Source organism: Cibotium barometz, chromosome 18 (genome assembly GCF_041138505.1).
Source record: "Cibotium barometz isolate CiBa-2024 chromosome 18, ASM4113850v1, whole genome shotgun sequence".
In the NCBI taxonomy this organism is placed as follows: Eukaryota; Viridiplantae; Streptophyta; class Polypodiopsida; order Cyatheales; family Cibotiaceae; genus Cibotium; species Cibotium barometz.
The window spans coordinates 13313895-13458073 of NC_141063.1; the positions used below are offsets into that span (position 1 = coordinate 13313895).

A 144179-nucleotide genomic window follows, 5' to 3' on the forward strand; every position below is an offset into this window, starting at 1 on the left:
CTTGAGTGTGTGTGTTCACTCTATAAGAGTGATGTAATTTCTTATGTGTCACATCAATTAAATCAAGCTATCTTGGTTTACATGTAAGTACTTGTTCATTGCTTTCATTTCCATTTCATTTATATTTGCCATCTTTCCTTTCTGCACCTAGAGTTAGCTTGCTCTCATGTTCCAACATGGTATCAGAGCCATGCTTCTCCATGGGCAACCCTTGGGGGTGAAGGCCGACCCACAACTGGAAGTTGGTCTTCCTCCTTTGGTTTTCCATCTCCAAGCTAACTCTTTTTTACAAGTTGCCCACTGCCCACAACCACCATCTCAACCACCAGCCTCTTCTTTGGCTCCACATCCATTGCTTCATCTAGGAGGCTTTGAAGCTTGCGGCCGCATGAGCATCATTGCTATTTCTCAGCTTCACCTACACTAGACAGCCCCTTGAGCTGGCATGTTGGCACAGCAAGCTCTGGCAACAATAAAGGCTGGGCCTCGTTCCCCATTGGCCACGCTCTACGCTAGACAGCCCCTTAAGCTAGTGTTGGGGCAGGTAGGCTCTAGTAACAGTAATGGCTGGGCCTCGTCCCCCACTGGCCACGCTCCGGTTGCATGAAGTCCTTAGCTACTGACGACAATCCCCTCACCCACCACAGCCCCGTCCATCATCTCCAAGGCTTCTGTTGAACGCAAACACAACCTGCATCTCCTCAGCAAAGTGGACTTTGCTGACTGCTGCTGGGCCATTTGGTGGATCTGATTGTCGGGAGTGATGAGGCGTAGCTCAGCCATTTGTTTGGGATAAGTTTCACAACCTTTATTTTTTGGCTTCACACTTCACCATAGATAGGGGTGCTTTCACATGAAGCTAAAAATTTCCTAGCTATCTACTACACCACCAAGTCTTTTGAGCTAAATTCCATTGCAAAAACAGTAAGTTTTCAGTTCACCTTTGAATCATGACTTCGCTATCTTCTAGTACATTGTTCATGGATAAGTTCAAGGGGGAAGGCTTTCCCACATGGAAAACCAAGATGCAAGTGCTACTTATGCGTGAAGGAGTCTGGGAAGTTGTTGAGAACAACACAATTGATGCACTTGATCAGCCACAAAGAAAAATTTGGAAGCAGCAAAATGCAAAAGCCATTGCGCTCATTGGTCTCTGCTTTTTGGCGGACTCTCTCATTCATCACGTCGACTTTACATCCACGGCTAAGGAGATCTGACATCGATTGGAGAGCATCTTTGGTAACAAGGTCACTAATTCCAAAGTTTTTCTGAAATTGAAGTTTTATGAGCTGAAAATGCAAGACAATGAAGAGCTAAGTGATCATCTCTCCAAATTTAATTCTCTTGTTCAACAATTATCAAGTTTGAAGTGTTCTCCAAATGAGGACAAGATGGCAGTACTAATTAAAAAAAATGCAAGGCATTTCTCGCTTTGAGCAAACCATTGAAGTATTACACCTGGCCGCTACTACATATGATGACTTGGTTGCTCTTCTCATTGAGAAAGATCGCCGAAACAAGGAAACCACTTCTACATCCTTGACCTCAAGCACTGAAGAGGTGCTTATCTCCGCCAGTATATGGAAAGCCAACAAGAACATCATATGTAGATACTGTAAGCGGAAAGGTCATATTGAAGCCAATTGCTTCAAGAAGAAGGAGAAAGAACAAGAACAACACCATGCTAATCTTGTTGCTGATGAACCACCAGACGAGCTTCCCGAAGATCATGCACTTTCTACCCATGTCACCCTCGATGAGGATGATAAAGATTATTGTTTCTGATTTCTTCTATGTGTGTATGGGTACTCTGCCCTTGCATTATGCATAAAATGGATGAAATAAACAATGTGATGTGTGATGGTCAATAAGGGTTCTCTGCCTGCCATGGGTTGTCCCCCAAAAACGTGTATTGTTTTTACTTTGATATGAAGTATTGACACCCAGTTCAGAGGGGGGGTGACGAGTGATGGTTCTCACTGCCGGTTTCGCAAGCTTAATGAGTAGTCAGGAACACAAGAGAGGTGTTGGTGTCCTCTAGGCTCTCCAACCTTCCTACACTTAGTGTGTGAACAAGCTCTAATGTTTGAGCTATTTTTGTAAAAGTGAAAATAGCAAGGCCAATTTTGTATGCACAACTATTGTTAGCTCCTTGGGGCTATTTATTGAATACAATTCTCAAAATACTCATGTCGTGGAAGTGTAGCTACACAAATGAGGGGGGAGATTGCAGCCAATCTTGTCTTGATAGTGATGTTGTTCTATCTCTCTTGTTTATGCTATGTTATGCTCTTTCATATCAATTTGATGCAGGTCTATGTTTTAATCTTGATGTATTTTCAATATTGTCGATTTATGGAATATTTAAATCTCCATGTACCAAAGGTCCTATAAACAATGATGTTAGAAAAATAAAGAATTTGATTTTTTACCAAAGGTTATTGGCTTGGAGCAAATTTTTGAAGGCTTTTCTTTCTATTGTTAAATTTTTGCATGAGAAAAAGAAGCCTGCAGCACAAGGAGTACATGTACTTGAGGGATCTAATACCCTGTGGTTTGAGAAGGCAAAATGGAGAAGACATTTGGCCAAAGAAGAGAAGCTTTATGTGAATTTTTAGAGCCCTTGGATGTGATTGAAGATCAAGGGCAAGGAAAGAAGGTGGAAAACCAATCTGCATAAGACCAAAACCACCCTTCTTCTCCCAAAATCACTTTCCTCAATTCTAATCCTCTCCATATTCCATCCGTATTTATGGATGAAATCAGCTCATTAAGATGATCTTTGGTCTAATTTCAGAATTTCTAAACCTACACTCAACACAATTTACATAATGGAGGGCTCTCAAATTTTCTTATTCCCTTCTCCAACAATTTGTGCTAGGTTGGTGGTTTCCTCCCTTTAAAGAGCAAATAATTATATATATATATATATATATATATATTCCAATTAAAATTTCCCTTTCCCACCACAATTCAACGATGGTGGATTGCTATTTTTCTTCCTTCACGTCAAATCGCGCTACACGCTGTTGTGAGGTTCTCCCTTATGTACCGTTTACAGGTCATGGGGGCGATGAAGCTTTTTACAAAGCTAGGTAGCTTTAGTTCAAAGCTTAGTAAAGCTCTTACTTAAAAGCTTTAATCTTTATAAAAGCTTAATAATAATAAAAGGGGGGGCTGGATATATTGTGCTTGGTTCATAGTTGTGGAGAAGGTTATTTTTAGTATTAAAAAAGAGATTAGCTTTTGTAAGCCTTATAAGCTCAATATTACCCCCCCAAAAAAAAAGAAAAAGAAAAAAGAGAGCGAGCAAAGCTTTATACCATAAGTTTATAAAAGCTTACCTTCAAAAAATTTTGAGGATTTCAAAGAAGAAAAGGGGCATAACTCAAAGAGGAAAATTCAAAATTTTCAGGATTGTAGAAAATAATACAAAGTTCTTCATATTCTTTTGGAAACTTCTTGCAATTATTTCTTGGCAAACTTTCTGAAGATTTTCTTTCCGAAGCGCTTTTGAACGGGCATCTTTCCGAATTAACTCCAAGGCATTATTGGATCATTATTCTTATTGTTCCATTGGATGCCATCAACTTCGAGCGCTTCAACAAGTCTTCCTTCGAATTACACGGGAGTTAGATAAGATTCTTATTTTTCTATTTTATGTTTGCACTCCTATATTTCTTTGCTTGCTTCTTCTACAATGGCAACCTGTCCTCTACCACCAACTATCCAAGATCAATTAAATGCCCTTCAAGCTTAACTCGTCAATGAGCGTAAACAAAGAGAAGAACTTGAGATAAGAATTTCTCGCAAAAGAAAAGAAGAAGGTTGTCTTCTCGATCCAATTCTTTAGATTCTGAGGGGGATCACATACGCAACACAATACAGGCCACTCTTCAAGCACATGAAACAAAGAAGGGAAGTAAGATTAGCAGAAAGGCTTTTACTTTCAAGGATTATGATGGCAAAAAGAATGCTCTCACCAAACTTGCTTGGCTAGTTTTCAGGGGAGAAATTCTCCTAGAAGGACAAAATAAAATGTGCTACAAATCACTCGGTGGATAATGCAGCATTATGATGGAATGTTATTAGAACCAACAAGCGCAAACCAAAATCTTGGAAGAGATTTCAAAAACTCATCAAAAAAGATTTCCTATGTTCACAATACAAAGCTAAGGCTCGTTAATGATGGTCTAGATTCAGACAGCTTGACAAGGATAATATATCAGCTTAGGCGGACAAGTTCTAGAAAACCTTGTTATACAACTAATCAAGAAGGTTCGCACCAAGAATCAAAGAAGAAAGTTGATAGCAGGTCTAAAATCTACAATTTGATCAGAGGTGAATATGTTTCGACCAAATTCCCTTAGCTCGACTATTTCTTTAGCCTTGAATTGTGAAAAGAAAAATGGTTTCCCTAAGAAACCCTTAACCTCGGCATCAACATTTTTGAAGCCTAAAACCTCTCCAAAATCATTTGATACATCTCTTAATGACCACAACACAGGTATTGGCACCAAGATAGATGTTTCACAAAAAGCTAATAAACATGATTCAAAGAAGTGTTGCAGGTGTAATGAGATTGGACATATCGCATCAGATTGTCCACGGTGTTACATAATGTCCACCCTTTGGTTGTGCGGCGAAGCCCAAACGCTAGTGTGCCATCCTAGTGAATTGGTATTGTGGGTGGTCCCACATTAATTACTGGTTACCTAGTGTTATTGGCATAGCTTGAGACCATGCTTGATGGGTGTAAGTTGTTAAGGTGTAACAAGTAGTGCCATGCTTGACAACTGTATTGTGGTCGAGTGAAACAAGTGGACTATGCTAGACAACTACACACGGTTGAAGCGTAACAAGTGGTTTATGCAATTGAAATGCCATGTTAATTATAAGTGTGACAAGTGGTAATACACACCATTCTAGATGATGTGTATAATGATACTCTCATCGTAGTGAAACAAGTGGCAAGTGTATGTTGTGTTTGTACCTATCAACGTTTCATATCAGGATTAATTATAGAGAAAGGCAATTACTTGAAACAACTAATGTATGTACATTTGTGAGATAGTGCTGAGCAGTGTGCGTGTTGCACATGGAAGATTTTGCTTATATCATGACAGAATATTATTATTTCGTATTATTTTGTACACGTGCCAAAAGTTTGTACATATTATTTATGCACGCTTGTGCATGACGTTGCTATATTCTTAGCACATATTTTAGAAGAGTTTTGATTATTTACACTTAGGGTGTGAACAAGCTGTAGTGTTTGAGCTATTTTTGTAAAAGTGGAAAAGGCAAGCCCGATTTTGTATGCACAGGGCTGTTTATTGAATACAATTCTCAAAATACTCATGTTGTGGAAGTTGAGCTACACACATGAGGGGGAAGATTGCACCCAATCTTATCTTGATAATGATGTTGTTCTATCTCTCTTGTTTATGCTATGTTATGCTCTTTCATATCAATTTGATGCAAGTCTATGCTTTAACCTTGATGTATTTTCATTATTGTAAGTTTATGGAATATTTAAATCTTCATGTACCAAAAGTCTTGGAACATTCTCTCACTACACATTTATGTGTAAATCAACATAACCCTACCTAGAATTTAATCTTGAGGATTTGTAAACTATAGTTACTTAATTTATTACTGGAAGATAAAACTCGAAAGCAATAGAAAACAAGAAAAAAAGGTATGAATTGTATAAAATTATGATAATTTGAAAGCATAACCCAAATCTTACTTTTGTAGGAGGCTTTAAATATAACTATCGGGGAGTGGGGCAATGGTGATGTAGGCTATTCTCCTTCTCTTTCCAAATCCATGAGTTTTTCTTATTGGAAACATGGCCTTGGGAATAGCTAAATAGAATGTAGATTAGCAATTATACACTTAGAGCTTGTACTTGTACTATGTAGGTACTTGATTGTGATAAGGACTAGGCAAAATAGCATAATAAAAGCATCCTTAACTCGCTTCTAGAAAGATTTGAAGTGAGGAGGGCCCTATTTATACAAATTTAATTTTTAACTAACTCTTACATGTATGCAAAAGCATGGCTTTAGTTGAATATGATTATTCCTTTAGTTATCTAGCACAATCTTAGCTCATGCAAGTAAGATTGAGCTACTTTAAGTTTTTTACATTTTCTCTCCATGTATTATTTTAATATTTGACTAAATTGATCTTTAGATTCTTTTTAACCATTCCTAACACATCTTTTAATCATTCACTAGTACTTGACCCATGCGCTACTACTTGCGCACTACCCTCTTGGTATTACACTGTTGACATGTGGCACATGGCTCTAAAGAGGAGCTCTTAGACCTGCAACCTAGTAGATATGGGATCAGTTTTTGGCATTGTTGCTCAAGTGGTTGTGCTACCTTCAAAAGAGAGAGCATGCAAGTCATAGACCCATGCATAGAAACAAAACTCAGCAATCACCTTGAAATAATATTTCCATTACTGCCCTATGTACCAACTTGTGAGCTTATTTTCAAATATGAATGTCTATATGTGTGAATACACTCATAGTGTGAGATGTGCATATGTTTTGTTGGGATAAACACTACTATAAATATATATGTATACATGTGTGTGGGTTCACACATCTCTCTCTCTCTCTCTCTCTCTCTCTCTCTCTCTCTCTCTCTCTTCATGTGTGTAGGTTCACACACACACGCACACACTATGCACCTGCATGTGCGTAGATTCACACACACACGCACACACTATGCACCTGCATGTGCGCCCTCACACACACTCTCTCGCGCTTAGACATTATACATGTGTGTGTGTATGTGTGTGTGTGAGGGCGCACCTGCACATGTGCGCCCTCACACACACTCTCTCGCGCTCAGACATTATACATGTATGTGTGTGTGTGTGTGTGTGTGTGTGTGTGTACACCCATGTGTGTATACGTGTGTGTGTGTGTGTGTCAATTGTGTGCACGCTAACTTTGTGAGTATACGTGTGTATGTGTGTGTCAACTGTGTGCATGCTAACTTTGTAAGTGTGCACGTACATGCGAGTGTGTGTCTTTATGTGTCTATAGTGTTTGTGCACATGTCTATGTGAGTGTACCATCAAGTAGGTGGCTCATGCTACCCTCACGCTCAGATTGTGTGCATGAAGACTATGTGTGTCAACTTTAATGTCACCTTGTGTGTGTGTGTATGTTTGTGTTTGCATGTGTTGATGTGTATGCATGTGTATATCTTTGTGTATGTGTGCACAAGAGAGTGTGGGTGTGCATCTATGTGCTTTTGTGTGGATGTACGTGTGTATGTATACGTATGTGTGTATATATGTGTATGTGTGTGTACATGCACAAACACTCGTGTGTATGTGTGCATACATACATGCACACGTGTGTGTGTGTTTACATGCTTATATATATGTGTGTGTTATGCATGTGTGTGTGTGCAAGTGTGCAAGTGTGTGTGTATATATGTGTATGCACATAAATGCATATGTGTGAGTGTGTGTGCATGCATATGCATGTATATGTCGATTCTATGTGCACATGTAAGTATATGTGATTGTGTCGATTCTGTATGTTTATATGTATACACACATGTGGAAGTGTATGTGTATATGTGTGCATGTGTCGAGTGTGTACTTGCCAACTCTTTGTGTACGCACATGTGTGTGTGACTATCTTTTCCTTTATGTGTCGATAGTGTGTACGTACACATGTATGTATGAGTGCACCATATGTATCAAAGCCTTAATGAAGGCAACTCTCATGTTACCCTCATGCACACGTCCATGTATGTGCATGTGTATGTATGTGTGTGTTCTACATGTGTGTGCATACAAGCATGCAAGGGTATGTGTGTATAATAAAGCTTGTCTTTCACTATTTAACTCTCCCTTCTTACACATGGTAAAATGAGATAGCCACAAAGTATGACACACAGGTGAATCTTGTGGGTAGCAAGGGCAAAATAGTGAGAGTAATAGTGCACCTTTATGTACTAGAGCCCTAATGAAGGCAGCTCTCACATTACCCTCACGTTGAGACTGTGTATATCAACTCTGTGTGTGCACACGTACAATTGTGTGTGTCGATAAAATCGTATGTGACTATGTTTGTGCGTGTATGTGCATGCACTTATGTATGTGTCTCTATGTGTGGTATGCAAGAGAGTATATATGTGCATATGTGTGCCTTTGTGTGTGGATACACACGTGTATATGTGTGTACATGCATGTGCACTTGTGTGTGCATACATATGTGCACATGTATGTGTGTGTGTGTGCATGCACGGGTATTTGCATGTGTATGCCTGTGTGTGTGTTGTGCATATGTGTGCAAGTGTATGTGTGTCAACATGCAAGTGTGTGTGTATATGCGTCATGTGCAGTTGTGTGTGTGCACACACATATGTGGGTGTGTGTACGTACATGTGCATGTGTGTACGTACATGTGCATGTGTGTTGATTTTGTGTACACGCATGAGAGTGTGTATGCACCTGTATGTATGCACGTGTATGTCTGTGTTGTGCACATGCGGAAGAGTGTGGGTGTGTATCTATGTGCCTGAATGTATGGATACACATGTGTATATATGTGCATGTGCATGTACGTGTGCATGCGCAAGAGTGTGGGTGTGTATCTATGTGCGTGAATGTATGGATACACATGTGTATATATGTGCATGTGCATGTTGTGCACATGCGCAAGAGTGTGGGTGTGTATCTATGTGCCTGAATGTATGGATACACATGTGTATATATGTGCATGTGCATGTACGTGTGTATATTTGGGCGTATACACGTGCACTTATGTGTGTATGTGTGTGCATTCATACATGCATGTACGTGTATGCATGTACACTCAAGTGTGGATGCACATCCATGTGCATGTGTATGTACATGAACACGTTCGAGTATGCATGCACGTGTATGTGCATGTGTATGTATATGTCTGTTGTACATGTGTGCAATTATGTGTGTGTGTGTGTGCAAGTATGCAAGAGTGTGTAAAATAAAGCTTGTCTTTGACTCTTTAACTCTCCTTTCTTACACATGGTAAAATGAGATTGACACGTGGGTGAATCCTATGGTAAGGGCAAAATAGTGAGAGTAATAGTGCACCTTTATGTATTCAAGCCTTAATGAAGGTGGCTCTCACGTTACCCTCACGTTGAGATTGTGTGTATCACATTACCCTCACACTGGGATTGTGTGTATCAACTTTGTGAGTGCACTTGCTAGTGTATGTGTGCAAGCAGGCAAGAGTGTGTGTGTACATGTGTATATCTTTATATGTATGTGCATCATGTGCATGTGTGTGTGCACATGTGTGTGTGTGTGTATGTGCATACACATACATGTATGTGATTATGTGTTTGCACATGAGTGGAAGTGTACCTGTGTATATGCACGCATGTGTGTGTCCAGTGTCTGCATGCCAACTATGTGTGTGCCAACAATCACATGTGCCTGTGCATTGTGTATGTGTGGTGTGCCTATGCACCGTGTGTGTGCTTATATGTGCGTGTGCCTATGTATATGCATGTGTATGTGTCTCTGTGTGCACGTATGCAAGAGAGTGTGTAGTGCCTGTGTGTGGATGCATGCATGTATGTGTACGCGTGCACATGCACTTGTGTGTGTATGCATACGTGCATGTGTATATGTGTGTGTACACTCGAGTGTGCGCACACACATGTATTTGTGTTGTGCGTGTGTATGCAAGTATGTGCAAGCTAGCGAGTGTGTGTGTATGTGTGTTATATGCATGTGTGTGGGTGTGTGTGGGTGTGTGTGTGTACGTACATGCATGTGGATGATTAGGTGTATGTTGATTCTGTATGCATGCATGTGAGTGTGTGTAACTATGTACATGTGTAGTCATGTGTATGTGCATGTGCATATACAAGTGTACGACTTTGTGTGCATGCGTAGTCATGTGTATGTGCATATGTATATATAAGTGAACGACTATGTGTGTATGTGCTTGCGTGTGTCTGTATGTTTGTGTGTGAGTGTGCATGAGTGCGTGCAAGTGTGTGTATACGTGCCTGAGAGTATGTGTGCATGTGTGTGGGTACCCACACACACACACTCTCGCATGTGTACCCACACCTAAGAGTATGTGTGTGCATGTATGTAGAATTTTTATTAAGAAAAAATATATATTTTAAATAGAAATGGTTATTGCTTTTACTTTCTTTTTCATTGGTGGAGATGTGTGGTTACTTATCCTCAAATAGATGCACACCTCACATATAATGATGGGGTGTTCTATTTTTAAACAATGATGATAAAGAGAAAGAGATACGTTTTCACCACATAAATGACTTCCCTATTGAAGTCTGCTCTTTTTACACTAAAATTTGAATTTGAAATGGGAATAAAGCTTGTCTTTCACTCTTTAACTCTCCCTTCTTACACATGGTAAAATGAGATAGCCACAGAGTGACACATGGGTGAATCCTATGACAAGGGCAAAATAGTGAGAATAATAGTGCATGACGTTTCTAGGCTTCAACCTTAACAATTCTTCACCAAGTTTACACATTAATTATTTTCTATTTGGTCATGTCCATTTTGATTTATTTTCTAGGCTCTAATTAATTTTAGATGATGTTTGAATGCATTACACACACACACACACACACACACATGCACATGCACATGTATGGTAAAATCTATAAGGGTTAATTTCTTAGAAAAATCCAATGTACACATTCTACAGCTTAATTTTACCTTTTATTATTTTATTTTTTATCAAATTTTATGTGCTTATAGGATCACATAATTTACATATACATTTAACTTAGTCACATGTCCACATTTTGCACATTTAGAGATTCTCTTACTCTTAAATTATTTTCTTCTAAGGTCATAAACTAATTTATTTACCTTACTAGTTTAAAATTTTCAACTCAAGTTGGAGGATTTTTTTTTGGGAACATTATTATAATTATAAGTTGAGCACTGCCATAATAATTCCTTTTTTTGGAACATAATAATTATATTTATAAGTTAAGCAGCACTGCCATATACAAAGGTCCTCTTTTTAAACTGTCACTCCCATTCCAATCACTATCCCACATCTCCTCCTCCCAAGCAAAATATGAATGTTCCCAAGAGATATGATATCCAAGCTGCATGTATGCCACAAGCAAGGACTCAATAGTACATCCTTTGGGAGTCTGTTCCTCCATATAGTCTTCCTCCTCCCAAATCCTATCAAGTTGGAGCATTCTAGATATATTTTGAATACTCTCTCACTAAAATATTTCTAGAACTGGAATTTATTTACAAATACAAGAAATAAGGAGGGACCTTATAATACACACACATACACACACATAATATGTGTGTGTGTGTGTGTGTTAATCTTTGCAAGAACAATCTTTTTCCAATTAATCAACAAGGGACCTTACACTATATTGCTTTATTTCTTTTTTCAATTAATCAATAAAGGGACCTTAAACTATATTGCTTTATTTCTTTTTCTAATTAAAGGTTGAAGATGTTTTTACTCGAGCTCGCGGTTGCTAGGACACCCATGCGTATGTCGAGGAAGACATGGATGAACTGGAAAGGAATTATTTTTGTGAACTAGATTTTGATATTGGATCTCGTTGCTTGACCAGCTGGTCCTCAACGTAGAGTCCGAATGATAATTTTTGTAAATTAATGGACTGGATATTTTGAAAAATTATGATCAGTAATATTATGGTTTCATTGAAAGATTGTTTTAAAGACAACATACATATATATATATATATATAAAATGTACATATACACATTTACAGACATTGAGAAGTTCTAAAATACGTGGCTTTTCGAAGAAGCTTTGATTGTGTAGAGATGTCTGTGTATGCTGCATACAAGTCTCTGATGATGTCTGGTTCTCCTTCGAAGGAGGACCTGATCCTACAGGGCATGTGCAAGGAGTGGATATGGGAGTATGTTCTGAAGCACTGCTCCAACAGTGGCCTCATCCGAGCCCTCGCGGAAGCCTACCCTGTCCCCGACAGCAGCCTGCACTTGAAGAGAATGCTTCTCCTCAAGTCCTTGTCTTTCAACCTTTCGGAAGACCAATTCTCAGACAGAACCCTGGAAACCATCTCTGTTCTTTTGCTCCTCTACCACTCCGAAGGCCGCCCTGATCGATTCCACGTGCCTGCCATCACCAGCGATGGTTACAAAACTAGGGTTCCTCTCACCCTGCAGGATCTTCACCTCGCTGTTAGGGTCGAGTGTGCCGCCCAGCACCTGCGCAGTGAGACCGACAATTGGCCTAAATTCTATGAAGCTTTGGAGAAGCACTGGGGGGAGTATGCAGAGGATACACAGGAGCCGGAACATGATGCAGAATTTGGGAAGAGGTTTTTGGAGTTGAAGGAGGAGTTGTGGGCTGTGCAGAAGCAGCCTGAGCTCCGCCATGACCTGCTTAAGAGACACAAGATGGGGTTTGTGAAGAGGATGATGCAGAACTTCCTTTCTGATGCATGGGAGGACGTTGGATCGGGTTTTTTGGAGGGTGTGGCAGAGAATTTGAAGAAGGGGCTGTATGTGCCTGATGGGTTTTCACCAATTGATGCCCCCAGCTCAAAAAAGGGGCTGTATGTGGCTGATGGGTCATCGCCAGGAAAACCCATACATGCATTCATTGCAAAGGATTTGAATAAAGAGCTCCCTGAGTCATCACCTGAAAGAACCTTTGATGCATCCACGGCAAAGAATCTGACTAAGGGCCAATACGTGCCTCGTGTATCATCATCAGAAAGATCCATTGATGCAATTATGGCAAAAGATTTTACTAAGGGGCATGGGTCATCATCAGAAAGACCCATTGACGCATCCATGCCAAAGAATTTGACAAAGGGGTGCTCTGTGCCTCATGGGTCATTACCTCAAAGACCCATTGGTGCATCTATCATAAAGGATTTGAGTAAGAGGCCATCACCAGAAAGACTCATTGATGCATCCTTCACAAAGGACCTCTATCTGCCTCATGGACGATCAGTAGAAAGATCCATTGATGCATCCATGGAACCAAGAACCTCTTTGGATCCTCAGTTGCTGAGTAAGAGGAAAATACCAGCAACTCTTCAGGAGAACATCTTGATGACAAATACATCATCCCCCTTGCGCCAGAAGCTCATACACAGTATACATGAAAGGAAGAGTTCAAAGGGTGCGTGTTTAGCCAATCCTGAAGAAGAGTCGGTAGCGCACCAAAATATGCATGCAAAAGTATTTCCGGCCATGTCAACTGAGCAGAGAGATGAGTGTGTAGCTACCCTTATGAAATCACCGGCCTGTCTGAGTCCACCCCCATGGGCAGGTGAGGTTAAGCTAGATGGTTCCTTTTCTCTTCCTGTAGATTATGTGCTGTTTATGCTGCTGGACTGTAAAGATCTCTTTGAAATGGGGGGTTTAATGTCCCTTGTTGAGTGATGTCTGTAGTACAAGTACATATGTCTGTGTGTGCATCCCCCCCATCTCCCACACATGCATACACAAAGAGAGAACAATTTAGATTGCCTGATTTATGATAATTAAAGGTCTCATGTGTCAATTTCAGGGTCGCCAGGTCTAAATGGCACCATTACTTTACGAAGCAAGAGGCGAAAACTTGTTCCTTTCTATCCTGATGAAAGTGATGCTATCAAAACGGTTGCTGCTGTTGGTGGAAATGCTGTTTTGGGCACCCCCGAGATACTAAAAGCTCAATCAGAGCTTAAGGAAGGTCAAGCAAGTCTAAACGCAGTGGTAAAAGATCCTCTTCCAGAGGCCATGAAGATAGCTGAGGAAGCTGCAAAAGCCAGCGAATTTGTGAGAAAAGTTCCAGAGAAGACATTGCCTGGGGTTCCATCTTCTCACTTGGAAGGGGCTGCACGAGTACATCAAGAGAAACCAAGTAAAAGGAGTATCATGGATCGGAACCCCACTGCGCAGACCATGGAGGTGATTTTCCAGCTCTTGTACTTGATTGACCTTGTTCTATTCAGTAGAATTATGCTTGCATTGTGTGGGGATTGGTATGTCAATTTTGAAAGTTGCCACTAGACAAGTGCATGCTGGGCATACTCTTAGGATTATACAGCATGAGAAAGGCTTCATCTCTTCAAGTCCATTGAAAATTTTATGAATTATGAGGAGCAGGATCTCAGCAGGATATACACATATTCATACCTCTTTCTGCAATCCTTTGTAGCCTGTTAGAAAGAGGTAAGTAGGGTATTTGGTTCCTCATTAGATTGTCCCTATGTTTCCTCGTCTTCACAAGCCTGGCCATGCTTATCATTGGTGGCCGGCCAAACTCTCATAAATCAGGCACTCTTTTAAATAAAAGAGCGTGGATTGCTTATTGGGCACCCTCTCCACTTATGGGGGAGATGTGGCTCCTGCTGAGGTGGCCCAATGGCCACCCATTATCCTTATGGAAAGGCTTATCCTCTCCCTTCCTTTAAGGGAAATAGGCGCCTACTTCATCACGGGGAAAAGGAAGGCAATTTTCAGCATAACCAGTTCACTTACTTACTTTTTGGCATGGTTTTTTGCTTCTCCATCGCTTGGATCAACCTGCAAATGAGAGCTACACTGCTGTCCAGCCCTTGGGGGTCCTCTTCACCTATTATCTCATGGATATGTACTTGCTGAAAGAGCTTTGGAGCATTTCTATCGCTGACAATTTGAGCAAAAGCTGATTTCTTCTCTCAAAATCAGAAAATTCAGTAAGAGCTTCTACAAATTCTCTTCACCTACTCTACATTTGCGTGCTTGACCATTAAGGTCTTCTATGACTCGGCCTGGCGCACACATGCTTATGTATAGATGCCAGTGGAGCATAGTTGCTTGTGGCAAGGCGCTGGGGTTGGGAAATGTGGCAAGGCGCTGGGGTTGGGAAGTGGGGTTCAAAAGTCAACCTCTACTTCGACAAAACATGTTTGCAAAATGTTCTCATTGCATGGATGTCATTGGAAATTTGGCATGTGATGTCCATGAAGCTTGTATCTTGAGAAATCCTTGATAATGCAATCATATAACAAGGGGGGTCGGCCCTTCCGGCCCTATTGTAGTGTCATTTAAATTTCAGCATTGCTATCTCATTTGGTTTCGTGCCATTTCTGTCAGAATGCAGCGGAAATGATAACCAAATCTGAGACCACAAGAGCAAGTAGAGTGTAGAAAATAGACAGCACAAGAGAAGGAGAGAGATAGGCGTATAACTCTTCTCTATACACAAGATCCCGAGGAAAAACTGAATGAGTACAATGTGGGGCAATGGGGCCTATTTATATGGCCCCATCATGCAGTCGGCCAGCACTAGTGGCCCTCACGACTGGGCACATCCAGTCGGCCAGCAGAGAAAATACCACGACCCCTCCTAATGAAGTCGGCCAGCTCCTGGTACACATGAGTGCAGTCGGCTAGCATCAGAGGCTCTTGCTAGCCTGTGGCAGCCACCCACATCATGGAAAAAATGGGAAAAAATAGGGAAAAAAACGGGGAGTGAGGAAAAATGATAAAACACCTATACAGGGCGGGCACACCCACAACAGAGGCCCTGGTGTCTGATAAAGACAGGAGATGACTTCTAACACCCCCTCTTAGCTGTTGGTTGTGAAACCAACCACAGGGAGCTGGGGTGCCGCTTGAGCAAATCGTGAGATAGCGACTTCCTAAAGAGGTCCACCATACTGTCCTCCGTCGAACAGAACTCTAGCAAGATGTCATCAGCAACAACGATCTGTTCACAAACAAAGTGCCTCTGGATGACCATGGGTTCCTCCAGTGGAAGCCCAATCCTGCAATGTAACCTCACCACCTCACAAGCAACTCTGCCTCTGTCGTCGACAAGGCAAAAGATGACCGTCTCTTACTGCTCCATAAAACTGCTCCTGGGCCTGAAATAGATCTCCTCGTGTTCGGATCTCCTCCCCAAACTGAGTCACTTCCACCGTGGAGTCAGACTCCATCAATCAATCCCTCTCCTGTGTACAAGAGTCCATGATCCTTCGCATGCCGTAGAAACCATAGGATACGCAATCCTGCCTCCAAAGAGTCATCTGCAACCATGAGCTCAACAACCTCATCAGGAAGCTCACGTCCAATCTGGTGTCTATCAACAAGATCAATGAACCATTCTGCTTCTGAGTCAAAGAAGCATCACACTGCTCACAAGGATCAACACCTGTTACGGTGAAAAACCAAGTCCTGGAAACCTGGTGAAGACCATGCAAGGCTTTCAGAAACCTGTCAACCACCCCCTCTGAATCCGGAAGCACAAAGCGTGGGGTATGCACCTCCTTCTGCAAGTAATCAACTGCTACCTGCCTGGCTTTCCGAAAGGTCCCCGTGGAAAGAACATCCTCATCTACAGGAGGTTCTTTGTCCTGAATACTACGAGACATCAGAGCATAAGTGACGTGTTTAGTTTCCTCTGACTGACGAACACAAGAACTACCAACATCAGTATTGGAGAGTTCTTGCCAACTGCGGCCATCTATTGGCAAGCTATCCACCATTTAGTCTCGGAAAGCGTGTACCTGCAGCGTATCCACACTTAAGTGGCCATTACCAGAATGCCACTCATCATAAACCTGAGGACCTGGGAGAGAGAGTAAGCTTGTAAATTCCATTCTCCACTCCGCCTTCCCAAACCACCTGGCTTGTTGCTTTGTCCCGGAGAGCAACAAAATGCTCATCAAACTCCACCCGTACGCCAGTCTTGCAAACCTGATGCATTGACAACAGATGAAACCCAAGTGACGGAACATACAACACCTGGGAGGAATGCTTCCCCCCTCTGCCATCGGGAACTATCTCCAACCTGCCCTCACTGTGAACTGGAATAGTGGATGTATCCCCAGTAAGAATGTGACCAGAATACATGCAGAGATCTTGTAAATCTGAACGGGAAGGAGTCATGTGCCTGGAAGCACCACTGTCTAGAATCCACTCCCGAGTATCCGTTGCGGAGAATCCTCCCATCTCCTCCCTGCATGAAGAAAATGAAACATCGGTGTCCATCACCTCCAGGTGCACAAAAGCCGGAGTTTTCATGATTGCTGCCGAGGAATCTTCACCCTTCTCGGTCTTCCGCTTGGGACACTGCCTCCAATAGTTGTGAGGATTATGTTGTTAATCCCTCATATTGTATACTGATTACTACTTAAGTACTTAGCTTAGAGAATAAGAGAATTCAGGAGAACACTTGAGAGAAGATTGAATTGAATTGATTAAACTGAGTACAATAGGTCTCTTATATAGGAGATGAAGAGACACATTTAAAGAGGCATGTCCTTTGATGAAAGGACATGACCATAGACGAAAGGATACAACTTTAGGCTAAGGGATGTGTCTATTCGATGTAGAGGCACAACCATTCATCAAGGGATACAACCATTCGTCGAAGGGATGTGGCTATTTGATGAAGAGGTACATTCTTTGGCGAAGAGTCGCAACCGGTCGAGGGTAGGGGTTCCCTTGGTTGGTTACTCTTTGCATTTGCAACAGGAATCAGCAATGAAGAGAGAATGTGATACATACATACGTCACAATCGTGACATTCCCTCCCATTTAAAATAAAACCCCCGTGTCAAATGATAGACATCCGTTTGTCAAAGAACTCCTGAAGAAGATTAGGGTACTGTTGCATGTCTTCATCTGTTTGCCAAGTGGAATCAGACTCATCCAAATCCATCCACTTCACAAGAAATTCTGTAGTCAACTTTCTTCTTGTTTCCTTCTGTCACACATCAAGAATTACTTCTGGAACAAGGATAATATGGTCATCTTCAATTTTTGGTACATATGAAGATAAGTCTAGAACAGGCGAATCTCCTTGAACATAATGTTTGAGCCAAGAAATGTGAAAAGTCGGATGAACCTTCCCCCATGAAGGTGGAAGTTCTTGTAATTGACAACTGAATTTTTCTTAAGAATCTTGAAAGGCCCATAGAAGCGAGGTCGCAACTTTGGAAAAACTGACTTCACTGTTTTGTAGCGGTGAGGTGCCACATACAACAAGACCAAATCTCCTTCTTGAAAATATGCATGTCGACGATGCTTGTTGGCCTGTTTTTGATATTTTTGTTGCACATGGACCAATTTATCTCGAACTTGCACAAGCACACTTGCATCTCTTGAACCAACTGATCTGCCAACGCCACTTTGTGTTGTAAAACAAAGTTTGTAGGCACAAGAGGAGTATGCCCATATGCTGCTTGAAATGGAGTTAATCCAATTGCTGAATGATGGGAATTATTATAAGCAAATTCCACGAGTGGCAAATAAACTTCCCATGATGCCAAACGGGATTGAATGTAATGTCGAATCATTTCTTCCAAAATCTGATTGACTCTTTCAGTCTGTCCATCTGTTTGAGGATGAAAGGCTGAACTGAACAACAAAGTCGTGCCAAGAGATTTGAACAAAGACGTCCAAAAATGTCCAGTGAACTTTGGATCTTTGTCAGAGATGATGGTCTTCGGCAAACCATGCAATTTGAAGACATGTTGTACGAACAATGATGCCACATCTGGGGCTGAAGTAGCTTTCTTGCAAGGAATGAAATGCGCCATTTTGGAAAATCGATCAACCACCACAAGAATCTGAGCATTGCCTTTGGATGAACGAGGCAAAGTGGTAATAAAATCCATACTGATACTTTCCCATCTCTCATTGGGAATTGGCGCAACGGTTGAAGTAACCCTTGAGGAAGTTGTCGAGAGGCTTTCATTATCTGACACGAATGACAAGCTTTGACAAATTTGATAACATCTTGTTGCATCTGAGGTCAGAAGCTTGCTCTATGGGAAAGAATCAACGGCTCTGTCTCACTTCAGGGGAAAAAAGCGATGATCTCTATGAACCAAGTGCAAGTCCCTCCTTGATTCGGCCATGTGACTCGCGGGTTCAGTCGGAATAAAAAAGGATAGTTAAGGCTCTTGGCCCCGTTAGATAAATTTTCATTAGAAGATTTTTCTAGAGGAATCGCCCTTGTTTTCTGGGCGAGGAAAGTTTTTCTGGTCTCAGTTTTGGAAGAACTACCGGACTAGTCCCTTGGACGGACATTCGTGGGCAAGGTTGTCAAATCCCCACGGATCTCCTCGTGATCGTTCCTGGTACGAGATTGAACAAACAACAAGGGGGTGCAGGCCTGACTCACCTCCCAACCATGACAGCCGTGGGCAAGCCCACAGACTTGGCTGTCCCCACCGAGCCACGAGCTGAGCTAACTAGGTTGACGTACCGACCAATCTCCTCCTCGCGACGTCCCATACCGCCACGAAGCTGCTCTCGCGGGCCTCGAGATTGCTGCCGGCCTGCGTAAAGCAGGTGCACGTCCGCACTAGATACAGGCTCCAAGACCATAGAGCTCTCACAAACTCGCGAGACTCTCTATATCCCAATAACTAACCTTGGCCACCCTTTTATAGGCTCTTGGCCGGTCATCGGGCGTCCACACTTGGGCGCCCGCCCTTAATGGGAGAGAGAATTAGGGTTAGAGTTATTCATGTGGGAGACATACACAGAGAAGCAAGGGAGAGAGAGAGAGAGAGTTGTGGGGATGAGTGTGTGACTCCCCTATCACACATGTATATTGCACTAGTACACATAGTGCACTTAGTATATTAAAAGTACTAAGTGTACTATGTACTATAACTTATGGGCTTGTACACACTATAAGGGTGGGCATAATGCCTCTACCCCAATAACCTCCCACTTAAAGGCAAAGTGCCCTTAAATGAAGGAAAAGAAAAATCAGCATGTATATGTTAATATACAAGGCCATATCAAGGCTGAAACTGGCCTCATCCAATGCCCATCAAGTGTCTGCAATGAGCAAACTGCTCCGGAGGCAAACTCTTTGTCAACAGATCAGCCGGGTTGTCATCCGTATGAATCTTAACAAGCTGAATTTGCTTGTTCTCTATCACCTCTATGATGAAGTGATACTTCACATCCACATGCTTCGTCTTTGCATGAAAGACAGGGTTCTTTGCCAACTGGAAGGCACTCTGACTATCCCAATGCAACAATGGAATATCCCCTGTATAGCCCAAATTAACCACTAACCGAGATAGCCATAGTGCCTCCTTGCAAGCCTCTGTGGCTGCAATATACTCGGCCTCTGTAGTAGATAAGGCAGTGCACTTCTGCATCCTGGATATCCATGACACAGCACCTCCTGTGAATGTAAACACATAACCGGTAGTAGACTTTCGGTTATCTGGATGACCGGCATAATCCGAATCCGTGTAACCATGCACTAATGCATCCTGTTTGCCAAAACAAATGCACATATCCTGTGTGCCCTTCAGGTATCTCATGACACCTTTCACTGCTTCCCAATGCTTCTTGCCAGGGTTGGCCATGTATCTAGAAACCACTCCCACTGCAAATGCAATGTCCGGCCTAGTAGCAACCATGGCATACATGAGACTGCCACAAGCTGAAGCATACGGAATCTTGGCCATATCAGCCCTGCCACTATCTGACTGTGGGCTGTCCATAGCACTGAGTTTCACATATGGAGGCAAAGGAGTACTAGTCTTCTTCCCCCCGTCCATATTGAACCTCTGCAAAACTTTGCCAATGTATTCCTTCTGAGACAAATATAACACATGCTGATTTCTGTCCCGAAGTATCCGCATACCCAAAATGTGATTTGCATCACCTAAATCCTTCATATCAAAGGTTTGATGCAGCCTCTGCTTTAAGGCATCCATCTCCTTACGAGATTTCCCGGCAATCAACATATCATCAACATACAAGATGAGGATCAATAGACTGCCATCCAAAGCTTTCTTGGTGTATAAGCAGTGATCTATGTCACTTCTCCTGAATTTCTGGGATTTCATGAATGTATCAAATTTATGATACCATTCCCTTGGTGCCTGTTTGAGCCCATAAAGACTCTTTTTCAGCTTGCATACAAGCTTCTCCTTTCCACTCACTGCATAACCCTCTGGCTGTTACATATATATCTCCTCATGGAGATCACCGTGAAGAAAAGCAGTCTTCACATCCATCTGAATCAAGTCCAGATCATCATGCGCAACCAAAGCTAACACAGTTCTAAGTGTGGTCATTTTGACCACTGGAGAGAAGATCTCATCAAAGTCCACACCATATTCCTGCTTGAAGCCCTTAGCCACTAACCTGGCTTTGTATCTTGGCTTTGCATCTGGTGCAACTTTGAGCCTGTAAACCCATTTGCATGGCAAAACCTTCTTGCCTGCAGGCAAATGCACCAACTTCCATGTTCCATTTTTGTGCAGAGAATCCATCTCTGACTTCATGGCACGCTCCTAAAGAGCCTTGTCTGCCCTCTGTAAAGCCTCCTTATAACATGAGGGCTCCCCACAGTCAGTGAGCATCAAGTAGTCAACCCCTGGAACAAACCTGTCAGGGGCTCTGGAGGGTCTTGTGGACCTCCGTACCCAATGACCATCATTTGCAGGTTGCTGTCCAGCCTGCATATCACCTATTGGTGGCTCCTGTTCCATGCCATAAGGCTGAAATATCATGCCCGGTATTTCCTCTAACTGTGGGATATCCATAGGGATATCTTCTGCCATCTCTGGCTGTCCATTTGGACCATTTTCAGCACAATTTAAGGGCTGGTTTTGCTGCTGTAATGGCTGATTTACAGCCCTTGGTTGTTGTCCATGATGTCCATCATCATCAAAGATGACTCTGCCAGGCTCCTGTTGCCTTGCAGGCTCCTTATACATGCATGTTTCATCAAAAATGACATCATTGCTGCGTATAATCTTTCTATTCACGGGATCCCAAAGTCTATACCCCATTTCACCTTTGTCACCATATCCTAGGAATATGCATTTGTGAGACTTAGGATCAAGTTTGGTGCGCATTTCCCTGCGTATGTGCACGTACGCAACGCAACCAAACACTCTCAAGTGCTTGTATGACGGAGGCTTCCCTGTCCATACATCCTTTGGCACTTTCCCACCAAGCCTCGTGTTAGGTGACCTGTTTATAAGATGAACGGCTGTCATAACAGCTTCAGCCCAAAAACCATGAGGTAACGCAGCATGTGACAACATAGAACGGACCTTCTCTTGAATGGTCCTGTTCATCCTCTCTGCTGTCCCGTTTTGTGGAGGATCATAAGGAGTAGAGAGCTCCCTCTTGATGCCTTTAGCATCACAAAAGTCCTGAAACTGTTTGGACATATACTCTCCACCATTGTCAGAACGCAAAGCCTTCAGTGTTTTGCCAGTTTGATTCTCAACAAGAGCGACAAACTTCTGAAACACTGAGAATGTATCACTCTTCAAACGAAGAGGATAAACCCACACCTTGCGTGTGGCATCATCAATAAAAGACACAAAATATTTTGCTCCTCCCAAAGAAAGCTGAGGCATCTCACATACATCTGTATTCACAAGCTCTAACTGAGCATCTTTCTGTCCAAGAGCTTTCTTGTGGGGGCACTGGAGTTGCCTGCCATGTATACAATGCTCACAAAACTGAAAACTTGAAAACTTTAGAGAAGGCAAGTAACCCAAACGAGACAATTGCTCCATTCCTTTGACACTCATGTGTCCCAACCGGCTATGCCACATAGAGATTTCCGGCAGCTCGGCTGCATTTACATTAGCATGGTGAGAAACACCTGCATGCATGAAGTAAAGAGTGTCCACCTTAGAGCCTCTGGCAACAACCAGTGAGCCCTTACTAATCTTCCACTTTCCACGACCAAATGTGGTAACATAATTAGCATCATCAAGCTGTCCAGTAGAAAGCAGATTCTTCTTGATCTCAGGCACATGCCTGACATCATGGAGCATAAGCTGTGAGCCATCTGAAAACACAAGCCTCACATCACCTCTGCCAAGAATCTTGCATGCATGGTTATCACCCAAATAAACCACTCCTTCATTGCCAGCAGTATACCTGACAAACAAGTCTCTGCAACCTGTGACATGAAAGGAGGCACCTGAATCAATGATCCATGAGTGCATACCATGACCACCTGTAAGAAGTGAATGGGCATCAAGTGAAGACGTGAATAGGACCTCATCCTCACTGTCACCTGCATATGACACATTGATTTCTTCAATCTTGACTCCACTTTTGCCCTTTGGCTTTACATCTTTGGCTTCATCTTTGTCTTTGTCTTTGCCTTTTCCCTTTTCTTTTTGATCATTTTTCCATTTGTAGCATTGCTTTTTGATGTGTCCCTTCTTGCCACAATAATGGCATTCCAAATCCTTTTTGGAGCGAGACTTGCTCCTTCCCTGTTCTTGGCTTTTACCCCTTTGTTGGGATCTCCCACGTGCATTCATTGCATTGGACTTTCCAACAGAGTTGTTTTTCCTGTTCATCTTTTCTTGAAGAAGAGCACCCTCAACATCTGCATATGACAGCATAGCATTCGACTTGCTAGTGGCTGTCCTGAATGTGTCCCAACTCTCTGGCAAAGTGCATAAGAGAAAAGTGGCTTTGAACTCATCGTCCATTGCCAACTTTTGATTTATAACTTGGCTGACAATACCATTAAACTCATTTAGATGGGCTGTCATAGACGCCCCTTCCTTCATCTGAAGACCTATGAGTTTCTTCAACCAATACACTTTGCTTGAGGCACTTTGCTGGGCATACAAGTCCTGCAATCTCTGCCACATTCCCCAAGCTGTTTTCTCTTCACGAATGCTGAAAAGTAAAGAGTCTGACACAGATAACATGATAGTAGATCTTGCCAGCTCATCCATATCTTCCCACTCTTCAGCAGTAAGAGAAGCGGGCTTTACACCCCTTTCTTTGATAGGCTTGTGCTGCTTCTTTTGGAGCAACACATTATAGCACTGGGTTTGCCAAATATCATAGTTATGTGAGCCTTCAAGCTTCTTGATGTGAAGCAATGAAGAGCTCTGACCTGTGGTTGCCATAGCAATATGCAACCTGTCAATGCCTGACTCCCTGCAAAATGTGCAAACACTGCACCAAAAGCACACAAAGTGCTCACAGTTATTCTCCCAAGCTTTATCTCCCACTGCGGAAGCAAAAATGCAACTTTTCTCCCATTGTATGTGATGAAATCACCAAAATCTGGTTGCTGCAGATTTAGGACAGCACCTTAAATGTGCTCTGTTACCCTTCCAAAGTACTTTACAACAGTACCAAGTGCTCACCAATGATGTACCAAACCTGTACCGGCAAGTACAGCAGCTGAAATTGAACCTTTTCCTCACTCAAATCAGTGTACAGCCATGCCAAAACTTGCACAAAGCTGTGCCAAATCTGTACCAGCAGGTACAGTAGCAATAAATGCTCTCCTGGCTGTCCAAATGAGTGAAAATCAGACTTTTACAGTCCCGAACACTGCATACAACAGTCCCGAACAGAAATTGGGCAAAAGCCCCTTGACTGCAAGCTGATTTCTGAGGATTCAAGGCATAAAAGTCTTGCCTGTTGCTTTGCCAAGCTTAACAAGCATAAAATCTTGAAAAGCCCCTTGATTTAAGATCAATTTCTGATCATACATGGTACATTAACGCACATGAAGGCATCCAGAGTCTTCGCGATGCTTCCCCCTGGCCACATATACATCCAATACATGAAAGCCCCTTGATTTACAGGCACATTGAGTGCTTGTCAGGCATCAACACATTGCCCAAAGCATCAAATGCGATTGCCTGCATGCAAATCAATTCAATCGACACAAAAGCCCCTTGATTTGCACTGCAATTTGCTGCAATTTTGCCCGAATGTGCGATTTCTCACATCATACAGCATGTATGAGTGCTTAATTGCACAATTACATCAAAAGCCCCAAATTTTGACATCCAATTTCCTGCAAATTGATCCTGATTGTGACCAATGTCACCCAATTTTGCCAATTTTGCTCAAAATTGAGCAATTTGGCACCTGTACCTGCTCAATTGATGATTGTACCTGCTCAATTGCAAATTGGACATGCAAATTCCAAAAAATACCTCAGGTAATTTGTGATTTTCTACAATTTGCAGGCTGAATGTATGATGTTGATGCTGTTGCAGAAAAGGGGGCGTGGATTTTTGCTGTAGCTGTTCTGGTGAAGGATTCCTCAGGCGATTTCTGATTGCAGGAAGGAAGGGGGGTCGTGATGATGGTGCTGCTGTAGCTGTAGATGTATGGATGGCTAGGCTGCGTAGCTTTCCTCAGCAGGCAACGTGTGGGTTGCGTAGCTCTCCTCAGTAGGCAGCGTGTGGGCTGCGTAGCTCTCCTCGTGGGCAACAACAGGGACACGTAAGCGTTGTTACGCTTTGGAGAAGGTGACGAGGAGCGAAGCGAAATTGCCCACACGCGATGAGGTCCGCCCCCCAGCCTGTCCGCCCAACGCGAGCGCACGAGTCGCCGCTAAAATCCTGCCCGACTCCTCCAGCTACGCTCGAAAGGCTCCACGCTCGCCTGCCTCCCCTTCGCACTACGGGTATGGACGTGTGCTGCCCAACGCTGACACCCCTGCGCTACACGTTGACTCTTCGCCTTCTTCTCCACCTGCGCCTGGGAGATCTGAGGGCAGCTATGGTACCCGCACTGGTACCTCTGGCTCGGGCTATGGGACCACTTCTACAACTTGTTCCGGCTATGGCACAGCTGCTGCTGTCCCTGGCTTATCCTATGGCAGCACTAGTGCTAGTGCGTCAAGCTACAGTACCCCCTAATCTCCCCAAAACCCTTGCCACAACCGGCACGGTACCAACCTATGGCAGTACCCAATCAGCACCCAGCTATGGAAGTACTACAAGCTCTGATACCAGTTGAATGGGAGAGAGAATTAGGGTTAGAGTTATTCATGTGGGAGACATACACAGAGAAGCAAGGGAGAGAGAGAGAGAGTTGTGGGGATAAGTCAACTCATCAAGATGAGTGTGTGACTCCCCTATCACACATGTATATTGCACTAGTACACATAGTGCACTTAGTACATTAAAAGTACTAAGTGTACTATGTACTATAACTTATGGGCTTGTACACACTATAAGGGTGGGCATAATGCCTTTACCCCAACACGCCCGTCCATACTTGGGTGCCTGCCCATTAGTCTATCCCTAACTCAGCTCGTCAATCAGCCTGCCTAGCTCCAAGCTTCCCCAAGCCTCGAAACTAGTCTTGCGTGCGTGTAGCACACGGTAGATACACACTGTGCACATGACATACTCCCCTTCCTCTAAGATCTCACTCCCGAGCTCACTAAAAAGCCAGGGTAATCTCTCTGAAGAGTAGTCAATGTCTCCCATGTAGCCTCCTCCTCAACACGATCCTTCCACTTGATCTTGTACTCCGTGATAAGCGTATTACGCAATCTACGTTCACGAAATCCAAAAATCTTTTCAGGTTCGTACATAACAAATGTCATGTCCTCGACATCTATAATTTCTTGAGGAGTAACTAACTGATCTGTTCCACATAGTACTTCCTTAAGTCTACTGACATGAAATACATGATGAACTTTCACATGTGAAGGCAAATCCAATTCATATGCAACTGAACCAATCCGTCGTGTAATACGAAATGGTCCATAGTATCTAGGGGATAATTTCGGAGATCAACCTGTCCGTAAAGTCTCGGAATCTTTCGGAACTCGCAAATACACCATCGTTCCTTCAGAGAACTCTCTGGGTGAACGATGTCTATTAGAATAAAATCTGTCTCGGTCTTGAGCACTTCTAATAGATTCCTTCGCAACTTGTAACATTTCCTGCAGATCTTGCAAAAAATTACGTGCTGCATGATGCTGAAGTCCTGAGAATCCTACTGTAACAGGTGATCTAGGTTGAAAACCATACATAAGCATGAAAGGACTAAACCCTGTACTCGTATGCTTAGTACTGTTATATGCAAATTCTAACATAGGAAGATAATCCTCCCATGAACTCTGTCTTTTGGATACATATGCTCGAAGCATATCCTCCAAAATCTGATTCACTCTTTCGGTCTGGCCATCAGATTGAGGATGATCAGAGGAACTCAAATTCAAAGTTGTTTCCAACTTCTCAAAAACAAGTTTCCAAAAATCACTTGTAAACTTAGAGTCCCTATCACTGACTATGTCCTGCGGTAACCCGTACAGTCTAAACAATTGCTCGATAAACTGCTGAGCTAATTACGTAGCTGTAATAGTCTTCCGGGTTGGTAAAAATCTAGCCATTTTTGTCAAGCGATCTACCACAACCCAAATAGAATCGTGGCCTTGATGTGTTCTTGGCAATCCGGTAATAAAATCCATGGAAATACTTTCCCATTTATTACTTGGGATTTGCTAAGGATGCAACAACCCAGCCTGTGTAAAGCGTTTAGCTTTATTTGCCTGACAAATTTGACACTTGAGAACATAATCTTCTACATACCCTTTCATCTTTGGCCAATGAAAAGTGTGTTTCACTAACAATAGTGTCCTGTGTACCCCAGGGTGTCCAGCAGAAGGAGCGTCGTGACACTCCTTAAGAATCTTGGACCTAATGTCCGGGATCTGTGGTACACAAATTTTGTCATTACGGAATAGTAAACCATTCCGAATCATCCACTGGCCTCATGCAGCCTGAATGGTAGACTGCTCAGTCATCGAGTCTTGGTCAATCAATGAGCTCCCGTTGTGGATCTTCTACCAAAATGGACCAAAATAACTATCAGTCCTGCAAAGCCCTCTCAATGACTGAAATAAGTCGGTAGAAATCTCGGTGAACGACAAAGTATTCACCTCTCTAATGCGACTAAGCGCATCTGCAATACTATTCATGGATCCTTTCCGATAACGGATCTCAAAATCAAAATCTTGCATTAACTCTGCCCAACGAGCTTTCCTTCCTCTCAAATCATCCGCATCACACACATACTTGATTTACTGATGATCAGTCAATACCACAAACTTGGAGCCATATAAATAATGTCTACAAACCTTGAGAGCATGAATCATAGCATAAAGCTCCTTCTCAAGGGTTGGCTCAAAAGCAACCGGTCTACCATCTTGAAATAGAGCATCCCTGATAGCATAGTCACTGGCATCAGTTTCAAGAACATAAGGCTAACTAGGATCAGGCAATGCTAAGATAGGTGCTTCCTTGACTTTATCTTTTAAAAATCTGAAGGCCATATCCAAATCGTTATTCCAAGTGATAGGTTGATTTGACTTACGTCCACGACCTTTCAATAAGTCGGTCATCGGTAGTGTGAGCTGAGAGTACTCCCGTACAGATTTCCGAAGAAAAACAACACAACCGAGAAAAGAACGAAGTTGTTTCACTGTTCGCGGTATAGGCCAGTCCAGAACCTTCTGAACTCGGTCATAGTCAATGCTCAATCCATCTCGAGTGATCTTGTGTCCCAAGTAAATGATGTTGGTCATAAAGAACTCACAGTTACTTAACTTAGCATATAGTCGATTCTGTCTTAAAATAGATAAGACAGTCGTGAGGTGTCTGACATGATCCTCAACAGTATGACTATATCAAAATATCATCTAGGAACACCACCACAAATTTCCCAAATGTTTACGAAAAAGATCGTTCATCATTTGCTGGAAAGTGGTTGGAGCATTGGTTAACCCAAAAGTTAATACGAGAAACTCGTAATGGCCATACCTAGTCCGAAAGGCGGTTCTTTCGACATGCCTTTCATGAATACGTATCTGGTGGTAGCCAGTAAGTAAATCTATCTTCGTGAAATATTTCGCTCCTGCTAACCGGTCAATCAGGTCATCTGATCTAGGGAGAGGATAACGGTTCTTAATGATCAGCTTGTTCAATCTCTTGTAATCTATACACATTCTCTAGGTATTATCCTTCTTTCTTCTAAGCAACACAGGTGCACCCCAAGGTGATTTACTTGGACGGATTTGGCCCATCCTTAAGTACTCTTCAAGTTGTTTAGCCAACTCATCTTCCTCGGCTTGGCTCATCCTGTAAGGTGGAATACTGACAGGATGAGCACCAGGGATCAAGTCAATACGATGATCAACTGTCCGTTCAGGTGGTAAACGCGATGGCAGTTCCTGAGGAAATACGTTTTGGAACGAATCAAGTATTTTCTGTAATTCTTTGCTTTCAAACACACTTAATTCATTGACATTCATGAAAGGTATGAGAAATGAAGAAAGTGGAATCAATACACAATGGAAAGCGGTATACAAAGAAGAATCCATTATATTTCCAAAATCAATTGTATTTACAAGAGGTTTCTGAGAGGGATGAATACAATCACCTAAAATACTATAATGGGTGTCCTTATGCTAAAAAGAAAAAATATGACTAGACCAATCTATTTGGACTTGAAGAGTCTTAAACCACTCAATCCCTAATAACATGTCTACATTTTCTAGGTGCATAACATAGCATTCCAGAGTATCTTTGTAGTCCTGAATCTGGATTGGAAGCATCTCCATCTTTCGATCCCATACTTGCCTTCCAGGCGTACCTCATAGGTATGATCGCTGGGTGTCGTATCAAGACTCAATTTCTGCACAAGTTTGTAGTTAACAAAGTTGTGTGAGCTACCAGGGTCTAGAAGAATGTGAATCTTATGGCCATTCACTTCTCCATAAACGCAGAGAGGATCATGCAAGCCAAAGACTTTAGAGTTGAACAGACAATCAGAACAAGTACTAGGGCGAGAAAGTACAGTAATTGACGTACCTGTCAAAGACAACTGATTAGCTGCCTTTGGCTTGGGTCTTGCGTTGGTCTTTGCACCCTTTTGCTTTGGGCACTTGTTACGCATGTGTCCTTTTTCTTCGCAGATAAAACAACGGCCTTCCTTCTTGAGCTTTAAAGCCCTAAGGAGTCGTTTCTTCTTCGCTGGTGTCGAACTTGAATTCTTCGAAGGTTGGTCCGAAGACTTTCCTTTAGTCGTGTTAGCCATAGGTACAGAGAACTTTCTGATACCACTGTCAAATCCCCACGGATCTCCTCGTGGTCGTTTCTGGTACGAGACTCGAATCTTGCAAACAAACAAACAAATAACAAGGGGGTGCAGGCCTGACTCACCTCCCAACCATGACAGCCGTGGGCAAGCCCACAGACTTGGCTGTCCCCACCGAGCCACGAGCTGAGCTAACTAGGCTGACGTACCGACCAATCTCGTCCTTGGGATGTCCCATACCGCCACGAAGTTGCCCTCGCGGGCCTCGAGATTGTTGCCGGCCTCGGCTGCGTAAAGCAGGTGCACGTCTGCACTAGATCCAGGCTCGCTCTCACAAACTCGTGAGACTCTCTATATCCCAATAACTAACCTTGGCCACCCTTTTATAGGCTCTTGGCCGGTCATCGGGCATCCACACTTGGGCGCCCACCCGTCCATACTTGGGTGCCCGTCCGTTAGTCTATCCCTAACTCAGCTTGTCAATCAGCCTTCCTAGCTCCAAGCTTCCCCAAGCCTCGAAACTAGTCTTGCGTGCGTGTAGCACATGGTAGATACACACTGTGCACATGACAAAGGCCCCAAGTGTGAAGCTCTTTCCTGTGTGCAAGAGATTGCTACTGCCGTTACTAGCATCCCAGAGTTCGATGCGCAGAGAGGGCAGGGGTCTCACAGCTGGTATCAGAGCTTTGTTGAAAGCTTAAGAATGAAAAACGAATTTTGACAGGAATTTATAATTTAATCTTAGAAAGGTGCATTCATATGTTGTGTTTTCATTTAGATTAAGCTTCATTATTAAAGACTTATTGTAAGATTCCTCCCCAACCTCTCAAGATGTCTAGTATCTTCCCCTGTAATCAAATCCCTCTTCAAAAATATAAAAGATCTTGTTTCTATTCAACCCATCGGCCTTGTCGAGAGTTCATAACAGGCTGAGTGAAAATGTACGTTAGAGATTGATGATCTGTACGTACAACTGAATCTGCTCCAAGAAGATAATGTCTCCAAGTTTGATAAGTATGCGCGATTGCCAAAAACTCCTTATCATACACAGGATACTTGCTTTGAAGGGTTGAAAACTTCCTGCTATCAAAAGCAATGACACGATCATTCTGCATCAAAACTCCACTAGAAGAACGACTTGAGGCATCTGTCATTACATCAAAGGGCTGGGTGGGATCTGCAATGGCCAAGATCGGGGTTGTCGTCAAGGCATGCTTGAGATCATTGAAGGATTGCTTAGCTTCAAAAGACCACTGAAGTTTGTCCAGCTTTGTCAATTCTGTCAAAGGGGCAGCAATCTCTAAAAACCTATGCACCTTGTTGTGATAAAAGTTAGCAAGTCCCAAGAAAGATCGAACATTTGAAATGGTGAGAGGCAAAGGCCAATCCACAATCGCCTGAATCTTCTTAGGATCTACTGCAATCCCATCAGCAGAAATGTGACCAAGATATTCCACATGGTTCTTGAAATATTCGCTCTTCTTCTTGTTGATGTACAGCACATTGGTGCGTAGTACTTCAAAGACAATCTGTAAATGCTCTTTGTGATCGACCATAGATCGGCTAAAAACCAGAATATCATGGAGATAAACGACCACAAACTTGTCCAAGTACGGCCCAAAAATTTCATTCATCAGGGTCATGAAAGTGGCCGGGGCATTGGTTAACCCAAAAGGTATGACCAAGAACTCATAATGGCCATATTTTGTCCGAAAGGCTGTCTTGTATTCATCACCATTACGGATACGAATTTGATGATAGCCGGACTTCAAATCAATCTTGGAAAACACCTTTGCACTAAGCAGCTGGTCGAACATCTCATCGATGCGAGGCAAAGGAAATTTGTTCTTGATTGTCAGCTTGTTGAGAGCACGGTAATCAATGCAAAGTCGCATTGATCCATCCTTCTTTTTGACAAGCAAAACTGGGGCTCCGAAGGGACTTTTGCTGGGGAGGATGTGACCTTTGTCCAGCAACTTTTGTAATTGCCTTTGTATCTCCTGAGATTTAGAGTAAGAAACACGGTATGGAGCTCGGGTTGGAGGAGGTTGACTTGGGATAAGATCAATCGGGTGATCCACAGGACGAGGAGGAGGCAATGTCGTCGGAAGATCATTCGGAAACAGATCTTTAAAAGGCCTGAAGAAGGATTGCTCCAAGTAAGTAGTTGTTGATGACGAGGCTTGAGATTGCTCACTAGTTTCTGCTTCAATTAACATGACCAAGGATGTTGTACAGTCACGTTTGCGGACGAGGCGTTTGATGCAGGGCTGAAACAACAGTGATGGGTTTGGCACTGAAAAGGCCACGAAGTTCCAGCTCTCGACCATCATGGTATAACTGGATTGAATGAGAACGAAAGCTGATCACTGGATCATATCGATACAGCCAATATTGTCCCAGTATCATGTCATAATGTGACAAAGGCATCACTGAAAAATTAAGGTGATCTTGGTAATCTTGAATCTGGAACTGAAGCTGTTGCACCTTTTTGTTACAATTAAGGAAGGAACCATCAGCAAGCTCTACTTGAAAAGCATCCACAAAATGCCAGGTCTGTAGGCGAAGCTTGTGAACCAAAGAAGTGTCCACAAAATTAGTGGAACAGCCACTGTCCACCACCAGCACATTGATGGGATGGTCGCCAATGAAACCCAGAAGACTAAGGACCTGCTTGGAAAGATTCACCGGAACAGGGTTGGTACTTTGGCCATTAAGCATCAGGGTACTGACAACTTCAGAAACGCGAACAGAGCAAGCTATTTGTTTGTTTTTGTCTTTCACAGGAGGCGGGTCATGATCAGCATGGTGGCAACTGTCCACCTGAGAATTGCGCCGAGTGTTGGAGGGTTTAGGGCGCTGAGGACATTCATACCACCGGTGATCGCCAAAACAAATTGTACAGAGGCCCGGACGACTAGGTTGGGATGAAGTGGCAGTCAATGAAGAGGTTTGCTATCCTGAAGAGGTTTCTTGCTTGAAGTTGCGCCGATCATTGCTACGACGGTCCTGTCGGGACCGATCTCGGTTTCTGCTACCAGAGGATTCGGTCTGAGAGGATCTTGCGTTTGACGTGGGAGCTTGCCCGAAGAAGCGCGACCAGAAGGACTGCTGTCCAGAATATGGTCGCGTTGTCTAGGATTGGCTAGTCCCATTGGGTCGATTCCACTGGTAAGAACGGGCGCCGGAGGAATAGTTCTTGGGAGAACGCTTGTAATCACTAATGCGCTTGACATACGAGATTGCTTCATCCAGGGTGGTAGGATTTGTTAGAAGTCATCTCCTGTCTAGTTTTATACACCAGGGCCTTTGTTGTGGGCGTGCCCGCCCTTATGAGGTGTTTTCCCATTTTTCCCCACTCTCCGCATTTTTCCCCTATTTTTTCCCATTTTTTCTGAGGCTTGGGAGGGCTGCCAGATGATGCCGGGAGCACCCCAGTGCTGGCTGACTGGGTCTTGATCAGTCGTGGGCTTCAGGGCTGCTGGCCGATTGCCTTTTACCAGTCGTGGGCATCAGATAGCTGGCCGACTGCATTTATGCAGTCGTGGACCTCTTTCTTCAGTCGTGGACACTTTTAGTGCTCGCTGACTGCCCTTCCAGGGAGGTATATATAGGTCCTCAGCCCCCATGCCTTATTTGTATCAGTTCTCGGGATCTTCTTGTGTATATAGAGCAGAGTTACACGCCTACATCTCTCTCTCTCTCTCTTGTGCTGTTTTTCTGCCTGCGTTTTTGCTCTTGTGTTCCCAGATTTAGTCATCATCTCCGCTGCATATTCTGACATGGTATCAGAGCCCTAGGCTCTAGATAGGTCTTGGGATTTGTGTGAGCAAGAGGGGGGTTGTTTTGTGGCTGATTGGTGGACTGTTTTGGACTGTTCGGGAAGAGGAGAAGCAAGAGGAAGGCGGGCTGATTTGCTGGACAGCCACTTGCAGGTATCAGTTCTTCTTTGTTCCCACCTACCCACCCTTTTCAGAGTACATCCCCGCGATGGCAGATCTGTTAGAGATGGCCGAGAGACGTGAAGATCCCGACACTCCCCACGTTTCCGGTGGACCGTCAGTTGGACGGGAGCAACTACGGCATATGGAAGGTGATGATGGAATCCGTTCTGGAGTCTTACGACCTCGCCGATTTCGTCGTTGTTGGTGTTCCACGGCCGGAAGTAGAGGAAGGGGAGTTACCGTCGATCTGGAAGGACCGGGAGGCTCAGACACAGATGTGGGATCGTGTCAACGCCAGGGTCCGTTCGTTTATTTTCCTCAACTGCACACCACAGGTAATCAATCATGTAAATCACATGACGCTGGCGAGAGGTATATGGCAGCAGTTGGCCTCACTTTACAACAGGGTATCGCCCATGAAGAGGATTTCCTTGGAAGTACAGATGCGGGTTATGAGCCCTGCAAAGTCGTCGACGATGCGGGAGCATATTAACAAGCTGCAGGCTCTTCAGCAGGAAGTTCTCCAGGCTGGGAAGGAGATATCGTCAGAGGACATGGCCATAACGTTGCTGTCACATTTGCCCTCTTCGTACTTCTACTCGTCGTTGATTACCAGTGGCAGGCTCAGCACCATCACATGGGAGGAGCTTGTGCCCATGGTCTTGGATCAGGAGGAACGATTCACGAACCCTCCTCAGGGTGGAGGTTCGGAGGCCTTTACTGGCCAACGGTCGAAAGGCCGTAACACGGGCAAGGGGAAGGCTTCGTCGGAGAAGTCTTCTGAGAAGATGTCCGTTACTGACCGCGAGAAACTGAAGGCAGAGAGGACCTGTAATGATTGTGGCGAGAAAGGCCACTAGTGGAGGCAGTGTCCCAAGCGGAAGACCAAGAAGGGTGAAGACTCCTCAGCAATCATGAAGACTCCGGCTTTTGTGCACCTGGAGGTGATGGACACCGATGCTTCACTTTCTTCAGGCAGGGAGGAGATTGGAGGACTCTCCGCAACGGATACTCGGGAGTGGATTCTCGATAGTGGTGCTTCCAGGCACATGACTCCTTCCCGTTCCGGTTTACAAGATCTCTGCAGGCTTTCTGGTCATATTCTTACTGGGGATACGTCCACTATCCCAGTTCACAGTGAGGGCAGGATGGAGATAGTTCCCGATTGGCAGAGGGGGGAAGCATTCCTCCCAGGTGTTGTATGTTCCGGCACTTGGTTTTCATCTGTTGTCAGTGCATCAGGTTTGCAAGACTGGCGTACGGGTGGAGTTTGATGAGCATTTTGTTGCTCTCCGGGACAAAGCAACAGGCCAAGTGGTTTGGGAAGGTGGAGTGGAGAATGGAGTCTACAGGCTTTCAGCACTCTCTCTCCCAGGTCCTCAGGATTGTGATGAGTGGCAGTCTGGTAATGGCTACTCAAGTGTGGATACGCTGCAGGAGCGGGCTTTCCGAGACTTGGTGGTGGATAGCTTGCCTGTAGATGGCAGTAGTTGCCAGGAACTTTCCAGTACTGATGTTGGTAGTTCTTGTGTTCGTCAGTCAGAGGAAGCTGAACAGGTCACGTATGCTCTGATGTCTCGTCGTGTTCGGGACATAGAACTTCCAGTAGTTGAGGATGTTCTTTCCACGGGGACCTTTCGGAAAGCCAGACAGGTGGCAGGTGCTTACTTGCAGAAGGAGGTGGTTTCTCCAGGCTTTGTGGTTCCGGATTCAGAGGGGGTGGTTGACAGGTTTCAGAAGGCCTTGCGTCGTCTTCAGAAGGTTTCCAGGACTTGCTTGTGCACCGTAACAGGTGTTGATCCTTGTGAGCAGTGTGATGTCTCTGTGACTCAGAAGCTGTATGGTTCATTGATCTGGTTGATGGACACCAGATTGGACGGGAGCTTCCTGATGAGGCAGTTGAGCTCATGGTTGCAGATGTCTCTTTGGGAGGCAGGATTGCGTTTCCTGTGGTTTCTGCGGCATGCGAAGGATCATGGACTCTTGTACACAGGAGGGGGATTGTTGGATGGAGTCCGACTCCACGGTTGGAGTGACTCGGTTTGGGGAGGAGATCCGGACACGAGGAGATCTACTTATGCCCCAGGAGCAGTTTTACGGAGCAGGAGGAGGTTACATTGCAGGTTTGGGCTTCCACTGGAGGAACCCATGGTCATCCCGAGGCACTTTGTTCGTGAACAGATCGTTGCTGATGACATCTTGCTGGAGTTCTGTTCGACGGAGGACAGTACGGTGGACCTCTTCACAAAGTCGCTCTCTCAGGACTTGCTTAGGCGGCACCCCAGCTCCCAGTGGTTGGTTACACAGCTAGGAGCTGAGAGGGGGTGTTAGAAGTCATCTCCTGTCTAGTTTTATACACGAGGGCCTTTGTTGTGGGTGTGCCCGCCCTTATGAGGTGTTTTCCCATTTTTCCCCACTCTCCGCATTTTTTCCCTATTTTTTCCCATTTTTTCTGAGGCTTGGGAGGGCTGCCAGATGATGCCGGGAGCACCTAAGTGCTGGCCGATTGGGTCTTGATCAGTCGTGGGCTTCAGGGCTGCTGGCCGACTGCCTTTTACCAGTCGTGGGCATCAGATAGCTGGCCGAGTGCATTTATGCAGTCGTGGACCTCTTTCTTCAGTCGTGGACACTTTTAGTGCTGGCCGACTGCCCTTCCAGGGAGGTATATATAGGTCCTCAGCCCCCATGCCTTATTTGTATCAGTTCTCGGGATCTTCTTGTGTATATAGAGCAGAGTTACACGCCTACATCTCTCTCTCTCTCTTGTGCTGTTTTTCTGCCTGCGTTTTTGCTCTCGTGTTCCCAGATTTAGTCATCATCTCCGCTGCATATTCTGACAGGATTGTACTTATGGACTTCGTCTTGGATCGTGGGTTCAAGCCCGTCAATGAAGCTGTGAAGCTGGTCAGAGGGGCTGAGTGTGTCTATCTCGAGAGCCAGTTTTTGAAACTCTGAGATGTACGCGGCCACAGAGCCAGTTTGACTCAGGCGGCGGAGGGAAGACCTGGCATGAAAGTTTGCATTTGCAGGCTCAAAAGCCTTGCGAAGAGCACACAGGAATTGATGGGGAGAAACAGTTAGGGTTAGAGTTCATTCATGGGAGACATACACAGAGAAGCAAGGGAGAGAGAGAGAGAGAGTTGTGGGGATAAGTCAACTCACCATGTGAGAGTGTGTGACTCCCCTATCACACATGTATATTGCACTAGTACACATAGTGCACTTAGCACATTAAAAGTACTAAGTGTACTATGTACTATAACTTATGGGCTTGTACACACTATAAGGGTGGGCATAGTGCCTTTACCCCAACAACCTCCCACTTAAAGGCAAAGTGCCCTTAAATGAAGGAAAAGAAAAAATCAGCATGTACATGATAATATACAAGGCCATATCAAGGCTGAAAATGGCCTCATCCAATGCCCATCAAGTGTCTGCAATGAGCAAACCGCTCCGGAGGCAAACTATTTGTCAACAGATCAGCCGGGTTGTCATCCGTGTGAATCTTAACAAGCTGAATTTGCTTGTTCTCTATCACCTCTCTGATGAAGTGATACTTCACATCCACATGCTTCGTCTTTGCATGAAAGACAGGGTTCTTTGCCAACTGGATGGCACTCTGACTGTCACAATGCAACAATGGAATATCCCCTGTATAGCCCAAATCAACCACTAACCGAGATAGCCATAATGCCTCCTTGCAAGCCTCTGTGGCTGCAATATACTCGGCCTCTGTAGTAGATAAGGCTGTGCACTTTTGCATCCTGGATATCCATGACACAGCACCTCCTGTGAATGTAAACACATAACCGGTAGTAGACTTCCGGTTATCTGGATGACCGGCATAATCCGAATCCGTGTAACCATGCACTAATGCATCCTGTTTGCCAAAGCAAATGCACATATCCTGTGTGCCCTTCAGGTATCTCATGACACCTTTCACTGCTTCCCAATGCTTCTTGCCAGGGTTGGCCATGTATCTAGAGACCACTCCCACTGCAAATGCAATGTCCGGCCTAGTAGCAACCATGGCATACATGAGACGGCCACAAGCTGAAGCATACGGAATCTTGGCCATATCAGCCCTGTCTCTATCTGACTGTGGGCTGTCCATAGCACTGAGTTTCACATATGGAGGCAAAGGAGTACTAGTCTTCTTCCCCCCATCCATATTGAACCTCTGCAAGACTTTGCCAATGTATTCCTTCTGAGACAAATACAACACATGCTGATTTCTGTCCCGAAGTATCCGCATACCCAAAATGTGATTTGTATCACCCAAATCCTTCATATCAAAGGTTTCATGTAGCCTCTTCTTCAAAGCATCCATCTGTTTACGAGATTTCCCGGCAATCAACATATCATCAACATACAAAATGAGAATCAATAGACTGCCATCCAAAGCTTTCTTGGTGTACAAGCAGTGATCTATGTCACTTCTCCTGAATTTCTGAGATTTCATGAATGTATCAAATTTATGATACCATTCTCTTGGTGCCTGTTTGAGCCCATAAAGACTCTTTTTTAGCTTGCATACAAGCTTCTCCTTTCCACTCACTGCATAACCCTCTGGCTGCTGCATATATATCTCCTCATGGAGATCACCGTGAAGAAAAGCAGTCTTCACATCCATCTGAAGCAAGTCCAGATCATCATGTGCAACCAAAGCTAACACAGCTCTAAGTGTGGTCATTTTGACCACTGGAGAGAAGATCTCATCAAAGTCCACACCATATTCCTGCTTGAAGCCCTTAGCCACTAACCTGGCTTTGTATCTTGGCTTTGCATCTGATGCAACTTTGAGCCTGTATACCCACTTGCATGGAAAAACCTTCTTGCCTGCAGGCAAATGCACCAACTTCCATGTTCCATTTTTATGCAGAGAATCCATCTCTGACTTCATGGCACGCTCCCAAAGAGCCTTGTCTGCCCTTTGCAAAGCCTCTTTATAACATGAGGGCTCCCCACAGTCAGTGAGCATCAAGTAGTCGACCTCTGGAACAAACCTGTCAGGGGCTCTGGAGGGTCTTGTGGACCTCCGTACCCAATGACCATCATTTGCAGGTTGCTGTCCAGCCTGCATATCACCTATTGGTGGCTCCTGTTCCATGCCATAAGGCTGAAATATCATGCCCGGTATCTCCTCTAACTAAGGTATATCCATAGGGATATCTTCTGCCATATCTGGCTGTCCATTTGGACCATTTTCAGCACCATTTAAGGGCTGGTTTTCCTGTTGTAATGGCTGATTTACAGCCCTTTGTTGTTGTCCATGATGTCCATCATCATCAAAGATGACTCTGCCAGGCTCCTGTTGCCTTGCAGGCTCCTTATACATGCATGTTTCATCAAAAATGACATCATTGCTGCGTATGATCTTTCTATTCATGGGATCCCAAAGTCTATACCCCATTTCACCTCTGTCACCATATCCTAGGAATATGCATTTGTGAGACTTAGGATCAAGTTTGGTGCGCATTTCCCTGCGTATGTGCACGTACGCAACGCAACCAAACACTCTCAAGTGCTTGTATGACGGAGGCTTCCCAGTCCATACCTCTTCTGGCACTTTCCCACCAAGCCTCGTGTTAGGTGACCTGTTTATAAGGTGAACGGCTGTCATAACAGCTTCAGCCCAAAAACCATGAGGTAATGCAGCATGTGACAACATAGAACGGACCTTCTCCGGTATGGTCCTGTTCATCCTCTCTGCTGTCCCGTTTTGTGGAGGATCATAAGGAGTAGAGAGCTCCCTTTTGATGCCTTTAGCATCACAAAAGTCCTGAAACTGTTTGGACATGTACTCTCCACCATTGTCGGAAAGCAAAGCCTTCAGTGTTTTGCCAGTTTGATTCTCAACAAGAGCAACAAACTTCTGAAACACTGAGAATGTATCACTCTTCAAACGAAGAGGATAAACCCACACCTTGCGTGTGGCATCATCTATAAAAGACACAAAGTATTTTGCCCCTCCCAAAGAAAGCTGAGGCATCTCACATACATCTGTATGCACAAGCTCTAACTGAGCATCTTTCTGTCCAAGAGCTTTCTTGTGGGGGCACTGTAGTTGCCTACCATATATACAATGCTCACAAAACTGAAAACTTGAAAACTTTAGAGAAGGCAAGTAACCCAAACGAGACAATTGCTCCATTCCTTTGACACTCATGTGTCCCAACCGGCTATGCCACATAGAGATTTCCGGCAGCTCGGTTGCATTTACATTAGCATGGTGACAAACACCTGCATGCATAAAGTAAAGAGTGTCCACCTTAGAGCCTCTGGCAACAACCAGTGAGCCCTTACTAATTTTCCACTTTCCACTACCAAATGTGGTAACATAATCAGCATCATCAAGCTGTCCAGTAGAAAGCAAATTCTTCTTGATCTCAGGCACATGCCTGACATCATGGAGCATAAACTGTGAGCCATCTGAAAATACAAGCCTCACATCACCTCTGCCAAGAATCTTGCATGCATGGTTATCACCCAAATAAACCACTCCTTCATTGCCAGCAGTATACCTGACAAACAAGTCTCTGCAACCTGTGACATGAAAGGAGGCACCTGAATCAATGATCCATGAGTGCATACCATGACCACCTGTAAGAAGTGAATGGGCATCAAGTGAAGACGTAAAGAGGACCTCATCCTCACTGCCACCTGCATGTGACACATTGATTTCTTCAATCTTGACTCCACCTTTGCCCTTTGGCTTTACATCTTTGGCTTCATCTTTCTCTTTGTCTTTGCCTTTTCCCTTTTCCTTTTGATCATTTTTCCATTTGTAGCATTGCTTTTTAATGTGTCCCTTTTTGCCACAATAATGGCATTCCAAATCCTTTTTGGAGCGAGACTTGCTCCTTCCCCTTTCTTGGCTTTTTCCCCTTTGCTGGGATCTCCCACGTGCATTCATTGCATTGGACTTTCCAACAGAGTTGTTTTTCCTGTTCATCTCTTCTTGAAGAAGAGCACCCTCAACATCTGCATATGACAGCATAGCATGCGAATTGCTAGTGGCTGTCCTGAATGTGTCCCAACTCTCTGGCAAAGTGCATAACAAAAAAGTGGCTTTGAACTCATCGTCCATTGCCAACTTTTGATTAATGACCTGGCTGACAATACCATTAAACTCATTTAGATAGGCTGTCATAGACGCCCCTTCCTTCATCTGAAGACCTATGAGTTTCTTCAACCAATACACTTTGCTTGAGGCACTTTGTTGGGCATACAAGTCTTGCAATCTCTGCCACATTCCCCAAGCTGTCTTCTCTTCACGAATGCTGAAAAGTAATGAGTCTGACACAGACAACATGATAGTAGATCTTGCCAGCTCATCCATATCTTCCCACTCTTCAGCAGTAAGAGAAGCGGGCATTACACCCCTTTCTTTGATAGGCTTGTGCTGCTTTTTCTGGAGCAACACATTGTAGCACTGGGTTTGCCAAATATCATAATTATGCGAGCCTTCAAGCTTCTTGATGTGAAGCAATGAAGAGCTCTCACCTGTGGTTGCCATAGCAATATGCAACCTGTAAATGCCTGACTCCCTGCAAAAATGTGCAAACACTGCACCCAAGATGTGCAAACACTGCACCCAAAAGCACACAAAGTGCTCACAGTTTTTCTCCCAAGCTTTATCTCCCACTGCGGAAGCAAGAATGCAACTTTTCTCCCACTTTATGTGATGAAAACACCAAAATCTGGTTGCTGCAGATTTTGGACAGCACCTTAAATGTGCTCTTTTGCCCTTCCAAAGTACTGTATAGCAGTACCAAGTGCTCACCAATGATGTACCAAACCTGTACCGGCAAGTACAGCAGCTGAAATTGAACCTTTTCCTCACTCAAATCAGTGTACAGCCATGCCAAAAGCTGCACAAAGCTGTGCCAAATCTGTACCAGCAGGTACAACAGCAATAAATGCTCTCCTGGCTATCCAAATGAGTGAAAATCAGACTTTTACAGTCCTGTACACTGCATACAACAGTCCCGAACAGAAATTGGGCAAAAGCCCCTTGACTGCAAGCTGATTTTTGAGGATTCAAGGCATAAATGTCTTGCCTGCTGCTTTGCCAAGCTCAACAAGCATACAAACTTGAAAAGCCCCTTGATTTGAGATCAATTTCTGATCATACATGGTACATTGACGCACATGAAGGCATCGAGAGTGTTCACGATGCTTCCCCCTGGCCACATATACATCAAATACATGAAAGCCCCTTGATTTACAGGCACATTGAGTGCTTGTAAGGCATCAACACATTATCCACAGCATCAAACGCGATTGCCTGCATGCAAATCAGCCAAATCGGCACAAAAGCCCCTTGATTTGCACTGCAATTTGCTGCAATTTTGCCCAAATGTGCGATTTTTCACATCATACAGCATGTATGAGTGCTTAATTGCACAATTACATCAAAAGCCCCAAATTTCGACATCCAATGTCCTGCAAATTGATCCTGATTTGACCAATTTCCTGCAAATTGATCCTGATTGTGACCAATGTCACCCAATTTTGCCAATTTTGCTCAAAAATTGAGCAATTGGGCACCTGTACCTGCTCAATTGTTGATTGTACTTGCTCAATTGCAAATCCCAAAAAAAATTGAGGAAAATACCTTGTAATTTTCTTATTTTTTCTCTGATTTGCAGGCGGGTTTTTGTTGTTGCAGGAAAAGAGGGGTTGATGCTTATGCAGTTGCTGCTGCAATTGTGATGTTGATTGCATGTGCTCTGATTCTGTTGCTGCTGCAAAAGGGTGAGCTTCTTGAGGCAGCTTCACAATACGGCGCTCTCCACTGCTCTTTTGCCCACCTCTCGACCAGTTGAATGCGATAGTTGAAATCGCCTTCGCCTAGCGCCAGTTCGTCTAGGTGGCCAGCTTTTTTTTGTACGCCTCACCACGCCTCACCGCTACTTGCTTGCAGTCGACGGCTCGGGTGGCGCACCAGGAAGGGGGCGAACCTTCAACAAAAGCCCCTTGACGCACTCTTCACAGCCACGCGTCAGTGCTTGCAGCCTTACACTTTTTCGCTCCGTCGGATCCAGCGCTCATACGCAGCCGAATCGCCTAGCTGCCGCCGACTCACTTGTTGACGTCGCCTTGCCTCTATTCGGCTGTTGTATTACGCCTTTGCTCACGCCAGCGCCAGTGATTACGATTAGCGACCTTGATGCAAGCTGCTGTTGACTGCGCTTCGCTCGCGTGTGCCTGCTTCGCTTAGTAGCGTTTGAACGCTTTATGTGGCCAGGCACCTTGCTGCAAGCCTACGTGAGTTGCAGACAGTTGTGTGGGAGAGAGAAGAGCTACGCTTTCTGGTGATGGGTTGGCCCCCAATTGCTTGTCCAGCACAGGAATAGAGAGGCAGTTTGGCAGGACTCAGGAGCTTACCTCTTAGCTCTGATACCAGTTGATGGGGAGAAACAATTAGGGTTAGAGTTCATTCATGGGAGACATACACAGAGAAGCAAGGGAGAGAGAGAGAGAGAGTTGTGGGGATAAGTCAACTCACCATGTGAGAGTGTGTGACTCCCCTATCACACATGTATATTGCACTAGTACACATAGTGCACTTAGCACATTAAAAGTACTAAGTGTACTATGTACTATAACTTATGGGCTTGTACACACTATAAGGGTGGGCATAGTGCCTTTACCCCAACAGGAATTTATCCCACGTCGGAGTAGACTTCCCATCTGAAATCCTGCGTTGCCACCGAAGGAAGGCGGTATCTTTCAAGAAGGTACTGGCCAATGCCACCTTTTTATTCTCGGGCAAATCGGTATTTGAGAAATAAACCTCCATCTTGTAGAGCCAGTGATCGATTAACCGCTTATCGCGGCGGCCATTGTAGGGCTCAGGTAACTTGATATCCATCTTTCTTGTCTGTGCTGTGGTCATTAATTTATACAAAAGTTTGAGTTCAACATTGTCTACCTTGGCGGTCGGATCGAGAGGAGTTGAGGGATCGTCTTGCTGGCCCACCGAGGATGATGATGATGTTGGAGAGAACGCGATCGACGTGCTCGCTATGACTTCCTGGATCCCTCGCGCTGGTGTTGGTGCCATTGTTGCATGTCTTCCATTTGTGATCGCATTGATGCCATACCGTCGAAAAGGGCCCTTTGCAAGTCCTCCATCTGTTGTTAAAGAGTGGTCATCTGCAAGGCCTCCATCTGAGGATCGGCGGGTGGCACGTTGTCGTGCGAAGTCGACATCCGGAGAACTCAGAGAGAGTACTGAGGTGAAGCAGGAAAGGTCCACCCGGGATGTAGGATGGAAGGAACAGCTGCTGGAGAGGCAGTAACGGGATTCTCGTACTCGAAGTCGGGGTCCTCCACTTCCTCGGGATCGTCTTCGGAGGTTACTTCGTATGCTTCCACTTCCTCGTTTGGTTCTGCCAAAGGGCTGGGCACGGAGATAATGGAATATAATCGGGGACGAAGATCTCACAGTAGGATGTCACAGGAGGGCGCGTGGAGGAGATATTGCGGAGGCCATCTACACTGCGCTCTGGAAGAAAGTGTGCCAACTGAGGGTACCGTGACAGGAAGTACTCGAAATGACCAAGGTGCAGTGGCTCGCAGGTGAGGAAAATAGTCTAGATCGCGCAAGTGTCGGGTTCGGTTACATGCGGGCTGCTGACATGTATGTGGTACACCTGTGAGGCCGGGGCTACTGGGATAAGAGAGTCCGGGAGACGTGGAATCCACCCAGCATCGGCAGTAAGTGGCACCGGTTTCGGAGTGGGGGCACGACGAGGGTTGTGTTCGGGAAGGAGAGCCTCGGGGATCTCGTTGATGTGACTTAGGTAGGGGATGTGCATGTAGGGCTCCTCCGGAAAATTGTCCATGAAGTATGCACGTGGATGGCAAGAGCGCACACACAGTGTGACGTGGGCAGAGCCGGGAGAGAGGATGAAGGCGAAAGTGCAGTCGGCGGCATCCTGACAGCCGGGGGGGGGGGGGGGGGGTTAAGCGTCGAATCGCCAACGAAAGAGGGGGGGGGAGGGGGGCGCTTCACACTCGCACACACTCTTTTTTTTTTTTTTTGATTAGAGGCTCAAATGCCACGTAGCGTGTCCATTTTTTTTATTAGAGGCCCAAATGCCACGTAGCGTGCCTTTTTTTTTTGGTTATGGCCTAAGGGTGACGGTCGCCTGGAATCGTCACGTACCCGACCAGAAGAGGGGGTGCGCCTCTTCGAAAAGGTGCCGCCAGCTGCATCTTCACAATGCGAAGAGGGGGGCGGTCGATACTCAGCAGGCGAGGGGGGCTCAGGGCCGGCAGCTGCATGAAGCGTGGAGGGGGCTCATGGCCTGCAGCGAACGACTACCACCACCGGCAGCAGGGAGGGGGTAATCTAGGTATGCAGAAAGGGTTCCCTCTCTGAGACACACAAGGTGCGTGTGTGTGGGTGTGGATTTTTTTATTTTTTATTTTTTATTTTTTTTACATCACCATGGGCAAAGCTTTACGCCAAGTCCACCATCGCTCTGCTGCTTCCATACAACACTGAGAAGAGGGGTGGAAGAGACTGAGAAGAGGGGTGGAAGAGGGAGTGCCACGGAGAGGGTGAGGGCTTCACAACCCAGGGGTAGGAAAGGTTTTAGCGCTGATACCACTGTGAGGATTATGTTGTGAATCCCTCATATTGTATACTAATTACTCTTAAGTACTTAACTTAGAGAACAAGAGAATTCAGGAGAACACTTGAGAGAACATTGAATTGAATTGATTAAACTGAGTACAATAGGTCTCTTATATAGGAGATGAAGAGACACATTTAAAAAGGCATGTCCTTTGACGAAAGGACATAACCATAGACGAAAGGATACAACTTTAGGCTAAGGGATGTGTCTATTCGATGTAGAGGCACAACCATTCATCAAGGGATACAACCATTCGTCGAAGGGATGTGGCTATTCGATGAAGAGGTACATCCTTTGGCGAAGAGTCGCAACCAGTCGAGGGTAGGGGTTCCCTTGGTTGCTTACTCTTTGCATCTGCAAGAATCAGCAATGAAGAGAGGATCTGATACATACATACGTCGCGATCGTGACAATAGTGGTCTTTCTCGCCACAATCATTACAGGTCTTCTCTGCCTTTAGTTTCTCGCGGTCAGCGTCGGACTTCTTCTCAGAAGTCTTCTCTGAGGAAGCCTTCCCTTTGCCCGTGTTACGGCCTTTCGACCGTTGGCCAGTTAAGGCCTCCGAACTTCCACCTTGAGGAGGGTTCGTGAATCGTTCCTCCTGGTCCAAGACCATGGGCACAAGCTCCTCCCACGTGATGGTGCTGAGCCTGCCACTGGCAATCAAAGACGAGTAGAATGCTGAGTACTGAGAGGGCAAGTGCGACAGCAACTTATGGCCATGTCCTCTGACGATATCTCTTCTAGCCTGAAGAACTTCTTGCGGAAGAGCCCGTAGCTTGTTAATATGCTCCCGCATCGTCAACGACTTTGCAGAGCTCATAATCTGCATCTGTACTTCCAAGGAAATCCTCTTCATGGGTGATACCCTGTTGTAAAGAGAGGCCAAATGCTGCCATATACCTCTGGCCAGCGTCATATGCTTTACATGATTGATTACCTGCGGTGTGCAGTTGAGAAAGATAAACGAACGGACCCTGGCGTTGACACGATCCCACATCTGTGTCTGAGCCTCCCGGTCCTTTCGGATCGACGGTAACTCCCCTTCCTCTACTTCCGGCCGTGAAATATAGATCTGGGCCTAAACCTAGCCCATCGGATCCTCCCAAGACAGAGGACAAGCCTAACAAGAAAAAGCGCTGTAACTATTGTAGGAAAACAGGGCACACCATAGAGGAATGCAGGAAGCGTATCGAGAGTGAAAAAAAGAAGCTGGTAGCTTCTTCCACAGGTGCAGATCAGGCCAATTTGGCTACACATGTATCTGGCAATGCATTTCAGGGGGGGATTTTACTTGCCCACATGCAGTTGGTGATGCCTCATGGTCACTTATGCTTGTTGACCCTTATGCTTGTCTATGCTAGACGCTTTGGAGATGCCTTCTATGCTGTTTTCCCTTGCAATGGGATAGTTTCTATAGTGTTGACATTGTCGCTTTCTCACATGTGATGTTTACTGGGAGTGCCTTCTACACACTTGGCCAGTGTTGGCTTGCTCTCATGGTTTTGGCATGTCACATGTATACTATTCATTGTGGGATTATGCATCTTTACACTTGCCATACATGCCACTGATCATGGCATCGCTGAGAGTTCACCCATCCTCTCATAGCATTGGTTGATACCCACCTCGAGCCCCCACTTTTTCTCCCCATTTTCAGCTTTTCCCATTGCTGAATTTTTACTTTTATCAGCCCTACCATTACTGATTTTTCCTCATTGGATCCTCCATTGATGAGTTTCACTCTTGCAGCTTACATTGCATGTCTCACAGGCATGACTTCTGGATCCTGTTGCCTTTACACATGTGTATATCTGCTACCTCTTCTTATGCTTATCAGTGGTGCAGTTTACAGAGCATTGATGGGATTACATGTAGTTCAGCTTGGCATTTGGATGCTTGCCTTTAGGGGGGTATTATGCGATGCCTCTTGATTTGATGCAGTTGATGTCCACATGATCTTTGCCATGCATTTCAGGTGATGCGTTTATGTACTAGTGGGCGCTCTAGCATTAGCACTATGACATTGGGGCTTCTCTGTTTCCCCATCATATAGTGCTTGCTTTTCCCATTGGCACTGCAGTTCATCTTTGCTGTCGTGATCTCTCTTGATCACTCTTACTGTGGAGCATAGTGCAGGGCAGCATTCACAGCTTTATCACCTTGCTTCCAGTTCACACCGTTCACTTGAGGGGGGTTTGTTGGTCATGTCCACTCCCGGCTAGTTTAGGTGTGAACACAGCTTACTCAGGGGCATTTTTTCCTTGTGATTGGACATAGGTTTTTTCCCGTGTGAACACACTTATGTGTGTTGGGCGCTTTGCCCTAGGCTACTATATGTACTCACTTGTACTTTCATTTCATTATTAATGTGTACATCTTTTCCAGCACTCTCACGTTTCTCTGTGCTTGAGGTTGTGTGTGTGTGTGTGTGCAGGCTAGCTGCCCTCCTACCCAACAGGGGATGCCTTGCATTGCATGTTGCCTATCCTAGTGGAGTGCCCTTGTCTGTTGACGAATTTACGGTAAAAGGGTACCTTTTTTTGGTGACCAAGTTATAAACTTTTGTGTTCACATTCATTTACATGAAGGTGGACATTATTAATAATGTCGGGCATCACATGTGTTATGGGCATTTTATTTAGCATTGAGGGCCCGTGTAAATGAAAGAAATGAAGGGGAAAGTTGCCAGCCCGCCTCCACTAAAAAGGAAACCTACCGTTTATGTGGGCTTTCCAATAATGATTGTCGAGGTGCTTTGGTTGGTACGGTACTTTCCAGGTGATGGCTGAGCGATAATCTTCCTTTGAAGACCTGCTGTACGACAGGTTCCAGGCGTTGTACCCGTTGTACAGCTCTCATCCACTGAAGCACCTGCTGCACCATTATCTACCTGTTGTCTTGCCCTTTCCTGGCTGCTGTACCAGTGTGTACCAGCCGTACGATTTTGTACCTGCTGCACCATTCTCTACCTGTTGTATGGCCCTTTCCTGGTTGCTGTACCATTCTGTATGATTTTGTACTTGTACCATTTTGTACTTGCTGCACGGCTGACTCCAGCTGTGGTACTTGTACCATTTTGTACCTGCTTTATGACTGGTTCCAGGCGTTGTACCTACTGTACAACTCTCATCCACTGAAGCACCTGTTGCACAACTGATCCCAGGCGTCATATTTGCTGTATGGCTTGTACCTGTCAAGAGCTCATGAAGCATTGGTGCAGATTCTGAGGATCTGGGGACTTGTTGCTGAAAAGAAAGACAGAGGGAAAAAGCTTATGGTTGGTTCTATTACAAGAAGAGACACTGGGATGTGGTCCTTGGAGTTCCTCTGTGGTGTGACATGTTGCTGATTTTTCTTTTCCCTTTTGTCATGGACTTGGGAGAAGATTTACTTCTCTTCCCTAACTGATGGTTTGGGAATGGGAAAACTTGTCTTCATGCATGCATTGGAAATCTGGTGCAAAGCACCCTCATACTTATACTGAAGAAATACTCATTGGAATGAAATTTTTTTCTAAAGGGGGAGGGGAGCGGGTTTATATAGGTGTGGAGAGGGGGTGCGTGTGCACAGAGGGAGTGCCAGCAGGCGAGGCAAGTGCGTCCGGGTGGGGGCATCTGGGCTAGTTGCATGGGCGGTGGGTGTGTCAGAGGGAGAGCACTACCTGTCTAGGAGGGGCCTGGAAGGGGTGTATGTAGGGGGGGAGAGGTGGGAGCAGTCCGTTCCGACCCCAGTGATGTGTTGAGAGAGCTTAGCTTTTCTTCAGTGTGATTTTCTCATTTAGTTGCAAGTGTATTCAAACTAGGATCGGTACTACGTGGGTGCCGGAGCTGTTATAGTGGTATTAGAGCCTAAGACATCCTCCATCCCTCTTCTACAACTTGTAACATGAAGTGGAAGTTATGATATACTATGTAATCGATATTAATTAATTCAACTTTAATAATCTCTTATCTTTGATTAATTGGAGATACTTTATTCGGTCGACCCGACTAAACTAATTAGAAATAGATGGTTCATAATAGAGCCCAAGATAGAAGAGAAATACCAACAGGAGATCAAGAATCAAGAAGACTTTTTATCTCCAACAAATTGAGGAATTGAAGGAGGAGCTCCTTCAAAAAGAGAGTTTAATTGAGGAGTTACAGGGGAATCAAGAAAAGGTTTGTTTGGTCACAAGATTTCATGATAGGTTGGGAGATTGGGCCAGGCAAGAAGGGCTTAATCCAAGAGAGGTGGCCATTGCTTTCTTGCTAGAAGAGGCTTACCAGTTATCTTGGAATTCCTCAGGGGTATTCATTGAAGAACCTAAGGACAAACATGACTCACTTATTAAGTTTCAGGCCCTCGCAAACTACCAGGTACACACTTCACAACCAAGGATATGCTTTACTGATGTGATCAGTAAGTCCGTCCTATATGTGACTTGAGCCAGCTCTTTCTCCGCAGTGTGTGATAGTTGTCTAACTAGGAGCTAAGTGGTATATAGTCACTACTTATGGCTGGATAGCCTTCATTTGAGGATTCTAGTGTGACTAGATCTGGGCTCATCTTTTTAGATGAGAACAACCTTGCCTTCTCGCAAGGAGTCTTCATGATGTTAGAAGTCATCTCTTGTCTAGATTTATACACCAGGGCCTTTGTTGTGGGTGTGCCCGCCCTTATCAGGTGTTTTATCATTTTTCCTCACTCCCCGTATTTTTCCCCTATTTTTTCCCATTTTTCTGTGGCATGGAAGGCAGTCTAGTAGTGGCAGGAGGACCCTGAGCCTGGCCGACTGCATCTGTGACATGGCCGACTGCAGTGCATGAGTCGTGGGACTCTACTGGTGCTGGCCGACCCATTCTGATGCTGGCCGACTGTGATTATCCAATCGTGGAGGTTCCTGTGTCCAGTCGGCTGCCCTATAGTTAGCAGGCCGACTGCTGATGTGGGGGCATATATATAGGCCCCCAGCCCCATACCACTATTTGTATCATATTCGGGATCTTCTTGTGTATATCAGAGCAGAGTTACACGCCTACATCTCTCTCTCTCTTGTGCTGTTTTTCTGCCTGCGTTTTTTGCTCTCATGTTCGCAGATCTGGTCATCATCTCCGCTGCGTATTCTGACATGGTATCAGAGCCTAGGCTCTAGATAGGTCTTGGGATTTGTGTGAGCAAGAGGGGGACTGTTTTGTGGCTGATTGGTGGACTGTTTTGGACCGTTCGGGAAGAGGAGAAGCAAGAGGAAGGCGGGCTGATTTGCTGGACAGCCACTTGCAGGTTTTAGTTCTTCTTTGTTCCCACCCACCCACCCCTTTCAGAGTACATCCCCGCTATGGCAGATCTGTTTGAGATGGCCGAGAGACATGTGAAGATTCCGACACTCCCCACGTTCCCGGTAGACCGTCAGTTGGACGGGAGCAACTACGGCATATGGAAGGTGATGATGGAATCCGTTCTGGAGTCCTACGATCTCGCCGATTTCGTCGTTGTTGGTGTTCCACGGCCGGAAGTAGAGGAAGGGGAGTTACCGTCAACCCGAAAGGACCGGGAGGCCCAGACACAGATGTGGGATCGTGTCAACGCCAGGGTCCGTTCGTTTATTTTCTTCAACTGCACACCACAGGTAATCAATCATGTAAAGCATATGACGCTGGCCAGAGGTATATGGCAGCATTTGGCCTCACTTTACAACAGGGTATCGCCCATGAAGAGGATTTCCTTGGAAGTACAGATGCGGGCTATGAGCCTTGCAAAGTCGTCGACGATGCGGGTGCATGTTAACAAGCTGCAGGCTCTTCAGCAGGAAGTTCTTCAGGCTGGGAAGGAGATATCGTCAGAGGACATGGCCATAACGTTGCTGTCACACTTGCCCTCTTCGTACTCAGCATTTTACTCGTCGTTGATTACCAGTGGTAGGCTCAGCACCATCACGTGGGAGGAGCTTGTGCCCATGGTCCTGGACCAGGAGGAACGATTCACGAACCCTCCTTAGGGTGGAGGTTCGGAGGCCTTTACTGGCCAACGGTCGAAAGGTCGTAACTTGGACAAAGGGAAGGCTTCATCGGAGAAGTCTTCTGAGAAGAAGTCTGACGCTGACCGTGAGAAACTGAAGGCAGAGAGGACCTGTAATGATTGTGGCGAGAAAGGCCACTATTGGAGGCAGTGTCCCAAGCGGAAGACCAAGACAGGTGAAGACTCCTCAGCAGCAATCATGAAGACTCCGGCTTTTGTGCACCTGGAGGTGATGGACACCGATGCTTCATTTTTTTCAGGCAGGGAGGAGATTGGAGGACTCTCCGCAACGGATACTCGGGAGTGGATTCTCGATAGTGGTGCTTCCATGCACATGACTCCTTCCCGTTCTGGTTTACAGGATCTCTGCAGGCTTTTTGGTCATATTCTTACTGGGAATACGTCCACTATCCCAGTTCACAGTGAGGGCAGGATGGAGATAGTTCCCGATGGCAGAGGGGGGAAGCATTCCTCCCAGGTGTTGTATGTTCCGGCGCTTGGTTTTCATCTGTTGTCAGTGCATCAGGTTTGCAAGACTGGCGTACGGGTGGAGTTTGATGAGCATTTTGTTGCTCTCCGGGACAAAGCAACAGGCCAAGTGGTTTGGGAAGGTGGAGTGGAGAATGGAGTTTACAGGCTTTCAGCACTCTCTCTCCCAGGTCCTCAGGTTTGTGATGAGTGGCAGTCTGGTAATGGCCACTTAAGTGTGGATACGCTGCAGGTGCAGGCTTTCCAAGACCAGGTGGTGGATAGCTTGCCAGTAGATGGCAGCAGTTGGCAGGAACTCTCCAGTACTGATGTTGGTAGTTCTTGTGTTCGTCAGTCAGAGGAAACTAAACAGGTCACTTATGCTCTGATGTCTCGTAGTATTCGGGACAAAGAACCTCTTGTAGATGAGGATGTTCTTTCCACGGGGACCTTTCAGAAAGCCAGGCAGGTGACAGGTGCTTACTTGCAGAAGGAGGTGGTTTCTCCAGGCTTTGTGGTTCCGGATTCAGAGTTGGTGGTTGACAGGTTTCATCAGGTTTCCAGGACTTGTTTGTGCACCGTAACAGGTGCTGATCCTTGTGAGCAGTGTGATGTCTCTGTGACTCAGAAGCTGTATGGTTCATTGATCTGGTTGATGGACACCAGATTGGACGGGAGCTTCCTGATGAGGCGGTTGAGCTCATGGTTGCAGATGTCTCTTTGGGAGGGAGGATTGCGTTTCCTGTGGTTTCTGCGGCATGCGAAGGATCAGGGACTCTTGTACACAGGAGGGGGATTGTTGGATGGAGTCCGACTCCACGGTTGGAGTGACTTGGTTTGGGGAGGAGATCCGGACATGAGGGGATCTACTTCAGGCCCAGGAGCAGTTATACGAAGCAGTTGGAGACAGTCATCTTTTGCCTTGTCGAGAACAGAGGCAGAGTACCGGGCTGTTTGTGATGCTATTTGTGAGGTGGTGAGGATGCAGAGGTTGCATAGCAGGTTTGGGCTTCCACTGGAGGAACCCATGGTCATCCAGAGGCACTTTGTTCGTGAACAGATCGTTGCTGATGACATCTTGCTAGAGTTCTGTTCGACGGAGGACAGTATGGTGGACCTCTTCACGAAGTCGCTCTCTGAGGATTTGCTCAGGTGGCACCCCAGCTCCCAGTGGTTGGTTTCACAGCCAAGAGAGCTGAGAGGGGGTGTTAGAAGTCATCTCCTGTCTAGATTTATACACCAGGGCCTTTGTTGTGGGTGTGCCCGCCCTTATCAGGTGTTTTATCATTTTTCCTCACTCCCCGTATTTTTCCCCTATTTTTTTCCATTTTTCTGTGGCATGGGAGGCAGTCTAGTAGTGGCAGGAGGACCCTGAGCCTGGCCGACTGCATCTGTGACATGGCCGATTGCAGTGCATGAGTCGTGGGACTCTACTGGTGCTGGCCGACCCATTCTGATGCTGGCCGACTGTGATTATCCAGTCGTGGAGGTTCCTGTGTCCAGTCGGCTGCCCTACAACAGGCCGACTGCTGATGTGGGGGCATATATATAGGCCCCCAGTCCCATACCACTATTTGTATCATATTCGGGGTCTTCTTGTGTATATCAGAGTAGAGTTACACGCCTACATCTCTCTCTCTCTCTCTCGTGCTGTTTTTCTGCCTGCGTTTTTTGCTCGTGTTCCGAGATCTGGTCATCATCTCCGCTGCGTAGCTAGAGAATGACATGTTTTCATGTCCTGTCTACAGGGATGTGCAAAGGGATTGGCAGTGTTGGGGATGCCTGGCATTGCATGTTGCCTATCCTAGTGGAGTGCCCTTGTAGCTTTTGTGTTCACATTCATTTAAATGAAGGTGGACATTATTAATAATGTTGGGCATCACATGTGTCATGGGAGTTTTATTTAGCATTAAGGGCTCGTGTAAATGAAAGAAGTGAAGGGGAAAGTTGCCAGCCGCCTCCACTAAAAAGGAGACCTACCGTTTATGTGGGCTTTCCAATAATGATCCTCTTGAACCCATTAAAGCAAGTCGAGGTGCTCCCTATTCGGGCATGATCAAACTGAAATCTGGTGCAAAGCACCCTCATACTTGTACTAAAGAAATTCTCCTTGGAATGATGTTTTTTTCCACACGCGCGTACGGGGGAGGGGGGCGTTCCGGCCCCAATGATGTGTTGAGAGAGCTTAGCTTTTATTCAGTGTGATTTTCTTATTCAGTTGTAAGTGTATTCAAACTACTTCTTGGGTGCTTTAGTCCCCTAATCTCAGGGCTCCCCAACCTTGACCAGATTAGGTCCTAATCACGAGGATTAGTGTTAGGTACATAACATACTTCCCCTCCTCCTCTCTAGGAAACAAAATCTAGGAATCTCCTCTCTAAACTAGCAACTGTCTCCCAAGTCGAGTCCTCCACCGCCCTTTCTTCAACTTACCCGACAAAAAAATCCATCACAATACTTTCCCACTTCCCAAAAGGGATCTGTAGAGGATGTAACAACCCTCCAGCTATTAGACGCTCTGCCTTATTTACCTGGAATTGATGACACTTCACCACATAGTCCTAGACTTCTGCCTTCATTTAAGCCAATAAAACATCCGTTTTTACTAAATCATAAGTCTGATGTACCCTTGGATGACTTGCTATAGGAGAGTCATGACATTTGTAAAGAATCTTTCTCCTGATCTCAGCACAATCCGGTACACAGACTCTTATCATCTCGGAACAATAATCCGTTCCGGATCAAGTACTGACTACCAACCACCCTAATGGATGGTATGACCCCAGAGTGCTCATCTAAAACTGCAAAGCTCCTTGCCTGAACATGCTACCAATACTGACTAAAATGCCCATTTGCCTACATAGCCCTCTCAAGGAATCATACAAGTTAGCATGAATCTCAGTGAAACTCAAAAGATTCACCTCTCCAATCCGACTCAAAGCATCTGCAACCCGGGTCAAACTACCCTTCCTATACCGAATCTCCATATCAGAGTCCTGCATAAGCTCTACCCACCGTGCCTTCCTCCCTCTCAACTTAGGTCTATCACAAATGTACTTGATTGATTTCATGGTCAGACAAGACTAAATAATGTCTCCAAATTTTCGATGTGTGTATCACCACATACGACTCTTTTTCTTGAGTATGCCACTTGACTTGTCTATCATCAAGCGTCTTGCTTTCAAAAGTCATAGGTCACCCCCCCTAGAATAAGGCAGCTCCAATCACATAATCATTGGCATCAGTCTCAACCACAAAATGGTTGCCTAGGATTTGGTTCGTAAAAGGAATAGTCAGATTCGAATAATCGATTACTTCACTGACTTTTTTAGTAGAAAGATAGAGAATCCCAAGAATGCTCAAAGTTGCCTCTCTGTTCGAGGAACTAGCCAATCCAACACCTACTGGATCCGCTCAAGATCAATGCTCATAAGATCCCAAGAAATCCGATAACCTATGTGAGCTTCTTACAGAAAAACTCGCACTTAGAAAAAGCAGGGTTAGGGGAGCCCTGGGATTAAAAGGAAGTAGGTTGATACAGGCAGTTAAGGCTCATGGTTAATAATACCAAGTATACTAGCTATTTATGACCAGACAGTTATTTATAGCAACAGTAGCCACTATATAAGTGAGACTTGGGTTATTATTATTTAGAGAGAGAGTTATTCACTCTATGGTCTGTGATGGACCAGGATTAACATTGGGAACATGATAGGATTTGACGGATCATGGGCGGACATGCGGAAGGCCTCAACAGGCAGGTGTTGGTGGTATACTACAGCATGAGTGTTTTATCATCAGTTCATATCTTGGGACAACAGCCCACTCATTGCTACAACACATCTGCGTTTTTCTTCTACAGTTCTCCTTGGGACAGCAGCCCTCTCCGCTCACCATCTCACATCATTGGGACGGAAGCCCTCTCTGCTTATCTTCATCGACACTACTCGGGATGACAGCCCTCTCTGCTCCTCTCCACCACTCAGGTATTGTAGCACCCTTGTCACCGCAGCTTGCACCACTTGAGTCTTGCACCACTCGGGATTCTTTTGCCCTCACATTGTCATGTGCACAGTGTGTATCTACCGTGTGCTACACGCACACAAGGCTAGCTTCGAGGTTGGGGAAGCTTGGAGCTAGGCAGGCTGATTGGCGAGCTGAGTTAGGGATAGACTAACGGGCGGGCACCCAAGTATGGACGGGCGGGCGCCCAAGTGTGGACGCTTGATGACCTGCCAAGAGCCTATAAAAGGGTGGCCAAGGTTAGTGATTAGTCATATAGAGTCTCGTGTGTCTTTGTGAGAGTTCTATGGTCAGGAGCCTGGATCTAGTGCAGACGTGCCATAGTCACAGGGGACGGAGGGGACGGCAGCTTGGAACGTCGGGACGGCGATTTGGGACGGACCAGGGACGGGGACGGACGGACGTCCCCCACGGCACGTTTCTCACAGGGGACGGCGACGGGGACGGCGCAGGGACGGGGACGCCGGTCGGGGACGGTAGAGAGCCGTTGCTCGCCGTTTGTTGCCGTTGCGCCTGCCGTTTTTTGGCCGTTGCGCTTCCCGTTTCTAGCCGTTTATGGCTGTTGGCTCTCTGAGGCTTGGCCCTCTCTCTCTCTCTTGCCCTTGAGGCTTTCCTCTCTCTCTCTCTCTCTTGCCTATCTATATAAGAACAAGCCTCTACAAGGCTACAAGCACACACAAGTTCACAACTCTCAAGGCTCAAGCTTCTTCTCTCTTCCACCTTCCACCTTCCAAGTTCCAAGCCTCGCCGCCCTACTATCTAGATTCTAGAATCTAGACTCTCTCTCTCTCTCTCTCTCTCTCTCTCTCTCTCACCTCTCCCTCAAGCCTCTTGAGTCTTGAGTCTTGACTCTTCCAACTTCCAAGCCTCTAGGCTCTCTCTCTCTCTCTCTCTCTCTCTCTCTCATTCCTCAAGCCTCAAGAGTCAAGCCATCTTCAACCATGGCATCCTCCTCTCTTTCATGGTATCATCGCTCCCGGTTTAGCGATTCCTTGTGTTGCCCCAAATTCAGCCCTATTTACAGTCCCTTCACCTCTGCGTTTTTCTCAGATTTGCAGTCCTCTGGTTGTTGCTTTTTCTGGATAGCTTCTGCTGGTTGTTCTCCTTCAGTTTGGCTTCATCGCTTGCAGCCAAAAGGTAACTTTTTCATCAGCGTTTCACTTCTACTTGGAGTTTGGATCTAGGCGGCCTGTTTTTTCAGGACAACAGCCCCTCTTTGGCTGCGTTTTCCTCTCCGGTGGACATTCGCTTGTGCAGAGGGGGATTGTGGTGGTTCGGGCTTTGGTGGCACCCTTGGTAACTGTGGAGGACACTTCTTCTTCTGAGATTGTGTGTTTTTTCTTGAGGAGAGCCCAAGCTACTGTCCTTGCTGATGCCTTTCCTCTTGCACCCTCTTACAACATATTCCTAGGCCCTATGTGGCTACCTTTTCTCTCTCTATCAAATCTACATTTTTTGCTTCCCTTTTATGGTGGCCTCTAAGGTTGGAGGTACAGTCAACAGAAGCTTCTGCATTTTTTTGCTGCAAGAGGATTTTTGGGTGCTGTCCAACCTCTTAGGGCTGTGTTTTGGTGGGAGGAAGGGACCTACATCAACGTTTTCTGATTTGGACAGTTTTTTAAATGAGGTTTGGTCCTATTGGTTGGATCAATGATGATAGCTTCAGATTTGTCTCCTGTACCACTTTCTTGTTATTTCCTAGATGAGGCAGACAAGTTGGATGGTGGTAACTTTTAGTCATGGAAGTTACAGGCTACTTCTATTTTTAGGGAGTATGATTTGATGGAGTTTCTCTCGTACAAAAATCGGTGCTTGCCGGACCTTGCCTCTGCGGAGGATGTGTTGGTGGAGGAAGATTGACAGACATATCTATGCCTTTCTCCTCCTGAATTGTCAGGATTCGGTTATTCGACACTTCATCTATGCTCCTGATGATGCTTCTACTTTCTATGTGTGGCAGTTGCTTTGTGACCTGTATGGTGATGCCAGTGATCGGCAAATGGTTTCTACTTCTGGGTGTTATGTAGCCAGTGATCTTGTGGATACTTCTTTTGGAGATGTTCCTGCAGCGAAGGATAGTGGGCTAGTTTCGCTCACTGCATCTGAAGAGTTTGTTTCTCCTGTTGCCTTGCCTTCAGTTTCTGTGCATACTTCTCCTTGCCAGGATGATATCTCTGGTAATGTTTTTGAGGAAGATAGTGGGCTATCTTTGCTCACAGCTTCTGAGGGGGATTTGTCTCTTATTGCTTCGCCTCCAACTCTTTCTTTGTCAACCAGTGACCAGGATGTGTTGCTAGTCCCTTTACCTTCTATAGAGGAGTATGCTTGTACGCTGTGTGATGCTATTGAGGAGGCTACTACTACTTCAGTTACCACTACTGTGAATGTTCCTATTTCCCTTACTGTGTATGATTCTGGATTGTGGTCAGGTGTGTCCATGACGGTACCTGGGGGGGGGGCAGTGGTACTTCCAGGGATTGAAGGATTGGGATTTGGATTTGGTTGGGCTTGTGGAGTCCCGACATCAGTTTTCTAAATCCTAATTTACATAAACCCTAATTCTATCAAAAACCCTAATTTTGGGGTAACCATAGTACATCTATAGACCTCTTCTTTGGGTATCTTTTGCACCCAAAAGTCCCAATCGGAATACTTGTTGAAAACCCTAATTTACAGAAACCCTAATTTCAGCCGGGAGTGGAAATGGACCCTTGAAAGTGTAGACATCAACCATACGATGGTTGTACTCAAAGGCAAGAAGCGGAATTGCGGTAAGAGCTCATTTAAGCTCTCTTTCACTTACTCAAGATCCGAATACTAGTCATTATGGTCCTTTGTCTCGGTCTTTGGCACACACAATGTTTGTGTATGGATGCCAATGGAGCATAGTTGCATTTGATTAGCAATGAGGGGTCGAGGAGTGAGACTGAGAAATCAAATGGAAGCTATGGAAGCAATCAACCGCATCAACAACCATGTTTGCAATGGTGTTTTCATTTACATGAATGCCTATGGACAGTTTGGCATGTGAATGCCCATGAAGCTTGTAACAGGAACCTTGATAATACAATCTATTACAAGGGGGGTCGGCCCTTTCCGACCCTAGTACAGTGTGCAAGTGATTTCAATTATCAGCTTTGTTAAGCTTCATTTTGTGGTGCCATTTTCAACTTGTTTAATTGTGTTTGCTTCAGTGTAAGGCAAGATTCTGCTTAACCCCGAACGGGGGAGTCTTAGCATCCACAGGGAAGGTCCCATTTGAGATTATATATGGCAAAGTGGTTCTACCTCCCATCCTTCGCACTAAGGATGAGATCTTTGCTGCTGATGAGTATGTAAGAGATCTTGATGTAGCCTTCGCACAAGTATGGACAGCCATTGCTAGGTCTCAAGATAAGCATAAAAAGGTTGTTGACAAACATAGAAGGCAATTGGACATCAAAGAGGGAGATTGGGTATTGCTGAAATTTGAGAAAGCAAGACTTTGCAAGAGGCCAGGTAAAGAGGGAGCATATCCAGAGCTCTCTGCTAGGGTATTATGGTCCTTTCAAAGTAATCATGCAGATCAATGAAGTTGCCTTTAGGTTGGCATTACCTAATCATTGGAAGATTCACAATGTTTTTCATGTGAGTTTGTTGCGGAAGTATGTGGAGCGAGAACCGCAAGAGCTTGTCATGGAATAGCTGCTAGAAGTTGATGAACTAGAAGAAATACTTTAACCAGAACAGATAGTCTTTCACAAGGAGGGAAAGCTGGCTACAAGCAAACTTTCCAAGCAATACCTTGTTAAGTTTAAAAACTATCGATGCAAAGTGGGTTGACGAGGGCTTCTTTACTGACTATCCACAGCTTCTGCAGGCGTACCTCCATGCTTTTCAATTGAGGACAATTGTTTAGAAGCCCGCGAGATGTCATCATTTGGCCATTTATATGGTTTTTCCCAGTTTCTGATGCCCAAATGTGGCTAGTTTCTCGTGCCCAAATGTGGATAGCAAGTTGGAAAGGTACGGTAAGATATGCATTCAGGTACGGGTTGAGATTTTGAGGTACGTTAAATACGTAAGGTCCGTAAAAACATAAAAAATATACTATATAGTGAACATATATATACATTAAAAATATACTATATAGTGTACATATATATACAGAAAAATGAATGAAAAAACAATTCATTTCGGAACATTCAACAACAACACAATTACCAAAATGAGAGCTCCATCTGTCAACATGTTTCCTTCACTATCATACTCTCAGCTTTGGCTCGCAATGGCGGTGACCGTAGCGGCTGGCACCGCATCATCATTCTCTCTCGCTGCAATGTCTGTATTAATGAGAGGAATGGCTATGTTCACACTTTGCATAAATCAGCTAAAATCGGCGACGACGGCCAGCCTAGGGTTTTTTTTTGGCCCAAAATGTTTTTAAAAACTGCCACTTACTTGTCAATGAGGTGATAGCTCAAGTGGTGAAGGTGTTTGCCTTGGACCAAGAGATCTTGGGTTCAAAATCCCCTTGGTGCTTTCTCGACAGCATCGCCTATGGGTGGATAAATAAGCGGCTACAGATGGTGAAAAATTGGTAGTTACAGGAGGATTTTGGGGACCCTGTCATGTACGGATCCGTACAGTACGGTACAATACCGTACTGTACACTAAAATGTACCTTATAATAAAGTACGTACGTATGTACGGATGCAACCTTATAATAAAGTACGTACGTACGTACGGATGCAACCTTGGTGGGCAGGTGTGGATCCGAGTGTTTTGGGTCCTAGTTTTGCGCTTTCTGATGTGCCACAGATTCGTGCCTGGAAATGCTAGTGATGTACATCGGAGATTTGTCCATAAATCAAGTGCACATGCACACATGTTCGCATGCTTGACATTGTTTTCGTGTGTTTGCCTTGCTTGCTATGAATGTCTAGTTCACGAGCCTAGGATGCCTGCCCGTGAACCGTGCAAGTGCCTTGTATTCTGATGTGTTTTGTGGCCTATGATTAGGTGGTAAGTATGCCCGAAACCTTTGTTTATTTCATTAAAATCTCTTTGTAGTGAGTGTTATAACCTTGGCAGGTTCACATTGGGAGTAAGTGAGTGGGCATTTAATTAAATGTTCTTGGGGCCCAACCCGGTGGGCACCCCTTTGGGCACTCACACCACCAAGGCTTGTGGAGAGGGCCTTTCACCTATACATGGACCATCCACGTGTTGGTGGGTTGGTGGAAATTCAACGAACGCATGCTCATTGGAGGGATTCATGAATGGTTCTTTGAAGGGAGGAGGTGATGGAAAGAAACAGCATCGTTTTCTTTTCGCTTGGCTGCCGACTTTATATAGACAGGTTGCCTTCATTCCAGGTTGCTAGCTGGCTGATTTCCTTTGCTACAGGTTGCTGCTGGCTGCCAACTCTCCATACTCAGGCTGCTGGCTGCCGACTCTACATACACTTGTGCTGCTGGCTGCTGACTCTCCATACTTAGGTTGTTGCTGGCTGCCGACTCTCCACACACAGGTTGCTGCTGGTTGCCGGCTCTCGATGCACACAGGTTGACTTCCACACATGCTGCTGGTCACGTGCTGCAGGTTGGCTCTTTTTCAGGTGCTGGTGGTTGCTCCTCTACAGGCTGTCGCTTTTGCTACAGGCAACCAAGCTGCTTGCTATGCTACAGTTTGGACAACATTGACATCTTTCAACGGATTGTCTCCTGGTGCATTTATGGAAAATCTGGCTTAAAAGCCCGTGGAATATTGTACCAATAAAATACTCCAATAATATACTTGGTATTGATTGAGGGGGGGAGGGGGGGGACCTGGGATTCCAGCCCCAGTGTGGTGTTATAGAGCATCTTTCTATTTTCAGTTTCGTCTATTGTATTGAGCTGTCGTAAGGACCTTATGTGTTTAAGTGTTGCTAAATCATGATATGGTGCTCAATACGAGCTTACACATTGAGGGGTGTGTTACAGCTTCAAAATCATGGGCAGAGGTTCATTAGTGCCGGTTGTGTGCATAGTTTTATTTACTGGGAAGGTTTTATCTTATGGTGAAGTCTGAATGCGAAGAGTTGTCTTAAAATAGTTTGTCTAACTTTGCAGTGGGAAACAAGTGATGACATAGATAACAGTTCAGAGGACAAATCGCCATCTTGTTCAAGACATATACACCTTCCAAGGCTTCGGACAAGACAGAGCTTCACTCAGCCAGGTGGCATATTCACCCGCAATCAGCCACGGAGGAGGAAGTTCAGGAGATGGACTCAAGAAGAGGAGAATATTCTTAGAAAAGAAGTGCAAAGGTAAAACCTCTGTTTATCGTATCTATGTTTGCAGAAAAAGTATGAGATGCATTACTCTGAAGCACAGCAAACAAACTCTGCTCTTCTTTTCATTTGTGGTGTTGGCCGCCTCCCACTCTTTGGCATACTGTCTGAGGCCTTGGGTGGTGGGCAGATAATTAGAAAGGAGATTTCTATTAAGTATGAAAAAATTTTACAAATGGAGATTTCACACCAAAAAAGGTGGAGATCTCAACCAATCAGGAGCCCTGTGCTGCCAATAGGGTCCCAAATGAGAGGACGTGAAAAAGATACCAATGTCCCACTCTCTCATAAACTGGCTGCGCTTCCTCTCCGCAGCCCTCGAAGATCCATGGATTCTGGCCCAGGTAGCCATGATGGTGTGAATAATATCACTCCAAATCCTGCAAAGACATTGAGAAACAAGAACGGGAGTACCCTCAATGGCCTCGGTGCCTCTAGCCTTCCAGATATTCCAGGCTGAGATGTAGCAATAATCTAACCTCTGTGTCAGAGGGACAAAGTGTGAAAGTGGCAAATCCTGAAGACAACACTGCTGAGCAACTCCTTGCCTAACCATAATGGCCAAGCTCCTGTTAGTCCCCTCGAATCTCAGCTGAGGCCCAGACTGTGTCAACCGAATGATAGAACCAAAAGAAATGATAGCATCCCTCTTAATCCTACCAAAGAGGTGTGCAATCCCCGACCAAACCCTCTGTGGTTCCTTGCATTCCCATAAACAATGGTAAACTGACTCCGAAGCTCCTGCACATCTAGGGCATGCTGGGCAAGCACCAGTAACTGACCTCCACTGATTGGTGGCCAGACCACCATGAAGAGAAACCCAGATAAAGGAGGAAATCTGTGGCTTCCTATAAGAATGCCAATATCTCCGCCAAAAAATCCTCTGAATGTCAGTCGAAATGCCATAAGATTCCCAATGGGGTCTAAGAGTAGGGACACTCTGAATGTGTCCCAAGATAAGATGTATGGCATTCCGCACCGTATAACTAAAAAAAGGCATGCTTTTCAAGGGGTTACAAGCATCCTTCCACACCCACTCACCAGGGTTCCAATGCAAATGTCTGATAGGGCAACCACCATACAACCAAAGGCTAACACTCTCTGTGATCATCCCTAGGGGGGGGGGTGCGGGTGTCAACAAAGACGTGCTTCCCTAACCTGCCAACAACTCTGACTGGACGAATCTGGGGGTCCTCAATAAGGTCCTGCACGTCACATCTCTCCAACTGCCATCCATCCTATACAGAAAAAAAGACCGGTACATCATCCTCCCTAGGACCCATAACCTGAAGAGGAGCACCTGTCCAAGAAAAAACCCCGAACCAAGAATGATGACGGTCTTCCAAGAAAGATCCAGTAATCCAGTGGTTGGGAATGGCTGCATCAATCTGTGCAATCCTCCGACTAGAGCCTCTCAAATGTTGCGTGAGATCCAATCTCTGTACCTCGGTGAGGCTCTGAAACCTCTTCCAAGCCAACACTGTAGGGCAAAGGGTCTCCCAGCCAGCCCAAAGAATATGCATAGCTGTCCCAAGAGGCCTACCATGCACATCTAAGATCAAGTCATTCCACAGAATGGGCTGCCGGTTAACTCCCTCCGCTGAACACGGGGGATGTGTACCAAAAAACTCCTCAGGCAGTCCCAGGCCCATAGGAGGCACCTAACCAGTGGGGATGAAGGGGAGCGGTGAACTGCATCCGAAAAAATAAAGCGTGAGCTGAGAGTCCAGTCACCTCCGCGAACAGGGACACACTTCGTGATCTACTGCATGAGAAAGTCCTTCCACGGCTTAGTGCCGCCTGGAAGAAAGTCCCTAACAACCAGCTTACATAGCAAAGCCTTACATTGCACCTCAGGGTCAATGATATTCAATCCCCCTTCTTGCTTAGGCCTGATAATGGTTTCCCAAGCAACTCTAGCCTTGGTGTGTGCATTTCCATCAAGCCCTGACCAAAGAAAGTTCCGAATAAGGCGACGAAGCTGGCCAATGCAGCCCTTATGAAAAATCCAGCACAAAGCGATAAACCAAGTCGTGGCTAGCAAAACTTGGTTAACCACCAAAGCTCTAGAGGCCAAGTCGAGTTTCCTCCTACTCCAGTGATGAAGTTTGCTTTTAATGCTTAAGAGCACTGGAGCAAACTGTTGTGCAGGGGAGATGTCAACGCCCACATGACAACCAAGGTATCTGGCAGAGCATCCTCTCTCAATCCAAGTAAAACCAACATCTGTACCCCAATCTGCAAGAGGAGAATCACTGATCCAAAAAACAACTGACTTATGCCATCTTCTCAAACTCTTTTCATTTACCAGGTTCCCTACGTTCCATATTTGAGTTTGTGTAATTCTACCCCCAAAAAAATCAAAAGCAGGTTTTACTGCTCGTCAATTACTTGATGTTGTACATGTCAACTCATGTTTCCAAAAACCTAAGATATGCAGTAAAATCTGATTCAATGTTCCTTTTTCATAAAAACCAACAGAAAGATGCATTCAAATACCAGGGCAAGCATAATTAACAAAAAACAAACTAACCTCTAATAGCTTTGGCTCGCTGCCTGCATGCAAATAATGCCCGACCCGTTCCTTCTCGCGTTTCAAACACTCCTCTGCCTGTAGGCAATAATGATGGTGAATTGATAAAGACGTGAACTTAGTATGCATGATTAGCCAACTCTGTTCTGAAAAATAAAGACCTTAAGCATGTAATCTGGGCATGAATCTTCTTCAATCCAAGAAGCAGCCTTTCATGAATAGTATGCAGCAGTATCTTGCAGCATGGACTAGACTTCGCCCACTCGACAGCTTCCCAGAAAGAAAAGATGTTATCACATCATCATTTTGAGCAATGAGGCCCAATGTTTTATTGTTTTGAAGTGGCTCAGCCTCCTGCTCGATCTGTGGTTCTAGTTCTAGTTCTGGTTTGGCTTCTGGCTCTAGCTTTGGCTCTGGTTTTGGTTCCAGCTATGGCACGTGAATATTAGGTAATGACACCTTCTCGAAAATACCTGTTTCTGTGATCACGTCTCCTGAGAACTCGTCTCTTTTCGTTGGGTCAACGCTCTCTACTTCACAACCCTAGGTGATTCCTCCTTGGCCTTTGTTGATGCTGCCATGAACTGTGTCCATGTTTTCTTGAGTTGTGCTCATCTTTGCTCATACAGAAGCTGGCCTCGACGCGCCTCTTCCTGAAGCTTTACTTGATGTGCTTCTTTCTCGCGTTGCCGATGGTCCTCTTCTATGAGGTGTTGCCTAAACTCGGCGATGATTTGTTCGTATTGGGCTTGGCGTTCTTGTTCCCTTTTGTATTGTTCTTCATCTTCCGTCTCCAACGACTCTGCATAGTCTCATACTCATGCCGTAACTCTTCGTTGGATAAAGTCTTGAGAAAGTCATCATCCATTGCTTCTGAACTCATGATATTGTTTTGCTGTTTTTTATCAGCCCAAAAACCCTAACCCTAGAGTTCTATATGCTTTCTAAACTCCCTAGGATCATGCTAGGCTGAAATTTATACTTTCTAGTACTATACTATGCTAAAGATGAGCAAAAGCTGATGCAAAAACGCGGATTTAACGCAAAAATGCAAACCCTAATTCAGCATGCACAAAACGGGCTATCCTAGGATGACCTAAGCTCTGATACCAATGTAACATGCATTGCGGAAGTGTGTTCATGATTAATGCTAATCCTATGTTTAACAAAGATAGAGAAGAGAAGGAGAGATAGACCTAATCTATTTTATATTGCCAAAACATGCTATATATACAATGATCTTGTTGATTCACAGCTTCATGATGCATACCAAAGATCCTTGTAGCCCTCTACTTGCAATTGGACGAGAGAAGCTCTTGTTGATCCACCACTGTGTCCTTGCTGCCTTGCAGACTTTGAAAAATGGATCCTCTTGATCTTTGAATGATGATTATAATGAATGCCTAATGATCCTATTTACAAGAAGAAGGTATGAATTCGTAATCAAGTTGGTTTTACCTATTTTTCTCACAAAACGTTGTCCAAAAAGTCATATTTTGTGTCCTAACTATGCCCAAAAGGTGTCCCAACCATTGGGCTATGTCTTGGGCACTTCCAAGAGCCTGTGGGGCTGCTAAATCTGCTCTAAATCTGGCCCTAAATCTGCCCATATATTTGCTAATGAGAATATACATGTCTATGAGCATGGGGATTAACGGATGCACATGACCAAGCCCCTATCCCTTATGCCCCGCTCGCCTCAGCTCCCCGGGAGGCCCTGGCAGTCCCCTGGCGCTCACCTGCAGTCCGACGGACACTGAGCACCAACCTTGCTCGAGCACCGCAGAGGAGACTTACCATGCCGATTCGGGCTTCACGGATATCCTCTATCCGCAGTCGGCTGAGTCGTCTCGACACTCGACAGTGCTCGGAGGCTTTTGATTACTCCTTCACATGGCTTTTTGGAGCAGAGGGCCCCCATGAGCCAGCACCCATCAGAGTTCATGTAGTGATACCTCCGGCCCGCGGGGAGGAGGCACTTGATTCAGCAGTGGCCTTCTCATTCCCTCTCTGTAGCCCTCGCGACCGGGAGTGGACTCTGGATCTCGCTCTTAGCACTTTGAAGACTCAGGCAGTTGAGTTTTCTCACCATGTGAGCGATCTGGAGGTGACAGATGTGATAGGCCGACTATGGGAGTTGGCTCATTTTTTCTTTGATCCCGGGAGTGTGGATGCCTCAGGGATTCGACATTTGGTCGTTCGCATAGTGGCAGACTTAGCACACGACCCTGGATATGTATGCATTCACGAGGTTGCTCTGTCTGAGCGGGAGGCAGTTGCCATGGGACACAGCCACTGGCGCCTGATCCGAGATTCTTGCAGCACACCGGGTGGGCAGATTCGTAGCCGCTCGGATGGGGACTACTCTCCATCCAAGCCGCTTGCGAAGGCCCGCCGTACGGCTGAGACAGCATCCACCTCAGCAGGTCATCCATGAGGATCATCTCATGGAATGTACAGGGCCTTGGCGGCGCACATTATATACGTTATCGTGGTTGTTTGAGGCAGGAGCTTCATAGATGCCTGGTTGGGGGCAGTATTGATATTTTGATGATGCAGGAGCACCATTTGGGTGAGAGCAGGATCCGGAGATACGGTTCGGTGATGCATGGTAGATGGGACACCTTTTGGTCTGCAGGGTTTGGCCCCTTGGGTGGGGAGGGAGGAGTATGTATGGTCATTGCGGATGTATGGCGGCAGGCCATTGTGGATCGCGGGATCATTGTGCCTGGTAGAGCACAGTATGTCATTCTGAGGACGCATGATGAGCTATTTGGCGTGCTCAATGTCTATGCGCCCAACCATGCTAGTGCCAGAGCAGAGTTCTGGACCCAGGTTACGGATGCATTGCCAAAGGCCGCACATTGGTGTGTCGGGGGAGACTTCAACATGCTTGACGACCCGGCCAATAGGGTGGGAGGCAGTCATGTTACAGTGCACGGCACGGAGCCTGCAGCTTGGGAGCGATTTTGCATGACACTGAGGATCACTGATGCATGGCAGCATGAGGCCTTCTCCCGCTCTCAGGACAGTCTTAGTTTCTCTCGGTCGGATCGCCGGCAGGGAGGGACCAATCTATCACGGATTGATCGCTTCTATGTGGGCGACAGGTTAGGGGAGCGAGGGTGCTCCGTTGGCATTCTCGTTGGCACCTCTTTTTCAGACCATGCGCGAGTTATTTTGACACTTGAGGAGAGGACACAGGAGACCAGCTTGCAGTTGAGGATCCCAGAGAGGGTACTTACAGATCCTAGTCTCGCTGAGGACATTGAGAGGATATGGCATGATAGTCAGAGCTCTGACCAAGATGCAGCAGGCCTGTGTGCCCAGGGACTCATCGAGCTCAGCTCTTTTTTGCACGCTGCAGCCTTGACACGGCTGGGAGAGACTCGCGAGCGGGAGCATCGTTTGAGACGTAGCCTTGCTTCGCTTCAGCGCCTTCAGGAGCAGCAGCCTACATGTGAGTGGGTGGCGTCCCAGCTGAGCCAGGCACGCCAGGAGGTTAGAGAGGCAGAGGAGCAAAGACATGAGTTTTACTATCGTCGCCAGGCCTCTCAGTGGACGTAGCTTGGTGATAGAGTGACTGGGGAGTTTTTTGAGATTACTGGACCCCGCCATGCTCGAGCAGGAGTCCGCCAGCTTGGGAGGCCAGACGGATCGGTAGCCACTGAGCCCGGGGAGATCAGAGCCATTGCCACTGAGTTCTATAGAGACCTGCTTTCAGCGGAGCGAGCCAACTGAGGCTCGGGATGCTTGCAGACAGACTGTGTGGGCCCATGTGCAGAGGAGGGTCACAGATCGTATGCGTACAGTTCTGGGTGAGCCTCTTTCAGAGGTTGAGCTTGCTGAGGCCTTGAGGGCCCTTCCGCGCCATAGTTGCCTTGGGGAGGACGGATTGACGCCTGCCTTGGCCCTTTTTTATGCGCTATTGGGACCTTTTGGGGCCAGGCCTCCGCAGGGACTTTCAGTATGTTTTGGACACTGGGGTGATGCCACAAAGCTTTTCAGAGGGCTTGATCTTTCTTATCCCCAAGGGGGAGGGAGTATCAGATGATATTCGGCATTGGAGACCTATTACGATCCTCAATACTGTCTACAAGGTCTTAGCAAAGACTTGAGTTTGAGGATCCAGCCCTTTCTGGGGGAGTTGATTAACATTTTCACCTTCTGGGAGGCGACGGCCTGAGCTAGATTTCTCGGTGAGGACTTGGTCGTGATGCTTCTCGATTTTGAGAAGGCATACGATAGAGTCGATTGGGGTTTCTTAGAGGGCACTATGCTTCGCCTAGGCTTTGAGCCAGTTTGGATTCGAGGGGTGAAGGCTCTATATTCCACAGCTCGTAGCCAGGTGCTGATTGCAGGAGGACGGGGGCAGAGTTGTCCTCTTGCCCCGTTTCTTTTTCTCTTCTTTGCTGAGGCTATGAGCATGTATTTGACGGCAGAGGAGGTTGGTTTGAGAGGACTCCAGCTCCCAGTCCGGGGGGAGGACCTGCTCGATGCTGAGTTTGCTGATGACACGGGTTTATTTTTGCATGGCCAGGAGGCCAATCTTCAGCGGGTAGAGTAGTCGCTCCAGGTTTTTAGTGCAGCTTCGGGAGCATTGATCAATTGGCGCAAGACAGTGGCCTTTTGGATCAGTAGCGCTCCCACTCCGGCATGGAGCCCAGACCCGGGTTTTAGATGGATTCCTCCTGGCACAGCAGTGCGGTATTTGGGATGCCAGATTGGCCTAGATTTGTCACCTGAGCAGCAGATTGCCTTGCTTCTTCTGAGCATTCGGAAGAAGCTTTTGTATTGGAGTACAGCTCGGCTATCCTTGGCTGGGAGGGTGGTGGTGGCAAATCAGGTGCTTTTAGCGACCATGTGATACATCACGTCTTGCTGGATCTTCTCGAGCTCTTGCATAAGCCAGGTACAGAGGTTGATCAGGAACTTTCTTTGGTCTGGGCGGGATGGTCAGCCAGCCCGGGCTAAGGTTGCTTGGGCAGTTATTACACTTCCGTTGGCCCAGGGAGGCTTGGGCATTATAGATCCAATTGATCAGAGTAGAGCCCCATTGGGGAAGCTTATTGCTCGGGGGCTGCTTCCAGGCGCTGAGCCTTGGAAAGAGCTTCTTTTTCAACGGCTGCAGGCTCGGGCTCCCCCAGCAGGGGGCACTTGGGCACCAGAGATACCATGGATCTTCATAGAGATGAGGAGGACAAGCCTCAGTAGAGGATGGGAGGACAGATTTGCCTTGAGCATCCTGAGAGCTTGGGAGTTGTTGAGACCGGGACTCTCTCAGAGACCTCCTCCTTGTGATGAGGAGCGGGCCAGACAGCCGCTCATCTGGAGCCCAGCGGTTCACACAGAGCAGGGTCATATGCTGGGTTCTCGGCCTCGTCTAGCCTGGGGACCATTGGCGGCAGGCCCAGCACGTAGTTTTGGAGACTGGCAGGCCTTGTGCAGTCTCCCAGAGGAGATCCAGGTGGAGAGGCTGAGTCACTTCAGAGGGGGGCTGATTATGAGGGATGACATTCAGGAGGCACTCACAGAGGAGTGGTTCACGCCTCTTGAGCCAGTGGCCCCACGGTGGATGGGAGCCTTTACACAGTTGGAGATCCTGATTGCTATCAGAGCTTGCACTGAGGATGGCAGATGCCTCTACTATGAGATCCAGGATGAGGGCAGACTTCAGAGAGTGGAGGTGGAGTCGCCTTTGGTTGCAGAGTGCATCTTTCAGAGGATACGGGTAGTGGCCGCCGCTTCTCGGAAGTGGCATATTGACCCAGACCCTGCAGATTTGGACTCTAATTGGCGCATATGGGCATATGCAGTGCGCCCCTTGGCCCGGCTCTAGTGGGACCCTGGCGAGTACAAGTGGCATGATCCTTATGCATCCCTTGAGGCCACAGAGATCACCTTTTTCCAGTATACTGTTCGGTTGGGGCGACATATTTTGACGGCGAGGAGGATGGTCTCTCCAGCTGCATCGGGGCACTGGCGGCTACAGGGATTCACAGGAGTTCCTGGAGGATTTTTGGACCAGGCTCTGGGCTAGTCGACAGGCACGCAGGCTCTCGACTTTCCAGTAGTGGCTGGTCGCCCACCACAGGGGCTCTGCAGTTGGCACCTGGCTTGTCTACAACGGTCTTCCGACGGCCTGCGTCCGATGCGGCCACCTTATGGAGACACAGAGACATTGCCTATGGGACTACCCTCAGGCGCAGCAGATGTGGCTGCGGATGCTGCGCATTCTGGCCCCCCTCTCTCCAGAGGGTATGTATACGTGGGGTGCCGCTGCTTGGTCGACTTCGTCAGGGCCTGCTATGGGCTATAGACGGAGCAGGACAGCCAGGCCATCAGATTCATTAGGGGCCAGCCTCGCCTTGTTCCTTCACCGGATTTCTCATCCGCCAACTGGACACAGGAGAGGGACGATGGGAGCTCCTCAGCAGCCTCACCATCTGGTTCACCTGGAGGGCCCGGTGTTTCAGGGCCTTTGAGGGGAGACTGGAGCCACCAGTAGAGACTGTTCGGGGGATTTGGCAAGAGTTGATCCACACCCTGCGAGGACAGTATGACCGCATCCGGGGCGACTCGGATGAGGCGATCTTGCGGCGGTAGGCCTTTCACACCACTTGGCGCAGCGGCCCCTTCTATAACCTACACGCGGGGTCCCCCCGCTGGCACTACAGGCCACCTGTTTGGCTTTTCCCCCCTCCTATTGTATGATATAGCCCCTCAGTTCTTTGCACTGATACTTGTACTTTTCAGCACCTGGGGAGAGTCTCCCAGGCTGCCTTGCTTGGCTCTCTGCTCTGTTTTCTTATGAGCAGGAGAGGATCTTTTTGTAGCCCTACGGGCGTTTTTATATAACTAATGAAAGGATCTTTTCTCGAAAAAAAAAAGATTCATACATGCCACATGGTCAAAAAGATTCATGGCCCAGGGTCCAGGCTCCATAAATCACTCATTGGATCTACCACTAGCAGCGTGACTCTCATCACTACTAGGAGAAGGCTCCTCACTAGATTCAAAATGAAAATCCCAATCTGAGATGAGATTGCCATCATCATCATACTCGGGGCTCTGAACATCTACATCCTCAAGGGCTTCATCTTGACAAGGTGGTGCGTCCTCATCCGCAACATAAGTAGAAGAGCCAGCCTCCCATAAAGTCGTCTACAAGAAGAAACAGGCAGCTAGCCATGCAGCTCCATATCTTTACATCTTGAAAGGGTTGTTTAGTATTTCCAAGCCACATTCTTTTTGTTGCATGCACGAAGGCCTTGTTGTATTGATCCACAGCCCCCTAAGCCTGATTAAAAACAAGATGCTAAATAAACACGATTAAGATAGAAGAGAGAGATTGGTGTTAGGGTTTTTCTTTGTATCATATGGTACAAAAAAGGTTGCTTAATAAATGTACATGGTCCGGGGCTGACCTCTGGCCTCTACAACTGAATGATGTATGATCAATGAATGAACTGTTGGGAATGACTTGACTTGTGAAAGTGATGCCTTTTGCTTATATATGGGTGGAAGAGACCGGTCGGCCAGCTATAGAAGCTGTCGGCCAGCAGTGGACTTGAAAGAAAGGGATTAAATCCCATTTAATGTTGTAAATGCTGCCATGTCATGTGTCGCCTGTTGCCTTGGAGCCCTGCTGCCAGCAACCAACTTGTGTCTTGATGGCCTTCAATGCCCTTCCGTGCTGTCAATGTTGATGGTGATGCTATTGGTGATGATGATATTGATGCTAATGCTGTTGATGATGTTGAGATTTATGATGATGATACTTTTTTCCTACATGCTGTCTAATTGATGGATTAATCAGGGATTAGGCTATGATTAGCCATGGCACGGGCATGCACGTGACATCCCCTGCTGTTAAAATTGATGGCAGGGTGGACACTCTATCATCCTTCGTCCGTGGACCACTGACCTTAAACTTCTACTTCTGACTTTGACACTGACTTTGATATTTTTGTCTGAGCACCTTCCACTTCTGATCTCCACTTCCAAGTCTTGGTGAAGACCTAAGCATCTGGTCCATTGCTGTCCCCATGCCTGCTTTTCCCTTACCCTTAACACAGCGCTGCCGGAACTGATCATGCCTGTTGCCAGGCCTTTGGAACTGATCTGAGAGCTTAATGATATACTGGTTATGTGTACATACTCTCAGGGAATGCTTCCTCTAGCTTCGTCTGTTGCATACCACTCCATCTGCTACCCTACTGCATTCTTTTGTTGGATTTGTGCACCTTCCTTGGGACTATGCTTAGTGGGCTGAATGCTCTATACCAATGTTGCATGCGCAGAAGCCTTGCTGTGCTGATCCATAGCCCGAAGCCTGATTAAGAACAAGATGTTGATTTAAACATGATTAAGACAGAGGAGAGAAGAAGAGTGGGATTGGTGTCATGGTTTTTCTTTGTATTATATGGTACAAAAAGGTTGCTTAATCAATGTACATTGTTAGGCCCTTGGTGAGGCCCGGAGGGGTTGATCTGTAGCCTCTACATATGCTTAACTGATGACTGAATGATGTATGATCAATGAATGAACTGCTGGGAATTACGTGACTTCTGAAAATGATGCCTTTTGCTTATACATGGGTGGAAGATGCTGGCCGGCCAGCTACAGAAGCTGTCGGCCAGCAATGGCTGCCCCCTGCCCCCTGCTGCCAGCCGACCGTGTCTTGATTGCTGCCAACAGGTCTTCAATGCCCTTCCATGCTGTCAATGCTGATGGTGATGCTGTTGGTCATGATGATGTTGATGCTAATGCTGCTGACGATGCTGAGGTTAATGATGATGATACTAATGGAAGGAAACACACAGAATACCTGAGAATGTGGTGATCAGCAGCACGCTCTCATTGGACTGGTCTTGAATCACATTTGTTTTGAGTCAATCTTTTATCTGAGCTGAGACCTTTGGTGAACTCACATGGGAGTTTCTTGACCATGATGAGACCTTCCGTGGTCTACTGGTCCCATGTTGGGCTTCTTTAAGAAGGGGAATCGGGATCTCAGCCAGTGTAAGTCAACTTTGTGACAATGGAAGGGGAGTATGAGGACCAAGATGTCCAGTTTGCTACGGATTTTGAGGGCGATACTGTGATGGGTTGGTCCACTCTCTCACTTTGTACACCTTGATTCGTCTCATACCCTTGCGAATGTTATCTACTTGTTTTTTCTGGTAGATCCTTATGGTCTTTGAGTGTTGTTGGGGCTCTGCCTTCCTGCAGGCATGGTGTCTGTTTTGCTCTTAGGCCAGTACAAAACATTTATGCTCTTTCTTAATGTGTATATTTGAATTTAGAATGTAGTAACTAAATGATTTAATGTCATTTGATGGTGCTCAGGTATGGTAAAGGGCAATGGAAGCACATTCTTCAGAAGCACAGAGAAGTCTTTGAAAACCGCACTGAGGTGAGAAAACACATGGTGAACTGAGAGCCAGCATGACCTAAAATATCGCTCATACCTAGTACAAAAAGTGTGTGAACATATCATAAGGATAGGTTTACGGTTTTCTCTTGGTTAAGTGGGCAATGATTTTGTGTTTAGGGATTAAAATGCTGTTTTTGTAGGTTGATCTCAAGGACAAGTGGAGGAACATAGAGAGACGTGAGGGCATCTTATGAGGAGGAATGGGTTTTGTTTCCTTCATCCACAGCACGTGGAGAGAGAGCTTTGTTCTTCAAGATGCCTAAGTGGTTTCAACTCTCTACCCTATGCCAGTCCTATGGTGAGAGGACATAAACACAGGCATGCGTGCTACCCCTGTTTCCCCCAAAATAAGGACTTGCTGATTCCTTTGTGCAACTTTACATGTATCTAGATGCATCTATGTATGACCTTTGTGAAAGACCATGTTTACAAGTTGGTATTTGGTGAATTATTATGAATTCTTCATGTGCAATAGTAGATAGTTTAGATATTCTAGTATGACAAAAAATCAATATTTGCCTCTGATCCAATCAATCAAAACTTTTTTTTTTCTTGTTATTTGTGATTCTTATGTTGAACCCTCGCCCTGGCACACATCTTCCCCTTTGGAGAAGGGAATGTATCCTCATTGGTCGATGCTGTTGGACCGTGAGGACAGTGGATGATCAGAGAAGATACAAGCCAGAGATAAATACAAGATTCAGCTTTGCTGGCTAATTTAATGTTATGTCCACTTTGGTAAAAACTTAGTCAACACAGTTAATGCTGGATAATGTGCTAGGTGTGCACAAACTTCACATTAAAAACACTTCTGAAAATACGGATGCGTGAGTGTGCGAAGGGTATTTTCCTAGATTAAGCTTTAAGGTAATCTCATGTACTTGTGTACAGTTTCTATCACATCCACAAAATTTCAAACATCCGTCACATAAAATGAGATGAAAGACTTAAAGTTAACATGACATTTCAGTTCTTGGATGTTCTTCTTCTAGCTTGAGTGCCAAAATCGGAATGACTAATTGTAAAATACTTCATTAATTAATGGTGAATCATAAGATAATTTCTAATGATCAAATAAATTTTAATAGAATTGTGATAATTTCTAATGATCAAATAAATTTTAAAAGAATTGTGAATGCTCAAATGTTTGATTAAAAAACAAATGCAAGTTATCTATGATTCAGGAAAACATTTATTGTGAATATACATACCTAGCTCCGTGGCTGCTGCTTGTTTTAGCATTAGAGTAAACCATCATCATCCACCGAGAAACAACACTTGCACCTTCTCTTTACAAAGAACAAGGATGATTACGTTAGTGGAGACTATGATTAGATTTGACTTAATTTGAAGTTTTCTCAAGATCATACCTACACAATTGATTTTGTTTTGTACATCATGTGAAGTTTTCTCAATGTCAAACCAATAGATATTTAATATTGTTTTGTGCATGATGTCAAGTTGTTTTAAGGTCACATCTATAGACATTTGATATTGTTTTGCAAATGATTTACAATTTTTACAAGATCATAGTGCAAACATTCTGTTAAGTTGAGAGCATATCTTGGCCTTGTCGAAGAATATGTCGTTGGGCCTTGCTCTAGGGCCGTAATTATAACTTCTCTATGTGGATGCGTCAGCTCGTCCATTGCGTCCTCACTTTGTTGTTACACCGGAATACTCCTTGCCGTCGATGGGGTGAAGGAAGAGCTCTCTTTGCCTAAATGGAGTAACTAGAGATGGTCCTTTGTGATGGTTCTCTCTCACAAAATGCGAGGAAAGAAGAAGAAGCTAATGCAAGCAGAAAACTTACAAACAATCCTATCTATCTAGCGAGCATCCATGAAGCATGCAAGATTCAGTAACATACACACAAGCAAGAATAGAGAAGAGAAGAGACCATATTACAAGGGAATGATTGTGTATTGCTTATTGTAAAAAATGACTTATATACAAGTGATTAGTTTTCACGTTACGTCAGCAAAATTTGAAAATGGTCTAGTCTCTATTAAATGAAGTCTTTAGAACTTCTCTTTTGACATTAAATACAAGGTAAGGTTGCTTTATATGTTCCAGCACCGTCTTTCAAAAGATAAGTGCCTATTTGGGTAGGTAAGATGGAAAAGCGCCTTATGGTAGATCGGTCGGATGAAACCAGGTTAACCTACGGAATAGTTAATATACCCTCCTTCCTAATGCTGACCACGTCCTCGCATCACTCGTCGGTGTAGAGTTGTTGCAAGGATGGAAAGGTTTGGGGATTGGGCTTCTTTGTGTGGCAAATACAACGGCCAAGGTGAGGTTGTGTTCGTTTTAAGTTGAAGCAAAGGTTGCATGTATTGAGGCTCTTTGGAGGTACCTATAAGGTAGAGGGCTCTCAAGGCGATGGGTCGTACCATGGGCTTGCGCTTGTCATGGTCCCCTATCCAAAGATGTACCTAGAGGGCTGTTGTTAACGAGATTAGTTTGCAGGTGCACGTGTGTGTGTGTCGTGAGATGCGAGATGTGAAAAAATTGTGATTCTTGTATTAATGGTATGTGCAAGTGACGTGCATGGGCAATGGAAGAAGGTGTGTTCTATGAGGAGTGAACCAAATAGAGCAAAAGGAAATCCAATGTCAAACAGAAGATCTATTAGAGCATTAATTGATTCACCCTAGTACCTCACCTTATGGTGCCCCAGTCCTCTTAGTCAAAAAGAAACATATGGAATGTGAATTGATTATAGGGCTCTTAACAAAATCATAGTCAAGAATAAGTATCCTATTCCTCATGTAGATGACCTGATAGACAAATTGAGAGGAGCAAAAGTATTTAGTAAGATTAACCTTAAGTCAGTATATTGTCAGGTAAGGATGTGTGAGGAAGATGCATGTAAAACTGCTTTAAGAATGCAGTCAGGTCATTATGAGTTTTTAGTGATGCCCTTTGGTCTTGCTAATGCTCCGGCCACATTTAATCGTATGATAAATCACATCTTTCTTAAATATCAAAACTTTGTGGTAGTGTTCTTTGACGATATTCTTATGTTCAGTGATGGTAGTGTTCTTTGACGATATTATTGTGTTCAGTGATGGTATTATTGAACATAAGAGATATAGTATTTAATCTTTTGAAGGAAAATAAACTTTATCTCAACCCCTAGAAAAGTTCGTTCTTTCATACAGAGATTGAATAATTACTATAATTTTTGCAGAGGGTACACTAAGAAGATTGAGAACATAGTAACTTGGCCTAGATCTAAAGAAATTCATGAGCTTCGATCATAATTTTTGCAGAGGGTGTCCTAAGAAGATTGAGAACATAGTAACTTGGCCTAGACGTAAATACATTCATGAGCTTCGATCATTTCTTGGTTTAGGTTTGTGAAAAAATTTACACATCTTGCTCATCATTTGACTTTTCTTCTTATGAAAGTGAACAAGTATGAATGAACGTGAAAACAATTAAAAAAAATTTAATGCTTTGAAAGAAGCACTAACTAATGCACCGGTATTACAACTTCTACATTTTGCTAGACCTTTCTTTGTGGTTGTTAGTGACGCTAGTGGTTTAGGCATAGGAGTTATTTTAATGCAAGATGGGCATCCCATAGCTTATGAGAGTAGAAAACTTCGACCTTGTGATACTAAGTATAGCACATATGATAAAGAATCAACTACTATGGTACATGCATTAAAAATTTGAAAACATTATCTAATGGGTTCCGAATTGATCATTAAGACTCATTAATAGAGTATTATACATCTGCTTTCTCAACCTCTCATAGATAATCGGCACATTAAATGGGTTGCTTTTATTCAAAGGTTTTGCCTACTATTCTCGACTAGCCTGGTGAAGAGAATGTGGTTGTTGATGCACTTAGGCATAGGCCTAGTGTTCATAACATTATTGCAGTGGAAAACTCATCTTTTAACTCTGTAAGAGACTCTTATGACCAAGACCTAGACTTTGTAGACATCTAGAATAAAATGAGAGAGTGGTTGGATTCCACACTTAGAATATTCTTTTTATGATGGATACCTCTTTTTCCAAAAGAGATTATACATAATAGCCTTTTAGACAATTTATCACCAACCCCCTTATGCTGGACATAGAAGAGTATCCTCTACTCTCTATAGACTATAGTCTGAGATTTTTATTGGCCAATGATGAAAAGAGACGTAGCTAGATTTTCAGCGAGTGTATTGTTTGTCAGAAAATTAAAAGATATGCCACTACCCATTCTTTTTTTTTTTCATGAGATCTTATTCCATTCCTAGTCGCACACAGAAATTTCATCCGGCTACACACACACACACACCTGAGTACCACAAGGGGTTAGCATCCTGTGACTTTGTAGGCATTGGACAAGTTGCAGGACAAACCCCACAAGTTAGTCACACGGCCGATTGGAATGAACACCATGCACAGCTTTGGTAGGACTGGGCATTGCAAGTTGAGCCATGATCTTTGATGTCCATGGAAACCATCGTTTGTGATCCAGAGCATGCGCTTGAAGGGTAATAATTGTAGAGTATTATCGTCACAGGATCACCGAAGAGGAAGGTGGAAGCAAGTGCCATGACGATCGAACGATGATGGCCTAAGGTGTGCGGATGGTTGCCTACATGCCCACCTCCACGCAAACACACCCTTAGTATAAGATATCCCCAAGAGGATTTGAACGAAAGACCTTCGATAGAAAGTCCAAAGTCTTATCCACTAGGCTACTGCCTTGGGGACTACCAATACCCTTTCCTAATAAACTATGGGAGCAAATTTATATAGATTTCATTATAGGTTTTCCTCTTATAGCTAATGATATGATACGGACCATTGTTGATAGATTTAGTAAATAAGCACATTCTATTGCATATAAAAAGACACCCACTGCTAATCAAGGTGCATATCTTATTTTAAAGCACATATGGGTTATTTTTTAGATAGAGATTCTAAATTTTGTAGTGATTTTTGGACTACCTTGTTTGATAATTTGGGTACAAAATTAGATTCTCTACTGCTTCTCACCCTCAATCTAATGGCCATACACGGAAGTGACCAATAGCACAATCTTGGATCTTCTTAGAGCTTATGTTTCATCACAGCCTAAGTAATGGGATAAATATTTACATATTCTTGAATTTGTCTATAACAATACCACCCATTCAACTACTACCAAAAAGGCACCATTTGAGATAGTGTACGATAAAACCTTATCGACACCTATGACCCATTCTATTGAGGCTGCTGATGCATTCACAAAAAAGATTTTAATACTATTCATGAACAAGCAAAAGAAGCCATTAGAAAATTTCAAGAAAAATATGGCAAGCAAGAAAATAAAAAAGAGAAAGCCAATCACCTTTGAAAAGGAAGACTATATCCTTTTGAGAATAGAGAAAAGAATGCTTAAAAGCATAGAAAAGAATCCTATTGTTAAGTTGGCACCTAGATTTTACTATCCTTTCCGAGTTTTTTTATAAGAGCAATGACTACTAATACACACAACTTTGCTTGAAAAGACATACCATCATCTTTCCCATTGGATCTCTTTAGTAGCACCTACTGATGTTGTGGGTTGATGTGCGAGGGGTGATGTCGAGTCATCCTTATCCTCAATAACTATACATGACAAATAAATGTAGCATTCTTTGCCACATTTAGTATGTGCAACATAAATCTAAGTAACTACCTAGGTTTATTATATGGCATGCATCTTGAGTTTCTACGGAGGCTCATTTCTTTGTAGCATGCAATGTGGGTAAATTCTATCCACCAAGGGCCAACTCCCATTGGGAGAGACCATGCATGCTCTTAGGTTAAATATAAGCCAAAAGTTGAGAGATTTCTTTCCACCCTATGCATTGCTTTAGCATCTCCAAAATCCTTTTTTCTTTCAACAAGTGAGAGAGAGACCTTTCATCAATAAAAAGACAACTCAAGAAAAATCAACCACATATTTATTCATGCATATTAGAGCCATATTTCATAGTAGTACTCATTAATAGCTAGACTCTCTTTGTTGACATTGTGATGTACTTGTATACAATTCGACTTGTAGCCTGTATTAGTTTAGTGTTTGGCTTCCCACTTGTTACTTCTCCTTGCACAACAACCTTTTCCTTTACTTTGGTATCCTTCATTCTCAAAGTAGCAAACATGTGCTTTCTTCCCTCCACTCACCTAGATAATGCAAGAGTGAGTAACCCCCTGGGATCACCAATGCGGGTGGACATCAGATAGCACCCCACATAGGTTTTCAAAAGAGGAAATGGCATTCCTCTCAATCTTATCCAAGAACTCTTCCCTTGCTAGCCGTCTTTATCACAACACAAAACGTACAATGAAAACTAATAGCATATTTCATGATCTCTTATATAGAAGTTGATTAAAACAACTAACAAAGATAAGTAGTTGTGAATAGCATATACACATCATCAAAAGACTATCAAATTGTCCAAAAATCATCTATAAAATTTAGTATGTCTATTTACTCATCAATATGAGACTATGAAAGAAACTCACTCTTGGTATTCCACATCTTGCTTGGGCATGTGATACATGTTCCACATCATGGGATTACTCTCTAGTAAAGAAAGTAGGAAGACCCTCACTTTCTGACCATTGTCTTTCCTCTTTTTCTCACGGAATGAAACACAATCTATTCTGGTTACAAAATCTCTGCTTGCTCTTCCTACTGTATGATAAACTTGGCATTATTTAAAACACAAGTCGAGCCAAGTATGCTCGTGCCAAAGGATACCAAGACCTTATGCCTTTTAGCTCCCTTGACCTTATGTGCTCAATAATCTTACATTCTTTTGTATAGTGAGAGTACTCATATATTTCTCAGTGTCACACTCATAAATATTGTTTGCATTTATGAGTGTATCTCTCAAGCTCGACTTGATGTTGTATGCTCATTTAGCCTTAATAAAAAAACACCTAAATATTAGTCCATTAAACCATAATATAATAAAGATTAATTTTTGATTGACATGTATACTCATGCATTCATTCTTTGCAAGCCTGCTAGTAGAGCTATCTCGCTTGTCTTTCTAGGGTCAACGATTGTGCACCCCCCTTATGTGCACCCCCCCTTATGTGCCTCCACTTTGTTTAAGTGTACATCTCCTCAATCAAGGACATCCATAGCATTGTCCTATGATTTCCTTCCCAAGCATATAACATTCGATTGGATAATAAGTGAAGATCTAGCCTCCTTGCTAAAATTATGTCTCAAATTCACCATCAATCTCTCGTCACAAATGAGGCCAAGAGGCCCTCATAGAATCATCCAAAACAATCTACTCTCCCTTACGTGTACAAACCAATGCAATAAATGCACCCTTTACAACCATGTACCCCTTATACTGAAATGCAAACTTGAGGGTTCAACCCTCTTACTTTTGCATAGGTGATTAATCTGCACAAAGGAACCCAAGGACACTGATCAAACTCCAGAATCTTGTACTTTTTAATGACATCACCTCCAATTTCCAATTGGAAGTCTAGATCACTAACCTCCACTTGCCAATTGGAAGTCTAGATCACTAACCTCATGATCCCCACTATCCACATCCTCACTTTCCCTAACATTCACTTGCACTGGCACAAACACACCGGTCCCCATAGCATCAACCAACTCATCAACATGAGTGGTGCACACCTTCTCAATAGCTAGGGTTTCATTAGTCCCCTCCAAGGTACCTCCACCCACAAAGCTTGGCTTGGTGGAGGGTCCTTTTTATGCCCAACTCTTCTTCTCGGAGCAGACACTACTGCCTTTTTCAAGGCCTATCTCCTACCACATTTATTCATTTGATAAAACACAAAACAAAACCAACCCCTTGAAATCAATAGCAAGCCTCCTCCTCCTCTACCTTGACTGCAGATTCTCACCACAAGATGATCAACACATCACCAATCAACTGCCCAGGTCCATTCCAATGCAGTACATCAAGGGTCAAAACAATATACTCTCCCTTACATGTACAAACCAATGCAATAAATTCACCCTTTACCACCATGCAACCTTTGTACTGAAATGCAAACTTGAGGGTTCAACCCTCTTACTTGCACCGCATAGGTGATTAATCTGCATAAAGGAACCCAAGGACAGTGATCAAACTCCAAAATCTTGTACTTTTTAATGACATCACCTCCAATTGCCAATTGGAAGTCCAGATCACTAACCTCAACTTGCCAATTGGAAGTTCAGATCACTAACCTCATGATCCCCACTATCCACACATCCTCACTTTCCCTAACATTCACATGCACTAGCACAAACACACCGGTCCCCACAACATCAACCATCTCATCAACATGAGTGGTGTGCACCTCCTCTCAATAGCTAGGGTTCATTAGTCTCCTCCAAGGTACCTCCACCCACAAAGCTTGGCTTGGTGGAGGGTCCTTTTTATGCCCAACTCTTCTTCTCGGAGCAAACACTACCACCTTTTTCAAGGCCTATCACCTACCACCTTTATCCATCTGATAAAACACAAAACAAAACCAACCCCTTGAAGTCAATGGCAAACCTCCTCCTCCTCTACCTTGACTGCAAATTCTCACCACAAGATGATCAACACATCACCAATCAACTGCCCAGGTCCGTTCTAATGCAGTACATCAAGGGTCAAAGCTTAAAACCTATTGGGATTGGACAACATGCAAAGCTTCTTTTTTTAAAAAATCCCCAGCAGGTTGTAGGGGCAAACGAAATGTCGCATTTGTCCTTGTAGCCTACTAGGGATTTTTTTAATGGTTTGATTGTATTCCTAAGTGTGTAAGCCTTTGTTATGGAAACCCTAAACATACATGATTTAATGCAATCAAAGCATAACCCATGGTGTTGCTCTCCACTCTTCCCCTTAACTTCTCCATCTCAACATGGATTCCCCTTAACTTCACCCTCTTGACATCAAAATGCAAAGCTTTAAACATTAAGGTCGAAACACTTGTAAGCTTTCACACCATGTAAATCTTTTAAAAAAAGCCCCAACAAGCTGCATGGGTAAATGCGATGTCGTGTTTTCCCCTACAACATGTTGGGGCTTTTTTTAATTCTTTCCAATTGATTGCATTTCTAAGGGTGTAATCCATTGTTAAAACTTAAGCCTGCACTATGTAAGCTTGCCTTTGCACCCTTTTGCCACGTGCGCAAGGGTGCAAGAAGGTAATACACGCCAAGGGAAACCTTATACACATAAAGACCCTACATGATTTCCATTGACATGACAAGCAAAAAGGAAGGAAAAGAATTGCCAGCCTTTGGATTAATGTGCCATGAGCTTGAGGAAGAGGACTTGCTATGAGACCGAGCTTGAGGGGCTTGAGGGAGGCTGTATTGCAAGGAGAAGCAATGTTGAGTAACTACGATACATTTTCCTTCAAATGAAATAAACAAAATGCAAATTGTAAATGTAATGCAATTATTAGATTTTAGCTGCATTCATGCATCAAAAAATGCAAATTGTAAATGTAATGCAATAATTAGATTTTAGCTGCATTCATGCATCAACAATATTCTTAGGCAACTGTAAATAACTTTATGTCACCATGATTTTGATTTGATTCAGATCGATTAGACTCATTGGTGAGAAGGCCTCAATGATCCATGGGTCGAGTCTTCCAAATATTCAAGTTCATTTTCAAGAATTGTTTACCCTCACGTATATAAATGTGATTGGTTTCCCAATCATGAACTAGCCTTGCATCTCTCATGTAAGGTCTTTTGAGGATCATGGTGTATGACCCTATTCTCTGAAAATCCATCACCACCCATGAATGTGTGGTGGAAGCTTAGCCCAAAGGTCTTAATCTTTGTATCCTAAAGAATGCCCAAAGATTTAGTCGTATTCCCATCAGCAAGCTTGATCATGAGGCTTGTGCATACAAGTGGCGGGCTTCCCTAGGTCTCCCAACAATCCTTGGTGATTATGCTGACACCAGCACCACCATCCAAGATTGTAGAGACCCTCATGTATTTATAATACATTAGGTAGCACGACATTTGTTTCGTCACTTTTGAATTTACCAACTTGTTCATGGGCACTTTTGGATGTTCTTTTGTCTTGGGTATGGAAGAAAAGTGCTCAATGTGGCATGGCTCATCCTCCTCCTCTTGAAGTTCATGTGTGTGGGCTCTTTGATTCCCACTCATCTAGTTGGATAAGTCTCTCCAAATGTGAGAATTTACTTATAAAAGAGAACTCAAGACTTAAATTCCAAGGATAAGAAGGCTGTGATGAGGCTTGCTATGTCCCTCCTACAACATTCATGCTCACTTGGCTTGTACTCACTCGAAGGTGGACTTGGACCTACCAATGTGTAGAGGGGATGTGCACTGATCTTTCCCTAGGAGGTGGTGCTCTGATGGGGTCGAAATGAAGTCATCACCTATCATATTGAAGAAAGTATTATGGTGATTATGATGACCCATGAAAGTATTATGGTGACTACAATGACCCATGGAAGGCCAACTTTCACCTCCCACATTGAATTCTCCTTCATCGCATCTAGTGGTTAGGCACTTGGTGTGTGTGATGGCTCTCTATGAGGATAGCACGAGCAACACGAGGTAGGCCCTTATTGCAATAAAAACACTAGAGAGTGTGGCCTACGTGACATGTTATTGAAGTCTCTTGCTCTTTGTTCTACTATAGCTTTGAACAAGAAGATAAGGAATGTTTTGATATCTATATGAATCAAATTTCTCATATGACTCATAGGTCTCCAATTCTAGACTCTTAGAGTCCGCTTGCAAAGTTATCAAGTACTATTGTACCAAGAGGAACCAGTTGGGGTGGTAATACCAGAGGTGGTCTTGGTATAGGGTTCTGATAAATGGGCACTGGATTATGTGATGGTTAAGAAGCATTTGCTACAGGTGGGAGGGCTAGTGATGGTTGGTTGGCGCACTGAAAACATAGGTTATGGTCGACGATAAATCACACCCCAAACCATATCTCTCCGTGGAAATAAATGTGGGGTGTCCCAGTTCTTGGAGATTGGCCTTTACCCTTGGGGCTGACCCTACTACTGTGGCCTAATCAATTAAGCATTTTTTTTTATCAGCTCATCAATTCTCATGTCCTTGACTAGGGCTTTAGATGGTGCTGGTTGGTGGGCACACCACTGTGGCCTAATCGATTAAGCATATTTTTTTCTAGCTTGCTAATTCTCATGTCCTTGACTTGGACTCTAGATGGTGCTGGTGGTTAGGCACGCTTAGCCGTTTTGGGGATTTGGATGATGCACCTCCTATCTTTTGGTTTGGGTGGCTTCTATATCCTTAACTTATAAATTTTCTACTAGGTCTATTACTTCACATGGAGCACTCATCAAAGAATAGTGTGTAGACCTGTAGAGATCGTCATGAAGCCTCTTTCTCTGAAGACTAATCTTAAATCAATCAGTGAACGATAAGTCATCTAGTCATGGTCGTGGGGGTTGCATCTCATATGGAGATACTTGGTCCTAGCAATATAGACCCACATTATTCCACCTTCATCTTGCTTGATAACATAGATTTGTGCGATGGGCTCCATCTGGTTTCATGTGGTGAGAATCCCATAATGAATGTGTCTCAAGAGCTCGTAATAGCTGGCCTTTTCATATGGGTTAAACTGTTGGGAGAATCAAGGTATTTCTTGTGTGTGAACCCATTCTTATGAGTGTGGCAGTGTGTTTGTGTGTGAAGCACCTCTTAGAGGGCTAAGAATAATGTTGAGATATTTGTGTATGCTTTGACATAAGCACTGATGTCAGATGATCAAGTCGTGTACTTCACTCTCTCTCTAGCTTGTCATCTCTCTCTCTCTCTCTCTCTCTCTCTCTCATTGCCATATACTAATTTGCAACTCTACAATGCTTCTCTATATAGCTCTGCATCTAACTTGTTTACCATTGTTGCTCTGCTTAGCGCTTCTCACTGCCGCCCCACTATTGTTGCCTTGCCTCCTTGCACTGCCCAGTCTACACAACCCAATCGCCTAACTTCTACTCAACACTGCTCGGTTATCTGCAATGTGAGTGTCCACTGTTTCTCTCTCACCAGTTCGTCATCTGTATCAACAGTGTTCCCTTGCTTATCACAAAGGTTTTCAATAAAAAGAGCCTCCACCACCAAAATTAACTAGTAGCACTTGTTGACCAAAGAAAATTTTAGAAAAATTTGAGGCTTTTTAACAATCAACCTTCTATTAAAAAATTGAAGTGCATTCATCAGAGAAATTTTGGGGCTTTTTAAATTTCTGCAAAATTTGGTTTAATCAAAGCCTTAAGCCCACATCCCCCTTCATTTTTCAAAATTCATGGTATAAATCAAGCATTAGAGTGTTGGTACAAATTTCTATAGCATCATTTTCAAAAAGTATTGATTTTTTGAAAAATATTAGGGAAAATATGGACTATAAAATGGGCCTTGTAAGGATTAGCTTATGTTGGGCTAAGAATGCTAAAATGGGCTCCATAGTGGGAGACAAGACTAATGAGTACCCTACTTTTGGGTCCCTTTAAAACTAGAAAATACTCTTTTCTCATAGATGCCCCCTATTTTTACTCACGTCCACTTGCCTTTTTAAAAAAATTACCACTCTTTCTAGAGTCCACTTATCTTTTTAAATTTTTTATGTGAGATTCCTTAGGCCAATTGCCTTTTTAGTAATTACCTTTCTCTCATATATATATGGTCCCACAACTCTCTCTCTCTCTCTCCCAAATTTGAAAAACACCAGTATAAGGGACCTTGAAATTAGTGTTTTTTTAAGTTAACATTTTATATTCAAAAAAGGTCCCCTAATCATATGTAAACCCCAAAAGTAGCTTTTCAAGGTCATTCAATCAATAAATACCTCATTAAAGTCCCATATCTTTTTCTATCATATCTCATATATATGTGATCTCACAACTCTCCCTCCAAATTTAAAAAATGCAAATATAATGGACCTTGAAATTAGGGGTCTTTTAAATCTCAAATTTTAACATTTTATATTAAAAAAAGGTTCCCCAAATTATATATAACCCTCACAAAAGCAGTTTTTCAAGGTTATTTTCAGTCAATAACTACCTCATTGAAGCGTATATCTTTATCCATCACTTCTCATACATTTGTAGTCCCACAACTCTCTCTCTCTCTCTCTCTCTCTCTCTCTCTCTCTCACTCACTCACACACACACACACACACTCTCTCTCTCTCTCTCTCTCTCTCTCTCTCTCTCTCTCTCTCTCTCTCTCTCTCTCTCTCTCTCTCTCTCAATTTAGAAAAATGTAATTAATAGGGACCCTAAAATAGGGATTTTAAACTTTTTTTAAAATATTTTATATTTAAAAAGGCCCTCCAATAATATGTTACCCCCAAAAGTAGCTCTTGAAGATCATTTTAAGTCAATAACTACCTCATTGAACCCCCACATCTTTTTTCATCACATCATAAAATCTCTTGGGCCACCAACCACCCACTTGTTCATATTCTCTCTTTCTCAAATTTAAAAAACCTAGGTATAAAGAGACCCTAAATTTTTAACATTTTATATTTAGAATAGGTTCCCTAATCATATGTAACCCTAAAAATTAGCTTTTTAAAGGTCTTTTTAACCAATAACTAATTATCTCATGCAGCACTACATATTTTTTTATTATATCTCAGAACTCACAAATAACATAACCCTTTTAATATAATCGAGAAGTAAAATTTGTATGTTTAAAGGATTTTAAAATTAAAGTTTAGGGTAAAAATATATAATTTTGATTTTTATTAAAATTATTTCCTAACCACTGCTTACCTCAAAAAGTAAATTTTTATTACCAATTTAAGCCCACATGTATCTTCGTAGAGTCTGTATGAATAATATCTCTTATGATTTTTCTTTTAGTCATCTATATCTCTAATTTAATCTTACTCTAATCACATTCTTTCATTCTCTAAACTTATTCTAAACCATGCCTCCCTTAGAGGATATTACTAACATGAAAAAATGTAAGATAGATCTCCATATTCATGTAGAAGAGGAGTATGCATCCCTATGCAAGACAACCATTGGATTGCGTCCACTTACGGTTGAGGGAAAGAAACATGTAGACTTATGGGTTGATGGTGTACTCTATCAAAGTGACCCATTGACATTAGTTAATCCACCATTTAGTTATTTTACTAGTTTAGTCCTCATGTTGATGAGGTGTAAAATGGGCTTCTAGGATATTATAGACGGTTATAGTAGTGTGTGGTGAGGCTTAGGTGAGGCTTAGGTGAGGCTTACATGCAACATATACACCTAGCAAGAATTATTCAATCAAATATTATAGACGGTTATAGTAGTGTGTGGTGAGGCTTACATGCAACATATACACCTAGCAAGAATTATTCAATCAAATATTAAAGATTTAATAAAAACAAGTGTTAGACGTAGAGAATAAGAACAAAGAGAAGGAGATACAAATCAAGAAACAAGAGAATGAATTAAATAATCTTAGACCCAAATTGTCATTTGAAAAAAACCCCAATCAGTGTACGAAGGGAATGCCAAAGAGAGCTATAAAAAAATGATAGCCTTGCGATAGGTGGTGGTGCTAGAAAAAGGAGAATCATGGCTACAAGAAGGTAAATATTTGAGTGTCGAGACGAACAATTTACATTAGAGTTCTACAACTTACACTTTTATTCAACGATTGCATTTCAGGAATTATTTGGATGCATCGACAAGGAATGCTTAAACTTGTGCCCATAGTCTTTTGAAAGCTTGAATTAGGAAGAAAGACATGTTGGCTATTGTTCATGATCCTAATTATAAGGGAATTCATGATGTTTTCATGAAAAAAAAAATCATGAAGGAAATTGATGGGATTTTGAGTACAAATGATATTCAAAATGAATGTAATGAAACATGTATCAATAGTCGTAGGGGCTATGAGTTGATCTATGCCATTGTGAAAGAGGCTCTTCACAAATGAGGGATTTCACCTCTATACAAAGTTTCATTGGCAAAGAAAACGAGCAATACAGATCTCTTATCGGTGCATATTTCCATGTAGAGAGAGAACACAAGTTTTTAAGAATAAATCAAAGGGTAAAATCAAAGTAATATATACGATGCCTTCAACAACATTTTCATGGATTTAAAGAGGCTTCAACAAACAACGGTTAAATTTTATAGTGTCTCATGAATGCTAGTATGATTTTTACTTTCCTATCGATCGTAACATATATCTCTAATAATGTTTTGCTTCCTAATTGTAGAGTCTATGGGAGACATCTCTTTTATATTGAAGGTAGATGAGTGCCAAATTGTCAAAGGGCATAGATTGGAAAGAATTGGGGTTACACTCATGAACAAGGCAATGGCACATGTAAGGATAAGAACCATGTGCCTTCTTTCAGTAGTGTTCAATCCAAAAAAAGATAATTGGTGAGGTAAGGAATTTTTGAGGTGTCGAAGGAGAATAATGAAATAGTGAATTAGATGCTTCAAAATGCAATTGGATTACTCTAGTCACATCAAGCAAAAAAAATACGTGGTGTGAACAACTCAAAGTTCTAGGTGTGGGTAACTTTGTAGTGGATTGGCATTTAGGGAGAGATTTGAAAACAATCAAATGTAGCTTGGCTGTGACAAACTGCTACCTCCTTACTTCCTTGCCCTCTACGCATGAAGAAAACAAAGCACAAATGCAAGAAGAAAGCCTCATTTGTGATGGTGGACTAATGGAGTCATGTCATGTAACTTGGAAGCACCACAAAATAGGGACACCAATGATTGATGGAGTTATATCATGTAACTTAGAACCACCACAAAATAGGGACACCAATAATTAATGGATTTATGTCATGCAACTTAGAAGCACACTAGATAGGACACTAAGCATCCTACATGGAACACCATCATTCCGTTCTTGTGTGAAAAAATACACTTTTACACATTACATGCCATGATGAGAATATTTGATAAGTTGGTCAAATTCCACATTGACTTTGCATTCTATGACATCGATTGCTCGATCCATGGAAGAAATTTACCAAGTGCAACTCTCTAGGGGTGCACCGAGACAATGTCAAAATAATGAAAGATATCTAAGGAAAATCACATTATGGCACAATAAGTATCAAATGAGTGGAGAAAAGGCTAGGCATTTTTTAACACAATATGTTGGAGAGAAGCCATAAAGCAAGGTGGGAGTTATGGAAAGAGCTATGCAAGTGCACTACTGATTGTGCCAAGAATGTAAGTCTTTATTAAGAAGTGCACAAAGGTTTGGGCTTCTTTTGACAAGGTCATGTCAATCATGTTGTTAAGTACTACTAGCATTGAACAATGAAGCATATTCAAGGAAACGGTCATCAAGTGTTAAGGTCAAGAGATAGCTTTAAGGGAAACACTCACCTCAACGTGTCATGGTGGGGATCTTTTCGATGGTGGCTGAGCTCGTAACCCTCAAGGTCTCCAAGCTCAACATTGTAATGGGTAGCTTACCATTCACCTTCTCCTACAAGCCTTGTCACATCGTCATGTTGCACTACGAGCACTAGTCCCTCCTCTCACTTCAAATCACCCACATGCTATTAAGTACTCCTAGCATTGAATAATGAAGCATATTCAAGGAAATTGTTTTTTTTATGGTTTTTTGAGCTTTGAATGATGTGACTTTTGTTAATGTGGCACACAACATGATTTTTGAATTATAACCAGTGATTTTTGGAGAATCACAGTGGTGATAACTCTTGAAATCATTATTTGTCTTTTCATTTAACCCTTGAAGTATTTGATTGCTAGGAGTTGAACACCCATGATTCCAATCTGACTTTTTATGTTGATCTTTCTTCTTGGTAGCATCCATTTGGCTATTGTTCAAGTCTTTGACCTGTGCACTCCTTCCAATGATGATTCACTAAATTGTGTTTATGGGAGGTTCTTGTGGCATTCTACCTTTGCAGCAAGTAGTGATTCTTATGGCTCCCTGGAATTTGTTTTACATCCATGTGAGCAACAGGTTCTTATGTCTACCTCCATTTTTAGGAGAGTAGGTTCTTGTGTCTTCCACACTGAGCTTTTGCAACATTAGCTACTACTATTAGTTCAAAGAGTGTTTTCATATAGATGATCCGTGGAGACATCTCTAATTGGATCATCCCTTCATTGGATGAAGTGATAGGAAATTGCTCCTCGTGTGGGCATGTAGAGTTTTCCATATGGTTAGGTTATTTTTTCTTTGGTCTCCATACCATATACTTATTTTGGGCTTCTTAAGTTGAAGTTAATGAAACATGATTAATCTTGACAGTTTTAGGCACCCATATGATGGTATTTCCCTTGTAGTATCCTTGAGCTTGAAGTAGGTTTTTGGGTACCCATCTTTGATAAATTCTTAGGTATTGAGCATGATACCTTGGTTTGCTAGGTTTTTTGTTTTGGTGTTGACTTCCTCTTGGGTGCATACCTCTTCTTATTTGGGAGCATGGTTTGCCTTTTTGGGATCCAAACTTGAGTTTTACACCTTCATGATAACCTTGGGTTTACAGTATTACCTTTGGAATCCATACTTCCTTTACTGGCATTTTTCTTGTGTAATTTGAAAGCAATAGTTGAGGTTGCTTTAACTTCTTTTTCTTGTTAGGCCTTTGAATTTCTTCATGATAACCTTGGGCTTGCTGTATTACCTTTGGATCCATACTTTCTTCACGGGCATTTTCTTGTGTTATTGCTTTGAAAGCCATAGTTGAGGCTGCTTTAACTTCTTGTTCTTGTTAGGCCTTTGAATTTCTCCATGTGAATGTTGTTTGGTTTATCGAGGTAGCCAAATAGGATTGCTACCCTCATAGAATCCTTTTGCTTGAAGCAGTCTTTTTTCCACCCACCTTTTGATGCTTTGGAAATGTATTGAGATGGTCTAAAATTGTACTATCCAACTATGAAGTCAATTTTGTTCAGTCAAAGTGAATCAAAACTGTAAAAAACAGGGCAGCCGATACAAAATGCGACCTAGCTGGTTACTCGGATGTCCAAATGGAGAGGTTAAGAGCTAGAATTAAAGCTTAAGGGAAGGGTAATCCAACCCTATATCCACTTTTGCTTTAATCCAAATCCTTTCTTCTATTGAATTAGGGTTTTGTCTTCTGTTATAAAAACTGTTGTGAAGAGGAGTAAGGGCACATTTTTGGTCATCGTTCTAACATGCTGCTCACGAGACCTGATATAGATCAGATTTCAACCTTTAAGGCTAATTTACAGTCATCGTTTGAGATGTCAGATTTGGGACCATTGCATTACTATTTGGGGATTCAATTTATGTAGCATAATGATGGCATTGTTATGCTGTAGTCTAAATATATACAGAAGCTATTGAAGAGGTTTAATCTTGAAGACTGTAAACCTGTGGCTACACCTATGGAGACAGGTACTCGACTTAGTCTTCAAGATACATGAGACTCTTTTGATGCTAGTTTGTATCAACAGGCTGTTGGGTCCCTTCTTTATGTATGCAACACGAGGCTAGATATACAATATGCAGTGTCACAATTGAGCAAATTTATGCATAGCCTAGGTACAAAGCATTGGCAGGCTCTGTTAAGTGGGTTTTTTGCTATTTATAGAGCACTCAGTATTTTGGATTGTTTTATACAAAAGGGGGTGAGTCACAGCTGCATGCTTTTAGTAATTCAGAGATTGGGCTGGATGTTATGACACACAAGTGTCCACTAGTGGGTTTTGCTTTCGCCTTAGTGATTCATGTATATCATGGCTCAGCAAGAAGCAACCTACAGTGGCCACTTCCAGCTGTGAAGTTGAGTACAGGGCAGCTTTTACAGCTACAGTTGAGTGTGTGTGGCGGCTCAGAAGTCTTATGGGTGATTTGGGTGTTGGACAATCGTCTAGCACTACGATTTTTCACTGACAACCAGAGCGTATTAGCAGTTGCGAGGAAAACCCAGTGTTTCATGCTCGCACTAAGCACATTGAGGTGCATTACCACTATGTCAGGGAAAGACTCTCTACAATAGAGATCAGCTTGGTCTATGTGCCTACACATGACAACATGGCAAATTTATTCACTAAGGCTCTTCCTCGCCGTGAAAATATTGAAGCTTTTCGTAAAGCTTTGGGCTTACTGCCTTTTCAGGATTGATCGGCCATACCCTGTACATGTTCACATCATCACTCCAGGGGGGATTTGTAGCATTATATGGTAGTGATGTGTGTGAACACACTTAGGACTACCGCCGGGGTACTTTTTCCCTCACTAGGAGATTTTTTCCCTCGTGCGTATGTACACCCTCTTATTTACTCATTTTGGGGTGTGTACTTATCTTTTGTATCTGCTGGCACCACACACTTGTTCATTCTAATCTAGTGAGTTTGTGTGCTCTCAAGCTTCTCTATCTTGTGTGTGTGCATTGTTGCAACAATCAATAAATGTCCATCAAGTGTTTCCAAGCAAATTTTGGCATGACCTTTGGGCATCAATTGCAAAATCTTAATGAAAAAAAATATGACATTCCCATTGCATTGCCTCGTATAATCATTGCCAATAATCGATACTAATGCTAATACCAACCAATGTGTGTCGATGAAGTGCTACTTTGCTAATCTCTCGGCCAAGTATTCCCACCCCCTTACCAAGGTTTAGAATCTAATGGAAAGGGTTGGGGCCATGTCTATACATCCAATGTATCTAATCCCCTTTCATATAAGGCAAGCATGCCATGCATCATTAGTAAGTAATATTGTATTAAGAAGTTTTTAATGCAATCTTGAAAGAAGAAGTTTTCAGATGGTTAGCATGGGATTAATTGGTATTGACCCTAAGATTTCTGATGGTTAGCATGGGATTTCTAATGAGGCCTTTAAGATATCGGGCATCTGGCTCTAAAAAGCAATAACACATGCTTTGGAGATGCTAGTAGAGTGACACCCCATGTGTATGGGACAAGAGGATCACGTGTCTGTGTATGCGATGGATATTAAAGGCTATCCAGCATGTCCTTTCGTAGGCGCACAAACATGTATAACAATCCATATGGCTCTTCCACAAGCACATAAACCTGTAAACCAACACATATGGATCATTCATGAGCTCATAAACCTATAAACTAGCCCATGTGGCTCATCCATGGGCGCATAAACCAATATAATAGCTTATATGTCTCATCGATGAGCGCTGAAACTTGTAAAACAGCCTATATATTACATAAAACCAGACATTTCAGCAAGCTTTAGGACTATTTTACTGAAATACAGCCATCCGGGGTGTGCAAGATGGTGTAGAGTAATGAAAATCGTCTTCCCAAAATGGTGAAAAAACAAAGTTTTTTCAACCTTTTTCAACCTCCAAAAACTTGCTTGAAGCTCAAACTTGCCCAAGAGATGACTCTCTTAGGTTCAAATAAGCAAGAAAATGGTACAATGCCATGTGTAGAGCTGAATTGACAAGTGTGAGGACACTTGTCTCACTTTTATCCTCTTATCTGCCCCACATGTCCCAAATCCAAAGGTAAAAAATTCCACAATCTTCAACTCTAAAAATATCCTAGATGATAGCTTATTTCACAATGGTGCTTTGGCAATACTCAATCTCTATCAAATTACGAAGGTAATGACGCGAACAAAAATTCCATCAGAGATTGCCAAAAATAGCAACTTCTCCTAAAATCTAGGAGATGATCTCATTGTGTTCCACTACATGAGAAATACATGTAAGCACCATGTAGAAACCTATTTCATTGCTCGATCTCTCCCAAATCCTCAAAAGTTCACCATACATACTTTCCACTTGACACTTGAGCTCCAAAGCCCATTCTATGTCCAAGAAATTGTCTCGAGTACTTGGACCATGCTACGAACACTTGGTCCTTTGTATTGGATAATCCCCCATTCTCGAAGCTTATACATTCTTAATCTTTTGGGCATCCAAAGCACATCCACACACATGAATTCTTGAGATGCCTTGACTCTCAAAATAGATTACACATGCTTAGGAGATGCTAGTAGTGACACCCCATGTGTACTAAGCACGAGGATCACGTGCTCGTGTATGTCATGGATATTGTTGGTCCTGCTACTGCTCCTCCTCACAAGGCTACAACTGTGACCCAAATAAATCTGTGATGAAGGTCTGGGAGAGACACTTCTTTGACAATGTACCTTGGAGAGAGAGAGAGAGAGAGAGAGAGAGAGAGAGAGAGAGAGAGAGAGAGAGAGAGAGAGAGAGAGAGAGTAACACTTACAGTGCTTTTTTATATTTCCAATTTTAAAAAAGTCATAAAATTCAACATCATATATGCTACCAAAAATTTAAAAATTTCCTAAGGTTACACATCAATTTCAAAAGTCCTAGCCTTCCTATTATTTAATTAATAGACCAAACAGGGCACATATTGATTAATAGATCAAAACATACTCAATTAATAGACTAAATCATTGGGGGACGTATTGGCCTTTTAGGGGCTTTGCGTGGTGCTTATATACATGGTGACATTCACACTTTGTCCAATTGAGATATTGCTAGAATTTGAGCTTATGTTGCTAAAAGTCATCACTTGTTTTTTTAATGAGAGTTGACACTGAAAATTGCCACCACCTCCACTTTCGAAGGCATGGGTGCTATGGTTGTGTGCTGGTTGGGCTATAGCCTTGGAGGCAAAGCCATCACTTGTTACAAGGGAAACAAACCAATCTTGATTTTTTTTCACCCTAGATGAGCTACTTGGCAAAAGGATTACCTTTCGATTAATTTGTATCAAACAAGTAGCCCACAATCTTCAGTTTCTATGTGTCCACTTGGAAAAAGGTCACCTTTACATGCACCCTTTGTCCAATTGAGATATTGCATTAGAATTTGAGCTTATGTTGCTGCTGAAAGCTGTCACTTTTTTTTGGTGAGAATTGATACTGAAATTATTACATCATGTCAATAGGGTAGATTCAAACCCATTACCTCCACTTTCGAAGGCATGGATGGTATGGTTGTGAGATAATTGGGATATAGATTGTGCAGAGGTCTACTTGTCTGCAACGCATCGATTATATTCCCCATTCGCGTGAATCAACTATAATGGCATCAGGAGTTACAAGTTTCATACCCCCCCTCACAATAGGGACAACATTCTATTGTTGAAGTAGTGGCTATGTGTATAGCGGCACCTTCTTTAGAGTATTTATATTGCCCATTCGCGTGGATCGATTATAATGGAATTTGGAGTAGGCTTATTACAAGCTCCTTACCCCCTTACAATAGGGACAACATTCTATTGTTGAGGTAGTGGTTGCATGTATAGCCGTTATGTGTAGCAAAGACAGGAGATGCGCAAGCTCCATACCCCCCCTCATAGTAGGGACAACAATAGAGTGCAGTTCCTAGACCCATCCGAGGTTGTCTAGCACCCATTTGGGTCCTGCAAACAACATGAGGACTAGGTGTCGTGGGAAGATCTCCTTCTACCTGAGAGTGCGACCAATTGGCCCACATTTACATGCATCTTGCTTGGCATGGTGTCGAGTCTGCATAAGCAGTCTCCTAACCATCCAGCCACACATGGCTAACATCCAAGTGTTTTAATTATCGGACACGCAAGTGCTCCAACACAAATGGCTACTCGTCGTCATACAGGGGCCTTACAAAATAGAGTGACCCATCACCTGCACAGTGGGTGGAGCATTGATTTTTGTTTTAATCCAATGGAGATCTATAAAGATGCATCCACGAGGATTACTAGTGTGAAAGGTTTCTACAAGACTAGGTGTTAACTTCGTGCTATTGATGAACCTTATCTATTACATATTAACCATGGACAACCAAGGCACAAGGAGAGGAGAAAAAAAAAAAAGAAATCATAGATTTCTAAAAAATAAGAGTGAGGGAGTCACTGTTTATATGTACACCACTTTTATTTGGAATAACTTAGCTTGTGTACAAAACACCCTATATGTATAGGTATTGACTGATGTTCATTCTGAGGGACCTGCTTCGCCATGGCGAATCGCACCGACCCAGCAGCGCGCAGTGTCCATGGCACAAACCCTCAGAACTTGGTGGAGAAGATCCTGCGTTCCAAGATCTACCAGAACACCTACTGGAAAGAGCAGTGCTTCGGCCTCACAGGTAAACCATCTTTGCCCTTTCTAGGGTTTCTTCCTGATCTAGTGTTTTACAACAGGATTTCAGAATTTTAGAAGCGTAAGGGTTTTGCGAAGTGGTTTTTTAGGGTTAGGGTTTCTTAGGGGTTTTGTTGCTGTCAAGGTTCTTGAACGTTTTGTAGATTTTTCGAGGATCCATTGTTGTGTTCCCCGGCCTCCGTCTAGTGCCTTACGATGCTTGGTTCAAAGTTCTGTGTCGGACGCCTTTTAAGGTTTAACACAGTGTGTGGAGCAATATTGCTGTGATATCTTTTCCTTTTTCTAGAATTTGCATATGTTAGGGTTTTCATAGGTGCTCATACGATGTTTTTTAGGGTTTTCTATGATCTGTGGAGAATTTTTTTAAATGTATTAGGTAGGATTTTGCATCTTACGAGGCGCTTATACACCATGTGTGTAGTTGCCTGATAGAGTTTTCAGGATGTGTTATTCGAATTCTGTTGTGTCACAGCTGAAACACTTGTGGATAAAGCCATGGAGTTGGACCATTTTGGGGGCACTTTCGGAGGCAATCGGAAAGCAACCCCTTTCATGTGCCTCATATTGAAGATGCTTCAAATCCAGCCAGAAAAGGAGATAGTGGTGGAGTTTATAAAAAATGAGGACTACAAGTAAGCATATTGACATCTCTTATGTGTTATTATGTGAACGCCATCATTAAGATAGCTGACATCTCTTATGTTGTCATGTGAATGCCGTCATTAAGCCAGCTAGTTTCATGTTTCACTATCTACATCACTGAACTTACAATTGTGAAGCAGGTATGTGCGAATTTTGGGTGCTTTTTACTTGAGACTGGTTGGAAAGGCCTCAGATGTCTACCAATATTTGGAGCCTCTCTACAATGACTACAGAAAACTTCGAAAAAAGAATGCAGATGGAGGTAAGTAGCTTGGATAATTCTGTGCTCATACATTGCTAATTTGTGTTTGTAAATTGGTGGCTAACATTGAATGCATTGAATTGCCAGGTTTCTCTCTGTGTCACGTGGACGAGTATATTGATGAGCTATTGATCTCCGACTACAGTTGTGACATCGCTCTGCCCCGAGTTCCCAAAAGGTAGTGTATTGTATTTATGAGGGCTTAGTGACCCAACATCTGAAGTGGTGATGGGTTATTGATTAGAGTTCGCGTAGTAGCCATACAGCTCCAGTTAAAATCCGGAATGTGTTATGTTTTCAGTTTGTATCTTTCAGTTTGTTATTTGTATTCAAGAGAATGGATACTGTCGTAGGTGGACCCTGGAGGCAAGTGGTGTGCTAGAGCCTCGCCGCAGTGCACTGGAGGATGACTTTGAAGACGAAGAAGAAAAGGATGATGAAGAAGACCCAGCAGGGACACTGGATAACCTGGAGTTAGAAAAGGTAGATTTTCATGATTTTTTTGATGCCCTTTGCAGCAAGAGGTGCTGGATTTATGAGCATTTTTGAAGGAAATAAATTGCACCAAGAGAACTTTTTTAAGGGTGGTTCTATGAATGCAGGACCGCAGGAGGAGTCCTCAAAGGGACAGGGAGAGAGACAAGGATAGACGTGATAGTCATCGAGATTACAGGTGACATTCAGCCCTGTATTTTTACCTTATACTGAAGCCATCATCAACACCCTGCATTCATTGACTGGTCCTGACTATATTTGTTTGTTTATCGTTGTGTGTAAGATGATTGATCTAAGCATTTGCCTTTAATTTGTGCAGGGACAGGGATAGGGGGCGGGACAGAGATAGAGACAGAGATCGTGATCGAGACAGGGACCGCGATCGAGAACGTGATAGGATAAGGGAACGTGATCGAGACAGGGACTACTACCGTGATCGTGAGCGTGATAAAGAGAGGGATTACTATAGGGAGAGGGACCGGGAGCGCGAGAGGGATTACTACAGGCGGGAACGAGACAGAGAACGTGATAGATACAGAGACAGACACCGCAGCAGGTCTCGAAGTAGAGAGAAGGAACGAGAGCGCTCTCTCTCTCCAGGAGCTGAGCGGAAAAAGAGGCATCGCAGTGCTAGCCCAGCTAACAGGAGGCGCCATATTGATGATGGTGGGCTTCTTGAGGAGGGAGAGCACCGCATAGAAAGGGAAGAGGAAGATAAGAAGAAAAAGAAAAAGAAGGACAAGAAAGAGCCTGCAGCTGATGGTACAGATCACGAGGACCCAGAGATTGCGGCTGCCAACAAGTTGCGGGCAGAATTGGGCTTGAAACCATTGCGAGTGTAAGATGTTTTCTGGGAAAATGACTTTGTACATGCAGAACTACTACTTCTGTGGCATGGCTAAACTTCAACTCAAAAGAATAGCAAGTGCATTAAGGCAGACATGTAACCAAGACAGTGATGTTGCTGCACATGATGCAGTGGAGGCATATGACTGAGTTGCTATAGATTGTGCTGCTTCTTGCCTTTGTTGTGGTACTTACGATTTCTTGTTTTTGTGGTCTTTCTAACAAAAGCAAATAGCATCATGTGCTTGGTTGTGCCTTCTTTGTATGATTCTGGTAAAATCCAATGAAGTGCTTAAGGTATTTTATTAAACTGACTGTTGCTTACTGTAGTAGTCATGTCTATCAAAGAGCATTGCAAAGAAGTTATACCTGGACCTTACTGTAAGTATAATAGATGAGTAAATCAAGGCTACAAAACAATGTGCTGTAGGCAAGAACCCCTCAAGTAAGAAGAGAGAGAGATGCTAGTGTGTCTATGCAAGTACAGAATCTTCCAGCACCTTACGTACTAAACACACCTTTTGGTTATGACACTTGATTTTGGTTAATCTCTTGGAGTCAAGAAATTAATTGAGTAGAAGTGTTTCTCTAGAGTGTGTATCGATGTTCTTAAAATTTTTGGTCTGTTGTATTTTGTCACATTGCTTACCTTGATTGACGTCTTCTCGGTCTTTTTTGGCCCCATCTTCTAGATTGACTTATGATCCCTTAATGGTGGTTGCATAAGTCCATTTGTTTCCACCTTAAAAAGTAGCTTCCTTGTCCCCCTTTCCATTGCCACTATTTAAATAAGGTCATATGATCATCACTTTTTAAAGATGCTATGACTATGCCCTCATCTAAGAATTGATCTTGCACTTGCTTTTTTTTGATGTGCCCTGGTACCTTTTAGAGGTTACCCTCAAAGTATACTTACAAGCAATTCAATTGGGATCAACCAACATTGAACTGTTGGTTGATTTCTCTAGTGTTTCCATTGCTTAGTCTACTAGTTTGGTGGTCTATTTGGATTTGACTTTTATAGGGTTCTGATTCCACATCCTTGGGTATCCATTATCATGTAACGTTCCAAGGTTACACAAGAGTAAACCTTACTAATCAAGATTACATAAATTGTTCAAATCTGGCACATTTAAGTAGTAGGAATGTCAGTAGCATCACAAGGTAGATTTTGCCCTAGACTTGGTTAGGGTACATAATAACAACAAAATATTCAATGAATCTATTATAATATTAGTAAAACATGGTCCCAAAGAGTGTACAAGAGAGAGAGAGAGAGTTAATATATTACTATTATCCTTTTCCTCTCTCTTATCTACATGGAAGAGAGAGAGAGCTCTTAGATGGCCCTTTTTTGGTGAAAACTTTACCTAATGAGACTCGAGAGGGATGGTGTATATCACCACTTTCGGAGGAATTTCCTTAAGCTCAATGTCCTAAGTGAAAACATCTTGAAATTCTTTGGACAACCAATTATTTTGCTTACTCAAGGGTGAGGTCTTTGTTGGGAATAAATACTAGCTTAGCTTTTCACCAGGGTCATCAAGGTTTACCTCTTTGACCTCGACTAGTACTCTTTGACATCATGAGATTTTGGGAGACACTTGGGCTAGGTTTTAGTAGGGTTGTTGCTATGAAAGAAGGGGTGTCACGTAGAGGCTTCATTGCATAAGATCCTGATTTCAGGTGCTATACATTTCTTAGTTGAAAACAAAAAAAGACAAGGCTTTTGTGGAGGGCATTCTTAGATGACTAGAGGGTGATGGTGGTAAAGGAATTGTAGGACAAGTCACCTTGTTGCAAGTTGTTTTATTGAGGCTTTTGTACATGATGCCACTATTTCAGCTCAACTGTTACACTTTGACTAGTTGGGATTGGAAAAAACTATGGCTAAAGTTTGGTCTTTTGCATGAGTGGTTTTCAATAATGACGTTAGGATATTTAGGGAGGGTTTTAGAGGTTGAGGTTTAACGGCAAGTAAGATCCTCCTTGGCACATAGTGATACTTTTGAATTAGTCCGCAACGTGGCCATTTCTTTAGACTAATAAATGCTATGACTTCAGCAAAGGTGGCCATTTCTTTAGACTAATAAATGCTATGACTTCAACAAAGGTGGTCATTTCTTAGGACCAACAATGGTGCATTGGGTTTCCTTGATCCATTCCAGCTTAGGATTACCTCTTCTATTAAATCTACTCAACAATCTATGATCTCACTCGATATATCTAGATAGTTGATTAGCTATTTGACTGTGGTAGTGCTTTATGATTAACCAGTGTAAGAGAGGGGCCCAATAGTAGCAAGGCCACATTGAAAAATTCCCCAAATGTCCAAGGTATTTTTGCTACTATATATGCACTATTACAAGATCAATCTTTACTATGCTGCAAAACAACATCACAAATAGCTAATATTTTTTTTGGGGGGGCGGACTGGGGGAGCCCACACTCCCCCAATCTATCCTTTTTTTTAAAAATGAGATTTGACAAGGCCATTGTTTAAAAGTAAACAAGTGAGCATAAACAAAATTATATAACTTGAGCGTAAACAAAAAGTTACATTATTGAGAATTACTAAGAATTCTTGCAACCATTTGAATATAAACAAAAAGTTGTATTTCTCTAAGATATGTATTACAAAAAAATCTCATTACAATGAGTATCCAAAAAAACTCTAAGACTTTGAGAAATTTAATAGCTTAAACATAAATAGACAAAGCCATGCAAATACATCTAGACACCATATCAATCATCATTGTCAACATCATCATCATCATCCTACATGCACCACGTAAAATAAATCTAGCATATTTGTACTTAAAATTTAAGTAGCTTTAAGCATGTTGTCATTAAAAAAATGGAGACACACTTAACATTAGCACCCAATTGAGCTCTACGCTATAAGAAGACTCTAGCCAAAGCCTAGTGTTAGACAAACTTTGGTTATAGTAGTAGTACTCATATTCCTCCTTTGTGGGGGAGAAATACACTACCTCTTTCTATGCAGATTACATGTCACGAATAAATTACTTGAGCTAAAATACATAAATATATAAATGATTAAAAAAGAAAAGTGTTGGGAGCTTTAAAAATGTGCTGTCAAGTGAGCTTTGTCTCCCAATCCCAAATGAGAAGCGTCAAGCTTTCAAAGATGAGTGGCACACTCACTGCTTCTTACTCCTGATATTTGTTGGGTTGCTTCTTCTTTGCAATCTTCCATTCTTTACTTGATCAATTCGACCTTACTTAAGTTCACGTTCCTCCTTATGTTTGCCCTTCTATTAGAAAAAGTGAACTTCATCTACCTATCTTTATCCATCTTTAAATTCTAATTATGGATTAGACATATGAAATTCCAATTTAAGGTAACCACATATATACTTATTCCTTTATTTATCTTGGTTTTTCCAAAATTTGAAGGCATTATCAAATTCAAGGTTGACAAAGGAATGCATTCTTGATATTACATGCTTTACCTTGGCATCCTTAATAACACTTCCATCTATATTATAGGAAGAGTTAAAAGTTGTTGGGGTTGTCACCTCATGTGCAGCTATGGGGAGGACTCTACCTCAATAACACTGCCATTTGTATTAGAGAAAGACTTGATGGTTATTAGGGCTGTAAAGAGAATGCGGGGGAGAGGGAGAGCTTGAGTTCCTTGCAAGCAAACACACACACACACACACACACACACACACACACACACACACACACACACACACACACACACACACAAGAGAGTGCAAGACACAAGAGAGAGATGTGCAGGACAAACCAGAGTGCTGTTTCTGGTAAATTTGTGTATCTGGCAAGATGTCAAATGATGGCATAACCCAAATTGTGGGGCTGAGAAGCTTGATAAGAACAACTTCCATGCTTGGAGGTTCAGGTTGACGAATTTCCTGATGGGAAAGGGCTATTGGGACTACATAGAAGGTGAGCATGAAGAGGCACCGGAGATACCGGACATAAATCCGACTGCTGCAGATGTGAAAGAGTTTAAAGACTGGAACCAAGGAGCTAGGAAAGTTATGTATTGACTCTCCATTAGTATACAGGACACCATGATTGGGCACATTCAGGATGCCAAGTCCCCCAAGGAGGCGTGGGATACCTTGGTAAAACTCTATGAAACAAATACCAAGGCACGTAAGATACAGTTGAAGAATGAACTTATACTGTGGAGAAAAAGAGCATGTCTGTGAATGACTATGCATTGAAGATAAAGGGTATTGCGGAATCCCTTGCATCTATTGGTATGTCAGTAGATGATGATGATAAGGTGGAAGTCTATCTACGTGGTCTTGGGCCACAATACAAGGCGTTTAAGACGTCTATTCAGACTCGAGAAAACATTCCCAACTTTACAGATTTGGTGTCTATGCTGATTATAGAAGAGAAGAGCTTGGGTAAAGACCAACAGTCTTCACAAAACAAAAACAGGTCAGAGCAACAAGCCTTCTACACAAGTTCAGGAAGAGGACGAGGTAGAGAAGGCCGTGGACGCGGTCAAGGAGGTGGCCGAACAGGTAATCAGAATTATGGCCGGCACAGCAGCAGCAACAACAGTCCCAGAATACACAACAACAACATCAACAACACACAAGTGGAAGAGGAAAATTCAGAGGCAGGGGGAGTCAAAGAGGGCGTGGAAATTGGCAAAGGCAATATAATGATGCACGTGAATGCTTTTATTGTGGTAAGCCTGGACATGTGCAGGCAGAATGTTATAAGAAGCAGGCTGACATGCAAAATGGGAAAGTGCAGCAGAACAACTATGCATCCTCAAGCAGAAACAATGAGGATAATGAAAGGTTGTTTGTTATGCAGCATGTCGTGAATGCCATGTCTGAAAATGTTGTCGCAGCACAAAAAGATGATGTATGGTATGTGGATTCAGGTGCTTCGAACCACATGACAAGTCATGGGGGGGAGTGGTTCAAGGAGATGAAATACCTTGAAAGACCAGGTTTTGTGGAAACAAGGGATGACACTGCTCATCCAATTGCCCATGTTGGAGATGTGCCATTGTCTATGCAGGATGGCAAAGTGAAGTACCTTGCAGATGTACTTCACGTTCCGAACATAACAAAGAATCTGGTTTCAGTTGGCCAGATGATTGAGCAGGGTTTGCACGTTCGGTTTAACCCTGATGGTTGTTATGTTGAAGACTTTAAAGATAAGTGCAGGTTGGTTGCAAAAGACAACAGAGTGGGCAGAATGTTTACGATGAATGTAGACATGCCTGAAATGAGTGCTGCGATGTTTGCAAATGGTTCAGGAATTGTTGCAGACACAGACATTTGGCATAAAAGAATTGGACATGTGAATGTGCAGAGAATGAAGTCTATGCAGACTAAAGGAATTGTGACAGGGCTGCCAAAATTTAAAGTGGAAGGTATGCAGAGAATATGTGAAGCATGCCAATTTGGAAAGCAAACAAAGCATGTATTTCCACGTAATAGATATGTGAGCAGAAATGCACTAGATGTTGTGCATTCATATGTATGGGGTCCTACGAAGACCATGTCTAGGGAGGCTGCAGGTATTATGTGACATTCATTGATGACCACACAAGGAAAGTGTGGGTATATTTCATGAAGGAGAAGAGTGAGGTGTTCACTCACTTTCAGAATTTCAAAGTTTTGGTTGAAAAGCAAACAGGGAAATATGTAAAGTGCCTAAGGTCAGATGGAGGGGGAGAGTGAATTTTTGAAGAATGGTATTCGGAGACAGTTTACATGCAGATACACTCCGCATCAAAATGGAGTTGCTGAGCGAAAAAACAGGCACATTGCAAGATTGCACGAGCATTGATGGAAGAGAAAAATATGCCGCATAGCTATTGGACTGAGGCTGTTTCTACAGCAGTATACATCATGAACAGAACTCCAACTGCAGCCATACATGATGTAACTCCAGAGGAGAGGTTTACTGGCAGAAAACCTGATTTGTCTCATCTAAAAGTCTTTGGATGCATTGCATATGTGCATGTGCCAGATGAGCTGAGAACTAAGCTAGATCCAAAAGCTGAAAAATATGTGTTTATTGGATATTCCCTTGAGCAAAAGGGATACAGGTGTTATAACCCTGCTACACGTGAGTTGAGGGTAAGCAGGGATGTTGTCTTTGATGAGATGAGCAGCTGGTATGCTGCTGAAAAAGAAGCTGTTGGGGCTGATGTGAGTGGAAGTGTGGTTGCACAGAATGCAGGTCAGCAATCACAGTCTTTGAGTGGACCAGGAGAGTCCTCATCTACTGGGTCTGTTGATAGACCATGGAGTGGCAGGCTGCGTCATAATACCAATCCTGCAAATGTGATTAGTACATCACGCAAAGGAAAAGAGAAAATGGTTGAGCCCCTTGGTATGCCTGACATTTCTGCAGGGCATTCTCATGTTGATGGAGAGTCTAGTGGCTCAGAGATGAGCCTTGATGAGGAGCTTGGGATCCCAGCTATGAGAACACCTGGTGTAAAGAAGGCTATGGAAGCCATGAATGAAAAGCTGTGAAGATCTGGGAGAGTGAAAAACCCTGTGCAGAGGTTTACCTATGATGGTTATGTAGCACATCACTATGCATATATGGCAAAGGTTGTGCAGGTTATAGAGCCCACATACATTGATGAGGTTGTTGGAAATGTGTGTTGGGAGAAAGCTATGGATGAGGAGATGGATGCACTATATGGAAATGAGACTTGGGATTTAGTGCAATTGCCTGAAGGCAAGAAAGCCATTGGATGCAAGTGGGTGTACAAAGTAAAACATAACAGTGATGGAAGCATAAACAGGTATAAGGCTAGATTGGTATCAAAAGGGTATGCGCAGACATATGGCATTGATTATGAGGAAACTTTCAGCCCAATTGCCAAGATGGCAACAGTGAGAGTTGTGATAGCAGTGGCTGTGTCAAAGTAATGGTCTTTACATCAAATGGATGTAAAGAATGCATTCTTGCATGGGGATTTGCAGGAAGAGGTGTATATGTTGCAGCCACCTGGTTATGAGGATGTGAGTCACCCCGAGCATGTTTGCAGGTTGAAGAAAGCCTTGTATGGCTTAAAGCAAGCACCAAGAGCATGGTCTGACAAGATTTTTGAATATCTTGTCACTATTGGCTTTCATGTAGCCAATGCAGATTTCTCGTTGTATGTGAGACACGGTGATAGAGGGGTTGTGCTTGTTGTCATCTATGTAGATGACTTGATCATTACGGGGGACCATGATGTAGAGATCTTTGATGTAAAGATCTTGCTTAGATAGAAGTTTGAGATGAAGGATCTGGGGGAGCTCAGATATTTCTTGGGCATTGAGGTGATTAGGTCACCACATGGTATTAGATTACTGCAGAGACAATATGGCTTGGACATGTTGTCCAAGTATGGTATGACAGGCTATAAGCCTATCTCAGTGCCATTGGATCAGAATGGCAAGTTGAGTGCAGATTCAGGAGAGATTTTGGAGAATCCTACTATGCATAGGCACATAGTAGAAAGCTTGATCTATATGACGATCACCAGACCAGATTTGAGCTATGTTATTGGGTTGGTGAGTCAATTTATGCAGGTTCCACGGAAACCACATTTGGATGCATTGAGACGCATACTGAGGTATGTGAGGTCTACTTTGCATTGTGGACTATTCTATGAGACTAGGACAGAGATATGTGTACATGGGTACACAGATGCTGATTGGGCTGGTAGTATCTCAGATAGGAGATCTACTAGTGGATTCATGTTTTCTTTGGGGAGTGCTGCTGTGACTTGGAGCAGCAAGAAGTAGCCTACGGTTGCTCTATCCACCAGTACTACAGAGCCGAGTACAGAGGAGCTGCTATGGCAGCATGTGAGGTAGCTTGGTTAAGAAAGCTACTTGCAGATTTGGGTGTATCAGTGGATAGACAAGTTGTCATTTTCTGTGACAACATTAGCAGTATACAGTTAGCCAGGAACCCAGTTTTTCATGCTTACACGAAGCATATAGAGGTCCACTACCATTTTGTCAGAGAGAAGGTCTTGGCAGGAGACCTTGACCTTGTTTATGTCAGCACAAAGGATCAGGTAGCTGACATCTTCACCAAAGCATTGGATACAGAGAAGCTCCGCAGATTCAGGGCTTCGCTTGGTGTACATGAGATGGAGTTGAGCTCGAGGGGGAGTGTTGAGATATCGAGCTCATCCAGTGAGGCGGTGGATACTGATGACCCGCCCGGGGGATAGGCCCCACACTTACACCACTGGCATGGTTGGTGAGATCATGGGTGATATGCAGCCAGTGGGATGACAGGCTGTGTGAGCCATTCTAGAGACTGGCATAGTTATAGCGCGAGCTCATTTAGTTGGGTTCACATTATAGAGAACCCTTGTATGTATTTGGTTGAGTACCTTTCATATTGTGTGTACTCTTATCTTGTATATGGTGTGTTGAGTGTTGAGTGAAGAAGAAGAAGATTTTTAGCCTCTCACCTTGTGTGTTCTCTATTAGGGTTTTGTGAGTGTGTGTGTGCTTGCAAGAGCTCAAGCTCTCTTCCCCCCTGCATCTTCTCAAATTAAGTCATCCACATAGATGATTAATAGCATGATCCCTCTATCTATCTTTTTTTACATAAAGTGAAAAATTTGCATCGGATATCTAAAATCCAATGGTAACAAGATACTCCTTGATCTTATTTAACCATGCTATGGGTGCCTGCTTCAAGCCATGCAAGGCTTTGCATAACCTACACACAAAATCTCAGTGTGCATCACTCTCATAACCTAGTGGCTACATCATGTATACTTCGCAAATTACCATGCAAGAAGGCATTCTTTACATCTATTTGATGTAAAAACCAATCCTTTGCTACAAAACCATAGAAATGACAGCTCTCACAATTGCCATTCTTGCAACCGAGTTAAATGTCTCCTCATAGTCAATGCCATAAGTCTGTGCATAGCCCTTGGCAACCAACCTTGCCTTATACCTGCTCACTGAACCATCAGTGTTATGCTTGACCTTGTACACCCACTTACAACCAATTTCCTTCTTTTCCTTAGGCAAAGGCACTAACTCCCATGTTGTATTTGTATCTAATGATGCCATCTCCTCATTCATGGCATCTTCCCATTTCTTATTTCCAAGTGCTTGCTCAAAACAAGTGGGCTCTAACTCATTTATCGCTTTAACCATGTAAGCATAATGATGGGCTATATAACCATCGTATCTCAACCTATTAACAGGGTACCTAACCCTCATAGACCTGTGTATACCTGGATCACTGCCAAGTGTCCTCATAACAACCCCGGTTCTCCTTACGCCAGAAGTAACCACAAACGGAATGCCAAGCTCCTCATCAAGGCTCTACTTAGAGCTGCTAGAATCACCATCCACATATGAGTGACTTGCTACAGATTAGGCACAAAAGGTTGATCTACCTTTTCCTTCCCTTTGCATGATATATGTGTACCTACATCTGTCCTCAACGTGCTTGACCATGGACTAACATTGGATCCAATGTTAGAAGACTCTCTAGGTCCACTAAGCACTCGTGATTACTACTCTACATGTGGTATAGTATCAACACTTCTTACATATACATCTTATGTTGCCTTCACTGTTGGTGCATACTAGTCATCTCGTCATCAAAGACAACATCTCTACTTACTCACATCTCACGAGTGGTAGGGTTATAACATCTATAACCTTTTTGCTCCAAAGAATAACCAATAAAGATGTAGTTCTCAACTTTTAGATCCAACTTTGTTCTTACTTCATCAAGAACATGCACATATGCAATACACCCCAAAAATTTCAAGTGAGTCACATCTAGTTTTATGCCTGTAAACTTCTATTCATGCGTCATACCATGAACAACTGCAATGGATGTCATGTTCATAATGTACATAGCAGTTGCTACTACTGCTTCTACCCAAAAATAGTGTGGCATATTCTTTTTAGCCACCATCAAGGCATGTGCCAGTTCTGCAATGTGCCCATTTTTTCTTTCTACAACACCATTCTATTGCGGAGTGTACCTGCATGTAAACTATCTCTTGATTCCCTGCTTTCTCAAGAAATCGTTGAACTCATTGGAGAAATACTCTCTCCCACCATCTGATCTTAGGCATTTTATTTGTATGTCTTTTTCCTTCTCGACCAAGACTTTAAATCTTTGAAAGTGAGCAAACACCTCACTTTTCTCCTTCATGAAGTAAACCCACACTTTCCTAGTGTGGTCCATCAATAAATGTAACATATTACTTGCAACCTACAAATTATTGCAGTCTTGGTACAACTGAATGTATAACATCTAATGGCCTTGCAACCTGCAAATTATTGCAGTCTTGGTTGATCCCTGTACATCTGAATGTATAACATCTAATGGCCTTGCACTGACATGTTTTTCATGTGGGAAAGCATGTTTAGCTTGCTTACCAAGCTGGCATGCAAACCTACAACAATATTTTGGGCTTGCATAGACTTTAGCCGTTGTATATTCACATGATCAATGTGCTTGTCAGTTCCATGCGCAAACATGGCTGCCTTTACCTTAGGCATGTTACCCTTTGCAACCAAGCGACAGTGATTTTTGAAGTCTTCCACAAAACATCCAAGCGACAGTGATTTTTGAAGTCTTCCAAGCGACAGTGGATTTTGAAGTCTTCCACAAAACATCCTTGCAGACCCTGTTCAACCATCTGTCCAACAGAAACCAAGTTCTTTGTAATATTTGGAATATGAAGTACATCTACCAAGTACTTCATTTTGCCATCTTGCATAGAAATGGCACTTTCCCAACATGTGCAATGGGATGCACTGTATCATCGCCTGTTTCTACGTAACTTGGTTTTTCCATTTTCTACTTCTCTTAATCACTCATCCCCATGATTGGTTATGTGGATTTAGACGTACCAAAATCCACAAACCATATATCTTGAGATTCTGACACATTTCATGTTGTGAAACTGAGCATATGCTGCATCACGAATAGCTGCTCACTTCTGTCATCATCACCATCCTGTTTACTAGATGATGCATAGTTGCCTTGATGCAACTTCCCATTTTTAATGGCATTCTACTTTTTAATGCAATCCTTTGCCATGTGCCTTGGTTTGCCACAATAATAGCACTCCATGCTATTTGCACTTTAATTTCTTTACCAAGCACCTCGGCCTCTTTGGATCCCCCTGCCTCTGGACTGGCCTCTTCCACCTGTGCGCAACTGTTGTGAATCATTGGAGTGTTGTTGTCCAAAATTTTGCTTTCCTTGTCGGCCACCACCTTGGCCTCAACCACAATTTCTACCTCTGCCTCTGCCTGAATTGGAGTAGAAGGCATGCTCTGATGTGTTCTTACTTTATGAAGAAGAGTCCTCACCAAGAGACTTTTCTTCTATGACCAGCATAGACACTAAGTCCCGAAAGTTGGGAACATTCTCCCTGACTCCAATGGAGGCCTTGAATAGCTTGTACTCTTTGCCAAACTCATTCAGACAAATGCTTACTAAGTCATTGTCTGATACATTGATAGACCCAAGGGATTCAACAATGCCCTTAGTCTTTAAAGCATATTCATTGATAGACATGCTTTTCTTTTCCACAATATGTAGCTCTTGTTTTAGCTGCAATTTTCTTGCCTTTGTGTAAGTCTAGAGCATCTGCGCCAAATTCTGCCACACGCAGCTGGTGGAGTGTTGGCATCCTATATGTGTCCTATCATCATGTCTGTGACACTGATTGAAAGCTAATACATGATTTTCTTTACAACCTGATTCCAATCCTTGAACACCTTTATATCTATTGGAGTGTTATTCTCTTCAGACAACTATGGAGTCTCCTCATTGTCTCCTTTGACATAGTCCCAAAATCCTTTACCCATTAGGAAATTGGTCATTCTGAACTTCCAGGCATGGAAGCTATTCTTGTCCAACTTCTCACTAATAATCTGATTATGTGAGACATATTTCCTACAACAATCTGAAACCTGCAAACATACAAGTTCTGTATGCAACCTATAACACAGCTTGATATCTTCTTTGACTGCTTCAGCAATACTTCAGCACAACCTGTGTGTCATCAGATTGACCAAAGTACATGTACATACACTCAATATCAACAATACATGTGCAAACACTTCTAAACTTCCAAAATGCACTGCTGCACTACAATAACTAGATTTCGACCAGAGACAGTTCTGTACACCAAAACTTTCCGAAACTACCAGAAATACCTTTCTTGCAATGACTAAACAAAGACTGAAACACGCCTAAAATGTGAATCTAGTTGCCAAACTATTAATAAAAAGTATGACGTATCACACAGGCACCTCCAAGCCTGTGAAGACAGCTCCTCAATCAAAGATGTGTAGCCTCTAAAGCTACCAAGGGGGTGTTGTACCTAAACAAGAAGGGGAATAGATGATGATGCTCTTACCCATGTACTTCTTCCTTCCTTTCTTGTTCCTGCCTCTTTGTTACATCCTTAGCTCTCACACAAACCGGAGCTCTGATACCAGAAAGAGAATGCGGGGGAGAGGGAGAGCTTGAGTTCCTTACAAGCAAACACACACACACGAGAGTGAAAGACACATGAGAGAGATGGATGGCTGAATTTTCTTCTATCTTTTTCACTTCTCTACAACCATATAACTAAAAGATAAGAGTACATACATAAAGGGGAAGTACTCCCCTACAATAATAACATACAATGGTCAGTCCATACAATGTTATTACTGTAGGGGAAGTACTCCCCTACAATAATAACATACAATGGTCAGTCCATAGTGTGAATCTGACTATATGAGCTAGCGCTATAACTATGCCATAACTCTAATACTCCAAAGTGGATGTCAATCAGCATGTTATCCACTAGAGGCATATCATAATCTCACTAACCATGCCAGTGGCATAAGTGCGGAAGCTATCACCCAGGTGGGTTATCAATATCCGCCCGTAGCACTAGTTGAGCTTGATATCTCAATAGCTCACACCCCATGTGTATCTATGGAGGACAGGACTCTACCTCATTCTCCTAATTGTATCCACCATGACTCTATGATCTAGATTCTTGAGCATGTAGAATGGAAGATGAGGGTGGCCTATCTTGACAACCACCATGACAAGGAAAGAAACCACCCCACTACCCCTAGAGTGGTGATGCTCGGAGAACCTCCCACCAAATTTCTAAAGTCACTATCATGATGGCTTGACTGTCAATGAATAGGGCAAGAAGTGAAGGGAGTGGGAATCTCCAAACCATGTGGTGTTGTACCCCCTATCGCGATGAAATTATTGATGTGGCTATATAGATGGAGGCATAGATTGAGGCACCAAAGGACCGATCCCCTATGTATAATGACTCCATCCACTAGACCCATATTGCCATTGGGAGATGAGCACTTGGAGAGTGGCTACATCTGGGTAATTATCAATGTTAAGTGTTCATGGTGTGTTTCGACTGCTAGTATTAACTTCCCCCACATTTTCTATATAGCAATCAAATTTCAATTGAAACTATATTATGAACTATGTATAAAGATTATCTTCCCGTGCTAAGCATGTGAGAGTTCCATGCATTAAGCTCTTACATGTGAGAGCGCTTATACAATATTGAGCTTATTCATGTGTGAACTCTATGCATGTGAGAGCTCTTATGTATTATGATAGTTCTATGCATAAGAAGCTCTTCTTCATGCCTAAGAGCTTCATGCATGTGAGAGCTCTTACGTATTATGGGAATTCTATGCATAAGGTCTTCTTCCTGCATAAGAGCTTCATGCATAAGAGCTCATGCATGTGTGAACTCTATGTATGTAAGAACTCTTATGAATTATGAGAGTTCTATGTAGTATAAGAGATTCCCCATGCGTAAGAGATTCATGCATAAGAACTCTTAAGAACTCTTATGTATTATGAGAGTTCTATGCATAAGATCTCAACGCATGAGAGCTCTATGCACACAGTGAGCTTCATGCATGAGAACTCTATGCACACAGTGAGCTTCATGCATGAGAGCTCTATGCACAATGAACTGCATGCATAAGAGCTCTTATACTCTATGCAAATGAGAGAGGCATATGTATACATGATTGTATAGTCTATAAGATATATATCATTATGAAAATTGGCCATTATTATGGCAAGGTCAGCATCCCCTATCAAAATTTTATTAGACTAAGGCAAGCTCCCCCCTAGTTAGATCCTCACTAATGCTTATGTCATATTATAAGAAAGACAGGGTTAGAGTAGCAAAGAAAAATGTGAAAGTTTGAGAAGGGACTTGAGGAACCATCACTGGCAATGAAGCCAACTGCAAAGTGCACTCCAAGAGGTGCTTCAGTTATGTTTTTGGCTCTTCAACTTATGGCTTAAGCTACTGAGTGAATTGCTACTCTAATTGAGCTATTCTTTGATCTTTATCTACTAATAGTGATGTGATAGCCACTTCCCTGGTGGCTCGTGTTTACAAAAGCTAATCATATTTTGTAGCGGCTTCCCTACACTACTTTGGCATGTTCTTCTACCTGCACTAGTGTTTGTTTAAGTACTTTATCCTTTATTTATAGTTCTACCTTTGATTCTTGGATCGCGATTATGAGGTGAGACACCACGCTGGTGTCTATTGATGGCCATTTAGTTTCACATTCACTTCCCTCCATGTGTATGAGACTAGTGACCAGGCTATTTAGACTCATTCAACGAGTCTAGAATCGAGAAACTAGTCTGACACACTTCTGTTTGGGTAACTTGTCCTCATACTTGCATTGCATTGGATTATCTAGCTGGCAAGCCCTTGGAACTTTGTATATATTTAAATACTCCAATAATATACTTTAGTATTGAGGGGGGATTGGCCCGCGTTCATCGCAGCCCCACTGATGGTGTACTGTGCAGTGCTTATCTCTTTTGCATATTATCTTGTGCAATGATGTATCATTCAATTGTTATGTGCAATGTGGCTTTTACATATTAAGTGTGACATGTGTAGTGTTCATGAGAAAGTGCCCAAGGACATTCACACCTAGCTAGTGTAGTTTCACGGGGAAGGGGGGAGGAGGAGGAGGAGGAGGAGGAGGAGGAGGAGCAAAAGGAGGAGGAGAAGAATAAGAACAACGACTAGGAGGAGGAGAACAAGAACAAGGAGGTGGAGAAGAAGGAGAAGGGGAAGGAGAAGGAGAAGGAGAGGGAGAAGAAGGAGGAGGAGGAGGAGGAGAGGAAGAGGAGGAGGAGGAGGAGGAGGAGGAGGAGGAGGAGGAAGAGGAAGAGGAGGAGGAGGAGAAGGAGGAAAAGGACAAGAAGAGGGAGGAGGAGGAGGAGGAGGAGGAAAAGGACAAGAAGAGGGAGGAGGAGGAGAAGGAAGGGGAAAAGGAAGAGAAGAAGAAGAAGGAAAAGAAAAAGGAGGAGGAGGAAAAAAAGGAGAGATCACCAGCTGAAGGAGTGAGATTTTCTTCTGACCAAGAGGTAGGGATTTGACTTAATTCAAGCTAAGCTTGAGAGTAAAAGAACTCAAACAAGGAGAATCCTCTCCTGGAACCTGTTATTCAAAGCCTCTCAAGCTTGCTTGATATGATCCCCAACTCTATCTCCCGTAAATAATCCAATTAGATCAAGAGGTAGATTGAAGAAGATGAGTGAATTTTATCTCCCAAATAGATGGAGGAGGAGAAAACTCTAGGTTGGAATGGATTGACAATGGAATTCTCTATTGAGTTTTGGCCTGAACTCAAGGACCATGTAACTTTCATAATCAACAAAACCTTTAGAAAGGGACAAAGAGGGGGAGACTAGAATTAAACAGGGACTTATCAAGCTGGTAAGTAAACGAACTGCCTACACAAATTTCCCATTAGCGGCCTATTACCATGTTGGATGTCATTTATAAAATATTAGCTAAGGTAATTGCCACTAGGATCATGTCTCTATTTGTAAAATTTGGTGCCTAAGCACATCAACATGGCTTCATTCAGGGGGGGAGATCTATACTTGATAATATTTACTGTGATAATGTGTACGTTCCAAACAACACTCCTTCAAAGATGTTTATGAAATTCAAAGAAAAATTTATCAAGGGAATGGGTTCCGGAGCAGAATCTCCAGCACCAGGCATGCCAAATGTTGAGCCCAGCAGCTCATTGGGCAACGCCCAACATCTCAGTGGTGGGTGGCAGAGCACACAGTCTTACCACCTTCCACGTCGTGGGCACCACCTCGGTACTGCACGTGTGAAGATGGTGGGTTGTTAACCATCGGGGTAGCCGTTGCCAAACCACTAAGCAAAAATATATAAGGCTTCAACGGGATGTGGAAAATGCTTATGGGGTGCACTAGTCCTTTCTGAGCAAGGTGTTTGCCAAGATGGTGTTTAGTAAGATCATCTCCTCAATCATCTATGTGCTTTGTTTTGGTGATGAATCCAAGCTCCTTCTCAGTGATATGGTGGTGGGAAAATGATATACAGATATGTGAGACAAAGGTGCCCTTTGGCTCCTCTCCTATTTGTTGTCATCACACTTCCTTTGATTAAATCTTTGGAACTTGCTACTTAAGAGGGGAAAGTATCTGGTAGCTGGCTGAGGACAAGCAACTTATTATTCAGTATTTTGTAGATGATTCAATCCTCTTCATCAAGGATGTTGATGGTGATAGTTAAAAAAAGTTCTTACTATCATTCAATGCTTTGTAGATGCCTCTTGTTCCATATGCAACTTGAGTAAATCCAAGATAATAAGTCTCAGAGTGAGAGGAAGAACACTTTGACCTAGCTAAGGGATCTTTATTCAGACATTTAGGATGTCCAATAGGGTTTGATGTTACCAACAAACACAGTTCATTGGGTCATCAGTAAGATAGATGAAAAATTGGCTATTAATCTTGTGAGGACCATCTTGGCCTTCCTATGGATGAATAATATAATGTGAGAAAACCTTCTCATTGGATTGATTGGAAAAGGGTCTATTCACCCAAGGCTTTTGGTGGTCTTGGCCTCCTAGATTTGCAACTACATGCCAAGGCAGGAGTAGCAACTCAACTGGTTAAGTTCATTTTGCAAGATCAACAATGGTCTCTTATGTTGATACAGTTGGCTACCTTTTTCCAAGTAAAGGCCAAAGGTATATGGAAGAATCTCTTATGGAGTGCAATATCTTTTCTCTAACCCCTTTGACTTTCGAGGCTACTCATGTAAATTCTTAAGCAATACTAAAGCAAAAGCTCCACCTGTTGGAATGGAAGGGAGTTCTAGAGTAGCTAGCAGCTCACTTTTCAGCTTACATATTTGACGGTCCTTCATCTTTGACTCCCCATTAGCTTTGCAGGACTTAGGTGGTGCAAGAAGGCTTAACAAGAAACAAGGGATTCATCTAGATGACTTATGGGATGGAGATACTTGTCAAGTGTTACCATATTATAGTAGTGATGTGTGTGAACACACTTAGGACCGCCGGGGCACTTTTTCCCTCACTAGGAGGTTTTTTCCCCCGTGCATTGTATATACGCCCATTATCTTCTAGGGCTTGTAATCTTTCATTTTTGGCACTCATAATACACTACTGTGTTGTGCTCAAGCTTCCTCATCTTCTTGAAGTTGTGTGTGCATTCCTGCAACCCTAATTCCAACAATTGGTATCAGAGCAGGCTTCCTCCTCTCGGGCAGCATCACCGGCACCTGCCGCTTCATCTCCTCCGATTGCGACGAGGTTTCACGAGCGTCTGCAAGTTAGTATATGCCGTGGGAGAGCCCGTAGGACTTGGTCGTTTCAGAATTTTGATCTGAAGTCATTTCGCCCTCCGTTCTTGCATTCCAAGTACTGCGCAGGCAAAATCGTCCTACTGTGCAGATTTTCTGTCAAGATTAAAATCTGCAGGACAGGTGCCCATTCGTCTGTTTTGGGCTGTGCTACATAGCACAGGTCGATTTTATACAGGTTTACCTCTTACAGACAGCATTTACATCTAGTAGTACAGTCATTGGCCATGGCTGACAACAATGATGTATTCCGCATGTTGGCTGCTGAGGATAAGTTGGATGGCACCAACTATCCATTGTGGGCATATATGATGCGACATGTATTGGTAGCAAAGGGGTTATGGAACATTGTGCAGGGTATTGATGCACGTCCTATTGTGGCTGGGAATGCTGCAAATACATCAGAAACAGGTACTGTTGATGATGGTGCAGGCACAAGTGCTGTAGCAGCTGTTCGAGAACCACCACTTTCAGCAGAGCAGATTCGTTGGGATGGTAGAGATGCGCAGGCTCATGCCTTGATTGCGCTGTCTGTCAAACGTACCATTATCCCACATATTCGCTCCGGCAGGACTTCTAAGGATGCTTGGGATGTACTTGCCACATTGTATCAGGCAAGAAATGAGGCTCGTGTTGCTTACCTCCGAAAACAGTTGGAGAGTGAGCATATGAACGAAGGTGATTCTATGGATAGTTTTTTGACAAAGATCAAGGATTTCAAAGAGCAGCTCATTTCTGCAGATGAAATCCTGTCAGACAGTTCACTTGTGCAGACTGTTTTGAATGGTCTACCAGATTCTTATCAGGGTTTTGCTTCCACTCTTCGCTTGATGATGAAAGGCAATCCCAATGCCTTATCATTTGAGGAGTTAGTTTCTGTTTTGCTGCAAGAAGACCAGTCAAGGCAAAACAGGAATATTATGCGTGTCGCAGATCAAGCTTTCGTTGCTAGTCAGAGAAGCGGGAAAGGTAAAGCTGGCTTTTCTTCTAGTAAGCAGAAATCTGCAAATGCTGCGCAACCAAAGAAGGAAGACAAAGATGAGAAGAAGGGTGACAAACAGAAGACATTTTGCAAGTACTGTAAGGGAAATGATCATGTCATCAAAGCGTGTCCTAAGCTGGCTGCGAAAGAGGCTAAGAAGAAAGAGGCTGGTATGGCTGTTGCAGATGCCTCTCCTTCTAACAATGAATCTGCTAATGTTGTGCTAGATACAGAATGGGCATTCAATGCGCAGTGCAGTTATGACCCATCTTTGCATGACACATGTATGTCTGCAGTAGATTCAGATGTATGGTACTTTGACAGTGGTGCCACTAAGCATATCACCTCGCAGCGCAGTTTATTCACTTTCCTTGAGTCTGCTCCCACAGGGAATACTGTCACTTGTGCCAATAACTCCTCTTATCCCGTTGAAGGAGTTGGACAGATTGTGCTGAATGTTGCAAATGGCAACACCTTTACACTTTTTGATGCATTGTATGTGCCAGGGATCAAAAAGAATCTGCTGTCAGTCTCCGCATTTGCCAAAACAGGTTTGGTTGTAAAATTTGTGGATGACAGATGTACTGTTCATGATCTCTCTTGTGGTGACATCATTGTAGCATCTGGTTCACTATGTCGAGGGCTGTATAAGCTCAATATGGATGGCAAATGTGTAGAGGATTCAGCATGTGCTATTATGGATACGCAGGCTATTTCAAATGCAAAACTGTGGCATGCACGTTTTGGTCATCTGAATTTTGCAAGTTTGCTGCGCCTGCAGAAATCTGAAATGGTGTCTTCTTTGCCTAAGCTTGAGGCACCTGTCAAGCATGTTTGTGAGGGCTGCATATTGGGTAAAATGCAGCGTGCTTCCTTTCCCAAAGATGGATCAGTGAGAGCTGAACGCAGATTGCAGCTTGTTCACAGTGATGTTTGTGGTCCCATGCAAACTCCATCATTTGGAAACTACCTTTACTTCGTGACTTTCATTGATGATTTTACCAGGCATGCATGGGTATATCCTTTGAAGGCAAAGTCCGAAGTGTTTTTGTGCTTCAAACAGTTTTTGGTTATGGCTGAAAATGTGTCAGAAAGTAAGATGGGCACCCTCCGTTCAGATCGAGGGGGGGAGTATATGTCTTCAGAATTTAATGCATTTCTGGCTGAGCGTGGGATAAAACACCAATGTACAGTGCCGTATACACCACAGCAAAATGGTGTGGCTGAGAGAAAAAACAGGTCTCTCATGGAAATGGCAAGATGTATGGTTAAGAGTCAAAGTCTACCACATGGTTTTTGGCTTGAGGCTGTCATGTGTGCCACTTATGTACTAAACAGGTGTCCCACCAAAGCATTACAGGTTGTCACTCCATATGAGGCTTGGCATAGCCGCAAGCCATCTGTTGGCCATTTACGTGTTTTTGGTTGCCTGGCATATGCATTAGTGCCTGTGCAACATCGCAGAAAATTGGATGACAAAGCTGTCAAATGTATTTTTGTTGGATATAGTGCTGAGAGCAAAGGCTATCGTTTGTATCATCCACAGACAAAGCGCATTTTGGTTAGCCGTGATGTTGTATTTGTGGAAGATGCAGTTCAGCCCTTGGTTTCATGTACTAAGGAGACAGATATCAGCTCACGTGATGTCTATGATACATTGTTGCCTCTTTTCAGTGGTGCACAGTCAAGTGCAATACCTCATGAGGCAGTTTTTCAGCCTATGCAGGTTTTAAATGATGGCACAGATCAGCCTATATCTGATGCAGATGTGCATGATGCACTTGAGGATGAGAGACAAGAGATTGAGGGCTCTAGGAATATGCCTAGATGGCTGGTGCAGACTTTGCGTGACAGCAAGTTGGATGCCCCTTTGTCTAGTCGCACTCGTTCTGGCTCTCATGGTGCCTCTTATGCATCAGATTGTTATGCATTGGCTGTTTCTAGTATGTGCGATGAAAGTGAGCCTGTTTCATTTGATGAGGCACAAAGTTCAGAAAATTGGATGGCTGCTATGCAAGCAGAATACGATGCTATTATGAAGAATGGTACATGGTCTTTATGTGACTTGCCCCCTGGCAAGAAGGCCATTGGCACTAAGTGGGTTTACAAATTGAAGCGTAAGCCTGATGGCACAGTGGATCGCCATAAGGCTAGGCTTGTTGCAAAAGGTTATGCTCAAGAGAAGGGCATTGATTTTGATGAGACTTTTGCTCCCACATGTCGTATGACCACTGTTCGTAGCATCTGTGCATTAGCAGCTCATAATGGTTGGAATGTACATCAGCTGGACATAAAGACTGCGTTCTTAAATGGAGATTTGCATGAGGAGGTGTATGTATCGCAGCCTCGTGGTTTTGTTCAAAGAGGGCAGGAAAACAAAGTGTGCAGGTTAAAAAAGGCTTTATATGGTTTAAAGCAAGCTCCACGAGCTTGGTATGAAAAAATACATGCATATTTGACTGCACATGGGTTTCAGAATAGTCCAACAGAAAGCACTTTGTATGTTAAACGTGTGGATGGTGTACATCTAATCATTGCTCTCTATGTCGATGACATGCTGCTCACAGGACCAAATGAGAGTCATATTGCTGATTTTAAGGCTGATTTGAATGCCTCTTTTGAGATGTCAGATTTGGGGCATTTGCATCATTATTTGGGGATACAATTTAAGCAGTGTGATGGAGGTATTGCTTTGTGTCAGACAAAGTATATTGAAACATTGTTGCGGAGATTTGGCCTTGAAGACTGCAAGCCTATTGCTACTCCAATGGAGACAGGTTTGAAGTTGAGTCTTCATGATGCTGGAGATCACTTTGATGTCACACTCTATCAAACAGCTGTTGGTTGCCTCATTTATGTATGCATTACGAGGCCAGACATTCAGTTTGCAGTCTCACAGGTGAGCAGATTTATGCATAGCCCAGGCATTAAGCATTGGCAGGCAGTGAAGCGTATCTTTCGCTATTTGAGTGGTACTCGGCATCTTGGGTTGTTTTATCCCAAGGGGGGATCATTGCCGCCAGATTTACATGCTTTTTCAGATTCTGACTGGGCTGGTTGTTATGACACACGCGTGTCCACGAGTGGTTTTTGCTTCATGCTTGGAAGCTCATGCATATCATGGTTGAGCAAGAAGCAGCCTACTGTGGCCACTTCTAGTTGTGAAGCTGAGTACAGGGCAGCTTTCACAGCTACGGTTGAGTGTGTGTGGCTCAGACGCCTTATGGCTGATTTGGGTGTTGGGCAGCCATCTGCCACCACCATCTTCACTGACAGTCAGAGCGCATTGGCAGTTGCGCGGAACCCAGTGTTCCATGCTCGTACGAAGCACATTGAGGTGCACTACCATTATGTCAGGGAGAGACTCTCTGCAGGAGAGATCAGTTTGGCTTATGTGCCAACACAGGATAACCTTGCAGACCTTTTCACAAAGGCTCTGCCTCGTGAGAAGTTCGAAGCTTTTCGCAAAGCTTTGGGCTTACTCCCTTTTGTGGATTCGTCCACATAGCTAGACACTTCCCTATACATGAGTGCTAGCTCTTGTTCACCGCATCACTCCAGGGGGGATTTGTTACCATATTATAGTAGTGATGTGTGTGAACACACTTAGGACCGCCGGGGCACTTTTTCCCTCACTAGGAGGTTTTTTCCCCCGTGCATTGTATATACGCCCATTATCTTCTAGGGCTTGTAATCTTTCATTTTTGGCACTCATAATACACTACTGTGTTGTGCTCAAGCTTCCTCATCTTCTTGAAGTTGTGTGTGCATTCCTGCAACCCTAATTCCAACATCAAGTGAGAGTCATCTACAATACAGAAAATTCTGTTATCCTTGGCCTGGAGAAAGCAAATACTTAGGAAATTAATACTTCAAGGAGAGATGACAATTGGATTAAGGACTGATTCTTGCCTCATGGAGTCCCTGTTGATAAACCCAAGACTACTAATCTATACTTAAAGTTGATCAGTGGTGGAGGGAGGGTTGATGATTCCCTCAATAAGGTATGGAACCTAAAATGGGGAAATGAAACTTAGTTGTCCAAATGTAGGAATGAAACTACCTTTGAAGATGAATACCTTCCTATGGAATGGGTATAAAGTTGATAAGGAACTTTTGCTTTGACATATGTTTAGACATTGCTCTTTTGTAAATATGAAGATATTGAGCTGATGCTTAAGTTACTTATGACAAGCCCACCCCTTTTCTTTAGCTAGAAGGAGAGTGAGGCCTTGGAAGAACTGTCAAACCACACCAAACATGTATCCTTGGAGGATATATGGCCACCTCACTCCTTTATGACAACTTTCTGTAGAGCCCTAGAATTGTAGTTTTTTGGAACTATCGCTCTTTTGTGTGGTTTTTGTCACTGGCCTTTTATTGTATGTATTGATATTGTCTAGCTATGTCAAAACAATGAGCTATGCTTGGTGATCTCTGATTTATTGTAAATTGCTCTTGGTGGCGTTGCTTTTTTGGGAGAGACTACTATATATTTTACTTTTCCACCCCAAAAAAAAAATGAGGAATGAGGAGGAAAAAAGAAAGGAAGGAAAAGGACATGGATGAGATGACGACGATGATGATGATGAAGGTGAAAATGATCAGGATAATGATGAAGGTGAACATAATAAAGATGGAAGATAATTTTTTTATTTTTTATTTTTATTTTTTTTGGGGGGGGTGTGAAAGAAAGTGAAGCAAATAGAAAACAAATGTAGGCCCAAGTACAAGACCTGTAAATGCTGGAAACTAATGTTTATTGCTAAATACTGAGCACAAGGGAAGCCCATAGGCGTTGTACAATGGTAAGAAGCAGTAGCATCTGCTAATGATCTCAAGTGAATGGTGAAAAATGAGATGAACTAGGGAAAAGGGGGGTCAACCCTTATATACTCCCCCATATGCTGGTCGGCCAACTGTAGTAGGCCGACAACAGTACAATAGCATAAAATACTATATATATGCTGAAAAATACCTAAAAATGTTTTAAGAACGCTGAATAATATCTGCTAAGATATGCCAATGCAGGGCCTCATAAATGGCCAATACAAGCATGAAAATGGTGATGTAGACCATCTAGAGATGATATAATCCAACACCTCCTCTTCAACACCAACACTGAAGTAATACCTCCATAGAAGCTCTTGGAAGTGGTTTGGTGAAGAGATAAACCACATTGTCCTTGGTAGAACAGTAGGCCAGTCGAAGAAGTCCCAACCCGATCCAGTCGCATACAAAATGATAGTGCACTTCAATATGCTTGGATCATCCCCGTATATGAGGATTCTGTGCTAGAGCAATAGCACTCTGAGAATCCGAGAAAATAGTAACCAGGGAAGTGTCGGCACAACACAAATGCTCCAGAATCTAATGAATCCAAAGTGCCTCAATGGAGGAGAGAAGGTAGGATTTATACTCAACCTCAGTGGAAGAAGCAGAAACAGTCCTCTGCTTTTGAGACTTCCAAGAAACCTACCCAGAACCAAGCATGAAGCAATATCAAGATGTAGACCTCCGAGTATCAATACAGCTTGCCCAATCAGAATCGGCGAAGCCAACCAAATCAGCACCACAAGAGTAGGTGATGCCATAATCTGAAGTACCTCGAAGATAACAACGAAGAAATCAACCTACCAATAAGACCTTCGAGCAATTGATGAGAACTGGCTGAGGACACTCATAGCATAGGAGATGTATGGACGGGTGTTGGCAAGGTAAAGCAATGAGCCAACAATCTGCCGATATTCCGTGGAATCCACCAAGGGTGTACCATCTTCCTTGGATAACTTGGCATTGGGATCCATCGGACAAGAAAGAGGTGTACAATCTGACAACCCATAAAGTGAGAGGAGCTTCTTCACATACTTCTGCTGAGAAATGAAGATACAGTCATCTTTCTGCCAAACCTCCAGCCCAAGAAAATAATGTAGAAGGCCAAGATCAGTCATCTCAAATGTCTCTGAAAGCTTGGACTGAACCTGTGTGACCAACCCAATTTCTGAGCCAGAAAGAATGAGGTCATCAACATACAAAACAATGAAACAAATATCTCCATCAAAAAGAAGCACATAGAGATTGATGTCAGCATATGCCCTCTCAAAGCCAAGAGATAACAAGAAGGCATCAATCTTCTGATACCAGGCATGGGGTGCCTGTTTGAGACCATAAAGAGCCTTCTGTAAAAGATACACATGGGTGTCTTGTCCCTGAGTCACAAAACCAGGAGGCTTCTCAACGTAAACTTCCTCCTCTAAATCTCTATTTAGAAAAGCGGATTTCACATCCATCTGGAACATGGGCCATCTGAAGCGTGCAACCAGAGCCAAAACAATCCTGATGGTGGCTGGCTGTAGGAGCAAATGTCTCATCAGTCTTCACCTGCCCTCTAGGCGGGCTTTGTACTTGTCCAAAGTACCGTCTACATGAAACTTGACTTTGAAAATCCATTTCACACCAATAACACGACGATGTAAAGGCCGTGGCACCAAAGACCAAGTGTTATTCCTCTCAATAGAGACCATCTTTGCTTCCATGGCTTGTTGCCACTGCGGCTGTGAAAGAGCCTCCTCTGGACTCTCACGCTCATCGATCTCTTGGAGAGAACTCATGAGAGCATAATTCACTGTGTGATGAGATGGGAAAGCCCGAGATGAATGGCGAGGTCCAGGGGTGATGGTAGAGATCTCGTTATGGAGCTATGCATCAGTGAGACAAGAATCTCTAAAGGGTTGTTGAACCCACCGAGGTAGGCCAGCATTCCTCTCAAAGCGTGAAGAAGAAGATCTAGCTGCAATAGAGGACTCATCCGATGCTGCTGGAAGTGGTGATGAAACAAGCAATGGTGAGGATAATCCCAGAGTCAAAGTAGGACTCGTAAAGGCACTGGGAGCTGCAGAAGCTGATGCAACAGGAACAGGTGACTGTGAAGGAGTAGCTGGCACCGAGGTTGCAACAGGGGAAGGAGGAGCTGGACACGGAAGAGGTAAAAGATCACTAGCATTTGCCGGGAATGGATCATCCAGAAAGTCGAATGATGCATCAGGTGGAGAGGAATCAATGCCAAACAAGCTCTCATCAAACTGAGCATCACGAAAAATGATGATGTCATCAACCTCCGGACCCCAAAAGCGGTACCCTTCGAATCTCAAACTATAGCCTATGAAGATCATCCTCTTTGACTTCGAGGCAAGAGTGGCTTTTTTCTTGTCTGGGACATGCACATAAGAAACACAACCGAAAACTTGAAGATGAGAAACAGAAGGCTTGTGGCCTGTAAAAGCCTCCTTTGGAGTCATCCCCTCAACCGCTTTTGTGAGAGAGCGGTTAATGAGATAAACTAAGGTAGCCACAGCTTCACCACATAAAGCAAGAGGGAGACCTGCATGATGCAACAAAGCACAAGGCATCTCTTTGACGGTCCAGTTCTTCCGTTCCACAATGCCATTCTGCTGAGGAGTGTACGGAACTGTAGTCTGTCAGGTGAATGCCCTTCAAAGCAAGGAAGTCATCAAATGGTACAAACTCGCCACCATTATCAGTCCAAAAGGAATGAAGCTCTACCCCCAGACTGATTTTCCACCATCGCGGTGAAGAAGAAAATATCAAGCCCCACCAATAGACTCAACCTCCATAGGTCCTGCAAGATTGCATGTACAAGCTCCGGTCTTCAGGTTGCTCAATGAGTGGCCTCCTCTGGAAATGCATCTCGATGATGCTTGCCCATCATGCATGATGAGCAAATGTGTGAGAGACCTGAGCTGAGGTAGTCCGCTGACAACCTTCTTAGAATGGAACTTTTGTAAGGCAGCAATGGGTACATGACCGAAGCGAGAATGCCACAGAGAAAATCTACCTCAAAAACCAAAGCCATCAAGGGGGAGAAAAGGTAATGAATATGGGAATCAGTGTGAGGGATCTGGGAAGAAAAATTGGTGATCTTGTAGAGACCCCCATCATGGACTCAATTGGCAACAACCGAGAGAGTCTTCCTGTCAATTACTTCGATGACCTCATCATCAAAGTACACACCAAGTCCCTTCTAAGAAGCTTTGTATACTGAAAATAAATTTTTAGAAATCCGTGGTACATGTAAAATATCATGTAAGGTGGCAAAAGAACCCAAAGAAACATTATCAACACCAGTGACAGGAAACGAAGAGTTGTCGTTGATATGAACTAAAGAGGAGAGAGTCTGATAGTCCTCCAAGATATGGGCCTGATTGTTCATGTTGGCAGAAGCACCACTATCACCAACCCATTCCACCACTTTAGGTGTGTCACTAACCTCTTCAGGAGAAGTCATATATGTGATCACGAGGAATGAATCCTGTGAAGAAGTGGATGAATCTGACTGTCATGTATGCAACTTTGGCAAATCCCTCCTCTGAAACTTTGCCTTTATCTTTGGTGTTGTCCTTGTCAGATGCTTTAGAAGCATCCTGGGCTTTATACTTGGCTTTGGCTACTCAAGAATCATCACGACAAGCAAAGCAACGAGCCTCAATATGACCTACAATAATCACATTCATTGCTTTTGTCCTTGGATTCCTTAGAATCCTGTTTACCCTTGCATTTGCCTTTGTTTTTGTTGTTGTTGTTGGAGTTCTCTTTTCCACCACTTCCTCACGGAAATAAATATTATCCCTGAAAGAGTCAAAGGAAGCAACAACTTGCCAAGAAGTTTATGGATGGGATTGTTGATGGTGCTCCCGTACTTCTCAAGCTGTAGCTTGATACGGCTGAACTCTCTAATCTTCTCAATCAAGTTATCTAACTCATTGATTGTAAGATTCTCTAGATCCGACTCCAATTTGGCAATCCTCACTGTCGAAATTCTCCCATACCTCCTCTGGATCTCTGTCCACATCTGATGAGCATTACTCCAAGAAGAGACAGACTGTGCCTGTATAGATGGAGTCATGCAATGGATGATAATAAGACGAGCCTGAGCATCCAATATGCTTCTCAAAGTAGGGTCCACCAAGTGAAGTGTGGAGATAGCCATGCACACACCGGCTCCTTCCAGCAACAACTGTACTGTAGAAAGACCAAGTATGATAGTTGCTTGTTGTAAGCTTCATGGAGTCACTGACTTGGGGAGGATTGTAGGATGGTATGCGAGCAAGAGTGGGAGCAAGACCTGGATGAGAGAAACTCAGAGAGGAAAGATTGGGAATAGGAACCACCTGTGGAGCGGCGGGAGTATGGGATCCAAGCTGTGATGGTGTAGGAGGAGCAGCAGTACAGAAACCTCGTGAAGCCATGTCCTCTGACAAGAAACCTTCTCTAAAAAAAGGGGCTTAAAAAAATCAGCAAGTCCTCCTCTCAAGCTGTGCACAGAGAGAAGAAAGGAAGGGAGGGTGGGAAACTGAAAGAAGAGAAAGAAGGAAGATCTCTCCAAGATGTAGATCCTTGTCCTCAGCACCTAGAAGAGGGCTTCAGTAATCCAGCCAACATAAAAATCAGCAATCTTTGCTGAAAATTCAGAAATACAACAGTCCCAAGTGTCGGATGAAGAAAACGCAGCAATCTTGAGGAAGCCTCTGCTCCCGGAAGAAAACACAGCACCTTCTACGCTGAAATGTGCAGAAAACACAACAAACTATCGAAGCCTCTGCTCCAAAACAAAAAACGCAACTCTCTTATGCTCACAGGTCAGCATTTTTCTCTGATACCATGAAAGAAAGTGAAGCAAATAGAAAACACAGATGTAGACCCAGGTACAAGACCTATAAATGCTGGAAACTGATGTTTATTGCTGAATACTGAGCACAAGGGAAGCCCGTAGGTGTTGTACAATGGTAAGAAGCAGTAGCAACTGCTAATGACCTCAAGTGAATGCTGAAAAATGAGATGAACTGGGGGAGAGGGGGGTCAGCCCTTATATACTCCCCCATTATGCTGGTCGGCCAGCTGTAGCAGGCCGACAGCAGCACAGTAACATAAAATACTATATAAATGCTGAAAAATACCTTTAAAATGGTAGAAAATTGCTGAATAATATCTGCTAAGATATGCCAATGCAGGGCCTCATAAATGGCCAATACAAGCATGAAAATGGTGATGTAGACCATCTGCAGATGATATATCGCACCTGTTCCCAAAGCAATCACAAAAATGGCTCGCCAATCCGTGACCTTGGACACAAATCATTGACCCTTCAAAAGCAAAGGATCAGATGTTTGTGCCTCATATCTGATCACAGCTACCTAGGACATCTTGGTATTTCTTCTTCAACCACAGCTATAGCACCATGAAGCTTTAGTCCTAGGTGACTAGCTATATGCACACACCAACAAGTCCACTTGATTACAAGCATCAGAAACATACAAATGATTGTGAACAACAGGAACAAGAACAAGCAGCTTCCATTAACTTGCACAATAACATGATACATGCTCAAAAAATGGCAGGAAAATGTCATCATGTGGCAACATATTTTACAAAGGTACTTAATTTTACCTCCGTGCCAGTTGAGTGGCAGATATTACAGATCCTCTGAAGCCATCAAAACTGGCTTTTGAGAGTTATTACATATACTACTGTCTCAAACCCACCATTTTCAGATGGGAAAATATACCAAAACCTAAGGAATCTACAAAACGCAACTACTTTTGAATAGCTGCTGATAAGATCACTTGCTTCAAAAAGCCAGTGCTGTGATGTCAACAGAGTAAGTATTATCTTCCAAAGCCTGATTTTTATCAGATATATGTAATTATACTCCTAAATGATGGGTCTGTATAGAAGGCTTTCGTTGGGAAGATAGAATGTGCATCCGACTAAGAGGAAGGAAGAAGATGCAGCATGCTTCCACATTTCAATGCTGGAATCGAAAAGGGAGACCCCCACAACTGTCATGGCAACCTGCGGCGGAGCCATGACCTTGTTATCACCACCGTAGGAATCACCTAACTGCTTTGAGATCTGCAAAGCTGATCTTCATGGCATAGCCACAAACAAAACTTCAGCTCCAATCAATTATAGATTCTCACTGGTTTGTCATATGTGTGTCGGCTCTGCACAAAGCATAAACTCTGAGACAGCTGATACCTAAGGAGGAGACATGTAGTTACCAATTTGATGGCAAACCTGATTAGCCTGGTGAGATCTCTTAGGTGCATTGTCAGTGTGCTCCAATCCAAGGTAGTGCTCCCAAGCACCATAAGTATCCCTTTTCTGTTCAGTCACATCCAACATAGGAGATGTTTATACATATGCATGGTCTAAGCTAGATGCATGATGTAACCAAACAGCTTGCTTATGGTTCATGATCACACAGACTCTCAGTACCCATAGAGTACATGGCTGCAACCACAAGTGACTTTCTACATTTTACAACTTGGAACTTAAGAATCCAGCTAGCATGGGCAGTGTTTTTGAGTGAAGTGCAGAAGAGTGATACAAAAGACAACTGCAAAACAAACCGAGAAACGGCAGGCTACAATATCATTGTCTTTAAGATATTCCGGGCGCCCTAAAGAAAGGAACGCGAACTTCCACTGCACAGAGGAAAAGAGAACAAAATTAGGAGCTATTGCTTTCAAGTTGACACCAAGATAGACCTAGAATGTGATGCTCAGCATTACCTAAGAAAATTTAATGAAGGAGCAAGTCTTGATTGTAAAGTCCGATTTTTTCTTTTAAGATGGTGTACCCAAGCAAGATAGACCTAGAATGTAGCACTCAGTATTAAAGAAGAAAATTGCATGAAAAAAAATGGTAAATAACCTTCGAGAACTCTTCTTCCGATACTTGCAGCTTCTTCTTGATACGCTCCTTAACACTTGCCAGTGTCTCATCCTCACGCACAACTAAGAAGAAAGGCTCTCCAAAGTTTTGTACCTGTGCAGTGTGAGCACACAATTAATGAAGAAACTACCAGTGTTTAAACTTCACAACCACAGCCAAGTTAGGCATATCACAGCCTTACTGAGGGTACCGTATGGTTTTGTGTTGCATCCCGTGTAAAGTGATACACATGTATAATCCTGCTACTGGTAAGACCAAGCTGCCTCTCCTCCTCTGGAATCTGCTCATTTACGTAAAAAAACACCATAAGAATATACCTCCCCCCCCCCCCCCAAAAAAAAAAAGCAGATCATCAACACATGCCTTAGCCCTTGGTGTTGATGGGAATAGCTACACACCTCTTCTGCTCGTAATGTCCAGTACTGATCATTTATATTCTCAATCTTCTCATTCAAAGAAAAGACCTGTAAAACCCCACACAATTTTCAATTTGTCTGAATTGAGGGCCCTAACAGTAACTCCCCTCTCCACCCCCCCCCCCTCCCCGCGCGCCCTGCACAGGTGAGAAAACAGGAGATCTCTCCCTCCGTCCCTAGTGGGCGGGGGGATCTCCACCATGGATCCCTCTGTGAAGACTGATTCTGGAACACAAAAGCTAGAAGTTTCACTTGCTAAAAAAAATCCTCCCTTCTCTCTCACCTTGTAGATCTTGTGATAGAAAACCTCCAGAATCCGAAGCTCTGCTTTTGGATTCGACAATTCTACCTTTCAAAGCAAATATTCATATCAAAACATAGTTAATCGGTGAGAGTCTTTCTGCCAAACAGTGCCACTTTTACACAAGTGCAGAAAAATGATAGAAACATCCAATCCAGCACTAACTCCGGGCATAGTCCAGCTGAGCAAATATATAAGCAAGACAGCTGCAGCCATGCAGGTTCCCATGTAAATCAGAGCTAAAAATACCCCTACCTTTCCTTTAAGCTCGTTGATAACATCACCAATGGTACTATGCTTTGGAAGTCGTATACTATGCACAGAAACCTGCTTGCAAAACGCAGATTTCACAACATGTATCAATAAGGCTTAGGAACATCTTTTTCTTTGCAACCGTCCAACATCAAAAGCATTTCCACCGATACCTCTTCAGTGCGATTGTTGTGGAAAGCAATTTTCAAGGTTTTGAGGCCTTGTAGCTCAGGTAAGGGAATGTCCAGCACTTCAAAGTACAAGATATCTGAAACCTGATAAGTATACTTATATCTTAGACCTCGGCACAAAGCAACCCCAAATTAGTCATACCCTCGTTAAAAAGCAACCTGTGTGTAATGCACAAGCATATCACTCAAGCGGTCAACACCCCGGTACTTGATTGGTTGTGGCTTTGGCAGTTGCGAGTAGCAATTGTGTGCAGTCAGTCTAATCTTTGAAGAATCTTCAACACCCAACTCAGCAGCAACCCTCTCGACGACATCATCATAAGTGTGCAGCTTTGATCTGATTTTGAGAAAAAATTGTATAGTTAGAAAATAAATGTATTAAGGCTTGGAAAAACAACCATTATATACTCAATTGTTGGGGCGAAAATGCTTACAACTCTAGGAAAAATCCTTCCTCTTTGGGTGCCTCCAATCGCCGGAAATGAACGAGCTTCAATAGCATCAAATTCAAAAAAAAGAACAACTCAAAAAACATTGCAATAATGCATAGCGATCTCAAATTAAAGCAGAATTGATCCATCCAGCAGGTGCCTCACTGTCCCAGCCTGATGTCTTCAAGACCAAGAAGAGTTTGGGGCTCTAAGTGAAATTCCTAAAGCGTGACTTAGTGATCTGGTGACTGTTTGGTTTTATGCCTGCATGCCCTCAAATCATACCAATCATGGACTGAGTAGTATCAAAACTCCATATTGAAGCGACCATAATTATGCATGCACTATTGACGCTCAATCACACAGGATCCTCATTAGAAAAAATGCACAGAAGGCCTCAAGTATAGAAGGCCAAAATGATTTCCAGGCACCATTTTCTGCCAATGCAGGAAACACACACGCACACAGAGTTGCTGAACAATACCTGCCTATTGTGAACGTACTCCAAAAATGATGGAACATCTGGAAAGCGGCACTGATCCATTACTTCCAACGTAGGGGCCTTTTGAAAACAAATAATGTCACCATCTTCCAGCTGCATCACATATCAGCACAATTTCAGGAAGACGTCAACAAAAAGAAGTTCAAGCCAGCAAAGCCCTTTCTCACAGATTAATCTGTAACCTCTACTTCCTACAAACAACCTTCACAAAAGCAACCTATATGTTGTGCCTAACTTAACAATCAACCTTTTACCTGACAAGCTCTGAAAGTTGCATTCTTCTCTATGTGTTCGCACATCACATTTGGATCAAACTTGATCTCCTAGGCACACACATGAAGACAATTTGTTACCAAGAAAATACTAGCTGCAACAAATCCTCAGAAGACCCCCCATTATTAACATCCTCTGGTTGAAAAAAGAGAAATAATTTTTTGGGGTTTTGGAGAGCACGAGATAACCTAAAAGCAACTGCTTAATACAACGAACCATTGCCTGTTTCCATGGTCAGATAAAAGCAGAGGTAGAAACAGTTACAAACTGCTGGCTGCTGCCTCCCCATGCACTAAACTGAGGCTGGAGACATGGGCAGTCCACTAGTTGCTACCTCTTGCTGAAGACCTAATAAGGCTGCTGGACTGCCAGAACTAGAAGTGGCGATCGGAGTTCCCTCACATCCAGACCCCCTTATTGGCCTTTCCTCCCTAGATGGCCAGAATCTCTGGTTGGTCCTAAGATGACCAAGAACTCTTCTACTGGCCAACCAACAGCAAGGGGCCAGCCAGCACCGATGCCAATTACATTTGTCATTTGCAATTCCAGTGGACCAGCAGCAGTCCACCAGCCTTGAAAGCATCCATCTGTGCTCCACACTTCAGATCAGGGTGTCCAGCAGAGCAGCAGAGTGCAACCAGAGCTTCAGTGATTTCAAATAGATTTTGTCAAGACTAACAACCTGATTGGACAGGATGTGGAAATGGCCTTTTCGAAAGACAACCTTCAGACACAAATGCTTGGATCAGATAGAGGGCACCAACAATCAATTTTGTTTGGCACTAGCACATGACTTAGGCGGCAGGCCACCAACAATCAATTTTGTTTGGCCCTAGCACATGACTTTTAGTATTTGGGCAGTTGGTGGCAGTCTTACAGTTCACACGACCAGCCACCAATTCACACTGCACAGGCTTAGAAGTCTGGGAAGAACTGGTCTGAAAGCAAAGACAAGAAGACATAGGATTCCTCTCAGGAGGAGACTGCCACCACAAGGAGACGGATGGTTCAGTTTCCATGAGATACACAAGCTACACAGGACTGTCCTGAATCCCAAACTTCCAGACACAATCTGAACACCAATAGCTGTGAGTTGAAAGGGGGGTTCTTTGAACTGCCAGTGGACTCCACATGAAGGAAGTCGTCCGGTGTTTTTGCCAGGTAAGCCAACACATCATGTAGTACTCTTGAGCCAAAGACCATTTCCAGTGTCACGTGCACCCGATGTACTAGGGTGCCAAATAGACATTACTGGACAACAGTACACCGTCAGTTGCCTTTTTGATGAGCCGCATAATTACGCAACCCACTTGAATTATTCTTTGTAGAAACGTCCAAGACGCTTATTAGGCCAACACCCGGGCACCAGGTATAGTTGCGTCTAAATTATGTTACCAAGCGTCAGGCTGAATACCCAATGTCTGGGCATTTGCAGTCACCTGCAGGGTTGAACCGGTTATGAACAAAGTGGACAGCATGGGCAGCCCACATGGCACAGGCTGCTTGCAACCCACGTGGTAAAGGCCCATCAAAAAGCATGTGAACAAAGGCTTAGTTTGGGCCCAGGCAGCCCATTTCTGGCTGTCCAAATTTAAGTGTGCAAAAAAACACAATATAAAAAGCATTAATATTATTTTAATGCAAGACATGGGTGTAGGGCATATTCACATTCACTTTTTAGAGCTAAATTCATATAAATGTAACTGCATAACGATTTTTTTAATTAGCAATAAGAAAAAGGGGTTATTTGATCAAAGAGGTTGAGAATGGCAACGTGAACAATTCAACAAAATGTTGGTCGACCAGCCAACTAGAGTAGCCCTGCCCCTATATAAAAGGTGATTGGGGGATTCATTCACGCAACTGGACACATCGAAGCAAAACGCAAGCATTCAAGGTTTGATCTGGTGATTGGGACCCTATCGAGTGTTTTCTTAATCTCATCTTTTCACTTAATCTCTACCAAATTTAGTTTAAACGCATGATTTATTCATCATTAAAGCGTCCGCAACATAGCACATGTAACATCCACCTTCATTGTTTCAACAAAACCTACAGCACCTTGCAGCCAGTCTAATGCTTTTCTGGGTAGAGTAATGAAGACTTCAATGGAGGTGCAAGGCTTGGAGCTCCAGCTTCAATGTTTGATCTGACCAACCACTTCTATAGCTGCACTGTCTGCAGCAACTGACACTATTTTGGGCAGCATCCATTTCATGTGTGAGTACAAGCCATCCATGAATTGGGCTCACTATTAGAGAGGAGCTTTAAACTCCACTGTTATCTGTGGTGTGTGATAAACACCTCAGACAGGAGGTTTTTCAGTGCACATTCCCCAAGAAGAGCAACAAGAATACATGACACAAAGCAAAGACCAGCCATCAAAACAAACCTCATAGAGTTCGATCTCATCATCCAGAGAGAATCCAGCTAATTCATTCAACTTCTCCAGAATCTCCCAAGGCCTACCTCCAGCCTTCACAAAAGTTCTCCCCACATAGCTGCAAGCATTTGGGGACAACAGGGCTCATTAAATTTTGTAGCCAGCCATCGACTCAAGCAACTTCATCTAGCAAGTGGAAGAGTTACCGCAGTTCTTCCTTGATGGGATCGTAGAGCTTGAAGAAAAGTAAGATATCCTCTTTTGATCTGTCAGGTAAACTTCGAAGAATTCCTTGATCCTGCTACGATAAGGTAACAAACAACCAACACCTAAGCAAACTACTTATTTTGATCACAAAGTGAGGAATAACAATTTTGAATTGTGACAAAAAAACAAGACTACAATACCTTGTCTCGATTGATTTCCAGAAAAAGCTTCAAATCTGGGTTGTAAGCCTTGTTTGAACTCTCCTTTAAAAACCCTACCTGCAATTCAAGATCAATAAGTCTGCATGCTCATTACAGCAACACAAGCATCTCTGGCTAAGAGCTCTTACAGACTGAGATTCTTCTGCTTCTGTCATAGGTCTATTTGGACGAAAGGTATGATTTTGCCGCTTTGCCCAGATCCAAAACCGTTGGAATTCCACAGGAATGTTCAACTCCTTGGCTATCTCTTGCTGCAAAGAGAGAGGTGCAACACATTCACAGACACACACTAAGTAAAGCAAACACTTAACACGTCTCCCATATCTCAGCATACCTTGAATGCTTTGAAGGGTGTCTGCTTTTGTATCCGAAAGCCTCGGACCTTGTCATGATCAACTAGGTCAAAGAAGATGTCTTTTCCTATTTGATTAGCAAGGTCATCATCACAAGCTACCTGGAACGTGAAGGAGCACCATAAGCAACTTCATCCAACGAACAAAATAATATTACAACAACTTTATGGTACATACAGAAAGTTGACCACCTTGATGATTGTATACAGATGTGCTTCTGCTTTCTCTTTCCGTTTCCTTTCTTTCTCTTCCTGCTCCTTCTTCAATCTCACCTGGCCAAAAAGCTCAATTCGACTAAGTGCATGAATCAAGATAAAGGTCATGCAAAACCATATAGCCTGTACAGAAAGTGGCATGTGGAAGCTACAAGAAACGTACCCTCAGATGTTCGGCAATGTCCTTCTGATCCACATTGCATATGACCTTTTCCTTGTCTGACTCTCTGACATATACAAGCATGTAGGCATTCGAATACTTTGTGAATCTGAAAGGTGCGTTGTTGTACCCTGGATTCATTTGAGGTAGCTGGGCAATACCAGATAAAACACAAAGGTTCCTTTTTTGAAACTATTGTCCACCACCTGTTTATGAAAGCTAGAATTTGCAGTTTAATAAAATGGTACGAAGAATAAAGACAAGCTTACTTCCTCCTCTCCACCATATTGCTCCTCCAATGCCCGTTTTACATCTTCTTTTGTCACACGTTCATCATCAAATTTGTACCTGCCAAGTCCGAGATGCACAAACAAAAGCTTTACAGTTAAAATTCCTTTCAAGCAAAGGAGACCACTGAAATTGTAAGTATTATGCATTATCAAGACTGATACCTTACAAGTAGACATGTTACATCAATGTCATATACCCATCCTTAGAGAAATCCAAGACACGTACAATTTAATTTCAAGAAAATGCAGTACATGTGCAATTTAACAAGGCAACTGCAATTTAATTTCAAGGAAATTGTACACCTATCAAAAGGATTATTGCGTACCATTGCTCTGAGAGTGTCGGTCTGATGTAGGCATAATAATGGCCCCCATGAACCCCGCCACTATGAACCAGCACACTGTTACAACAAATAGCAGAGTTAGATTAAGTATGGAGCAGATTTTACTACAAACACTCACATGAGAGTCCCCACCTATGCAGCGTATACAGGTTACGGACACTTCGATCAGCTTCTGGTGCTAAAAATCGGCCATTGTCTCTATCCAAGTCAAGTTGCAATGGGAACTCGTACCGATCATTAATCTATGAGTTCAAAAGCAAAACGCTTCATTAGCACCGAACTCTAGTGGAGCCAAAAGTTGTGCAAGCAAGCAAGCAAAACTGCACAAGAAAACTTTAAGAAGCCTATTCAGGACAAGCAGCCAGCATTTCAGGTTTGACCCACAACGTAATGCTTGTAACAATCATGGTCAAGCAAAATGTCAATTGCATAATTGATATTCCTTAGTGAGGATAAATAGATTTTTTTGTCAGCGATCAGAACTAAGATTGAATTCCTACTTAACTTCACAAGTCAAAAAGTAAAAGTCCATATTGTCAACAGCCCAACTCCTCTCATGACAATTATTTGATACAAAGCTTTACAATCTGTTATATGTGATATATGTTGTGACTCGTGTTTGCTTGTTGCAAGGGAAATGACTTGTGCACATGAAACTGCTTTCAGTGTGGACTTTGCTTGGATTTTATTTCTTGTGAAACATCCACACGCCCTAGAGACGCCTCGAAGTCCCAAGGTTGCACGTGCATGCTCCCGTTCCGGACTCACAGGTGGTTTCACATAGGTTTGAAGGTGGCAAGTGTAAGCACGAAGCCTTTGAATTTAATTGATTATCTGTTATTACTAAGTTGTAATGTGCAAACATGTAACATGCGGAAGCTTCGTGGTCAAATCGGTAACTTCAATGCTCAGAATTCAGCAATCTTTCACGACGAATATAACGCACGAAACTGAAGTGGATGTGCAGAAAAATAGAGAGAGAGGGAGAGAGGGAGAAGGGGAGAAGAGGACACAGGTCCCCAATACCCTTGTAGCGTCCTCACCATGAATGGTGTATTTGCTTTATTAGAATGATAAAAATCTGAAAATAAAGACTGAAATCTTGACCTGCAATGTTCACCTTGGTTGGATCACTCCCTTGGCTGTCCTGGCCCTTGGAACACGTCCACCCGTTGTGAAATATGAGATGAATGAATCGTTTTCTTGGCTGGGCTTTTATACCTTTCTCTAACCTAGTCGGCCAGATTACTGGAGGCAGCAAATATGCTCACAACTGGGGAAAATAGCCAAACTATGCAATTAACTGGTTTCGCACCACAGAAGTGGCTGGCCAAATCTGCGCATGGTTGGGGCAGTGCCCAGGCTGCTGGGCAGCACAGCGCATGAGTGTGGGACTGCCCCCCACACCTGGCCGACCTGCTCGGTAGGGCTTATAGCCATGTCAGCTGCCTGGCCAGGCCCCATAGAGCTGGCCGACAGCCTACCCACACTAGGGCTGGTCAGCTCAGCATGGGGCCTTCCTGGCCCCTTGGGGTGGCTCTAAGCTGCCCCCTGCCCACTGCTAAGGCTCTAATCTCTGATCTGGGGTAGTCCCTATGGGCTGGCCCCTTCTTTACATGCAACCTACATGCCTACACAGATGTCCGGCACCTGGTCACAGACCAGATCCTCATATCATCTGACATTATTCCAAAGGGAGACTCACAGCACGGACTGGCACTGCTCCATGTGCAGGACAATGCACACCTGACCTCGAACACACAGAATGGAACCCTGGCTCACTCGTCCCGGACTAGGCTCACATGGGACCAGTTTCCACTCCAGGACTTGCACCTTCTTGTTCAAATATGTCCACGTGGTATGAAAAGGCCAAGTGGGCCAACTTAGGATGTCCATACTAGGTCACCTACCAATAGATATGAGGGGCACCCCCCCTTCCCTTGCCACAATGAACGGCTCAAAATTAGCCTTCTTTTCTCTCAACCTTTCGTTTCAAAGAGTTCCAACCTCTTCACACCTTAATCATCTTGTCGGTTACATTGAGGCATATTGCTTGCACTATACATCTAGTCCATCTCATTGACATTTTCAGCAAACTTGACTTCAAATTTTCAACTATTTATCTTGTTTGTTGGGGCATGCACCCTCATCTTTGTGAGCTATATTATGGCCTTAATGCTAGACAGGAATTTGGCCAGTAGGAAGAAAAATCAACATGATCAAATTATGAGCATGCAGCACGTGTGCATTTCAGAATGAAGAATACCCCTAAAAGTGGATCGCCAAAGCAATGATACAATTGTCGTATTCCCAAAAAGATTTGTTCTACCTATTTAGAGGACTTTATCTAGACCCCCTACCTTCCGTCTCTTAAAAGATCAAGGGTGATGATAGATTTCAGCCAATGGTTGAGTCCTCAGTTATTGATTGCTGAGAAGACATTTCTTCTCTTTGGTTGTCTACTTGCTTGGTTTTCTATGGCTAGCAATAAAGGACAAGAATAAATCACTTGAGACCACCTCTTTGCAGCCCCTTGCTTGTGTACAAGTCCCTTGGTTGTGATTTTGCATTGGGAATCAATGCTCCACCCTCATAATTGTCATCATGTGGGTGACAAGTTACTCTATATTGTAAGAACCCCTATATGAGGAATAACCGTTGTGTGAGCACCCGACAATTCTCAGTTTATACACTGGATATTGGCTATATGTGGCCAGATGGTTAGGAGATAGCTTATGCATTTTACTTGGCATCATGCCAAGTAGGACGCATGTAAGTGCGGATCGATTGACCGCACTGTTGGTAGAAGGAGATCTTCTCGAGACACCTAGTCCTTGGGTTGCAAGGCCTGAACGGACGCCCAAACAACCTCAGATAAGCTTGGGAGCAGTGCCAAGACCTACAATCTTCGGTTTAGTCAAATACGGTCCTCGTTTGGTGATCTGGTCGGTTCAGTCCATTTAAACCAATCATAGGGTGGCAAACTACCATATGAACAACATTGGGTACAATATATAGACAAGTTCGACAACCTCCAGAGTCAATATTGTGATCATCAGGCATCCTACTTCACTACGTTGTGCACCCTTAATAGTGCATGACATCCTCCGTTCAGAGTCTACCTAGATTGCCATCAAAGCTCTTTGCCAGAGCACACGGGTGGGCAGACGCCATCAATCTGTAATTCAGTTTGCAATAGTAATTCAGTATTGTTCTTCAGCTCTCTTGCATCCAGTTCTTTGTCTTGTGAAGATTCTATTGCTTCTGTGCAAACGCCCGTCATATTTTCTTACATCTTATTTATTTTTACAAACAAGGTGGAACACAATGTGAGTAGCACCCACACAACATGGGTGGTGCCACGATGTCAGCCAACCAACAAGGTGCAACTATCAGCATTAATGAGTTTGTGCGTGGCTTGTGTACGAACTTTCATGGAAGGTGACATCTTTGTACATGGAAGCAATCTGTATCAAGGAATTGGCATGACACGTAGTTAGTAACCCACACATGGTGAGTAATACCAAGTAGAGCCATCCAAGGCATTCTCTTCAAATCAAGGTAAACCAAAAGAAATCATCATGAGTAGGAGGGGATATAATATGAATGAGAAATAAAATTGTGGACTAAGAGAAGGTCAAGCTACCAAGCTAATCATGAGTAGGTGGGGATACGATATGAATGAGCAAATAAAGTAAAATTATGGACTAAGAGAAGGTCAAGCTACCAAGCTAATCATGAGTAGGAGGGGATATAATATGAATGAGTAAATAAAGTAAAATTATGGACTAAGAGAAGGTCAAGCTACCAACATGTAAGTCTTTTGTGGAGAAAAATAATGAGAACTAGGGGACATGAAAGCTCAAGATAGGACATTTCAAGTGGTTATGCATGACCCAACAAGTCATGAATGTGCAACGCACACCATCCCTACATCTAAAAAAGATTTTGCACCTCACAAGGAAAGACAGTCTAGCTCGTTTAAAAAGAGCCAACAACTAGGGCCAGTTTCTAAGCAGCTTCACAAGTTCAAGATAAGAAGGCGATGGTCCTTACACTAGGGCTGAGCTCTGCAATTCTTGAACCCAGAACCAGGGACAATGACTTGGACATGCTCCATAGACCATCCGGCTGTTTATAATCCTTTGCCGAAGCCATTACAGCACAGTACATAAATAAAATGCAAACACATTTTTGTATCCCCACACACCATAGCTAGAAGGTGTACAATAAAAGCTGTTGATATCCATGCTAATACAGACAAAAGTGAAGACGATAATAGTATTAGGACCAACCTTGACCATGATATCCCGTGCAAAATCATATTCGAATCGCTTCAACTGCAATTGGAGTACTGGTGGGAAGTCAATAAAAAGAACTCCTTTCTTGGCATCCTACAAAAGAATGGCAAAAGCAAGCTTCAAATTAGAAGCATGATTGAAAAAAACAGTAGGTTTTGAATTGAAGGTGAATCAGTCATCCACCTGTAAACCATACTGCTCTGCATGATACTTATTGTCACCCTCCAACCTCTCCACCTCCACATATTTGTCAAATGAAGCATACACATCTTTGCAGCCTTTGACATCCAATTGCAAATCTGGCGGCATCTTAAAAACCATTAGATATCTTCTTGGCTGCAACACACAAATACAAAAGAACATATAAAGGGTTCTACAAGCATAAACATGGAACGGTTCACATACCATAGTATGACTCTTTACGAGTCGACTTGTAATCAACATTGATACACTCAATGTAATTCATGTTATGCCCTTCGAAAAGCTGCTGAATCGTACCTTCCACTGCTGTCCCCTGGTAAGACACAGGCATGAAGAAAATGAGCATCTACAGGCTTCTTACTCCATTGAAAAGTGTGATGTGAGCATGGAAAAGATTTTATACCTTCATTTTATCTTCAAGTTTCTCACAAAGAACACGATTCAGCTCCTGTACATCATGTTGCATAAAAGAATCATATGTGTCCCAACCAAAAGACTTTGTAAGGTCTTTAGTTGCAACACTTGTATCACTGTACTGAATTTTGTAAAACAAACTCTGGAGAGCCAGTGGAATACTGTTTGAAGGTACATCATTCTCAGTAGTAGGCATATGGTACACTGCCTGTCCAAACAATGTGCAATTAATACTTGTCGGGGCAAATGCTATTGCCTAAAAACTGACAATCTAGGTGGAAATTGATGACATAAATGAGAGGATCCAGGAGGCTAAAGGGCAGCCACCTTTCGGAAATAAGGGATATGGTACAAAGTTTGCAGAAGAGAGTTCATATAACAGGTGGCCCCTTGATTCTTCAACCCTACAAAGCCTGTCTCCTTTTTGGAATCGTAAGCCCAGTAATCCGCCATCTTCCTAACACTAACATCTGCTTCTACTACTAACATGTCATTCACTAGGTAACACCGAGACAAGTCATAGAGATCATGCAGGGACATGAAGGATGTGAAACCCCAATCGCTTTCCCTTGCTGTAAATTGATGCTGAGTATCTGATACAAGCACCAAAGGCATAATAAACCATGTTGCCAATTGACAGATCAGAAAGAAAAGTTTAATCAAACTAAGATCCCTTCAGGCTTGCCCAGCGCCGCTAATGAGCACAACATGCACCCTTGCATAGATGGCAAACGAGCACAAAATGCATGGTGTACCATTGGCAGCACGCATTGTTTGCACATTAAAACCCTAGTAAACAAAAAACAATTGTATGAAAGACTGAGGTTGCCAATTGATAGCTAACTACGATTACAACAAATGCATGATGCATGGCTAAATTCAGGTTGCCAATTGGCAACTAGGATAAGAAAACCTGAAAGATGATACTGCTTACTGTTGGTTACTTGCAACCCAGCTCAATTGTAAAGCATGCAAGACTGAATGGAGTTACCTTTCCTAAGGCTGAGCTTGGGGTCCATTTGATTGACGACAGCCAGACTGAAATGCGCAAATCTGCTCCAACCATATGGCAAAACTGCAGAGTCAGCCACATCGAGATACATCGACAAGTGATCCACATTGTTGCCCTTGGGGAAAATCAGGATGCGCCTGCACATGATCTCCATAGAGTAAACTTCAACCGAGAAAGCATTAGTTTTGAGACCCTACGGAATGAGGGTTTCCCCGCTGCATATGGTCTCCATGAATGGAACTGTAACCTAAACTTGCAGCTCACCATTTGTAACCACCAACGATGAAAGTTTCGGAATAAAGCTTCCTGGAATTGAGCTTTGAGAAGCCATCGATCGTCCACGTAAACTTTCCCTGGAGGGGATCCTCGACCTGCTGATTCTCAACAGTGGGCATTGCCTCCGCTTGTACTGATGTTTCAGAAGGGGGAGGGTAACTCAGAAATGGAGCTGAAACGGCGAAAAGCAAGAAAATGGTAGACAAAGAACAGTGGAAATCGCAGACAGGAAAGCTGAGCTTACCATCCATTTGCTCGATCCCGTCGGAGTAATCAGCAGAAGGAGGAGGAACAGCCGGCATGTTCTCGTCCTGAGTGAGGAGAAGAAAAAGTCAGAGAAAACAGAGTAGCTCGAATCGATCTGCAGCAAATTAGGGTAAGGGTAGGGATTTGATCGACTTACTTCAATGGGGGCGGATGTCAGCCTTGTCATGTTTAGCAATCAGTGGGCATGGCAAGCGTTGTTGGTTCTGTGTATTTGGAAGAAGAAACGAGAGGAAGTTTTGTGTTGTAATTTATGATGATATAGGAGTAGTGCTATTGAATCTCCCCCTTTGTAATGCATGTGTGTATACTCATCCCAAAAGTACACCTTTAATTCCCCACTTTTAAAAAAAATAAAAAGTATAGCTTTAATTTCTTGAAAGCCAAGACAAGTATCAAAACTCACCAAAAAAAAAGTTTCTCTTGGTATAACAAAGAAGTTTGCCTACTTGGAGTGCACCAAAGCCTACATAAACTCCACGGAATGAGTTTGTATGTGCGTGTACCTACGTGCACATTTGTGTGTGTGTGTGTGTGTGTGTGTGTGTGTGAGAGAGAGAGAGAGAGAGAGACTCGGGTCGAGGGAAGGAGAGGATATTCACTTTTAATAGCATAAAAAATACAAACTGTCATACCTTTAAAGAAAAACACCTCTTGAAAATATTTGTTTTGGAAAATTTAAATGCTAATTTTGAGCTTCTTGCAGCAACACTAAGTCTTTCCATTACAAAGATGTGATTAAAAAAAGGCATGGATCGTAGGGTACATCAAACTTCATTTGCAAAGTTCGCACTAATATTGACATGTATCTCAAAGATTAGAAAGAGTGGAGTGTGCCAAGCTTGAGGGTAGATTTAACGAGATGTTGGGCTCAAACTTGTATCCTCTTTTTAAACCCATCATATAGAAGAAAGGAGCATCAACCTTATGTAGGAGGATACAATGTGTGGTGTATGGTGTATGTAGGCAACACTCACAAGAAGTAGGATATTTCACGACACAACAAAAAGTTAAATAGCACACCAATATTATTCTGAATAGACCCAAAAGTTATAGTAAATTATGTGACTTACATTATTGGCAAGTGGACATGGAACGCTCATATCAGCCTAGTTTACACCTACCTATGAACA

At 43.4% G+C, this 144179-nt stretch overlaps 3 protein-coding genes across 7 annotated transcripts; 2 read left to right on the top strand and 1 right to left on the bottom strand.

The window, feature by feature from the left end:
- The first annotated feature begins 11784 nt into the window (after nt 1-11784).
- On the top strand, nt 11785-74768 carry LOC147628961 (uncharacterized). 2 transcript variants are annotated; one of them, XM_086812136.1, is made up of 5 exons: nt 11785-13330; nt 13571-13953; nt 62050-62249; nt 74158-74224; nt 74386-74768. In XM_086812136.1, the coding sequence occupies exons 1-5, from the start codon at nt 11848-11850 to the stop codon at nt 74437-74439; spliced, it is 2187 nt and encodes a 728-aa protein (XP_086668262.1). In that variant the 5' UTR covers nt 11785-11847; the 3' UTR covers nt 74440-74768. The 2 variants fall into 2 exon arrangements, 1 of the variants encoding a protein (XP_086668262.1); XR_015267865.1 differs by lacking the exon at nt 62050-62249 and having other exon boundaries at nt 74386-74451.
- A 22344-nt stretch (nt 74769-97112) lies between these two features.
- Nucleotides 97113-99891, top strand: LOC147628962 (PRP38 family protein). Its single transcript, XM_086812137.1, has 7 exons — nt 97113-97322; nt 97809-97968; nt 98119-98240; nt 98328-98418; nt 98594-98723; nt 98843-98913; nt 99055-99891. Exons 1-7 carry the CDS (start codon nt 97193-97195, stop codon nt 99575-99577), a joined length of 1227 nt encoding a protein of 408 aa, XP_086668263.1. The 5' UTR covers nt 97113-97192; the 3' UTR covers nt 99578-99891.
- A 28746-nt stretch (nt 99892-128637) lies between these two features.
- Nucleotides 128638-143341, bottom strand: LOC147628963 (ubiquitin C-terminal hydrolase 13-like). 4 transcript variants are annotated; one of them, XM_086812138.1, is made up of 32 exons: nt 143186-143341; nt 143027-143093; nt 142771-142915; nt 142486-142643; nt 141822-142087; nt 141484-141702; nt 141285-141393; nt 141063-141178; nt 140874-140972; nt 136711-136820; nt 136561-136635; nt 136214-136292; nt 135948-136094; nt 135761-135841; nt 135551-135670; nt 135345-135467; nt 135196-135273; nt 134995-135089; nt 134798-134906; nt 132387-132455; nt 132115-132225; nt 131634-131689; nt 131359-131536; nt 131182-131283; nt 131012-131083; nt 130739-130804; nt 130438-130503; nt 130221-130319; nt 130019-130132; nt 129715-129789; nt 129380-129466; nt 128638-129306 (listed from the first exon to the last, which is right to left on the bottom strand). In XM_086812138.1, exons 1-32 carry the CDS (start codon nt 143213-143215, stop codon nt 129265-129267), a joined length of 3363 nt encoding a protein of 1120 aa, XP_086668264.1. In that variant the 5' UTR covers nt 143216-143341; the 3' UTR covers nt 128638-129264. The 4 variants fall into 4 exon arrangements, with proteins under 4 accessions (XP_086668264.1, XP_086668267.1, XP_086668265.1 ...); XM_086812141.1 differs by having other exon boundaries at nt 130230-130319; nt 134995-135086; nt 143186-143340; XM_086812139.1 differs by having other exon boundaries at nt 134995-135086; nt 143186-143340.
- Nucleotides 143342-144179: the final 838 nt, after the last annotated feature.

Coding starts and splice junctions, on each gene's coding strand:
- LOC147628961 (XM_086812136.1), top strand. CDS start 11,848: ATGTCTGTGTATGCTGCATACAAGTCTCTGATGATGTCTGGTTCTCCT. Junction 13,331..13,570: donor GAGTCCACCCCCATGGGCAG/GTGAGGTTAAGC, acceptor TGTCAATTTCAG/GGTCGCCAGGTCTAAATGGC. Junction 74,225..74,385: donor TCTTTGAAAACCGCACTGAG/GTGAGAAAACAC, acceptor CTGTTTTTGTAG/GTTGATCTCAAGGACAAGTG.
- LOC147628962 (XM_086812137.1), top strand. CDS start 97,193: ATGGCGAATCGCACCGACCCAGCAGCGCGCAGTGTCCATGGCACAAAC. Junction 98,724..98,842: donor ATAACCTGGAGTTAGAAAAG/GTAGATTTTCAT, acceptor CTATGAATGCAG/GACCGCAGGAGGAGTCCTCA. Junction 98,914..99,054: donor GATAGTCATCGAGATTACAG/GTGACATTCAGC, acceptor TAATTTGTGCAG/GGACAGGGATAGGGGGCGGG.
- LOC147628963 (XM_086812138.1), bottom strand. CDS start 143,215: ATGACAAGGCTGACATCCGCCCCCATTGAA. Junction 140,973..141,062: donor CAGAGCAGTATGGTTTACAG/GTGGATGACTGA, acceptor ATTCTTTTGTAG/GATGCCAAGAAAGGAGTTCT. Junction 130,805..131,011: donor TCAACGAGCTTAAAGGAAAG/GTAGGGGTATTT, acceptor TTGCTTTGAAAG/GTAGAATTGTCGAATCCAAA.